Source organism: Heloderma suspectum, chromosome 1 (assembly GCF_057233095.1).
Source record: "Heloderma suspectum isolate Gila_16-S chromosome 1, 16-S_ref, whole genome shotgun sequence".
Lineage (NCBI taxonomy): Eukaryota > Metazoa > Chordata > Lepidosauria > Squamata > Helodermatidae > Heloderma > Heloderma suspectum.
This window is the reverse complement of record NC_139458.1, coordinates 119,961,948-120,097,803: the sequence shown is the minus strand read 5'-3', so window position 1 is coordinate 120,097,803 and position 135,856 is coordinate 119,961,948. Positions and strand designations below refer to the sequence as shown.

The window sequence follows — 135,856 nt, the reverse complement described above, 5'->3', positions numbered from 1 at the left end:
CTAGAATGGTAACATTTGCTAAACTAGGAAAGTAGTATCAGTGCAGGCAAGTTTTTCTCCCACCACAGCAACACTAGTAAGAAGGCTGTGTAACCAGTTATTACGCGTAACCAGTAACCAGAAGGCTGTGTAACCAGTAACCAGTTATGAATGGTTACTTTGGTTACCTTGTAAACATTTGAGCTTCACTTGGAGACTACTTGTATTTCACTGGCTACACTGTTTACAATTTGTTTTCTTTGTACTCAGGTGTATTTATACATGCTCACTAAGAATAACACATCATGCAGCTGAAGAACTGGACTCGAGTCAGTTGAGAATGAGATGTGGGCAAGGGCCAGCTGATATCATTGCTCACTGACAGGCACTGACCTGGTGCACAATGACAATCCATGGTTTAAACAACCCATGGGTTGTCGTGCATAAGCGAGAAAGACAACACACTTTCTCTGGCCCGCCTACCACTTCTGCTTTTATTCAACCTAGGATTGGCTCTGCTTAGGTTGTTGAATGTGCCATCTGAACCCAGACCAATGGGGTTGCTTAGGGTCAATAGTAGGTTGTTGATTAAACGTGGAAGTGGCTGACACACTGGTGGCAGTGCACCTGCTCTCTCCTGCTCTTCACCAACAGCCCATGCTTTGTTTAACCCATGGACTATGATTACATGCAATCTGGCCCAATTTCTCTCTCTCTCTCTCTCTCTCTCTGGGCAACAAAGTACTTAGGTTGTCTCTGGGCTGCATGAGCCCAATCCCAACCACTGGGCTGCCCAGAAAGACCTCAAAAGACCGGCACAATGAGCCATCACCTCTGAGCCAAATCAAGAGAGTACCAGCAGTAAGTGAGCAGAAATGCCACCATCTCCTCTTGACCATTGGTCTGTGTTTCTGCTCTCTTGGGGTTGGTGCAACAAGGTGCTCATACTTACCTTTAAATCCTGATACAGCTTTGAACCCAGTTAGCTAAATGCCTGCTACAGGGCCAGGCCAAGGTATTTTGCTGCCAGAGGACATGATGGTGCCCACCTCCATTTCACACACAGAAGCCAACTGGACTGGCAGTTGAATCTTACTTTAACACTGACAGTGGTATTGCATCCTCCATCACACCTGAAGGCAGCAGGCTAGTTTAGGCAGGGGAGGCTGTGTACACACACAGCTCTATCTTCCAAGAGATGGGAATGTCCTAGGGAGCTCCAGGGGAATGGCTTAGGGGGCTGCCACTGCTGCCTCCTCACTCTGCCCAATGGTAAGACCAGCCTCGGTTTGCCCCCCATACCAACCTGTGAAGTGAAGTAATCTTCAGAGGCTCTCCACTAGGTAACCACCACAACCTGGCAATATCGAGGTAAGGTGGGTGGTGACCAGAAAGAGCGCCTTCTCAGTGGCAGTGCCCTGTTGGTGGAATTCCCTCCTTAGAGAGCCTGGCCTGGCCCCAACATTGTAATTTTTTTTTTAGTCCCGGGCAAATAAATTTTCATTCCCCCAGGCTTTGAAATGTATTTTAATGAACTATTCATTTTGAATATGTTGCTTATGTTTTATTTGCTTTTTATATCGTTTTTGTAAACAGCCCTGGAAGCTATTAGGGTGGTATATAGATTTTCTTAAAAAGTGAATGAATAAGCTGTCTCTGACGCGGCCCTAGTCCCACTGCAGGCCAGAGAGCGAGAGGCCAGGTGAGCCAGCAAGGGTGGCTGCTCGTGGCAACTGCCATCCGCTCGCCCGCACTGGAAGGAGCCCTGCGGTCGCCTCTGGGCAAGAGATGGCGGAGAGCCGATGCCCCCACAGAGAAACGAGGCGGGGGGGATCCTTCCGAGTGGGAACCAAAACGCCCAGGGGCCCTCCTGCCGGCAGCTGGGGCGGCTGCTCCTCGGGAGCCAGCCCGGACGGGCCCTGCTGAGGTGCTGCCCGACGGCGCCGCCGACCCTCATCTCTGCCCCATACACAGCCTGTCCCACGCAGAGCTCGGCGCGCCCAGTTCTGCATAGGGGCGGGCGGCTAGTCACGCGATAAACAAAACAGAGGGGCAGTGCGAGCAGGCGCCGGGAGTCGGAGCCTACCAGCCCTGGGCGGGCTGATGCTTAATTCCTCCCCGCGCCCAGCAGCGGGCCGCGAAGGCCTTCTGGGCGCGCTCCTTCGGGAGAGCGTCGGCCAGCGGCTCGGGGTCGCGCCCTGTCCCCGCCAGCCCGGCCCGGCCCGGCGGCCGCGCGTCCCCCCGCCGGCGCGGGAGTCACCCGTGCCGGGGTTCCCTTGCGCGACAGCGCCCCCTGCTGCCCGCGGCGCTTGGGCTCGCTCGGGCGTCCGCACGTGTCTCCGCCTGCGGCTTCTCCGGAGCCGGCGGCGCGGGCGATCCCTGCCTTGGGGGACGGCGCCTCGCGGTTGGATAATCCCCTGGCGCAGGCTGGCTGGCTGCAAGAGGGTGTCGCGAAAACCCGCCGCCGCCGCCTCGCAAAAGCCGGAGAGGGCTGTGATTGGCGTGCGCAGGTGGGGGAGAGCGGGTCGGGCTTGCAGCCGCTGGCGGGGCGGGGAGGGGAGGGGAGGGGGCGCGGGCAAGGGGAAGGCGGCGGCGGGGCTGGCGGCGTGATGGCTCGGTCTGATCTCGTCCCCGCGACGGGGGGGCGGCGGCGGCGGCGGCGGCGGCGGCAGTAAGGGCAGAGGCGGCGGCGGGAGCCCAGGCCAGCCATGCTGTCCAGAAAGGGGATCATCCCGGAGGAATACGTGCTGACCCGGCTGGCGGAGGACGTGCCCGAGCAAGCCCGCTTCCGCGCCCGGGAGAGGAGGGCCCGCTTCGTGGGCAAGAACGGCGCGTGCAATGTGGCGCACAAGAACATCCGCGAGCAGGGCCGCTTCCTGCAGGACGTCTTCACCACGCTGGTGGACCTCAAGTGGCGCGACACGCTGCTCATCTTCACCATGTCCTTCCTGTGCAGCTGGCTGCTCTTCGCCATGATGTGGTGGCTGATCGCCTTCGCCCACGGCGACCTGGACCGCAACGCCCAGCGGCTGCACCTGCCGGCCGACGAGGCGGCGGCGGGCTTCGTTCCCTGCGTGACCGAGGTGCACTCCTTCACCTCGGCGTTCCTCTTCTCCATCGAGGTGCAGGTGACCATCGGCTTCGGGGGCCGCATGATGACCGAGGAGTGCCCGGCCGCCATCCTCGTCCTCATCGTGCAGAACATCGTGGGGCTGGTGATCAACGCCATCATGCTGGGCTGCATCTTCATGAAGACGGCCCAGGCGCACCGGCGGGCCGAGACGCTCATCTTCAGCAAGCACGCCGTGATCGCCCTGCGCGGGGGAAAGTTGTGCTTCATGCTGCGCGTGGGCGACTTGCGCAAGAGCATGATCATCAGCGCCACCATCCGCATGCAAGTGGTGAAGAAGACCACCAGCCCGGAGGGGGAGGTGGTGCCCCTCAACCAGATCGAGATCCAAATGGAGAACCCGGTGGGGGGCAACAGCATCTTCCTGGTCTCCCCGCTCATCATCTACCATGTCATAGACAAGAACAGCCCCCTGTACGACATGGCCCCAGCCCATCTCCACCACCACGAGGACCTGGAAGTTATAGTTATCCTCGAAGGGGTGGTGGAAACCACTGGCATCACCACCCAAGCCAGGACGTCTTACTTGGCCGACGAGATCCTCTGGGGCCAAAGGTTTGTGCCGATTGTGACGGAAGAGGATGGGCAGTACTCAGTGGACTACTCCAAGTTTGGCAACACGGTGAAGGTGCCAACGCCTGAATGCACTGCCAGGCAACTGGAGGAAGACCGGAGCATCATGGACAACATCTCCTTGTCACCTAGGGCCACCTTTAGGAAAAGATCCGTTCGGTTAAAGCCCAAGTTTAGCATAGCAGATGAGCCGTCCTGACATGCCCTGTATTAGGCTGTTGTATCTGAACACAACAAAGGTACACTGAGATGTCCTCTATTTCTGTTATTCAGGTTGGTTCTGCAATATAGGTAAGTTATTATTTGGGGCAAGGACAAATGTGTGATTCAGGACATCTAAGGAAAACTGAGTGTGCATCATCTCTCTTTGACTTTCTTATTTATTTGCACAATCACTTTGGGGTGGATAAACAACCCAAGATGAAAGATTCCCTTTTCTTGAGAACTCGTTTTCTATGTATTGGGTTGTATTATTTATGCTCTGGCATTGCACAGACCTGATCAGAATTTTAAACTGTGATATACAAACAAGTCAGTTCCAGTCAGAAAGGGGTTCAGTAGGTTCATTAATAATTAAAACAAAACAGTTATTAATATTTATGATAAAAGACTGTAGACACAAGGGTGCCTGTTTACACTGCAGTGCTTTATGTCTTAAATAAGATTATTAAATCCATAAATAGTATTGCATGGTTTCTTTCATTGCAAGTGAATTAAGAGATGTATAGTGTCATGGCACTCATGAATTTTGTAATTAAATTAAGTTCAGTTATGTCCCCAATTCATTTGTTATAGCAAATGTGAGGGGAAAGGTATGGAAAATATTAAAGAATCCCAGCAGTTGCAGATGTGGGGTGCAAACAAGAAAGGTTAAATTCCTTAAATGGATTTATACCCTGCTACATAATGCACTCAGATCTTGCCATAACACAATTATAAGCTTTATAGTACTTTTATTAGTGCCACCTGCTACTTAATTTGTATGATAGTTTTTTCTTTCTTTAATAGTAACTGAAATGCAGGAGTAGAGCCTTCATCTTAATTAAAGTTTAATAGCTAAAATTGGTTTGTTTATTTATTTATTTATTTAAAATATTTTTATACCACCTTTTGAGGCATAGCCAGGACAAAGATCCTTTTAGCCCTTTGCAGGGAAAAGGGAATATCATTTGAAAATTATAGAAATTTTGTACAAACATTTTCTGAAACATATTCCTAATGTAACAGATAAAGAAATATTATGATGTGACCAGCATATTTACACTTTCCATAGCCTTTAACTCAAACACTATCTGCTAATGAGTATCAACATCAGAACTGGAACATCAGATTTAAATTCACAGCTCTGCCACGTGACATTATCTATAAAGTTGCAGTCATTTTCTTTATTTAGTAGACAATACAAAAGACTCAGCATTGTATAGCGGTTGGAATATTGGACTAGGACTGGGGAAACCCAAGTTCAAATCCCACTCAGCCGTGAAGCTCACTGGGTGACCTTGGATGAGTCATACCCTCTCAGCCTAACCTACCTCACAAGGGTGTTGCGAGGATAAAAGCAAGGGGAGAGCCATTTATGCTGTCTCGAGTTCCTTGGAGGAAAGGCATAATGTAAATGACATAAATAAATGTATATTGCTGTTGATATATACATAATAAATAACTATTAATAACTATTAATAAGCAACTTACCACACCATAAATTATAATTGAACCAAGATAACCGTATTTACATTTAAACTAATTTAGGGTGCAATCCTAAGCCTTACTGGCTGGGGAATGGTGGGAGTTGTAGGCCTTTTCCCTGTCTAAAAATGCATAGGATTGCCCCCTTAATTTCATAATTTATCACCACTACAGAATTGTGGGTCACATGTGTATTTGTGGGATATTACCTTATTTAACAAACAAAACAATATAAAATATGATTTGTAATTCCAAAGATAAAGTCTTAATGCATGTTAAATTAGCATGTACATGTTTAAAGACATTTGCATGCTTTTTAAAATACTTGTTACATGGAAAAGAATGGCATGACTGTACTAATAAGGCAATTTTTTCTCTACCCTTTGCACAATATTATACATGAAACAGAAGTCGTCTATGGCATGCACTGAAGTGGCATAATTAAGTAATAATTTTATATACTAGTAACACAAGTTAAAAACTACATTTATTAAAAATCAGGAGTGTGAAAATATCTGCTATTATAATATCATGTTGTTTTAGTACAGTTAAGGATGATTTTGATATCTTACCCTTATGACTTGCCATACCTGCGCCATTTTCTTCCAGGGATGTAAATCATTCCCATATGACCCTGTCAGTCTTTACAGCATGCCTCTACTTATCATTGTTTAATTGTTAAACTGTCACATGGATTTGTTAATTCAGAATGAAAACGCATTGTTTTCACTCTTTCAGGTGCCTTATTCAGCATCAAAATGTCATTTGAATGGTGCACTGAAATGTGACTGTAGCTTCTGGCCTGCACTTCAGAAACCAATCAAGCCAAAGCAATTGGGTTTAAATTGATTTTAAACTGTTGATTAGGGAAAATAGGCTTAAATCTAAGTGCTCCTACTTAGCTAGTTTAACAGATTGGTCTGTCTGTTGTGGCTGGAGGTTACCTTCAGTAATATTCTCTGACCTGGTTTGCACAATTAAAATAAGCCACCATGGCTTATTTAAACCACTGTGGTTTAAATCAGTAGCCCATGTTGGTGCGTATCAGGTGCCATTAGCCTATTACCCACCGGGCACAGCTTGTGTCATCCGAATGTGGGAGGCATGGCTTGTTTAAGAGGGGAAAAAACCCTCAAATAACCCATGAACTGTTATTGGGCTGGCTTATTTGCTCAGGCATATTGGCCCTTTAAGTGTAAGAGGTTGCTGTATTCTTTGTTGAAATACAGGGGCTCTAAAAAGCAATTAAAGCAAATATGTAGTGCAATAATTTCATGGGCCTGAATGAGGATTATGTGTTCAAAAAGCACACTCTAATATGGAAGGCTTATGCATGATATAGGGAGAGCTATGCCAAGCATATATTTACGCCTTCAGTTCCTTGAGATCTATATATTCATAGATTCCTTTTGTTCTGTGTGTCACTAACTGGGGGAAATGGAAGAAGGATTTGTATTGTTCTGGGGACCCAATGCAACTGATGTCATCATTGTAAGAAGCCTGGTATTGCATATCCACAGACTCAAAGTTGCCAATAAAAAGGATAGTTAAAATATAATGACTGACAAGAATAGCGTTTGCTCAATCTCTGAATTTAATTTTTCTCCTTTTCTGTCATTATTTTAAGAAGAGACAACCACTGAGCCCCTCCCCCATCAGAGCCAGTGGTTTCTCTGTGAAAAGTAAGGGTTGCAGTCCCACGGTAACTGCTAGGTGCAGTGTTTGGCCTTAATATCCTTTTGAGTGCTACATTCCTGATTTAGGTAAATAAAGCACATAATAGCTGGAGAAAGAAGACCAAAGCAGTAAAAAAATTCATCTTACATGGAGAGATATTAAAATGAAGAAGCCAATTCTTTCTCATATTCCTTGACCCAAATATTTCCTATGCCTTCATGTTATTCTCAGTGCCTTTGCATCATTCTTATCTCATTTTGGTTTCTTTTTAAAGTACCATTCATTCCAGCACCCCTCCCTTAATCCGAAGCAAAGCAAAGATAACAAATATAGCCATCCCCCCACCCCAAACTCTTCCAAGGTACTTTCCATTGCTGCTGCTGTTCTGCTGCTGCCATTTGTCCATAACTGGCTGCTGCTGAATCAAAGCTCAGATGGTAGCAACAGCAACAGGTAACTTCCTTTCCCTCACCCCAGCTGAGGTGAAATTTGCATCAATCCAATCCATACAACACCTGTTGCATACATTCAAATGGCAAGGTTATCATGCAAAGTCCTGTAGTGAAACTTGTATTGTGAATCCAGTTAAGATGTTTTACAGTTAAGAGCGCTTTAGTTTCTTTCTATAGTTGTCTCTTTCTCTCCCTTAACATTCAAATGAATATTTCTCAGTAACTCTAGTTACCTAGTAGTTAGCTCAGTTCACAAGAGCCTCGTGTGGCGCAGAGTGGTAGGCGGCAGTATTGCAACTGAAACTCTCCCCACGACCTGAGTTCGATCCCAGTGCCAGGTCTCGGGTAACCGGCTCAGGTCGACTCAGCCCTTCATCCATCCAAGGTCAGTAAAATGAGGACCCAGCTTGCTGGGGGAAAAGTAGTCATGACTGGGGAAGGCAATGGCAAACCACCCCGCTACAGTCTGCCATGAAAACTCCAGCGCGAGCGGTGTCCCTCTAGGGGTCAGTAATGACCCAGTGCTTGCACAGGAGGAACCTTTCCTTTCCTAGCTCAATTCACAACCAATTTAGGGTACACCCACACTCCCAAATCTATGTAAGGCTGCCACCATTTTTTTCTGTCATGGCTGCTGTGCTCATAACCAGCTGCTTGACAGAAAATGAACAAGTGGAGCATTCTGCCTCTCTGAAACATCAAGCCTCTATCTGGGTGAAAAGTACCTACTCTGTGAAGGAAATTGTCAATGGTCCATTAAATCTGTGTGGATTTGTTCTTAGTTGAGAATGGAATTGTAAATTCACTGGGTTATACCCAATATTACACTAGTGGAAAAATCAGAAGATCTGGCACTGTTCTGCTAGTAATTGCAGAGTCATTACCAGAACAACTATTGGGATCAAAATATTGGGTTTGATGCTAGAGTAGGAACTATATTATGTAGATAAAGTCTGATCCTTTTTAAAATAATGGTTCCTTACCTTCAAGGTGCAAGTATTCTTTGAATGATGTTCAGTTATACATATTATACCTAAGCTTGGAAAGCAATAAAAATAACATTGCAAGAAAACGTTTCTTTTAAAAAAAACTAACCAGCGGTTTTATAAAAGATGGCACAAGCACATATCACAATCAGTTTAAATTTAATTTTACAGAAATAGGGCTGCTCCCTTTTTCTGGCAGGCTGAAATTCAGCAGGTGAAACCTTTCTCATAAATCTTTATGCTTCTCCAATGTCTGCATCTGTTGAATTTCTGCCTACGAAGCCATTGTTAAATGCAAAGGACAACTGCCATGCCAGGTTTGGTGGGTGGGGAAGGGAGGAACAATCCAACAAAGAAAATACTACGGATTCTAAAAAGAATTCCAAGGAAAAAGTGAAGCAAAATATAGGCAAAATTATATTGTTCTTGGATCATCTTTTGTTGGGAAGGAAAAATGTGAGCTTTTGAATCTAACAGAAAGAATGAAAGTTTGCCACGTTATATGCATCCTGATCCAGGAAAGGTGGAACACAAGGAAGCCGGCTTCTGTATACAGATCTCATTTCTAGGTTGTGCATTTCTAGGTTGTGTGGCCTAGCAAAAAACACCCACATCCAGCACCTTAGGCTGTAGCTATGACAAGATCATCTATGTCAGCTTTGACAGTGCTGATCTATTTGGAGCGTGGGGAATTGAATCCAGGCCTATCCTTCCTCGCTGCTCACAGCAGGAACAACCCATTCTGTTCTACTGGGGCAAAAAATCCTCATGTGCAGTAGGATATGTCCTTTAGCCCAGAGACATAGCTATACCTGATCCTTCAGATCAACAGTAGGGCAAACACTGCTCAGTTGAGGTATTGGCCTTATCCCAGAGGTGGGCTACCTGTGGTTCTCCAGACGTTATTGGACTGCAACTACCACCATCCCTCACCGCTGGCTATGCTGGCTAGAACTGATGGGGGTTGCAGTCCAACACCACCTGGAGGGCCACAAGTTCCCACCCTTGCCTTGTCCTGTCCTGGGCAAAGCAAGGCGGAGTCTGCGGCTCTGGTCTGCGCACCCCGAGTGCTATGCATGGGCTGGGAGAGGATCCCACTCCTGAAAGATCTGCATGGCTGACCTTGCATGACACAGCCAGGCAAGGCCCAGGCAGGAGCCACTGGGGAACGATGAGGAATTGCTCTTGTACCAGCAGAGGGACTGAAATAGGATTCCAGGGCGGGCACAATGCCACAGGCACTGCCTTTGCACCAGAGCTGGCAACCAAATGGTTGAGTGCCTTGTGAGTTTCTGTCCCAACTAAGTGTCACAGAACTCTACTGGGCATTTAATCTCTGGAGAGTTAACTTGAAACAGGAGTCAATCCAACAGCAGCAAATCCAGTACTGCAGAATGAGTAGCCAGCACTGTGCGGGACAGCTTTTGACAGGAAGAGTCAAATTCGGGATGTCCTTTAAAAGACATTTATTTGGGAGATAAATTAACACAAGCTGATCCAACAGAAGTCTGCGTCCTTCACTATGCCACACCATCATGGCAGCGTGTCAAGAAGCGGCACTGCTGGCAAGAACTGAAAGTCTGCCAACAGAGGATGAGCTGATTGGAGGGTTAACACAAAACCAGGGAACGAGAATTTTGGCTCCACTAAACTCAATAGGAATTTCACTATTTGCTTCATTAAAGGTAGCATTTCTTTGAAGGGCAGCGGTGCAAATTCACAATTACTTGCCGCTTCATGGGTTACCAATGCAAAGAATCCAGGTTCAGTGTAATAGGATCACTGTTGCTCAAGCCAGTGAATAAACACTTTGGCATGTCCTGAAGAAGTTCCTGTCAGAGGAATTCCAGCAGCTGTCTCTAGATGGGCTACTGGGTAATAATATTCGTATGTAATAAACAAGTCATGTGTGAATTAAAACATACTTTTACAAAAATCCTTAGACTTCCCTTCCCCTTCGTTTTATTGAACTGTTGCTGACATAGGGTATTTGAGTGTGTTTTAAGTACTAAAATAAGAAACATTTGCTCATAGCAAATCACACATTTCAGAAATTGCATATAAACAGGATTCCCAGACTGTCAACACTGAGTGTAGATTTTTTTCCTATATGAAATATTTTCAAATTAATAGTCAACTTGTGAAAAGCTACCAGGAATTATGTTAATTGGTTTCTGTTGGAGAATGTTGAAGATGTGTGTCTTTACAATAATACAAAACAAAACTACGAGAAGGAGAAGTTGTGTCAGTGAAACATTTGCCTTCTTTGCTGCTCTTGAAGGTACAGAGATCTTGCTCTAGATGGACTCCACAAAACATGCCTTGGTGCTGCAATCATAAGTCTGGGTGACTAAAGAGAGACAATAGTCACGGTCCTCAAGCAAGCATTGCACCCTGAAGAAGAGTTTGCAAATTCAAAATGTTTGGAAAGCATTTCACTAACTCTGCTGCAAATGATCGTATGAGCGATTTTTAATTCAGTGGCAAGAAGGGATATGTGATACAAAATGACATGTCCTGTCCCAGACCTAGCTATTAAAAGATGAGAAGACATCAAGTACATTTTTCGGAAGATTGTGAGCTTTGTCATTCTGCAGTTTTCATGGATAAAGCCAGCACTAACATAGTGAAGCTTGATCAACCTTTAAGGATGCTGATCAAGTGTAGCTTTCATATGTGGTATCAAACAGAGATGTTTCCACAGAACCTCCGCTTTCTAGGAGAGGGGGATAGAAAAATCCTCCTGGACTGATCTCTCCATGAGTGAGTGGCTGCACCTGTGAGGAGATAGATCATGCCATTCATAAACAAATAATTGTTCTCACAAACACACAATTGATTCTAATATTCCAAATCCATAGGGATCATACTTCATTCTTACAGCATCAAATCTCAATAATGTTTGTGTCAGGATTCCTTTTGCCCCCACTTCTGTAGAGCCTGCCTAGTCATGTCTGGACTAGCCTGGGAAAATCCCTCCCCCATGTCTGGTGGTTCTCCTTCAGAATCTGAACTGCTATCCCACTCCCTGCACTCAGAAACACCCCTGACAGTTTGGATGAGCTCTGTTGTAACAGTCAAACCAACCCAGTGCCATGTTACAGAGCCAGCCAGCCAGCCAGCAGCACTTAAACTGTATCAAACTACACAAGCCAGACCACTGTGTCCCATCAGCAGAGAATGTGCATGCAGAGCAAATACCTTCAGATATCTCAGACAAGCTGGAGTATCCATTTCTCTTGCAATTACAGTGCCTACTCTGGGCATGAGTTACTGGCGCCTACTGGTTAATGTCTATGACATTATTGCTGACCTGCCATATACTCTTTTCATGTATCTGTGCTATGTTGTTAAAAGGTGTAATTTGTTTTTAAAAGATTTTTTCTTACTGTTTTATATGCTGAGTGTGGTTCCTACTCTTACCATCTTTCAGGAAAATTCATATGTGAAAATGTTGAAGCCACAGGAAAAAACGGTTGTCCTGGGGAGAGTCCCAGGAAAAAATGAATCTTTTTGGAAGTTGTTTGGAAAATTGAGAAATTTTTTTTTTCACACCAGCAAGAGCACCACCATCCCACAGCAATTCCCCATTACTGAGTGAACTCTTTTTCCTTTTGGTTTTTCCTTTTGTTCCAGATTTTACTCTCTCTCTCTCTCATGCTGAAGCACAGAAATACTGAGTGGAATAAAGAAGGAAAGCAGTAAGCCTGCAATACTTTGACTGGCCCACGCTGCTTCACTAGCGCTACCCTGCCCCATGTGAAGACAAGGCACAAAGACTTGACATAGAAAAAACCTGTAATACAAAAGACCTATAATACAAAACCTATAATACAAAATAAGATGCAGATACATAAAAATACCAGTTTCAAGGGAAAAAGTGAAAAACTCCACTGGCTCAAGCCCCTTGACCACACCTAAAGTATCTCTTTGGATTCTGATTTCTCTCTCTAGTGATTTATAGAAGCTAGAACTACTTGTAAGCTAGAATTACGACAGTCACTGGGTTCAATCCAAGCCTTGCATGAACAGATGTCAGCTCACTTGAAGGGACTTCCCCATCCTCTCCTCTCCAGCCCTCTCATGCCCCAAATCTGCTTCAGAGGGTCCCTCAGGAGGAAAGGAGAACTCCATTGTGCCAGGAGTTCCCTTCTGCTGGAAGAACGATGCCATTGAATACAACCCAATATTTTTATCGCATGTAAGCAGTTCAAAGTAGTATTTTAATAGCATATTTATGTCTACATTACTTTTTAAAAAATGAAACAATTCAGAGGAGTTTTCCCATCGATTCTCTTGCCCTTTAGTATATTTTGCTACAAAGGGTATAAGAATCAGTATTATTGATTCATTTAGGGAGCAAATCTATGGCCACTAGACAGTGTCTAGAAGGCCATAGGCTTTTTTTGGTTCCGGAAACCACACTCCCCACCCCTTTCCTACAGCCTTGTAGGCACCACAGTTCTTCCCTGTCTCTGCGCTTGTAACTGCAGCATGAAGCGGGTAAAAAGGGGGAGTTCCCGGGGGGAGAGGGAGTTCCCGGGGGGAGAGGGAGATGGCGGAAGCGTCATTATGATGCTTCCTATGCACTGTCCAGCCTCTTCCCCCCTTACTCTGACATCCCCAGGCAAAATCAGCTGTCTAGCCACAAATGCAGGGCAGCCAGAGTGTAGAGGGGAAGATCCCTTTCATGCTGCATTGGATAGTTGGCTGCCTCCGAGTTCGGAGGAGGCCAACTATCCCAATAGGACTGCTCCCTTAGATATATGTTGTTGTTCTGTGTGCTTTCTGTTTTATGTCCTTCCATTAATGGTTTTATACTTTATATAATGTATTTTAATGGTTTTTAATTTTTGTGAACTGCCAGAGAGCTTCGGCTATGGGGCAGTATAGCGAATGAATGAATGAATGAATGGGCCGACTCCACAGAGAAAACCGTTACAAACCAATTGACGGAGATCTTTCTATGTATGAGCTGAAAAGGGAATAGTTAAAAGATAAAGAACTGAGTTCCCAGCCTGAAGAGTATGTGACAGGATCATTTAATCAAACCTATAAAAATGGAGGAAGAATTTGTTATAAGTGTGGAAAGCCAGGCCATTTACAATATAACAGGACATGTCATACCATCTTCAGTCAGAATGGTAAAGACCGTTGAAAACCATTCAGACACTCCACAGAGTATACATTGAGAAAGCCGAAGACTTTGATTCTAGGCTGAGAGAAGAAATTCTGGTGGAAAGATATTTGAAAATTCTAGATACTGGTGCTGAGATCACACTGATCAGAGAGGATTTAATTACTGAATTATCAGAAAAAGGGAGCAGAGAGGCATCAGATATAGATTTATCATCTCTTCCCATACCACACTTGTGTGAGACAAATGAATTTAAACAGGAGGTGCAGAATGACAGTAGTTTACAATCAATAAGAGATCACGCCTTACCACAAGAAATCCCCTTTTCTGGCAGCACCAAGAAACAGATGGTGTGGAGGCAAGGTTTATTGCATAAATTGTGGTTGCCTAATGAGAATCATCCAGTTGACTGAGGAGCCATAAGACATGTGAGCCATGTATGCAAGATGCATATGGGCATTGTCGGCAGCAGAGGTTTTAGATCATTCGGGGGGCCTACATGTGTACAGCAGGGTCCCCACTGCAATTGACGGAGACAACAGAGGGGCTGGAGCAAGGGCGCTCATCCCTGCTTACACTCCACAGGATCTTAATTGCATGGAAAAACAAAAACCTGCATAGGGCTACTGCCTCACCTGAATTTAATGAAAAAGAGGGACAGGCCTGAGTTTCTTCCACATACTGGTGACGCCTCAGTCCAAATCCCTGGATGACTTCTCCCAGTAGTTTTATGTAGATGTTGAACAGCATGCAGAATAGAAAAGAACCCTGCAGGACCACAGAGCATAACTGGCAAGGGGTCAAGTGTAGGGATGTCAGAGAAATCCGCTGTGGATCCAAATGAGATTCTTTGGAATCCAGCCTCAGGAATCCACAGCGGATCAGGACCACTTACCTCCGCTCCAGGAGGACTGGAGGAGGAACGGCACTTGGCTGCTTCTTGCCAGCCAGAGCTGTTCGCCTCCTCCCTGTCCCTGCCAATCTCCATGTCTTCTCTTTAAAAAATGGCGATCAGCAGGATGTGCCCATGGACTTAGACACAAATAGAGTCATGAATCTTGCGTCTAAGTCTATGTGGTACTTCTGCACCACCTTCTGGAATTGGTCATCCAGGTAGGAGTAGAACAAACTGTAAAGCAGTAACTCTGACTCCCAACCTGGACAGCCTATCTAGAAGGATAATATGGCTGAGATTACCAAAGTTGCTGAGAAATCCAAGAGGATAAACAGGGTTGTGCTCCCCTGTCTTTCTCTCAGCAGTTTCTGTTCTGAAACCTGACTGAAATGGCTCTAGACCAGGGGTGGGCAACACACAGCCTCGCAGTGGTGGAAAAAGTCTGTGGTATTTTTAAACAACATAAATGGTGCTATAAGAAGAAAATGTAGTTTGTTTGCAAACTAAACTTGACACTTTGGATGTTCCAGAGCCACTACGTTGTGCCAAAATGGTCAAATGTAGTTTGCAAACAGGCTAAATGTGAGATTTATTTATTTATTAAATTTCTATACCGCCCAATAGCTGAAGCTCTCTGGGTAGTTCACAAAAATTAAAACCACAAAGTACAGCATAAGAACAGTATAAAATACGAAACCTTAAAACTTTAGTATAAAAATACAACCTGAATAAAACATAGCAGCAATGCAGAGATTTAAAATACAGTAATGGATTTAAAACAACAAAGCTAAAAGCACTATAATGCTAAAATGCTTGGAAAACAAAAAGGTCTTCACGTGGTGCCTGAAAGAGTACCATGTAGGTGCCAGGCAAACCTCTCTAGAGAGCTCATTCCATAGTCGGGGTGCCACAGCAGAAAAGGCCCTCTTCCTGGTAGCCACCCACCTCACTTCCTTTGGTAGAAGCTCCCAGAGAAGGCCCCCTGAAGATGATATTAGGGCCCAGGCAGGTACATATGGGAGGAGATGATCCTTTAGATAATCTGGTCCCAAGCCGTTTCGGGTTTTGAATGTTAATGCCAGCACTTTGAACTGGGTCTGGATATGGACTGGCAATCACTGCAGCTGGAAAAGTACTGGCATGATATGATCACGTTGGCCAGTCCCCGTTAACAATCTTACTGCCCTGTTTTGGACCAACAGAAGTTTCTGGACCATTTTCAAAGGAAGCCCCACATATAACCCATTGCAGCAATCCAGACGAGAGGTTATCAGAGCACAGATAACTGTAGCTAAGCTATCTCTGTCCAGATAAGGGTATAGTTGGTATATCAGCCTAAGCTGATAAAAGGCGCTCCATGCCACTGAGTCCACCTGTGTCTCAAGTGGCAGTTCTGGGTCCAAGAGCACCCAAACTGCTAACCTTATCCTTTAGGGGGAGTGCAACCCCTTCCAAAACAGGTTGAATATCACCTAGCCAGGCAGACAAACCACCCACTAACAGTACCTCTGTCTTGTCTGGATTGAGTCTCAGTTTATTGGCTTTCATCCAGTCCATTATTGTGCGCAGGCACTAATTCAGAACAGCCACTGCCTCACCTGGATTTGATGAAAAAGAGAAGTAGAGCTGGGTGTCATCCACGTATTGATGACACCTTAGCCCACACCCACAGATAACCCCCCAACGGTTTAATGTAGATGTTGAACAGCATAGGGATAAAGTAGACCCCTATGGAACCCCACAGCATAGTTGCCAAGGCACAGAGCAATAATCCCCCAGCACCACCTTCTGGAATCGGCCATCCAAGTAGGAGTGGAAACACTGTAGTGCAGTGCCTCCAACTCCCAGGCCAGACAACCTATCCAGTAGGATACCATGGTCAATGCTATCGAAAACCACTGAGAGGTCCAAGAAAATCAACAGGGTTGCACTCCCCGTGCCTCTCTCCTGGCAAAGGTCATCCCACAGGGCGACCAAGGCAGTTTCCGTTCCATAACCAGGCCTGAAGCCTGATTAAAATGGATCTACACATGGACATTACAGAGCAGGTTTGCCACCGAATTTCATCAGCAAACTGCTGGGGTTTTTTGTGTACCCCCACATGGCCCCAGATCTCCCAGTTGCCCACCACTGATCTAGGCTATCTGCTTTACTGAGGAATACCTAGATTTGGCCAGCAACCACCCCCACAAGCACCTTGCCCAGGAAGGGAACTTCAGCCATTTGGCTTGCTTCTTCTGGGTCCAGGTTAGGTTTCTTCAGATTATTGCTTCTTTGAAAGAAGTTGGACATGAACAGGAGCAGTAGGAAAGCACCATGCAGTGGATTGTGCCCATTGTTCTTTTGAAAGTTCATGTTCATGCCTTTGCTTTGCTTTCAGTTTCAAAATACATTTCTTTCAAAATTTCCTCTTCCACACAAACTTCCCATGTGATTTCACATTTTTTCTTCATCCCTTTCAAGAATCATATTAAAAATAAAAGCAGATTCACATTCATTGTCTTTTTTCCATATACAAAACAGTGAATGTCACCAGCAGCCCAAAGGCAGGTGAGAAGGGTTGTATATGGAAAAAAGACAATGTGAGTGCCCTTGGCAGAAGGGCTGGAATTATTTATTTCAAATTTACATTCTGTGTTCTCTGCCTTTAAAAATGGCACTTGAAGGGATGCAATAAAAATGGAACTGCCAATAACTTTTTTTCTTGGCAGAACTGAAAGAAACTTGAAGGCATAGTTGCCTCTACTTAGTGAATCCAGATTTCTCTGTTAGATGCAGATGAATGGATGCAGGGTTTTTATGTAAGAGCAATCTTTACATTTTGAGGGTACCAAAAAAAGGACACACTTCCCTCCTTACATTCCTTATGAACCGTTGTTCTGAATTCCAAGAGAATATTTTCTGTTTTTCATTGTGCGGGTTGGGTTGTTAAGAAAAAATCAACATTTAAAGGCTTTGTATGAAACCTTATAATATAATACACCAACTTTGTTTCTTCCAAATGCTTTAATTCCAAATTTCCATAACTGGATTGATGGTGGAACTGTAAGAAACAGTAGAAACATGAATGGGTGCCCTAAATAGAATTTCAGGTGCAGAAACATTTTATCAATACCATTACAACAACTCTTCTGTAACAGGAACATTCTTTCCACACCTTACAACAATGCATTATCTCTCCTTGTTATCAACCATATATATTCAGTCCATTATAAATGCTACAGTGGCAACTACCTAGTGGTATGATGTGCAAGGTGCTTTATGAAAGATGAAGTGAAAGTCTCCATCCAGAGAAATTGTAGTGCAGACATTGGGTAGTATCCAATGTTAGTCCCATGAAGCGTAGACCTATTGAAATGAATGGGACTTAATCCCCATTCATTTCAATAGATCTACACTTTGTAGGACTAACACTGGACACTACCCTTTATAGACAAGAGTTGGACAAAAATAACAGGACTTGATAAAAAGCTGGGGAGATTTAGCTTGTGCCAGGAAAGACTGAAGAGGTGGGCTCAGAAATAGTATACCTGCTAAAGAGGTGAATTTTGAGGATGGATTTGAAGCAGGGCAGAGAAGTGAGGAAGACTGTTCCAAGTGAAAGGGACAATGCATTAAAAAAGAAGACGGTGTGAGCAAGGATCTTTAAGTTAATAGAGAAACTTACAGAAAGTACCACTGTAATGAACAGGATAATTTCTTTGACATCTCTATGACAGTCAGGTAGACTCTGAATATAGTGATCATTGTTTCTGGGGAAATGAAGTTAATACCAGTTTAACTGGGTTTGGGGTAGGTGTTCGAAGTTAATCTTCTATCATTCCCTCTCCGTGTGTGTGTGTGTGTGTGTGTGTGTGTGTGTGCGCGCGCGCCCCCGATGTGTGCAGAGAGAGAGAGAGAGAGAGAGAGATTATTTTCATGTATTGATCATTAGAAAGCTGTGACACTAGGTGGCAGTAGAGAGTTCCATCTCCTGGATAAACAGGGACGCATGAAGACAGTTATGTCACTTAGACAGTGAGGTAATGTGAGATTACAGCGTGTGGCAAGTCTTAGAAAGGGAGATAGAGAATAGGTAGATTTATGCTTTCTTATGTTGGAGTATTTTAAATGAAGACTAAGTTTAACTAGAGATACTGGCTTCTTGTTCTCCAATTTCTTAAGTCTGTAATATTACTGGGTTTGCTGTGCAGAAGCTAAACTATCAGTAGGGTGGTTAGATTCAGAATGGAACAGGACTTCTGCACCTTTAATGGTTATGTAGAAGCAGAAATCTCATCAGGCGTAGCTTGTCATACAAGCTATGCCTGCTAAGTTTCCCTATACCACACAACTATTAAAACTGCAGAAGTCCTGTTCGCTTCTGAATCTAACCACCTTAGCTGAGGCTAAAGTAATGAAAAGGAACTGATCTGCATTGATCTGGGGGTTGGTGAAAATTGGAACTCTGGTTACTTACCTGTTGGTCAAACAGAAGTATCCAAGCAAATGGGTTATACCCTCATAATCACCCAGGGAGGAATGGATCATTTTACAATTATGTCTTGAGTCCTGTCCCCTTTGGCTCCTAGACCCCTAGTTCTGTCTGTGGCTGAGCAAAAGACAGGATGCTAGAGGTGAAGCAGTTAGTAGAGAAGACATAAGTCTTGGAAGTCCAGCACAGTCTAACCCATCTGAGAAGTATGGCCATACACTGGAGTGGCACCTGCAAATAGGCCCCCTAGAATTTACTCCCACTGCCAGCCACCCCAACAATGATAGGGTTGGACGCCTCCATCCCATCAAACCAGAATGGACTTTCATGGAAAATAACCAACCTTCATTCTCTACTGGGAAGGAGGCATCCAAATGAATGTGATGTGCACAAGCTGAGTACTAATAGGGAGCGCAAGTAGCTGATCTCAATTTGGAGCACCTGTAATGTTATACTTTATTTCTATGCCGCCTTTCAGCTAAAAGGCCCCCAAGCAGCTCACAAAGATATAAAATACAATATTCAAACAATACACTAAATACAAGTTTAAAGCAGAACTATCCCAACAGCTGTTTAAAACTGAAACAACTAAAAACCCTGCAGCCCAAACGCACCTCCTACATATCCAAAAGCAAAAACCCATCAGCAAAAATGCCAGATCAGAGCTGGAATAATCCAGGGCTCCTTATAAGGTTTCCCAGGCAGGGGGATGGGCAGAGCAGATGAGGGGGAAAATGCCCTGGTTGGAACAGCATCTCCCCCTGAAGCCGAGCCTCCCAAGCTGCAGCTCCAGCCCTGCTTTTAAAGTCTTGGGGGGTGGGGAAGGTGGGACAGCTCACCCTCGACGGAACAGCGCCTCCCCCTGAAGCCTTCCAAAGGCTGCCACAGGGGAGGCAAGGGAATCGAACCTATTCTGGTGAGTGCAGGTGCTTGGATTAGACCAGGGGTGCAGAACTGAAATGGGGCGGGGGACTGAATTGCCCCCACCATCGTGGGCCGGATTACAGCAGTGGCTGTGGCCATGGGCACGCAGTTCCATGCCGCTCTCAGCACAGAGACAGCAGCTCCTCCAGCGCCAGCCAAGTCAGGCACCTCCTTTGCGCATGCCTCTTGCCATCCCCATCAAGGGCAGGGAGAGGTGTGCAAAGGGCTGAATGTTAATACTTATTGAACATTAATATTTAGCATTTGCATTTCATAATAAGACATCTTATATTGTTTTAAGAGAGATGCGTTAGCATTTTTTCAATAGTCTTCCCAGGAAGTCTAAAACAGAAAAGTCAGCTATTTTCTGAAATCCAGGACAGCACCCCTGTAAACATGCTAAATCTCTAACCTATTTGGCACCAAGTGTGTCTTTCTGGGAGCTCCACAAGCAGAGTGCCACCACTGATAAAGCTCTTTCCCCTATCTGCCTTACTTCAGATGGCAGGGACACTCAGATAAGGGTCTCTGAAGATGAGCTCAAAACTTGCCAGGTTTGTATGGGAGTAGGGTTCAGGGTCCTAAGTCATACAGGACTTATATCAGCACTTTTCATTATACTTGAAAATACAATGGTAGATAGCAAAGGTACTTTATTCTATTCATCGTTGATTTATTTATCATTAGCATTTATATACCATTGTGTTTGGTAAGAAGCTGTCCAGGCCATGCACAATAGTTTGCAGTGATAAAACCCTAAAGCGTAAAAATCAAGAACATTAAAAAAAGTGAGGGGGGTGAAGGGCGAGGGGGGTGGGGAGAGCAGCTGGGCTTCCTTGAAGGCCAGGGACCTACAGCAGAGGAGGGTCTGCTAACAAACCCAAAAGAGACCTACCTGTTCAGCCAGCAGCAGTCAGAAGCCTACAGGAACTGATGGCTGAGAAAAGACTGGCTTAATTCCCCAGCAAGCTCAGGAACAGGTCCTCCTGACTCTGCAACTATTTATCAACCTCAAGCAGCTGTGTGTAAGCAGTCCCTCAGATGCTACTGCTCTGGGGTAATGCACTGCAACCCACAGCTATCTGCATTGTGGATCTTCAGCCTCCTCCAGCAGATACTAGCAATGCCCTGAGAGCATCCACCCCAGTCCTGCAACTACTTACCTCATGCTGTGACCTGGTTTCCAGGACCCTGCAGATACTTACTGTTATTGATCAAGAGACTCTGTGCTGTACTCTGGAACTACTTACCACAGGTACCGGAAGGAGATCCTGATCCTGCTGCTACTGATTTGACTGATCCTGTGCTGTAACAGGAATTAATAGTCTATAATTTCTGCATTTTTGTGGTCCCCACAGTTATTTGGGAATGGAAAGAGGACAGAGGGACCTGTTCCCCTTGGCAGAGAGGGCACACATTGTGACAGGAACCAACAATGAAAAGGCCCTGTTCCTGTTACCCACCAACCTGCTTCATCTTATTGGCAGGCTAGAGAACACAGGCTCAGAGGTTGATCTGAGGAGACCTGCTAGGTGGTCCCTGCTAGATTCTGAGTGAAATATGAGAGTTCCTGGAGAAAAGAAAGGAGGAAACATTAAAAAAACCCAAACCGACTCCTGTAGTTTAGATATGGCTGTATGCATTTTTATTTATTGCAATGGGGCGCAAGGAAGGACATTCAAATGCAGGACTTTTGTAGGCCCAAATCAGCACCCTGAAAAGTGCTTAGAAGGATAAGAGAAGGTAGCAACAGAATACTAGTGTGATGTGCCCTACAAGCTGCTACATTCTGCACCAACTATAGACTATGAAGTGATTAATGAGGTTGAGATGTTGGCTCATGAAATGGTAGGACTATAATGTGTAAACAGCAACAGCTTTCTCCCAGTCGAGCTTTGTTCAGAGTTAGGATAAACAACATGTGTAAGGCTGCACTCCTGTGCTCACTGACCACAGAGTAAACAAAACTGAACACAATGGCTCTTACCTCTGAGTAAACATCCATAGGATTGTGTTGTAAATGGGTTGTGTGTCAGTGTTCTTTCTCTGAATAATGTCAATTATAGACATTATGGTGTACTTCTCTTCAGCAGAATCACAGAATAGTAGGGTCGGAAGGGGCCTCCAAGGCCATCTCGAGTCCAACCCCCTGCTCAATGCAGGAATCCAAGTCAGATGCAGACAAGATAGGTTTGCAGGAATCCAAGTCACATGCAGATAAGATAGTTTGGTGAGCAGATCTGGCTAGACACATACCAAAATATCCGTTTCAAATATATTTAATACTGAATGATGATTTCTAATGAAATCCTGTTAACATTTTTAAAAAGCAAGAAAAAACAAAAAGATATAGTGGAAAGAACACTTTGGCCTTTTCACAGTAATGATAGGAATGTCTGCTGATTTACTGCTGAAATATTAATGTTACATAAGAGGAGCCATCAATTAAAGTCAAAAGATGACAAGTGGCAATGACAATTCTACCTATTACATTTATAAGTCTGCATAACTAAATCTTTCCCCTTCATGGATCACTGCCTTGTTGTGGCGAAGGGGCTTGCGTAACTCAGTAAAGCCATAAGCTATGCCGTGCAGGGCCACCCAAGACGGACAGGTCACGGTGGAGAGTTCTGACGAAATATGGTCCACTGGAGAAGGAAATGGCAACCCACTCCAGTATTCTTGCCAAGAAAACCCCATGGAACGTATCACAAGGCTAAAAGATATGATGCCAGAAGATGAGCCCCTCAGGTCGGAAGGTGTCCAGTATACTACTGGGGAAGAGCTGAGGGTATTTCCAAGTAGCGCCAGAAAGAGTGAAGCCGCTGGGCCAAAGCCGAAAGGACACTCAGCTGTGGATGTGTCTGGTGGTGAAAAGAAAGTCCGATGCTGTAAAGAACAATATTGTTTAGGAACCTGGAATGTAAGAACAATGAATCAAGGTAAGCTGGAGGTGGTCAAACGTGAGATGGCAAGATTGAACATCGACATCTTGGGAATCAGCGAACTCAAATGGACAGGCATGGGCAAATTTAATTCAGGAGACCATTATATCTACTACTGAGGGCAAGAATCCCTTAGAAGAAATGGAGTAGCACTCATAGTCAACAAAAGGGTGGGAAAAGCAGTACTGGGGTACGATCTCAAAAACGACAGAATGATCTCAGTACGAATCCAAGGCAAACCATTCAACATCACAGTAATTCAAGTCTATGCCTCAACCACTGAGGCCAAAGAAGCTGAGGTTGATGGGTTCTATGAAGACCTACAACACCTTCTAGAACTAACACCCAAAAAAGATGTCCTCTTCATCACAGGGGATTGGAATGCTAAAGTAGGAAGTCAAGAAATCACCGGGATAACAGGCAAGCATGGCCTTGGTGTACAAAATGAAGCAGGACAAAGGCTCATAGAGTTTTGCCAAGAGAACACGCTGATCATAGCAAACACTCTTTTCCAACAGCACAAGAGGCGACTCTACACATGGACATCACCAGATGGTCAATATCGAAATCAGATTGATTATGTACTTTGCAGCCAAAGGTGGAGAAGCTCTATACAGTCAGTAAAAACAAGACCTGGAGCTGACTGTGGCTCAGATCATGAGCTTCTTGTTGCAAAATTTCTGCTTAAATTGAAGAACGTAGGGAAAACCACTAAACCATTCAGGTATGACCTAAATCATATCCCTTATGAATATACAGTAGAGGTGAGGTATAGATTTCAGGGATTAGACCTCATAGACAGAGTGCCTGAGGAACTATGGACGGAGGTCCATAACATTGTTCAGGAGGCAGCAACTAAACCCATCCCAAAGAAAAAGAAATGCAAGAAAGCCAAGTGGCTGTCTGATGAGGCTTTACAAGTAGCTGAGGAAAGAAGGGAAGCAAAAAGCAAGGGAGAAAGGGGAAGATATACCCAACTGAATGCAGAGTTCCAGAGAATAGCAAGGAGAGACAAGAAGGCCTTCTTAAATGAGCAACGCAAAGAAATCGAGGAAAACAATAGAATGGGAAAGACTGGAGATCTTTTCAAGAAAATCGGAGATCTCAAGGGAACATTTTGTGCAAAGACGGGCATGATAAAGGACAAAGAAGGCAGGGACCTCACAGAAACAGATGAGATTAAGAAGAGGTGGAAAGAATACATAGAAGAACTATACAGGAAAGAATTTAATGTCCCTGATAGCCATGAGAGTGCGGTCACTGAACTTGAGCCGGACATCCTAGAGAGTGAAGTCAAGTGGGCCTTAGGGAGCATTACTAACAACAAAGCTAGCGGAGATGACAGTATTCCAGCTGAGCTATTTAAAATCCTAAAAGGTGATGCTGTTAAAGTGCTGCACTCAATATGCCAACACATTTGGAACACTCAACAGTGGCGACAAGACTGGAAAAGGTCAGTTTACATCCCAATTCCAAAGAAGCGCAATGCCAAAGAGTGTTCAAACTACCGTACAATTGCGCTCATTTCACATACCAGCAAGGTTATGCTCAAAATCCTACAAGCTAGGCTTCAGCAGCATGTGAACCGAGAACTACCGGAAGTACAAGCTGGATTTTGAAGAGGCAGAGGAACTAGAGGTCAAATCGCCAACATTTGCTGGATCATGGAGAAAGCAAGAGAATTCCAGAAAAACGTCTATTTCTGCTTCACTGACTATGCTAAAGCCTTTGATTGTGTGGATCACAACAAACTGTGGCAAATTCTTAAAGAGATGGGGGTACCAGACCACCTTACCTGTCTCCTGAGAAACCCATACGAGGGTCAAGAAGCAACAGTAAGAACCAGACATGGAACAACCGATTGGTTCAAAATTGGGAAAGGAGTACGACAAGGCTGTATATTGTCGCCCTGCTTATTTAATTTATATGCAGAGTACATCATGAGAAACACCGGGTTGGATGAATCACAGGTTGGAATTAAGATTGCTGGGAGAGTTATCAACAACCTCAGATACGCAGATGATACCACCCTAATGGCAGAAAGTGAAGAGGAACTAAACAGCTTCTTGTTGAGGGTGAAAGTGGAGAGTGCAAAAGCTGGTCTGAAACTCAACATTAAAAAGACACAGATCATGGCATCTGGCCCCATCACTTCCTGGCATATAGAAGGGGAAGAAAAGGAAGCAGTGACAGATTTTACTTTCTTGGGCTCCAAGATCACCGCAGACGGTGACTGTAGCCATGAAATTAAAAGACGCTTGCTCCTTGGGAGGAAAGCTATGGCAGAACTAGACAGCATAGTAAGAAGCAAAGACATCACCTTGCTGACAAAGGTCCGTCTAATCAAAGCTATGGTTTTCCCAGTAGTAATGTATGGCTGTGAGAGCTGGACTATAAGGAAGGCTGAGCACCGAAGAATTGATGCTTTCGAACGGTGGTGCTGGAGAAGACACTTACGAGTCCTTTGGACTGCAAGGAGGTCAAATCAGTCCATCCTAAAGGAAATCAACCCTGAGTGCTCATTGGAAGGACAGATACTGAAGCTCAAATATTTTGGCCACCTAATGCGAAGAGAAAACCCACTGGAAAAGACCCTGATGCTGGGAAAGATTGAAGGCAAAAGGAGAAGGGAACGGCAGAGGATGAGATAGCTAGATAGACTCTGGGAGAGAGCGGAGGACAGGAAGGCCTGGCGTGCTATGGTCCATGGGGTCACGAAGAATCGGACACAACGAGTGAACAATAACTACATATTTGGGAAATACATTGGGTGGAATCCAATGGAAGTCCTACTTAGAGTAGACCCATTGAAATGAAAGGGACTTTAGTTAGTCATGACTAACTAAAGTTCCATTCAATGGGTCTACTCTAATTAGGACTTACGTTGGATTTCACCCAATGATCTCAAATTTAAACATAGGAACAAGTTTCCTAGTGAAGTGTAAAAAGGAGAAAGAGCCCTCTGAGTGAGTCTGCTTCATATGCCTGAATTGACACAAGTCCAAATGTCACATTGGTTTTCATATTTTTCCGTTTTAACAGCCACATATGAAATAAAACCAGATCCAAAAATCTTTTCATCTGGCCTTCAGAAAGAGTACAAAATGTAGCCGGATATTTAATATGATATTGCAGATTAATTTGATTTGCTAAACTTCTTGCCTTGGTAAACTGCCTTCTTCTGTCAGCGATTTCTTTACTATAATCATGAAAGAGCATAATCTTGTGGTTTGCTGGTCCCCACCAGAGCTCACCTCGTTCTCTTGAGAGACGCATAAGGCAATTTTTATGGAGACTCATGAAATTGAACAATAACAGTCCCCAAAGTCCCTTTAGTGCCATGTATTGAACCAGGAACATGACATGCATGCTCAGTATCAAGTAAAAAATCAGATGGTAAAGCAAATAGCTCATGCAAAAGTTTATCCATAAATTCAGCCAAATCTATATCAGTAGCCACATCTTTAATACCACGGATATGTAGATTCGCTCTGCGTGTGAAGGCCTCCAGTTGAGAGATTCGAACAGACAAAACATTGTGAGACATTTTCATAGCCGTTTCAACCCGATCTTCAAGATCATTAACCTTCACTTCCATCTTTTGAAAAGAGATATTAATTAAATCCACAGCCCCCTGAAGGGCAGTAATTGAGTTTTGAATTGTTTCAAGTTTCTTTGACTGCTCTGATAGCTGAGAAGTCATAGTTTTTATCAAAGCAAGGAACTCTTCTTCATCTCCGGCATTTCTAATAACCTTTGCCGAGGGAACAATTGATGGGGTAGGGGGCGTTCCCGAGACTTTCCTTTTTTCCTTTGGTACTGCCATCCTCCACTTTCCAAAGCACAACAAGCAAGTATAATTGCAGAAACAAAAAAGCAAACCCTTACGCAGGTCCTCAGATAGTGCTGGTAGTTTAAATTCAGAAATACTATTTGGAGCCATTTGTCCTTGTGTCTCCTAATTGCTTAGGAGTTTCAAACAGCAATCAGTAGATGACACTCCGGCGTCCATTCTTAGATTTCAGCCCCTCTGTTTCTTCATAGAAGCAGCTGCTCTGCCAAGATTTCTTCCAGATAGTACTGTAATTCCAGGGGAAGATAAAAAGGTTTCTCAACTTTTCCCAGCTGTTTGAGATAAGTAACCTGCTGAACTCTGCAAGTCACTACCGGATGCCATGGCTCCAACCGGATGTCTGGGCTACTGGCAACACATTCTGTCTTCATTGGATTAGTTACTTTGGGCCCGGAACCTAGAGAAAAACACACTTGATAGGAAACCACGTTGGAAATAAACACCTCTCACAAGAAAGGGTATCTCATGAACCTTCCCTGTGGAACATTTTATGCTGTTATTTAGTATAAATTCTATCCATGATTGTGATGCTCAGCTTTGTATATTTTCCTCTAGTGGCAGAATGTGAAGGAACAAGAGGCCTTCCCTGTCCACCCTCCCCGTGCATCCAAATTGGTATTAGGAATGGAAGCGCTGGTCAAGATAATGGGAATTAAGGGTGAGAGAGGAAAAAAGGGCAAAGGAGGCATTGAAGAAAGGGAGTAAGGTTCTGAGAGCAATAAGGGCAATGCTAGCAAAATGAACGGCAATGGCATGGATAAGGGTGACCCAGGGAAACATGGCTATGGGGGAGGAAGGGAAAGGGTAATGGCACTTAAAAGGGAAAGGAACCAGGGATGATTTCAAGCTGTGGGGGAAACAGGGCAGACACACAGAATGGTGGAAAAAATCAGGTGGGAGGAGCCTTGAAAAGTGTGTGCAGACAGGAAGGACTGTGAGGGCTGTGATAGGAGAAAGTCTACAAGGTAGAGAGAAGGATTAAAGGGAAAGTATTTGCTGAGGAAACCCTAGTTCTTGGAAATACCTTGAAAGTCAGATCCGTCCCTGTAATAACCTATACGTACTTAGGATGTAGAAGGTACAAAGTAAAGCCATTGTATAAAACAGGTGTAGGCAACCTGATGCACTACAGATGGTTTGGACTGCAACTCCCATAATCCCTGATCACTGGCCATGCTGGCTAGGGCTGGTGGGAGTTGTACTCCAAAACATTTGGAGAGTGCCTGGTTGCTTACCCTGGGCCTAAGACTTCAGAACGTCTTGCTATGACACTCAAGGGTCTTAGAGCATTTGTTTGCACTGACTATCGTTCTTGAAGCAATATGGAGCATCTCTACAGGAGCCTAAAATCCTGCATTTAAAACAGGGCTTTCTGCTTCCATTTTAAATGCAGGATCATGACGGACTCCCTTTACACTTGCTTCCTTTCCTCCCGCCTTTCCCCCCTCCTTCCTCCCCCGCATCTCAGTCTTCCATATGTTTTATTGGTCTAGCTCCTCTTATTGCAGCTTTTCCTTTTTCATGAAGGGAACTCATGAGGAACTCAAGCACTGTAATTAGATAGCTCATTATCTCCGATCTTTTTAAAAATGGAAAAAGGGTCATTTAGTGCAGGAGATGCCCTGGAGGTTAACGACGTCATCTAAAGGACTCGCAAACTTCCATGAGTAACCAATCTCAATAGCAAGGTAAAAGCTCCATGTGAAGAAGCCCATGCCTGCTCTTATAGGAAGACAGCAATCAGAAGGGTGGGTGGCAGGGGAGATTATGCCATAGCGGCTATAATGCCTCAACTATTCCTTGAAGGTGATGCAAAAGCAGGCTTCCATGAAGCAGGTGGCCAGGGCAAAGGCTGTCCTCTCCCCACATCAGATTCCCTCTCTAAATTATCTCAGGTTGTGAGCTTTAGAGGAGGCAGAATCACTAGGAAGAGACCTGCCACGCTTCTGTGTGCTCTAAAGCTCAGCATGACATGGTGGACCCCCAGTACATCCTTGAACCCTCTAGAGGAAGACTTGGGGAAGAGGTGGAATGGTTCTCCCAGGATGAGTACTAGAAGCTCAGTGTGATATGAAGAACCCCTCTTCACCTTTCCCTGTGTCCCTCTGCATGCCAGACAGAGGACTGAGGGGTGGGGCAGGGGTCACCACAAACACCAGCAGGCTCTGAAACAAAGCCAGTATTTTGGACCCCAGTGCATGGGTTTTGACACCCCTGCACCAGAAGAGACTTTCAGACCATCCTTATGACAATAAAGATTGTGTAGGTTTCACACAATTGCAAAAAGTAGGAGTAACATTTTAATTATTCATGATGAACATACTTTAAGCTGTAGGACAGACATCATGTCATACAACAGAAGAACCTGCAATGGGTATTTGTATTACTCCACTGAACTGCAATTAGCCAATAAATCATTCTCATTTGTCTTCCAAGAGTAGCATTTCTGAATTCTGTAGGGGCAGGGAGCAAAGAGATTCAGGGGAGCAATATTTATGGAAACATTCAAAGTCTACTTCTTCTTTGATACACTCAAGGTTGAAGTGAAAAAAGTGTGTGTTTAAGACTGTCATGGGGATTTTTATACCTCATAATAACCAGAGATATAGGTTTACTGAGGAATAATAAATCACATTATATGAAATATGGGAGGATCATATAGCCCTGCCTGAATAGCATTCCTGTTTGCATTTACTTGCAAGATTCCTTGCTACAGTGAAGACAAACTGAAAGCATGCCTAAGTGAAACAACACTCACAACAAAGAGCCTTGTTAGTCTTAAAAACTAACAGTTTTATTGTAGCACTGGCTTTTGTGGACTGGAGCCCACTTCACCAGAGTAATCCACAAAACTTTAATTCACAATAAATCTGTTAGTCTTTAAAGTGCTACAAGACTTTTTGTTGTTTTTGTTGCAACAGAGTAACATGGCTACCCCTCTGGAATTTGAAACAAAGATATTTACATGCTTGCTGAAATTAAACTAACATTTTGTGGTTCATCCCCCCCCCCGGTTTAACATATTATTTAAGAGTTTATACCTTCCTACCATAAATAAAAGCTGTAGTTGACATTCACCACAACACTACTGGCACTGGGAGGAAATACATGTAGCTCAGGATACTTCTATGAGCCCTTCCTGTAGTAAGGGCCAAACTGACTCATGCTGCAATCTTGCCCCCTACGGTGCATTTACACAACTGCCCCATTCCACGCCCCTGATGCGTGCCAGTGCAGGCTGCTGAGCCGCAGCAAATTCCAGACATATATGGGAGCTGGATGCCATGCATCCCACAGGCCTTGCACCCACTACAAGTGCTGACCTGACCAGTCACAAAACCTCTTGGCCAGGAATAGAGGAGCACTAGCAGTAGTTGTATAACAGGGGTACAAAACCTTTTTCATCCTGAGGGACGAATACCTTTTCAGAGAAGCTCTTGGGGGCTGCATTCTAGTGTTGGGCAGGACCAAAGGCAAAATGGGTGGACCAAACTACTGGCATATTTTACTGCCAGTAACTCATCCTTAGGAGAGGCATTTCAACCCTTTAGAATGAGGGGGGGGGGGACCACTCAAAAGCCTGGAAAGAACCAAATGGTTGGTCATTGGGGGGGAAGGGGTGAGGCCAGGGCTATCTGGGAACCCTGCAGGGTCTGTTTGGGCCCCCAGGTGGGCCAGATTGGGCCCCTGGGCCAGAGGTTCTGCATCCCTGTTATACAGACCACGGGCTGCACAGTATCCAGATCCCAGGTATGCCTGGGATTTGTTGTGGTTCAGCTGCGTGTATTAGTAAGTACAACAAGAGGAGGTTTGTTCTTGCTCAGTGGAGCACTTCTGTGGATTGTACCTTTTGTTATTAGCCCACTTCTTCTTATGGAATTACAACAGGTTTCCTTCCTAAACATAAAGAGTGTCAGTGGGCCAATCTACACTTACGTGGGTTTTTTTGCTTCCAATAATGTTTCACCGCTCGTCTTTCACACTACGCAGGACCTGCCTCGAACTGGGACCGGAATTTCCCACTTCTGAGTTCCCGCTTTCAATACCCTGATATCCCTGTATTTCCCATTCATGTGCTCTGCTCTTCCATGTTCATTACCTTATAAGGTCGTAGTCCCCTCCCATGCCTATCCATGGTGTTTGTATTTCCCTCCTGTCCAATCACAGCTCTAGATGCCCCCACCTGGTCTTCCAGCTACTGATAGCATAGGTTCCTTAGCACTGGAAGTTTTATCACCAACCAGCAGAGGGCTAAAGGTGCCGGCTCTTGTCTGATCTGGGAAGCTCAGCAGGATCAGCCCTAGTCAGAATTTTGGATGGCCAGACACCAGGGAATCAGGCTTCAGGGGGTTGTTCTCTCCCTTCAAATGACACTAACTTTTACCTCCTTCTATCCCCAGCTTTGGCTTTTTGAAAAAAAAATTAAGGATCACAACTGAGTGCCTTTACACACACTGCCTCCCCCCCCCATTCTAGTTTAACTGGTGCTGAAACGTTTTCTCATGGTCCCAGTCCTGGGCACTCACTTACTCGGGAAATTTATGCTGGTGCACAGGGAAATCAGGCTGGAGAAGCCCTATTCTTCGAAGATTTGAAGATCTGAAGATTTGAAGCTAATGCCTTAATTTAAAAAAAAAAAAAAAAGTCACTTACAGGGTGATCTTATGTCTACTCAGTAGTAAGTTCCATTGAGTTAATTTCGGCTTACTTCCAAGTGCATGAGTGCCCAGGACTGGGGCCGTGAAAAAACATTACAGCACCAGTTAAACTACCAGGAGAAGGGGGGGGCAGTGTGTGTAAAGGCACTCAGTTGTGATCCTTAATTTTTTTTTTAAGCCAAAGCAGGGGATAGGAGGAGGTAAAAGTTAGTGTCATTTGAAGGGAGAGAACAACCCCCTGCTCAGTGCAGGAAGCCTGATACCCAGGCGGTCGCCCATCCAAAATTCTGACCAGGGCTGACCCTGCTGAGCTTCCAAGATCAGACAGAGCATGTGCCTCCAGCCGTTTCCTTGCTGGTGATAAAGCTTTGAGTGCTGAGGAACCTATGCAATGTCATCTCACGGTCTTCAAAGCTGTGCAGCTTTGAAGCCTCAAAGATGCTAGCACCCCCCCCCCCAAAGCTGAGTGCTGGGTGCTGTCACCGGTGCCCCTCTTCCTCACACTGGCGGCAAAGGCTGGCGTGGGGAAAAGAGCATTGGCAGACACCCCCCAGCCTCTCGCCCTGGCCTCCAGCGGGGCGGGGGGGGGAGAAGTGGATAGGTGCCTCCTTCTTCACCCCCACTTGCTACAGCAGCAGGAGCAAGGGACAAGCTCTCACCGGGCTTCGAGCCCCAACAGGATGCTCACACCATCCCTACACACACACACACACACACACACACACACAGAGGGATAGAGGAAGAGAGGGACGGTGGGCGGGGAATCAGCAGAAACAGGGAGAGTTTCTGCTCCTCCAATGAGATCCACCATCTTTAAGAGCAAGAAAACAGCACAACTTTCAAGTATGAACTGAGCTTGTGCATTCAGTCAAGAACCGCAACAGGGAAAATGGATGAGTGTGGATAATCACGTTTTAATGCGAGTGCATTTAACCCGACAGGACCCCAAACTGAGAGATTGACAAAAATGTCCGAACGATCATCTCTCAGGTAGGGTTTGAGTGGGATGAGAACCCAGGCATGGTGGTACAATGCAATGGAGAGAGACTGGAGAACCCTTTAAAAACAGCTATACAAGCACTCCAGCTCTTTTGTATTACATCAGGAGAAGTGCTCAGATTCTAAAGATTAAATCTTTAGATTTAAATTTGGTAGAGGCGTTCAGAGCACCGTCTGGTCCAGTTTTATTGGATGAGTTTCAGTTACTGAGGCCTGAGGATGCGGACAAGGTGCTTGGCCAAGTCTGATCGACCACTTGTGTGCTTGACCCTTGCCCTTCATGGCTTATTAAATCAAACAAGGAGGGGTTGTCCGGCTGGGTCCAGGAGGTTGTAAATTCCTCCTTGAGAGAGGGAGTGGTGCCTGCTGCTTTAAAAGAGGCAGTAATTAGACCACTCCTGAGAAAGCCTAACCTGGATCCAGAGGATGTTAACAATTATAGGCCAGTGGCCAACATCCCCTTCCTGGGCAAGGTGCTTGAGCGGGTGGTTGTAGGACAGCTCCAGGCACTCTTGAATGAAACAGATTATCTAGATCCGTTTCAATCAGGCTTCAGGCCTGGTTTTGGAACGGAAACTGCCTTGGTCGCCCTGTGGGATGACCTCTGCCGGGAGAGGGACAGGGGGAGTGCGACCCTGTTGATTCTCCTGGACCTCTCAGCGGCTTTCGATACCATCGACCATGGTATCCTTCTGGATAGGTTGTCTGGGTTAGGAGTTGGAGGCACTGCACTACAGTGGTTCCGCTCCTACTTGGATGGCCGATTCCAGAAGGTGGTGCTGGGGGATTATTGCTCTGTGCCATGGCAATTGTGCCATGGGGTTCCACAGGGCTCTATTCTATCCCCCATGCTGTTTAACATCTACATGAAACCGCTGGGGGAGGTTATCCGGAGGTGTGGGCTGAGGTGCCATCAATATGCGGATGACACCCAGCTCTACCTCTCTTTCTCATCAAAACCAGGTGAGGCAGTGGCTGTTCTGAACCAGTGCCTGGGCACAGTAATGGACTGGATGAGGGCTAATAAACTGAAACTCAATCCAGACAAGACGGAGGTACTGTTAGTGGGTGGTTCGTCTGCCCGGCTAGGTGATATTCAACCTGTTCTGGAGGGGGTTGCACTCCCCCTAAAGGATCAGGTTCGTAGTTTGGGGGTGCTCTTGGATCCAGAACTGTCACTTGAGGCACAGGTGAACTCAGTGGCACGGAGCACTTTTTATCAGCTTCGGCTGGTATACCAACTACGCCCTTATCTGGACAGAGATAGCCTAGCTACAGTTATCCATGCTCTGATAACTTCTCGTCTGGATTACTGCAATGCGTTATACGTGGGGCTGCCTTTGAAAACGGTCCGGAAACTTCAGCTGGTCCAAAATAGGGCAGCAAGATTGTTAACAGGGACTGGCCTGGGAACTCATATTACGCCAGTACTTTTCCAGCTGCACTGGCTGCCAGTCCATTTCCGGGCCCGATTCAAAGTGCTGGTGTTAACATTCAAAGACCTTAACGGCTTGGGGCCAGGTTACCTGAAGGATCGCCTCCTCCCATATGTGCCTGCCCGGACCTTAAGATCATCATCAGCGGCCCTTCTCCGTGAGCCCCTGCTGAAGGAAGTAAGGCGGGTGGCTACTAGGAGGAGGGCTTTTTCTGTTGTGGCACCCCGGCTCTGGAATGAGCTCCCTAGTGAGGTTCGCCTGGCGCCTACATTGTACTCCTTTCGGCGCCAGGTGAAGACCTTTTTATTTTCCCAGGCATTTTAGCTTTCTAAATTTTTATCTTTGCTGTTTTAAATCTGTATTTTAAACTCCTGTACTAGCTGCTAGGTTTTATTGTGGTTGTATTGTTATATTGTGGTTTTAATGTTCTATATATTTTAAATTGTTTTATTGTGTGTTGTTTGGTTTTAGTTTTTGTGAACCGCCCAGAGAGCTTCGGCTATTGGGCGGTATAGAAATGAAATAAATCTCCAAAATGGCATTGGGGGGAGGTGTGTCACCCATAATATCAGGGCCGCCATCTAACCCAACATCCCACGACGCACACAGTACTCACTCACTAGGGCAACAGAAGGACTTGCTGGGGAATGGAGTCACATTTTCCCAAACAGCCTCTGAGGATCCCTCACAAAAATTAGGAAATAATTGCATGTTCAGAAATTTAAACATTTGGTCATCTGGAAACCCCCTACACACTGAAATACATTCTTCTTACCTCTGCTTTCCACTGAAAGCTTTGTTCTTTAAGTGACCGCGTTGCTAAGTGAAGAACTTCACATCTGAAAATGTTCTTAAGGTCATTTTCTTTTGAATTAATCTCCATCCTGCTTGTAAAACAACATAACTGATTTTGTCCAATCTGAATGTTGCTGGGATTGCTCTCTTTCTTTATTTTTTTCCAGTTTTCGTACCATACCACTTCTATTTCACGAGGTGCAAAATCTGATATGGACGTTTCAAGAAGGATGCTTGTGCTTTTTCCTGGCATTGCCTTTATGGCAGACACAACAGGAGGTTTAGCTAAATGGAAAGGAAAACATTCAGTTTCAAGTGACCATGCAATAAAATTCCTCCAGACCTTTCGTCAGTGCGATTAACGAAATAATCTAAGCATTGTTAATATGACAGAACACATTGGGATTGATACTGCGAGGTACTGGTATGAACATATCCTGCAATCAATACCTGAGGCCCTTCTCAGAGAGCCTGCTCCTTTCCAGTGGTGCCACCTCCCCAACTGTGGAGCGCTCTCCCCACTGAGGCCCGCCTGGCACCACCATTATAATCTTTTCAGTGCTGGGTCAAGACTATCCTCCACTCCCAGGCATTTGGAAGCATATGATGGGGTTTTTATGGATCAGTTGTTGTTGATTATGGTCCATACTGATGTTTCAGTTGTTTTATTATGTTTGGTATTTTCAATGGAAATTGTTTTTAGCTATTTTATATTTTTTGTGTTTTAATAATTCTGCTGTAAGTCACCTTGGGTCTTTTTTTTTCTTAAGAAAAAGGCAATTAAGAGATGATGATGATGTGTATGAGAGCTGTTGCATGAGATCACACTGTGTGCATGATTTTCAACTAACTGGTTTTTTGTTTTTCTTTAGCACCATTCTTCACCAGTAGAAACTGATGGGATTCAGACGTGCAACTTTGTACATGGGCAGCTGTTTGCAATGCAACTCACAGCAGCTCCACGTGGCAAGCCATTTGCATGAAGTGGTCTACTCTGTTTTTGAATGATATCCACCATGCCGATGCCTCTGTTTCTAAGTTGCTATCAATGCGGTTGAAATACAGTCATGGCATTATATATCTTACTTGTACATAAGATAAATGAATTTTGTAACTGTCTCCCACAAAAGACAGGAAGATTAAACACGGCATGTTAATATCTGATCTCCAGCTAAAAAGGGGGGAAATCTGAAATTTCACTATGTTGGATTTCAGTGTTGGATTTCAGATCAGTACGGATGTGCAACTTCAGTGAATATATATCTGAAAGAAGATTTTGGATTTTCTAACAACTACTACCAAAGTGTGGACATTTTTGCTTTTGTTTCTAATGGGTTTCACTTGACTATCTTCCATAACATGACTTTGTTCCTCAATTACTACTACACTTCGCCAAAAAACGAATGAACCCAAATGATTTTCAATACATACCTGGGAGCTTTAGATAGACATTTTTTTTAATGGGCTTTGTGAGTGTCTGGTGGGTTACCCTGAAACTTATGGACTTCTGATAATCCAAAGCTGTAGGTATCATCTGGAAATTAGAAGATAGCTTGAAACACCCACTGGAATCCTTCACTGGCTCCTCTGTGACCACACCATCAGTTATACATTTATCTCCATCAAGCCATTCGATCTTAATGTTTTTAGGATAGAAATCCTTGACTCCACAGGTTAAAGACAAAGTGTTTCCATATTCTGCATCAGTTGGTTCAAGAGATATACCAGTTATTTTGGGGAAACCTAAAGAAGTGCAGAAACAGAGAAACAAACAATGGATTGAAAATAATAGTTAAACTGAAAGTGTGCCAGTACAATCCGTGTAAAAGCGCTAAATAAGATGGGACAAATTCCCGAGGGGTAGCCGTATTAATCTCATTATAGCAACAACGAGAACAAGTCTTGTTTTTAAAAACAGCAGATTTTATTTGCTGCATGAAATGTATACTCAATTAGCTTATGTATTTATTTATTGGTTTATATTCTGTTTATTTATTCATTCATTCATTCATTTGTATTTGGACCCCACCTTTGCACCAAGAAAATGGTGTTCAAGATGGCGTATTCACACATACATACACATAGAAGTACCAAGAGGGAAAAAATGGGAAACACTGGGCCACAGGCGCACAAAATGCAAGAGGTCCCAGTTCCTGATGTTCTGAGTGGCCACTCTGCTTATCTTGTACACATTTTAGCTTCGCACAGAAATGTCACCGATCGTACCTCTTGTATTTCATGGCCTTTTGGCTACAGTATTTACATTTTGTTTTTCCTTCAGGGATCTGATGAAATGGGTTCTAGTCCACAAATGTTTATGCCATAATAAATTTGTTAGTTTTTAAAGTGCCACAAGAATTTTTGTTTCTGTATTTTATCTCAAGGAATTTTATTTTATTTTGAAAGAAAGTTAAAAAAAATAAGGGCAACAAAAAAGAAGCACATACATAACCATTCAAAAAGATCATTCAAGAAATAAAGAAACTGACCAATTATAATTCTTAATACATCATGAATAGGCTTGTGGGGACAGTTAGAGGAAAACAGACTAAGGAGAAGCTCTAATAAAAGACTGGGGGACCGGATCCAGATTTGGGTGCGTGCAACAGGTTTGGTGGAAGCAGACTTGCTTGCCCACTTATTTCCACAGCAGTCCCTCCAGCCCCCTGAAAATGCTACACAGAGGGCCTGGGGACCCTGCTGAATGGTGCTGTGGTGCTGGGGGAAAGGGGGAATCTCTGAAAATTGGATGAAGGCACCTTTCATAAGCTAAGCCCTTCCATCAGCGGAAGGCAGATCCTGGATCCAACCCTTGATATATGGGGGTGTGGTGTGTGTATTAATCGGAAAAAATTACACACATCTGTACTGGATTGGAATTTGATCCAAAGTCTGAAAGGCGTCTGTCAAGAATGATGGCCTGTTTTCCACCATAAGATTAAGCCAGGCATTCATGTCTGATATAACCACCTGGAATTGTGTGTTATCTAGAGGCTCCTTGGCCCTTTGCTCAAGGCCAGGCACAGTCCCTGCTAATTGGAAATGCTAACAGCTGGAGCTGGTGGGGGGTTCCAGCCTCTTGGAGGCAAGGGTGGTCCACCCAGGGACTGAGCCAGGGGTTGGCTGAAGGAAAATCTGCCCTGGGTTGCCAGGGGTGGGCTTTAAAAGAGGGCTGAGGTAGAGGCACAGTGTCTTCATCCTGCTGGTTCTCGACTTGCAGGCGGCTGGTTGCTATCCGGGGAGATCCGTACTTAGGTATGCAAGGATAGGCCAGGTAGTTTTATTATTTTTCTTGGGTGTGTGTTCACTAGATCTAAAACATCTGGAGATCTACCTTCTGCCCACCCCTGCTCTAACACAGCTACCTCCAACCTGGTGCACCCTCGAGATGTGATGGACTACAAACCCCATCATCCTCAGCCAGCATGCCTACAGCTGTGCTGCCTGATGATAGGAGATGTCATCCAACATATCTGGAGCGTGCACCAGGTTAGGGAGGGCTGCTCTAGCATATCTGATGCCCATATGAATTTTCAGAGCAGATCCATCATGTGATTTAAGATGCGTTATAAAAGTGATACATGTGGTTCTGTCTTATCCAGGTTATGATACAAAACACACATCTTTGACCTTGCCAGAGAAGATGGGTATTTCCGTTACCTCTTTACCATTGATCAGTGTTTTAAATATGCTTCACCATAACACTTGCTGTGTTTGTAATTTGTCACTAGCTGTCACTATCATTTCCCTACAGAGATATGCACAGACCAGTTATGAACAAGTTTAACTACCAAGGTTTCACCCAGGAAAACATCTAAATTGTAGTTTCATGACACTTCTCTTAAGAAATCTCTCGGATGTGAGCGGGGAAGAGAGTGAAGAGAGGCACACTAGCTCTGCCTCCTCCATCATTGCCCTCTCCATGCTGAAGGCAAAGTATTGCAGCGGGGAGCCTTTTCTATCCATGTAGCCTCTGCACATGCTTTACAACTCTGGTAAACCACAGTTCTAAACTGCATGGGAAACCTGCACAGATAGAAAAAACTCCCCACTGCTGAAGTTATTATCCCTCAACATGTTTAAGGTGGGTGACAGAGTGAGGGCGGCACTACTCTGGTATGCTCGTCCTTGCTCTGCCCCTCACATGCAGATTCCACGTGGAGAAAGAAGGCCTGCCTACAGCTTAGGTCCTTGGCAGAAGTACACTTTGCAAGTTTCCTTGGGGAACAGCAGTGGCAAATTTAAACCAGTTCCCGACTCCATAACACCACCACCTAGTGACAAACAAAGAGACACCCTTGTTTGAAACAGGGAGGGAAGGAAGGAATCTCTCAAGTTGGACTAGACTCACTTTATACAAGTCAGGAACCACAAAAGTAACTACATGGCTGGAACTTGTGGATCCAAAGCATTTCCTCCTAGGCAGTGCCCAACACAAATGAACAGTGACCCATATGGAATACAAATCAAAAGGGAACAACTCAACTGTGGGTATTTTGCAGAATAAATCGAGGGCAAGCAACCGGTCACCCTCCAGGGGTTTTGGATAACACTGCATCACCCCTAGCCACCATGGCCAAAGGTCAGTTGTACTCCAAAACATCTGGAGGGTTCCCTACCCGGGTATAAACCCATGTGGAGCGTTGATCGCATAAACTCTTTACACAAGAAATGCAAATAGTTATGCATTGCACAAGAGCTTTTTGAGTAATCACCTTTTAACATGAGTTGATATTTCTTTCTTATAGTGGTGTTGTAATGGTTGATTTCAACAACAAAGTCTACCCCATGGTCTTCTTGATTAGGTGTAAAGGATACTTGGCTTCTCCTGTAGTACAGATCTGATGCAGCGTCCAGCTGTGGCTCCTCTGTCTTAACTGTAGCACAAGTGAGTTCTTTAAAGTCTTTTCTCCAACAAATGTCACACTCAGCTGGGTAGAAATCTTTCACTAAGCAAGATAATGTGATAGGTTTTCCACACACCGGCACGGTGGGCTCACATGTCATTTGAGAGACTTTTGGACTAAATACTGTAATTAAAACACAACAAGAGTAAGTAAAATTATTAGTATCCAGAATGGAAACTGAGAAACAAAAAGCACAGACTCCTGTCTGTTCACATATTAATTTATAGCTATAGTTGGCAATGAAATGTCAAAATGGATACAGATTGTGATCTTGGAGAGAAAAGAGAAGAAAAAAATGAATTAGAGGAAAGCATCCATAGATTGCTTTGCTGAAAAATGATATTCGCTGTCTGATGTTTAAGGGTTTGGTTATCCTAATATTCAGCAAAAAGCAGGTTGTTGTGCTAAGGAAAGCAAGATCCTGCAGCCTGCATAAATTCTGCCCGCCAAGCCAATCTGCACATATTAGCTTATTTTGCATACCCAGCTTCTGCAAGTGGCAAGGATTCTGAGGGTCCACTGAAGCCCTGCCTGCTGACCACTGAGAAGCCTGCTCAAGTCATCATCAGCCCCTCCAGCTTCTGAAGTTACTCCCCAGCTCGGGATGCTGTACATTGTGCTCAGTGCCGATTACCCGGCTTATGCACACAGCCACGAACGAAGGGAGGGGAAGGAGTGACCATGCCTAATTCTGAGCTGTCATGGCTTATCCAGCAGGTCATTCTGAGGAGTAGGAACCCTGAAACAAGCTTTCCAAGGCCCACAGAGCAGTCGTATGTGGTTCTGTCTGCTCTCATTGGTCTCCTCCAGCCCGTATGACTGACAGGATCCAGCACAGAACCCAGGGTGAGCTGTGAAGACTGCAGGGCTAATACTGTGCAACCATTTTGTGCAGTTATGGGGATCAGACATAGCTCAGCAGTAGAGCACATACTTTGGATGTAGAAGGTCCCAGGTTTGATCCCTGGCATCTCCAGGTAGGGCTGGAAAAACTCCTGCCTGAAACCCTGGAGAGCCACTGCCAGTCAGTGTTGATAATACTGGGCTAGATGGACCAGTGGTATAAGGCAGCTTCCTATGTCCCTATGTTACTACAATGGGAGTGTGTGACCTATCTTTCCCTGGGACATGACCTGCATTCCTGGTTTATGCACTACTGTACAAGCCCTCTTCACACATTCTCTCTTCCATGCGTAAGGGCTAAAACGGGGGATGGGGCCTGTGAATGCTGCCCCCCCCTGCGCGTGTCACCATGTACACTGGGCCTGTCCCCTCAGATCCCCAACCTTGCTAGGTTGAGCGGCAAAATCTGCAGGAGAGTTCTACTAATGTCAAGGCAAGGTTGGAGATCTGAGGGGACAAGACTGGTGCTCACAGGGCCCCAGGTTTAGCCCTCATAGCCCTCTGGATGACCTGAAGCAGATCAGCAAGGACTTCTGAAACTCAAGTGTTAAACAACAACAACAATGAAAATACTCTTCCACCCCCCTGCCCCACCCAAAAAAACCTAGGCTGCTAAACTTGAGAACAAGTGGGGAGGGGGAAAACCAGGAGCACATTTTTTGGGGGAAAAAAAGGACTGTGAACAATTCTGGTACTGAAAACAAATTTCCAGGATGAGCATGAGCTCAGAGGCACGTTGTGCTTCATTTTAAGTACAGATGTGTGAACTCACCCCCATCTGGTTCTCCGGACACCTGCCCAGCCGCTGCCGCTGCTCGCCAGTCCCCAGACTGCGCTCGAGCCCCTCCCACACTTGGCAAGCAGCCCGCACTCACCCCAGTGGCCTCGTTGAGCTCCATGGTTGCCATTACTTTGAAAAATAAAATGGCGATCGCAAAAATGTGCATGTTGTCATATGCACAAAAACACACATTTTGTAAATGCCCATATTTCTGTGTGCGAAATGCACACTTTTGCAAAAGGGCGCATTTTTGTGCATACTCAAATATGCACATTAACAAACTGTGCATTTTCACATATGTGAATATGCGCATTCACAAAAATGTGCATTTTTGCACGTGCACAAATATGCGCATTTTTGCGATTGCCATTTTATTTCTCAAAAATAGCGACCGCAAAGCTTGATGAGGCCACCGGGGTGAGTGCAGGCCATTCGCCGAGCGTGGGCAGTGGGCAAGCGGGGGCAGGGGCTTGGCGAGCGGGGCTCAGGGACGTGGGCAGGGCCAGTTCTGTCGGATTCTCGGACTGAATTGGGTGCTCATGCCATCCCTAATTTTTGTTTCCTTCCCACTCCAAGGTGCTTTTTTGCTCCAGGTTCTGGCTGGTGGACCTCAGTGAAGAACAGTGAAGATTTCAGAAGTCTAAAGTCTGCCCAGCCATACACTTCAGTGCTGAAGTTACATGGCATGGGAATCCATTTCCTGGACAAGTTCTCAGTGCTGAGATGCTTACCTTAACTGTCTACGTTGGATGGACAGGTGCTAAGAAAGCAATTGTGGACATATCTAGGGTGACAAAAATGATAAACCAATATATAAGGGAACCAGAAGAGTTCAAAGGTAAAATTGTTACTTCTCAACAGCTCAAGAATGATGTGGGGGTGTGTGTGTGGGGGGGGGGAACCCATGGCAATTCTGTATATTTGCCAAGGCAGTCCACTGTAGAGTGCATGCAAGAAGAAGCAGATCCCCTACTAGCATTCTTCAAAAGAGAAAACTGTACCTACTTAAACCACTCTGTGTTTGGTATCATAAGAGAATACACGCCATTCATCATATGAGAATGAAAGTTACGTTTTATTTGTGCAGCTTACCCAGGCTTTTCAGCTCCCAAGAACATTCCTTGTACTGCTGTGAGCCTTGAAGTGTAGCTTTACAGATGAATCTCTTTCCATTATCTGCTACTTGTGGAAGATACTTTATTTTGCTACTGCAGAAGAAAAGCCCATCAGGACCTTTGCTGGGTTTACATACAAACGGAACGCCTGGAACTAGCTCATCACCTTTGTACCAGTGAACTTCAATTGTTTCAGGAAAAAAAGAGGAAATTCTGGTACTAAGAGTGAGAAGCTCATCTGGTCTTGGCACATCTGTGGAGCACTGAATTTGATCCAGTGATGGTAGTGCTATGGAGGAAAACAACAAGGCTTTGACAGTGGAAGAGAAAAGGTATTTTATCTTGATGACAAAAATATAACCAAGCCTTGCAAGACACTGAATGCATGTTAGAGATGGTGGAGTGGACAAAGTGTTGGAACTGGAGCACGGGGGCCTGGATTCAAATCTAGGATAGCCAGGGAGCAACTTGAATATCGCTGAAGCCACTTCACCTTCGATAGCCTGTTGCTTTTTATTTTATTACATTTCTATCCTGTACTTGCGCCAACTCCAGCAAAGGAGATCGTCTCCAACAAAGGAGATTGTTACCTTGTCGTGGTGCTGGAGCGTGAGCACCTTAATGACGCCATGAGCTAAACCGTGAAGGGACACCCAAGACAGGAAGGTCATGGCAGAGAGGTCAGACTAAATATGATCCCTGGGGAAACTAACAGCAACCCACCCCAGTATTCTTGCCGTGAAAACTAAATGGATCAGTACAACCAGAGATATGTCGGTATACCATCGGAAGATGGGACTCCCAAGTCGGAAGATGGTCAAAATGCTACTGGGGAAGAACAGAGGATAAGTTCAACTAGCCCCAGATGGGATGACACAGCTAGCTCAAAGCAGAAAGGATGGCTAGCGGCCGATGGTGCTGGTGGTGAACGACGAATCCAATGTTCTAAAGATCAATACACCATAGGAACCTGGAATGTAAGATCTATGAGCCAGGGCAAATTGGATGTGGTTATTGGGGAGATGTCAAGATTAAATATAGACATTTTGGGTGTCAGTGAACTGAAATGGACTGGAATGGGCCACTTCACCTCAGATGACCACCAGATCTACTACTGTGGACAAGAGGACCACAGAAGAAATGGAGTAGCCTTCATAATCAATAATAAAGTGGCTAAAGCAGTGCTTGGATACTATCCAAAAAACGACAGAATGATCTCAATTTGAAACCAGCGTAAGCCATTTAACATCACAGTGATCCAAATATACGCCTCAAGCACAAACTCTGAAGAAGCAGGAGTAGATGAGTTCTATGAGGATCTGCAGCACCTACTGGATAGTACGCCAAAAAGAGATGGTATTTTCATTACAGGAGACTGGAATGCTAAAGTGGGTAGTCAAACAACACCTGGAATTACAGGCAAGCATGGTCTGGGAGAACAAAATGAAGCAGGACACAGGCTGATAGAATTTTGCCAAGACAACTCCCTGTGCATAACAAACACTCTCTTCCAACAACCTAAGAGACGACTTTATACATGGACTTCACCAGACGGTCAACACCAAAATCAGATTGACTACCTCCTTGGTAGCCAAAGGTGGCGGACAGCTATACAGTCAGTAAAAACAAGACCTGGAGCTCAGATCACGAACTTCTTATTGCACAATTTAGAATCAGACTAAAGAGAATAGGGAAGACCCACAGACCAGTTAGATATGAGCTCACTAATATTCCTCATGAATATGCAATGGAGGTGAAGAATAGATTTAAGGGACTAGATTTAGTAGACAGGGTCCCAGAAGAACTATGGACAGAAGCTCGCAACGTTGTTCAGGAGGCGGCAACAAAAAACATCCCAAAGAAAAAGACAACCAAGAAGGCAAGATGGCTGTCTGCTGAGACACTGGAAGCAGCCCAAGAAAGAAGGAAAGCAAAAGGCAACAGTGATCGGGGGAGAGATGCCCAATTAAATGCAAAATTCCAGAGGTTAGCCAGCAGAGATAAGGGATTATTTTTAAACAAGCAATGCGTGGAAGTGGAAGAAGGTAATAGAATAGGAAGGACAAGAGACCTCTTCCAGAAAATCAGCAACATCAGAGGTAAATTCCAGGCAAAAATGGGTATGATCAAAAACAAAGATGGCAAGCACCTAACAGAAGTAGAAGAGATCAAGAAAAGGTGGCAAGAATATACGGAAGATCTGTATAGGAAGGATAATAATATCGGGGATAGATTTGACGGTGTGGTCAGTGAGCTAGAGCCAGACATCCTGAAGAGTGAGGTTGAATGGGCCTTAAGAAGCATTGCTAATAACAAGGCAGCAGGAGACGACGGTATCCCAGCTGAACGGTTTAAAATCTTGCAAGATGATGCTGTCAAGGTGATGCATGCCATATGCCAGCAAATTTGGAAAACACAAGAATGGCCACCAGATTGGAAAAAATCAACTTATAGCCCCATACCAAAAAAGGGAAACATTAAAGAATGTTCCAACTATCGAACAGTGGCACTTATTTCACATGCCAGTAAGGTAATGCTCAAGATCTTGCAAGGCAGACTCCAGCAATTCATGGAACGAGAATTGCCAGATGTACAAGCTGGGTCTAGAAAAGGCAGAGAAACTAGAGACCAAAGGGACAAAGGCAGAGAAACTATAGATAAGGCCCAGCTCTCGCATCCATACAGGATGTGATATGGAGCAGTATCTTTACAGATCTAAAAGAGGAGATGGCCCCTAAGTGATGCTGGCTTTACAGTGTACGATTTACCCCATGTAGGACTTTGATGTACTGGTACTTTGTACTGGGCTCAGAAACAATAGGAAGTCAGTAAAGCTTAGCCAGGAATAATATGCTCCCCACAGCCCATCTTTGTCAAGAGACAGACCACAGCATTCTGCAATAGCTCTTGCTTCCAAACAAAGGCAGCTTCACATAGCCAGTAGCTTACTAAAGCATCATTGTCCGAGACCAAATCCATGTCTGAGAGAAACAGTTGTGGCTAAGCTGGAAATCACTAAGCTACGCTGGTGGCAGGCAACCCTGGCCACTGCTGCCTCCTGGGCATCCAGAAGCAATGCAGAATCCTGAAGCACACCCACACTCCATAATTTACCATTACAGGAAGTGTAAACACATCTAGGATAGGCAACGCCAACATCCTTTGAGCCTTAGCACAGCCTACCACAACCTTTTTGTCTTACTTGCATTAATATTCAGTCCAAAGTGTTGTTCTCTGAGGGGTTTTAGATAGATGCTGAATGCCACTGGGGTCCACATGTGTGGTATATTTATACGATTTTGCCTATTAACAGACAGATGTGCTGTCTAAGCCCTTTGGATTCTATCATTATTTAAGAAGGTAAATGCTGTTTTTCCACCTTACCATTTACATTTCATCTTTATATGTTGCTTTTTCTATTTTATTATTCACTCTCATTGACTGATCAAAGACAGTGAGCTTTTCTACACAAGGTATTTATTGCGCATTTGTCATTCCTTACAGTTGTTTATGAGTTCTTTAGGCAACACTGTGACTCTCCAGTTTCCCTTCTGTATTTTAAGAGCACTTTCACGGGCTTTTTGAAAGCAGGGAAAATGCACTATTATTTGTGAAAACAAAAAAAATGCATTTCCTCACTTGTGTAATTGCATTATTCCGCTATACTAGAGCACACCACGTAGACATTATATAGTGGAAAAGCAAGAAAAGAAAAGCTCTTTGTGTGGAGCTCGGACTTCAATTCTGCAACAAAACTGAAGTAAATACAATGGAGAAAAGTGTAGAAAAGCTCTATAGTTGCAATCCAGCGTTGCTTCCCCTTGTATACCATAATGGCTAAGACAGATGAAAGTAGCCCCTACATTCATGCAGAGCCCATCCTCCACGTGCTGGCAGGGTTCTTATAATAGCCAACGAGCAGGGTTCTACATATTATGGCTCGGCTTGGTAACCAACCATTATTTTCTACTAGCCAGCTGTGAAGTCCAGTCCCACTCAAATCATGATTGCGCAACATTATATACATTTATCAACACAGATACTGTTTGATGAAACTGATGGAATCATATAACCCAAGCTGTAATCCTATACATAAGTAGGTGGGAGTAAACCCCATTTAACTCAGTGGGGCTTACTTTTGAGTAGATATGGGTAGGATTGCACAAGATTTTATGTAGACTATAATAACATGAGAAAAGCTATGCTGGATCAGACGGTCCATCGAGTTCACCATTCTGTTCCCATAGTGGCCAACCAGATGCCCCAATGGGAAGCTTACACATATGCTGATGTAGGTTGATGAATACAAGAAATTACTTTTTTTTACTTTTAATCTGAGATTCATTCTACAACTTTGGAGAGATTTTTCCACTCCTGAATTTTAGGGCTATTCTCCCTGCTCCCCACAAAATATATATGTTTTCTATAAATTCAAATATTAAACCACATTTACATGGTTGTTTCTCATACAAGCCTCAAAATGTGGGAAAATGTGGATTTTGGCTAGTAAGACACTTATTTTAATCTTTCTAAGAAATATTACTATAAAAGTAAAGGAGTGACCAGTTTTTCAAGCAGTAATTCTTAAAGATTAAACTCTTTTGTGGTATGACTAAGGATGTACAGATTTTGTTAAATCCATTCCATCACTGTTTCGCAGTTTGTCAGGCGACTTTCATTTTGTCATCCACTCATAGATGGAGTTGGATTTTTTGTATGAAAATTTCATTAGTTTGCAAGTGTGAGCTTGTGCAAATACCCCTCAAAAGCTTTTAAAAATGGTCTGCAAGTCTGTGCAACTCAGAAACAGCTGGTCTGCAGCAGTATCTGCAAGTCAGATTCATAGAAATCCAATCTCACTGAATCTGTTCTAGATTTCTCCAGCATCCCTAGGTATGACTGCAGTCCTGTGGATACCAGCCTGGGAGTAAACTCAATGAAACTCATGCTTACTTCTGAATGCAGACATTCAGCAGGGATAGGCAACCTTTTTAGGCTCATGGGCACATTTGGCAATTTGAGAAACTGTTCTGACCACCACCACAAAATGGCTGCCATGTACTAGTCACAAAGGATTAGTAACCTGCCTAAAAGACTGCGTACAAGGCAGAGGTGGGGTCTGAACCCCATTACACTAAACCAGAGCTGCTAAACATTTTGGGCCTGTGAGACAAATTCCAATCTCAGAAGTGTCTCAGAGGCCACATTCCAGAAGTGGGTGGGGCCTAGGGTGAAGGGGGATGGCTACAGCCAAAGGGGGCAGAGCCTAGTTCTTTTCATTCTACCAAAGTATTTTACATATTTAATGTCTTTTTGTTCTATCAATCTATTCATTCTACAAATTTATTTTTCATGCAGAGAACCGAACAGTTCAGTCCTATGCATGTTTACTCACACGCAAGGCATTTCCCACCATCACCATTTGAAAGTCTCATTATCACCTCTTTCCCCATCAGAATTACACTGGCCAGTAGCTTAATCAAATCCTGCCCATGAGATTAAGATCAGGGTTATAAGTAATCATTAATCTTTAAAGACTATCTTTCCTACTTACCTATGACTTTAAATGCTTTCGTTTCAGTATGCAAACCATGCTGAAAGGCTTCATGTCTGACTTCAAGTAAAAGTTGAAATGTATCCATCTCCTTTACATCTGGAACTATGCAAATTTGGCAGGAAATTTCAAAAGTGCGCTTTTTTTTCATTTGTAAAGTTGGGTAAAAACGAAAGATCTTCTTTGAGCGCTCAAGGAAAGGACTGAGTTCTTCACCTTGCTCGGAATCGCCTGCTGTGTTAGTATTCCAAGAGAATATTTCATTTTCTTCAGATCTGGTTTTTAAGAAAAAAACGATGCGTAAAGGCTTTGGACGGAAGCCAGAAAACAAGCACTGCAACTGTGTTTCTTCCAAATGTTTCAATTCTGGATTTCCAACAAATGAGATGATTGTTGGTGGACCTGTAAGGAACAGTGGAAAACTGCATTTTACTTTTCTACGAAGAATTCTACAGCAGTGGTCTCCAAACCTTTTTGATCACACACCTCTATCAGTAAAAGATTTTTGTGCATGCACCCCTAATATACGTATATTGATTTTTAAATGATATACATGTACTACTGTACTAATATATGATGCACATTATAAAACATACACAAAAATAGAAATTAAAAAAGGATGAGATAAAGATGAAAGAAACAGTATTTTAAAAATAATTTATTGTATTTATTAATGATACAAAACCCCTTTTTGCTCTCACTAAAAAGATTATTAATAATATTTTTAGTGAGAGCAATGTAACTGAATATGCTTAATTATTTTTTGAAAATCTTGGTTTAACACTTTGTGATACAGCGATTTGAAGGTCTGGTTCTAAGTTCAGTTTATTTCGATACTTGGTTTTAGTGGCGGTCATAGCTGAAAAAGACACCTCACAAAGATACGTAGATCCAAACAGAGGAATTGCATTTTGTCTGCGCTTACTAAATCATAATACTCCTTTCTGAATCCCATCCACCAATTATGCAAAGTTTTTTACTGAAATTCAGCTAGTAATTTCCGTCTTCCCTGATGTCTATCAGTTGTTTTTGCAAACTAATCAGAAGGTGTTGCATTTTTATATTTTTAACAAAGGGATTCAAAACCCACTGAAACTCTTAGTTTGGAAGATTTTTAAACAGGTTAGAAATTTCCATTTCCAGATATGAGAGTTTTTATAGGTGACACACATTGTTTTTGGCAACAAAATCACATACCAATGGAAACATTTGCAAACATCCATTTTCAAAATATTCTCTCCATAGCACGAGTTTCTTTTGAAAAGAAGTTACTTTTGCACTCATTGTTAAAACGTCACCTTTAACTTGAAGGGACAGATCAAGTGTGCTTATTCTTTCAAGAATATCTGCTAGGTAGCACACTACTGGCAGCCACATGTCATCACAGAAAAGGTCAGCAAATTTGGAATCAATTTGCTCTCCTTCGGCAGGACGGCAGCTGCTCCAGCGTGGCAGCTGAGCAAGCAACTGCGCCTTCCTCTGCCGTGCCTGGCAGAGACTGGGGCAGTTGCTCTCGGTGGCTGCTGCAGAGGCAGGATAGGATTGGAGCCGAGAGGGAAATGCCGTGGAGCTTCCCTCTCGGCTCCCATCCCATCCTGCTGCTGGTGCAGCCATCATTGCACCCAACGGCAGCTCGTCAGGACAGCGGGAGGCTGCTCAATTATCAGGGGGCTTGCGCACCGCAATGAATCGTCTTGCGCACCCCCTGGGGGGCGCACACCCCACTTTGGAGACCACTGTTCTACAGCAACATTTCTATAGATACGGTTACAGGAACTCTTCTGCAACAGAAACATTCTTTCCACATTTCACAACCATGCATTATTTGTAGTTTTTGTAAGCTATCATTATAAACGCTATAATGACTGCTACCTAACGGTGCAATGTGCGAAGTAATGTACCACATATAAAGTAACATAGTCAACTTCTAGAAAGCTTGCAGTGCAGATTAAAGACTTAGAAGAGAAGGGCAGGACTTGCTAAAGAAATGGAACAGAGGGAGTGGAGAGATTTAGTTTGTAGCTGGAGAGACAGAAGAGATTAAGTGTGGGGGGGGTAGCGCTCAGGAGTAGCCTTCTTAAGGATGTGAGGAAGAGGGATGAGGAAGACTGTTTCAAGTGTTGAGAACAATATGACAGAAGGCCAGGAGGTGAGAGCAGGGATTTTAAAAAGATGTTTGCAGCAGAAGAGCTCACACAAAGCATCACTCTGATGTGGAAATAATTCCTTGTGGGAAAATGAAGATAATTCTCAGTTTACTGGTGCTGAATAACGAGTTTAGAGCAACCTTCCCCAACCTAATGCCCTCCAGATGTTTGGGAGTACAACTCCCACCATTCCTGACCAACTGGCCATGCTGCCTCGGGCTGATGGGAGCTGAAGTCCACAATATCCGGAGGGGACCAGGCTAGGAAATATTAATGGATAGATATGGGCCAGTTCAAATGAAAGCCTTGTAGATTTTTGTATGAACCCCTCATGTGTCTAATGAATGTGTGAGGGGATAGTGGGAAAACACCAGTTAGCTATGACCTCTCATGGTGATGCCCCCCCTGGTCATGCCCCCTGGTGGCCATGTATCAGTGAGAAAGGGGCCCTATATGAGTAGGGGTCTTCTATCCAATCAGGGGTCCTGGTCAGCTGTGTACAGGTGTATGTGCACAGAGCCTTCTTCTCATTAAGGCAGAACATATGGCCACCAAAGGAGCATGGCACTGGCATGGGAAAGGCCAATGGATATAATCCTGTTATCCCCTCTTTCGTTTACATGTGAAACGATTGACATGAACAGCCCTGCTGTTCACACTCTAGTCTAAGTTTCTGATATCTTCCTTGATGCTGAAGTGGAAGATAACACAATGCAACTGAACAGACAGTGCAATCAAACAGACAACTCTGACAGGATATATTAAAACACACATCGGGGGGCGGGGGGGGCGTAAACGGACTCTAGTCATGTTATGTTTCCTCAGGGGTGTAGGGATTCCAGGCTGGGAAAAGTATTTCAAGTCCTCAGGGGTCATAACAGTTCTGGACCATTGCCTTGACACAAAGATGGATGTGGGTTAACAAGCTGAAGCTCAAACCAGAGGTACTGTTGAGCAGTAGAAAAGCTAATCTAGGATTGGAAATACAGCCTGTTCTGGATGGGGCGGCACTCCCTCTGAAGGATCAGGTTTGCAGCTTGTGGGTGCTTCTGGAGCCAGCATTTTCCCAGCTTCAGCTGGTGTACCAGTTGTTTCCTGAAGAAGGAAAATGTGGCCACAGTGATTCACACCTCAGTCATCCCCAGTTTAGAGAGTTCTAACATAGGGCTACCCTTGAAGAGTAGTCAGAAACTGCAGCTAGTGCAAAATGCAGAGACCAGACTGCTTTCTGGCATGAGCTTTGTTGACCATATTACACTGATCTTGTATCAACTACACTGGATGCCAGTGTGTTTCTGGACACAATTCAAGGTGCTGGTGCTTCCCTATAAAGCTCTAAAGCACTGGGCCAGGATCTCTTAAAGACCACCTCCTCCCATTTGAAACTGCCCATCATTTAAAATTGGGCAGTGTTGGACTGTGTGGTGGCTTCTCAGCTCCAGGGGTTTCTGGATGAAGCAAATTATCTATTCAATTTCAGTCTTGCTTCAGACCTGGTCATAGGACTGCTTTGGTCCCCTTGGTGGATGATCTATGCCAGGAATTGGACAGAGGAAGTATATCCCTGTTGTTCTGGCCATTTCTGCAGCTTTCCATATCATCACCATGGTATCTTTCTGGACTGCTTGGCTGGGATGGGACTTGGAAGGATTGTTTTATGCTTCTTTAAGGGACAATTTCAGAGGGTGATGATGGAGGACTCCTGTAACCATTGGCCTATGGTTTTCCTCAGAATTCAATCTTATCCCTCATGGTATTTAGCATACACATGAAACCACTGGGAGAGGTTATCTAGAGTTTTGGAGTTAGGTGCCACCAGTATGCTGATGACACCCAACTCTATCTCTCCTTTCCATCTAAATCAAAGGAAGCTGTTCAAGTTCTAAATCGCTATCTGATATCAATAATGGACTGGATAAGGGCAAAGTAATTAAAGCTTAATCCAGAGGTACTACCTCGTCAGTAGAAAGGCAGATCAGGGAATAAGAATTCAAACTGTTTTGGATAGGGTTACATTCCCCTTGAAGACTGAGGTTCACAGTTTGGGTCTACTTATGGATATAGTCCTGAACCTGAATGCCAAGGTTTTGGCACTGGTCAAGAGTATGTTTGCACAGCTAAAGTTAGTGTGCCAAATGTACCCATTTCTGGAGATGTCAGATCTGGCCATGGTGACACATGCTTTAGTTACATCCCATTTGGACTACCATTGTGTGCTGCCATGGGGCTGCTTTTGTTCAGAAACTTAGGTGATCCAGAATGCTACAGCCAGACTATTGACTGGGGCCAATTATAGGGAGCATGAGACTACCTTGTTACAACAGCTTCACTGGCTACCAGCCTGTTTCCAGGCACAATTCAGAGTGCTGGGTATGGTTTATAAAGCCCTATACAACTTGAGACCAGGCTGTACGACCACACTTTCCAGTATGAGTCTGCCTGGTTTTAAGATCCTCAGGAGAAGCCCTTCTCTCTGACCAAATGCCATGGGAGATACATTCGGCAGGGACCATCAGAGAGCCTTCTCGGTGGCTGCTCCCTTGCTCTGGAATTCTCTGCCAAGGGAGGCCAAGTTAACTCCATTATTGACATCCTTCCACCAGCAGGAAAATATGTTTTTATTCAGACACATTTTTCCTTTTTAAGGAGATTTGTTTGCTAAAGCAGATTTAACTGGTGGGTGCTGTTTATTTCTTTTTTATGGATATTTTAAATTTATTTTAATTTATGAGGTTAATCATAGCTTTTATTTTATCTGTATTTTATTGCTGTTAGCCACCTCAAGCATGATTTTGAGTGGAAAGGTGAGATACAAGTTAAATAAATAAATAAATAAATAAATATTTTGAATTACTTACATGCCTTAACATATTCATTGTATATACCTATTCCAGCAGCTATCAAAATGGCTGCAATTAAGGGAATGACCACATAAACTATCCAGGTTGAACCTGTTTCAGGATCTGTAAAGACAGAAAAATTCTGATCTCACACATTACAAAATTTTTACACATTACTAAATTGCGAAATGTTATCAGCCTTTTGTTGCAACTTTTTGATAACAAGGTATATTTCATATGTGACTGTTCAAGATACCATAAGGAAGTAGCATGAACATGGGTGATTTTATCATATATTATAGAAGGATGAGCATTATGTTATGGGAAGGAACCATTGCATCCTGTAGCATCACAGGTCAGCACAGAGCATATTTCAGCTTTACATTTTGATAAAGCGCAGTACCTTATGACACGTCACGATCATAAGTGTTGGGGTATTGGGAACAGTGTCTAGTCAGTGACCACCAACTAGGATCCCATCAGTACATATGTTAGAAGCTGGAATGTTGTCCTCCAATATGCATCACTCCACACTTCTTACCTCTTCCCAAGTCCCACTTCTCACTGTGAGAATTGTCTGCATATTCCAACTCCCTGCTTCCTGTTCTTTAACCAGTTATTACCTCTCCATAAGATTTTTTCTCTCTTCTCTTCTCTTCCCCCTCCATCCCTTTTTCCTTTTATGTCCATGTCATTTTAGATTGTAAGCCTGCAGGTAGAGACTGTCTTTTTTGTTACTGATCTTATACAAGCCATTCTGGGAGCCTTTTCAACTAAAGAAGACCCATCCTCTTATCCCAGGGACATAGAACCCACAGCCTATGGGCCTAATCCAGCCCACAGAGGTTCCACATCCAGTCCACGGAGTCTCCTTGGGTTCCTGGAAGAAACCCTCCCTGAGGAATCCTCACTGTTACCTCTGGTCTTAGATTGGAGAGAACAGTGGAGATTCAGGCAGTAGACTCAGCTGGTGTTGGGAGGGATGGCTGCTCTTCTCAGCACCGACCGACTCCCCTTCTCCATGCTGACAGAGGCACAGAACTCCATGCCTCTCTCAGCATGGAGAAAGGCAAAATGGGTGGGGTGATGACATCAGTTGCCATGGCCACACCCACCAACATCATCTGGTCTGTAGAGGGCCCAATGCGGGGCAGTGGTTCAGCACCCATCTTATCCCACGACTACAAAGTTTACACAGGAGTCTGTGATGAAGGACCTTGGCCCTCTGCAGGCATTATCATCAACACAGATAGAAAGGGACTGCGTGTTGAGCTCCACCCCCAGGTAATACAACTCCTCCTGGCCTCTTATGAGTTGAGACACAGAAAAGGCTCCCTGCTGTAGTAGTTGTTTAGGTTCCTCACTGGATTTAGAACCCTGGGAAACAAGGTTTCTAAATTGCCTGGGGAATCTAAATGGATAGAAAAGTTCCAAGCTGCAGTTGTTATAGAAATTTCATTTGTAATATGTATGTTATTCCATAATTTTATAAGCTAGGCTATGTCTATTCTACCTCTGTGTGAAATTGCCATGCTAAATAAAGACACAGTGCCTTATCAGAGACTCAGGAATGCCAAGAATGTATTTACGTTAGAGTACACAACTATCTCTCTGCTGCTGTCTCTCTAGGCATACTTGAATGTTGAGGGGCGTTGTTTGTGCCAGCTAGACAAAGAAGTTAGTAGAGAGCAGGCATAAGACAGCCCCCAGAGACTCTGTGTATATAAGCCTCTGGATCACATTACTTGATTGTGACCTTAATGGGACCGTTAGCCCCAAAGGTTGCCTTATTCTGCAGAATAAAATCGTGTTGGGCCAGATCTCTGCCTCCTCTCGTTCTTAGTAACCAAACTGGGAAGTCTACCAGGGAAAGAACACAATTTTTGTAACACAGTTATGTCTCAACTTGTGAGGGGCTAGGAAGACCTATGTGACCCAGCTTGAGATCGGTAGGCATATGGTCAAGGAACACCTAATTACTTTGAATGAGTTCAAATCTCCAAGGCCAGATGAACTGCATCCTAGAGTAATCAAGGAACTGGCAGAAGAGCTCTCAGAACCACTGTCTATTCTCTTTGAGAAATCATGGAGGATGGGTGAAGTGCCAGATGACTGGAGGAGGGCTAATGTTGTCGTTATCTTCAAAAAGGGTAAAAAGGAGGAACCTGGGAACTACAGACCAGTCAGTCTGACATCAATCCCTGGGAAAATTCTGGAGCAGATTATAAAGCAATCCATCTGTAAGCACCTTGAAAACAATGCAGTGATTACTCAAAGCCAACATGGATTTGTCAAGAACAAATCCTGCCGGACCAATCTGATCTCATGTTTTGATCAGGTCACCTCCCTTGTGGACTGTGGGAATGCTGTGGACATAATATACCTCGATTTCAGCAAAGCTTTCGACAAAGTGCCCCATGATATCCTGATGAGCAAACTAGCTCAAAGTAGCTAAATGAAACAACAATCCAGGGGATCCACAGTTGGCTACAGAATCGGACTCAAAGAGTGCTGATCAATGGGACCTTCTCAAACTGGGGAGAGGTAGCGAGTGGGGTATCGCAGGGCTCAGTCCTGGGCCCAGTGCTCTTCAACATTTTTCTTAATGACTTGGAGGAGGAAGTGCAGGGAATGCTGATCAAATTTGCAGATGACACAAAATCGGGTGAGATAGCTAAGATCCTGGAAGACAGAAACAGAATTCAAAGTGACCTTGATAGACTGGAGCGCTGGACAGAAAACAACAGAATGACATTTAATAGGGATAAATGCCAAGTTCTGCACCTAGAAAAAGAAACCATAATGCACAGTACAAGATGGGGGATACGTGGCTCAACAACACTACAAGCGAGAAGGGTCTTGGAATTATTGTTGATCACAAGCTGAATATGAGCCAACCATGTGATGTGGCTGCAAAAAAGGCAAATGCTCTTTTGGGCTGCATTAATAGAAGCATAGCTTCCAAATCCCAGGAAGTACTAGTTCCCCTCTACTCAGCACTGGTTAGGCCTCATCTGGAGTACTGTGTCCAGTTCTGGGCACCACATTTTAAGAAGGATGCAGATAAACTGGAGAGGGTTCAGAGGAGGGCAACAAAGATGATCAGGGGACTGGAAACAAAGCCCTATGAAAAGAGTCTGAAGGAACTGGGCACGTTTAGCCTTGAGAAGAGAAGACTGAGGGGAGATATGATAGTGCTCTTCAAGTACTTGAAAGATTGTCACAGAGAGGAAGGCCAGGATCTCTGCTCGATCATCCCAGAGTGCAGGACACGGAATAATGGGCTCAAGTTACAGGAAGCCAGATTCTGGCTGAACATCAGGAAAAACCTCCTGTTAGAGCAATATGACAATGGAACCAATTACCTAGGGAGGTTGTGGGCTCTCTCACACTGGAGGCGTTCAAGACGAGGCTGCACAGCCATCTGTCAGGGATGCTCTGACTTGGATTCCTGCATTGAGCAGGGGGTTGGACTCGATGGCCTTGTAGGCCCCTTCCAACCCTACTATTCTATGATTCTATGACCCGGGGACAGGGTTGAACATGCAGCTGCGCCGCCCCTTTCTATCCATGTTGACAATAATGCCTGCTGCTACAAAGAGCTTTTGTCAAAAGGTTTTTGAAATCAAAGTATACAGTGCCTACTGGATCAATTTTATGACAACACTCTCAGAGAATTCTAGAAGTTTAGTAAGGCAGGGCTTCCCTTTGCAGAAGCCATGTGGATTCCTCTTCAGCAAGACGTATTTCTCTATATGCTAGATCATTCTATCTTTAATAATACTTCTACCAACTTACCCAGAACAGATGTTAACATATCTGGCCTGTAATTTCCTGGACTCTGCTGGATCCCTTTTATACAACTGGTGTTACATAAGCTGCTTTCCAGGCTTCTGATACAGAGGCCAGTCTCAGGGACACATTACATCTTCAGTTAGAGGATCAGCAATTTCATATTTGAGTTCTTCAAGAGCTCTTGGATGATGGTTATTTTTTATTTGTTAATAAACCCTGCAACTTCATCTCTTGTCACCACTATTTGTCTGAGTTCTTCAGACTCCCTTCCTAAAAAAAAAGTCCATTCGGGCACAGGTATCTGTCTTACAGTGAAGGCAGATACAAAGAATTAATTCAGTGTTTCGGTAATCTCCTTATTCTCCTTTAATACATCTTTAACTTCCCTGAATCTAACAGCCCAACTACCTCCTTAACCAGTTTCCAGCTGCTAATGTATTTAAATATTTTTAAAAATTTATTTTGGGTCTTAAATGTGTTACAGAGGAGCTCCAGATATGCTAATCCTCTGTTCACATGTATTGTCTCCAGTGGATTTGTTAAACATCACCTGACACCTTGGCTCCAGAATCTGTTTTTTGCCAGAAGGCAAACCTTGCATAGCAGCCAGGAACATGGTTAAGGCACTGGGATGCTGCAGAGATGCAGGAGCCATATAGTGTATGCAACTCTACCTCGATTAAAGGAAGTTGCTCCTGAAGACCAAGAAAATCATGCAAATGCCTACCTAATTGCCACGTTGCCACCCAGACAACTAACCAACTGGGTATCTTTGAACTGCCCAGTCAAAAGCTCTGGTGGGAAAAATGGTCCAATCCTGAAGCACCTTCACCATCTGGCCAGGTCAACAAGGTCAAAATACTAACCCAAGTAATGCAAATAACCTTGATGGTGTCTGTGAAGGTTTGAGGCCGACAGAGGCAAAGGGAAAAAAGGTCAGGCTTAGAGGCTTGGGGTTTTTTGTTGGGAGGGGGTATCCCTGACAGGAGTAGTTTCATTTCCCCAGTTAAGTTTCAGTTTAATTTCCCCAGTTAGGTTTCATTTCTTCAAGTTTGAAGCAGTACTTTCGGCTTTGAGGGAGGAGGATATAAAACGAGAGTAAGACAGCCAGTAGGGGCAGAGTCAGGAGCCTAGAGCCTAAAGGAGCAGCAGGAAGAAGCAGTCTGGAGAAGTCTAAGAGAATAGGGTAAAAGAACTTGCATTTTGCAACATTTATTTTCTCTTAATGCCTTTTATATCACTTAGCTCTATTGTGTAAATACCTTTCCTTGTGATTTGCTTTCTTTAATTTACCAGTAAACTGTTGTGGTTAAACCCTATGTCTAAAGTGTCAATCACCCCACATCTACAGCCTAAATCTCACATTACTGGGAAGGGGAAGTTTAAAAGAAGGAAGGTGGGACTCTTAAGGAGTCAAGAGATCCTTAAGGAGTTGCTCAGGGCATCCAGCTCATAAGGGGAACCTTGACAGTCTCCTTTTGATCTGAATATTTTGCTACACTACCCAGAATAGCTATCTGGATGTACAATTAATGAAGAGGCAAGGAGCCTCCCTGAATCTTCTATTCAGCACTCAGAACCAACCTTGTTTTCCCTTTGTTTTAACCCATCCTGGGTCTGACTTCTGAGCTATTCTTTGTTACCCTTTGTATGAAACCATATGAAACCCTGGCTGGGAGTTTGAGCAGTTGTTCTGCTCGGGCATCCCTCATGCTGGTGTGTCTCAACTCTGCTTTCATTTTTCTATTTTATATTGCCCAACGACACGGACAAGGTGCTTGGCCAAGCCTGGTCAACCACCTGTGTGCCTGACCCATGCCCTTCATGGCTTATTACCTCTATCTGACTGAGTCCAGGAAGTTGTAAATTCCTCCTTGAGAGAGGGAGTGCCATCGGCCTCTTTAAAAGAGGCGGAAATTAGGACACTGTTGAAAAAACCTAACCTGGACCTGGAGGATGTTAACAGCTATAGGCTGGTAGCAGTAGCTAACATCCCTTTCCTGGGCAAAGTGCCTGAGCGGGTGATTGCTGGACAATTCCAGACTCCCTTGAATGAAATGTATTATCTAGATCCATTTCAATTGGGCTTCAGGCCTGGTTATGGAACAGAAAGTGCTTTGGTCGCCCTGTGGGATGACTTTTGCCAAGGGAGGGCCAGGGGGAGTGCAACCCTGTTGATTCTCTTGGACCTCTATGCAACTATGCTACGGTGTTCCACAGGGCTCTATTTTATCTCCACTGTTGTTCAACATCTACCTGAAACTGCTGAGGGAGGTTATCCAGAGGTGTGGGCTGAGGTGTCATCAATACGTGGATGAGACTCAGCTCTCTCTCTCCCCTTTCCATCAAATCCGGGTGAGGCAGTGTACTGAATCAGTGCCTGGGCATGGTAATGGAGTGGATGAGGGCCAATAAACTGAGACTCAGTCAAGACAAGACAGAGGTACTGTTAGTGGGTGGTTTGTCTGCCCAGCTAAATGATGTTCAACCTGTTCTGGAGGGGGCTGCACTCCCCCTAAAGGATCAGGTTTGTTGTGTGGGGTGCTCTTGGATCCAGAACTGTAACTTAAGGCACAGGTGGATGCAGTGGCATGGAACACCTTTTAGGCTGATATACCAACTATGCCCTTATCTGGACAGAGATAACCTAGCTACAGTTATTCATGCTCTGATAATGTCTCATCTGGATCACTGCAATGCATTATACATGGGGTTGCCTTTGAAAACAGTCTAGAAACTTCAGCTGGTCCAAAATAGGGCAGTGAGACTGTTAACAGGGACTGGCCAATGGGATCATATTACTCCAGTACTTTTCCATCTACACTGGCTGCCAGTCCATGTCCGGGCCCAATTCAAAGTGCTGGTATTAACATTCAGAACCCTAAACTTCTTGGGGCCAGGTTACTTGAAGGATTGTCTCTTCCCATATGTACCTGCCTGGACCCTAAGATCACTTTTAGGTGTCCTTCTCCAGAAGCCCCTGCCCAAGGACATGAGGTGGGTAGCTACCAAAAAGAGGGCCTTTTCTGCTGCGGTAACCTCGTTATGTAATGAGCTTCCCAGATAGGCTTACCTGGTACCTACACTGTGCTCTTTCTGGAGCCAGGTGAAGACCTTTTCATTTTCCCAGGCATTTTTGTATTTTAGTTCTATTGTTTTAAATCTGTTATTGTGTTTTAAATCTCTGCATTACTGCTAGGTTTTAATTTTGGCTTTATTTTCATACTGTAGTTTTAAACTTTTAAATTTTATATTGTATTTTATTTATGTATTTTGTGGTTTTGTTGTGAACTGCCCAGAGATTTTCATCTCTTGGGCAGTATAGAAATGTAATAAATAAACAAACATATCACCTAGATCAGAGGTGGGCAACTTATGGCCCTCCAGATGTTTTGGCTTACAACTCCCATCAGCCCTAGCTGACAAGTAGGGATGTACGAAAGTCACTTACCTGGTGTCGCAGCTTGCTTCGCGGTGGGGGGGAGGCGCTTCGCTTCTCCCCCCGAAGTTCAAGCCGGGGGGGGGGGAGGCTTCCCGCCTCGCCCGGCCGAAATTGAGGCTGGGGAGAAGCGCCCCGTCTCCCCAGCCGCGAACTTCAACAGAAAAGTAAAAAAAAAAAAGCCCCGTGATAGGCTACGTGACGATTTACGTAGCCTATCATGGCTAGATCTGCAAAGTCAGCCGTGATAGGCTACGTTAATCGTCACGTAGCCTATCACGGGTGACTTAAAAAAAAAAAAAAGCGCGTACGCAAACGGCGGCCCCCATAGGGAGCCGCCATTCGCGTTCCTTATTTGGTCGCTGTAGTCTACGTAAAGATTTACGTAGACTACAGCAAAAATAAGGGCAACGCAAATAGCGTACGCGCTTTTTTTTTTTAAAGTCACCCACGTGACGATTTACGTAGCCTATCACGGCTGACTTTGCAAATCTAGCCATGATAGGCTACGTTAATCGTCACGTAGCCTATCACGGGGGCGTTTGTTTTTTTTTTACTTTTCTTGGAATGCCGCCCCCGCCCCTGTCGAAGCCCTGCCGAACCGCCACTGCGACCCGCCACCGGGAGCGACATTCGGGAAAGATAAGTCCCATCCCGGGGGGGGGGGTGCGGGGGGCAGTGGAGAATTTCTCCCCGAAACTACTTCGGGGGGCCGAATACGTTGGCACTCGGCCCCCCGAAGTTTCGGCGAGAAATTCTCTGACACCCCTACTGACAAGACCGAGGTACTTTTGGTGGGAGACAAGAGGAGGTTGGGGAATGTTGACCTGGAGTTGACTGGGGTACAGCTACCCTCGAAAGACCAGGTCCGCAGCCTGGGGGTCATTTTAGACTCCCAGCTGTCCATGGGGGCTCAAGTGTCAGCTGTGAGCTGGACAGCACTGTACTAACTCCATCTGATATGGCGGCTGCACCCCTACCTTCCCAACCATCTGCTCCCATTGGTAGTACATGCCCCGGTCTCCTCTCGTCTAGACTACTGTAATGAGCCGTACGTGGGGTTACCCCTGAAGATGGTTCGGAAGCTGCAGCTGGTGCAGAATGCGGCAGCTCACCTGATTAAAGGCAGCTGCCAGTGTGATCACATCACTCCAGTGCTGAAGGAGTTGCACTGGCTACCAGTTGTTTTCTGGGCCAAATTCAAGGTGTTGGTTTTGACCTTTAAAACCCTATACGGTTCTGGCCCAGCCTATCTCAAGGAGCACCTCTAGCAACACCAGACAGGCCACTCAACAAGATCAGCCTCAGATGGCCTTCTCTCTGTCCCATCAGCCAGGACAGCTAGGCTGGTGAGGACGAGGGAGAGGGCCTTCTCTGTGGTGGCCCCCACTCTGTGGAACTCCCTCCCTAGGGAACTCCGCCATGCCCCCTCTTTAATGGGCTTCTGCCACATGCTGAAAACTTGGTTGTTCAGGCAGGCATTTGGGGTGGGTTAGGATAATTTTAGAAAATGATGTTTTAATGTGTAATTTTATTGTTTTTAAACTGTTTGTATTATTGTACATCACCCAGAGTGGCCAGGTGACTGGCCAGATGGGCGATTAAGAAATTTAATAAATAAATTTTAAAAATAGCCAGCATAGCCAATGATGATAGATGATGTGAGTTGTAGGCCAAAACATCTGGAGGGCCACAAGTTGCCCACCCCTGACTGTGATGAAGCAAGTGGTGTTATTATTAGCAGCAGCAGCAAGAATTTTCTTAGGTCTTCATAATAATCAGGCATCTTTATATCATACAGATCAGCAATACTCCTGGAGTAACTAGAACAAAAATGCAGGGCAACTATCTTTCATAACAGCTCATCCTGAAGTCAGTATCTTCTAAGAAAAAATATAAAGAGTCTTATTCTAGGATTCATTCTTGAGTAATCTCATGGCACAAGGAGTGTGGAGTATCCCCCTTACTCAGCCGCAAAGAACCTCTGTCGTGTACACAGTCTACTTCATTTGTAATCATGATATGAAGCCTTGAAAGAAGAACAAGTTACAGTAATTCAGAACATAATTATATATAGAGAAGGACAAAAAAACACAGAATAATTACCTGTCACTTTCAAGGTGGCATTTAAGGCAGAATGCATGGGAAAGGTTTTGTGTTCCACAATACAACTATAGATGTTTCCATCATCTTGTGAAGTTGGTTGCAGCCTCAGCTTACTGGTGGCATTGAAAGTGCCATCTCTGTTTTCCACAGAGGCCCCTGTGCAAATATCTTCTGGAGATACACTTTTATCTGAAGTGAGCATGGAATTCTTTTGCCAGCGAATGACAATCAAACTAGGGTAGAATTTATTCACTGTACATGTCACTGTCTTCTCCTTGTCCCTTTCTATTGTAACTTCCTGGGGAAACAGGTTGACAATAGGTTGAGCTGTAAAGAGATTAAAAACAAAATTCAATTAGTCATCAGCTTTTATCTTTGTTTGTTCTATTCTTATCCTGCTTTCAGCTAAAAAGTGCCCCCCAAAGCAACAATGACACTTAGAATTGAACACAAATACCAGCTGAAATGGAAAACAAAGATGACACTACAGGTTCTCAGAGGGCCATGGTCTAAAAAAAGAAAAACCTTGGAGAAGGGTTGCTGAAAGAGAAGAAAGCTTGAAGTAAGCAGGCAGAGTAGGGAGAATACTGAGGTAGGAGGGAGCCCTGAAGAAATCTGGAGCCATTTTAGGTCAGAATGTTTTAACTGATGTTTTTAACTGATGCGTTTTTATGTTTTAATTATGCTATTCTATTCTATTTGTATTTTATTGTTAGTTACCTTGAGCACAGTTTTTAGTGAAAAGGCTGCATTTAAATTTAATAAACAAAAAATAAAACCAGTATGGGTGGAAAAGGAGAGAAATGCTGGGAAGTGTGGTCCAGATTCACAAAGGGTAATGTAAATGGACAAACTAAGCTGTGGCCTGAGAAGCAGGAACTTGAGGGGGGAAATGCTGTTGAGAGACACAGTTAAGGAAGAGGTGCTAAGAAGAACAGAGAACGGGCAAAACTATACACAGGGCTCAGAAATAGGAAAGGCTTTGCACAACTTGCAGGACGGAAGTAGAAATACATATGGTGGTCTCGGAGGTGGTGTTGAGAGACTTCAGTATACACGCCAAAGTCAATTTGTCTGGGGGCACTCAGGATTTAATGGCTGCTATGGCAACCATGGACCTGTCTCAGTATCTAGCCCAATGCATGTGTCAGGACATACACTGGACTTAGTTTTCTGTACTGGTTATGGGGAAAGTGATCCATAGTTGAAGGAACTCAAAATGGCTCCATTGTGATGGCCAGATTATTATCTGACTATGTCTGATCCATTGGCCACTCTTCATTCTTGCAGGGTGGTGGACCAATTTTAATGGTCAGCCCCCAGAGGCTGATGGATCTGGATGGTTTCTTGAGATGTCAGGGGGATTTTCCTGTGATCTCATGCCATACATTTGCATGTAGCTAGGTCTTAAGACAATTTGGAAATTCTGAAATAGCAAGCTTGTTCTCTACGAAGTTATACAGCAAAACCACTTACCAACTAGCTCTAAAATGGTGGTTCCTTCAGCTTTATCTGGAGTAACAATCACAAAGCATATGTATGTTCCCCCTTCATTAACCTGCATTTGTGGAAGGAAGAGTTCAGCACTGCCTTTTTTTAATTTGCTTTCATCCAGTCTTGATCCATTTCTATGTGAAGTATGATTTCCGGCAAAAAACGAGTATATTTTTTTTCTTCCATTCACTCCAGAAGTCTCCAGATACCACATGACAGCTGTTTTAGCGATATTCAGCTCAGGACCAGAGTAGCCAGAGATATAACATGGAAGCATCACATCTGAATTCAAGTGTTTTGTCACCTTACTTTCCGTCTTCACTTCCAGGGTTTCTTCATTAAAAACACACACATTATTATTGGAAAACAGGCTTTTAAAAACTCTAAATTGTAGAAGACTATAAATACTTGTACACCCCCCCACCCCCAAATACATCTTCCCACAATTCTTCAGGAGCTATGCTGAGAAACAACAGTGTGTCAACAAGGGCAGATGGAGGGCAGTAAGGAACCACCAAGGCTGAGCGCTGACCGAGGGGGAAGAGGGCCACTTGCCCTTTCTGGAGCCAGAGTCAAGATTAACCATAGTTTGTCCAGCTCCAGATGACATGGCAATCTGCAGTTATTCAAAACCAGACGCAAAAAGATTTGGAACATCACATGCTCATATGCCTAGCATGTGAGGCTAGGCATATTATCATAATTCAATGCTTTAGCATTACATACAACCCAGCCCATTATTTCACTTGCCTGGCTCAGCCAGACAGTGCCGAGTCCAGGTTATTGAGGGCCCTTGGGCAAGATACCTCAATGGAGCCGCTCCTTCAGTGAGTCTCCCTGATCACTGCCATTATCACCAGCTGCTCTTGCTTCTTGTCCTCTTCCTTATTATTGTTACACTTGCTTGCTGGACAGGCACAGAGACAGTGAGCAGGTAGGCAGTGGGATCTGCTGCTGCTCCTCCTTCCCACCACCACCGCTGTATGGGCCAGAGTGAGAGGCAGGTGAACAAGCAGGTTGCAATGTTGAAGAGGAGAAGCAACTCCAGGGGGGCTCTTGTCAGTGGGCCCCTGCTAAAGTGTGGGCCCTTGGCAGGTGCCCAACTGTTTCTACTCTTGAAGCTGGGCCCTGTAGCCAGACTACATAATTAGGCTGCATCCCATGCACACTTATCTGGCGTAAGTCTCACTGAAATCAGTGGGACTTTATTCTGAGTAAACATGCATATCATTGTACTGCTAGAACGAAACAAGACATTACTTTGACACATAAAATGCAGCTGTTAATCTTGTTTTCCATTATTAATTCTAGCAAGAGGGATCTTACTTGGAATGCAACTCTTAGGGAGGGGAGGTTGCATTCCTAAACACCAGGGTTATGCAATTTGGTTCTCTCCATATTTTTGGATTACAGCTCCCATCAGCTCCAGCCAACATGGCCATTGGTCAGGGATTATGGGAGCTGTAGTCCAAAAGATCTGGAGGGCACCTTGTTGTCTACCCCTGCTATACAGTAAGCACTCATGAAAGGCAATGGGCCTTTCTTTTAAGTTAACATGTATAGGATTGAACTGTAAATGATTTTTAAAGTTTAGCTGGTTTTAAATGCTATTATGCTGGTCTGATATTGCATTTTTACTACTATAGTAAGTTTGATGGTTGGTACATTCAGTATTTTATGATAATTTTGTAGTATATTTTAATGTCTGATAGAGGCCACCATGTGAGGGTATGTTTCCCAAAAGGCAGCCCATAAATATTTTAAATAACACACACACACTTGTTAGGAACCCACCGCCAAACACAGCTTCCCAGTGTATACTCCCTGCAAAATTGGGGTTCTGTTTTTTTTTTTTTTTAAAGCATGATTTCAACATAGTTTTTTAATCTTTTTCATAGAACCATAGAATAGTAGGGTTGGAAGGGGCCTACAAGGCCATCGAGGCCAACCCCCTGCTCAATGCAGGAATCCAAGTCACAGCATCCCTGACAGGTGGCTGTCCAGCCTCATCTTGAATGCCACTGGTGTGGGAGAGCCCATGATCTCCCTAGATAACAGGTGCCATTGTCATATTGCTCAGTCAGGACATTTTTCCTGATGTTCAGCCAGAATCTGGCTTCCTGTAACTTAAGCCCATTATTTTGCGTCCTGCATTCTGGGATGATTGAGAAGAGATCCCGGCCTTCCTCTCTGTGACAACTTTTCAAGTACTTGAAGAGCGCTATCTTATCTCCCCTCAGTCTTCTCTTCTCAAGGCTAAACATGCCCAGTTCTTTCAGTCTCTCTTCCTGGGATTTGGAAGCTACGCTTCTATTAATGCAGCTCAAAAGAGCATTTGTCTTTTTTGCAGCCACATCACATGGTTGGCTCATATTCAGCTTGTGATCGACAACAATTCCAAGATCCTTCTTGCTTGTAGTGTTGTTGAGCCAAGTATCACCCATCTTGTAACTGCATTTGGTTTCTTTTTCCTAGGTGCAGAACTTGGCATTTATCCCTATTAAATGTCATTCTGTTGTTTTCTGCCCAGCGCTCCAGTCTATCAAGGTCACTTTGAATTTTGTTTCTGTCTTCCAGGGTATTAGCTATCCCGCCCAATTTTGTGTCATCTGCACATTTGATCAGCATTCCCTGCACCTCCTCCTCCAAGTCATTCATAAAAATGTTGAAGAGCAATGGGCCCAGGACTGAGCGCTGCGGTACCCCGCTCATTACCTCCCCCCAGTTTGAGAAGATCCCACTGATAAGGGCTCTTTGAGTTCGATTCTGTAGCCAACTGTGGATCCACCGGATTGTTGTTTCATCTAGCACACTTTGAGCTAGTTTGCTCATCAGGACATCATGGGGCACTTTGTCGAAAGCTTTGCTGAAGTCAAGGTATATTATGTCCACAGCATTCCCACAGTCCACAAGGGAGGTGACCTGATCAAAACATGAGATCAGATTGGTCTGGCAGGATTTGTTCTTGACAAATCCATGTTGGCTTTTTATTCTTCTACTGTTCTATCTTTTGTGTTCACCGCTCCAAAATCTGTTTTAGATATGGAGCGGTATACAAATATTTTAAATAAATAAAACAAATGTTCTTCAAACATGCAGTATATATAGGATATTTTTTATACTGATCCCTCGCTCAGATCACCAACACTGAGGAACAGGCACAGGGTAACATTACGCCACTGTCTGCAATCTGTAACATTCCTCCTTATATCGCTAATTCGCGTTCTTAAAAAGAATTAGGTATCCCTTTGTTTTACTAGATTTCATTTATGTAGTCTGAATTCATTTCGCTATGGTGGAGAAGTGTGCGGAATATGTGATTTTACACACACACGAAAAGGAAGGATAGATCTTTTGTCAATTCACTTAATTGATTCCAAATAGCATCGGGCTGTTGCTCAGGTTTGGGGGCTTTAAGGGGGGGTCCTCTCTTTCTCTCTCTCGCCGACCGCCACCCCTTGAACGAACTGAACTTGTATTTCTGGGATCCACAGCGCCGCCTAGGAAACGCACTGCTGCGTGAGGGATTTCTGGAAGTTGAAAGCGAAGTGGCTGTATGTGGTGGAGATGGGGGGGGGGTCAAGATTTTAACTGGGGGGTTACCCACCCCCCGTCTTCAAAATCGCGGTCGCCTGAGGCTGGTTTTCAATCTGGGCTTCGGCATTTGCGTCAACGTACTTTGCTCCTGGGGAGAAAATCATTGCGCCTCTGAGAGGGGAAAGCGGCCCGCGGCTGCTCCGCGAGCCCGTCGGTAAACCTTTCCGGGGTTCGAAAAGTTAGGGTTCGTTTCCTCCGGGCTGCTTCGCCTCTTTCCCGTGCCCCGAGGAGAGGTGTGGAGAGGAGAGGAGCGGCCTTGCGATGGAGCGCGGCCAAATCCACGCGCGCTACGCCCTTGGCCCCCTGCCGACTCTGAGGGAAGCGGCGCCACTGCTCCGGCCGCTTTGGAGCTCGCGCTGCTCCCCGTCCCGCTCCCTTACCTGTCGCCGCCTGGAGGATGCGGCCGAGACACACCAGGAGGCAGCAGCAGCAGCCCCCCAAACCTCCGCGTTTCATGTTTGCTGATCGTGGGATGAAGGCACCGTTCGCCCGGGGCAGGGGCGGAAATGGCCGCTGGCGTTCTCCCTGCAAAAAGCTTTCACTTTCTCTTCTGGCGTATTTCAGCTCGTCGACCCGGAACGGGTTCCATGCGCATATTCTACAGTAAAAATGGAGAGAGAAAAGACGTCGCTGCCGGGCACCGATTTAAAGTGATGCCTGTTCTGGCCCTTGATCATCCTGGCGCAACCAAATCTGGATTAAAACCAACCTCGTTTGCGGCCACACTAGCCTAAAATCCTGCTTCCGTTTTAAATGCAGGCTCACAACTGATTCCCTTTACACGCGCTTCCTTCTCTGTAGATGGCCATTCCCAAAGCATTATGTTTCCGTGAAGAAGCATTATACATGCTCTAGGTTCAGCGATCCCCTTCATGGATCACTGCCTTGTTGTGGCGAAGGGGCTTGCGTAACTCAGTGAAGCCATAAGCTATGCCGTGCACGGCCACCCAAGACGGACAGGTCATGGCAGAGAGTTCTGACAAAATGTGGTCCACTGGAGAAGGAAATGGCAACCCACTCCAGTATTCTTGCCAAGAAAACCCCATGGAACGTATCACAAGGCTAAAAGATACGACGCCGGAAGATGAGCCCCTCAGGTCGGAAGGTGTCCAATATGCTACTGGGGAAGAGCAGAGGGTATTTCCAAGTAGCGCCAGAAAGAGTGAAGCGGCTGGGCCAAACCCGAAAGGACACTCAGCTGTGGATGTGTCTGGTGGTGAAAAGAAAATCCGATGCTGTAAAGAACAATATTGTTTAGGAACCTGGAATGTCAGATCAATGAATCAAGGTAAGCTGGAGGTGGTCAAACATGAGATGGACAGGCATGGGCGAATTTAATTCAGGTGACCATCATATCTACTATTGTGGGCAAGAATCCCTTAGAAGAAATGGAGTAGCACTCATAGTCAACAAAAGGGTGGGGAAAGCAGTACTGGGGTACAATCTTAAAAATGATAGAATGATCTCAGTACGAATCCAAGGCAAACCATTCAACATCACAGTAATTCAAGTCTATGCCCCAACCACTGAGGCCGAAGAAGCTGAGGTTGATCGGTTCTATGAAGACCTACAACACCTTCTAGAACTAACGCCAAAAAAAGATGTCCTCTTCATCATAGGGGATTGGAATGCTAAAGTAGGAAGTCAAGAAATCACCAGGATAACAGGCAGGCATGGCCTTGGTGTACAAAATGAAGTAGGACAAAAGCTAATAGAGTTTTGCCAAGAGAACATGCTGATCATAGCAAACACTCTTTTCCAACAGCACAAGAGGCGACTCTACACATGGATGTCACCAGATGGTCAATATCGAAATCAGATTGATTATGTCCTTTGCAGCCAAAGATGGAGAAGCTCCATACAGTCAGTAAAAACAAGACCTGAAGCTGACTGTGGCTCAGATCATGAGCTGCTTCTTGCAAAATTTCGGCTTAAATTGAAGAACGTCGGGAAAACCACTAAACCGTTCAGGTATGACCTAAATCATATCCCTGATGAATATACAGTGGAGGTGAGGAATAGATTTCAGGGATTAGACCTGATAGACAGAGTGCCTGAGGAACTATGGACGGAGGTCCGTCACATTGTTCAGGAGGCAGCAACTCAATCCATCCCAAAGAAAAAGAAATGCAAGAAAGCAAAGTGGCTGTCTGATGAGGCTTTACAAGTAGCTCACGAAAGAAGGGAAGCGAAAAGCAAGGGAGAAAGGGGAAGATATAGCCAACTGAATGCAGAGTTCCAGAGAATAGCAAGGAGAGACAAGAAGGCCTTCTTAAATGAACAATGCAAAGAAATCGAGGAAAACAACAGAATGGGAAAGACTAGAGATCTCTTCACGAAAATTGGAGATCTCAAGGGAACGTTTTGGGCAAAGACGGGCATGATAAAGGACAAAGAAGGCAGGGACCTAACAGAAGCAGATGAGATTAAGAAGAGGTGGCAAGAATACACAGAAGAACTATACAGGAAAGATCTGAATGTCCCTGATAGCCATGATAGTGCGGTCACTGAACTTGAGCCGGACATCCTAGAGAGTGAAGTCAAGTGGGCCTTAGGAAGCATTAGTAACAACAAAGCTAGCGGAGATGACAGTATTCCAGCTGAGCTATTTAAAATCCTAAAAGATGATGCTGTTAAAGTGCTGCATTCAATATGCCAACAAAACTGGAACACTCAACAGTGGCCACAAGACTGGAAAAGGTCAGTTTACATTCCAATTCCAAAGAAGGGCAACGCCAAAGAGTGTTCAAACTACCGCACAATTGCGCTCATTTCACATGCCAGCAAGGTGATGCTCAAAATCCTACAAGCTAGGCTTCAGCAGTATGCGAACCGAGAACTACCGGAAGTACAAGCTGGGTTTCGAAGAGGCAGAGGAACTAGAGATCAAATCGCCAACATTCGCTGCATCATGGAGAAAGCAAGAGAATTCCAGAAAAACGTCTATTTCTGCTTCATTGACTACGCTAAAGCCTTTGATTGTGTGGATCACAACAAACTGTGGCAAATTCTTAAAGTGATGGGAGTACCAGACCACCTTACCTGTCTCCTGAGAAACCTGTACGAGGGTCAAGAAGCAACAGTAAGAACCAGACATGGAACACCCGATTGGTTCAAAATTGGGAAAGGAGTACGACAAGGCTGCATATTGTCACCCTGCTTATTTAACTTATATGCAGAGTACATCATGAGAAATGCCGGGTTGGATGAATCAGAGGTCGGAATTAAGATTGCTGGGAGAATTATCAACAACCTCCGATATGCAGACGATACCACCCTAATGGCAGAAAGCGAAGAGGATCTCAAGAACCTCTTGTTGAGGGTGAAAGAGGAGAGTGCAAAAGCTGGTTTGAAACTCAACATTAAAAAAACTAAGATCATGGCATCTGGCCCCATCACTTCCAGGCATATAGAAGGGGAAGAAATGGAAGCAGTGACAGATTTTACTTTCTTGGGCTCCAAGATCACCGCAGACGGTGACTGTAGCCATGAAATTAAAAGACGCTTGCTCCTTGGGAGGAAAGCTTTGGCCAACTTAGACAGCATAGTAAGAAGCAGAGACATCACCTTGCCGACAAAGGTCCGTCTAATCAAAGCTATGGTTTTCCCAGTAGTAATGTATGGCTGTGAGAGCTGGACTATAAGGAAGGCTGAGCGCCGAAGAACTGATGCTTTCGAACGGTGGTGCTGGAGAAGACACTTACGAGTCCCCTGGACTGCAAGGAGGTCAAATCAGTCCATCCTAAAGGAAATCAACCCTGAGTGCTCATTGGAAGGACAGATAATGAAGCTGAAGCTCCAGTATTTTGGCCACCTAATGCGAAGAGAAAACTCCCTGGAAAAGACCCTGATGCTGGGAAAGACTGAAGGCAAAAGGAGAAGGGGACGGCAGAGGATGAGATGGCTAGATAGCATCACGGATGCAATGAATATGAACTTGAGCACACTCCGGGAGAGAGCGCAGGACAGGAAGGCCTGGCGTGCTATGGTCCATGGGGTCACGAAGAGTCGGACACGACTGAACGACTGAACAACAACAAGGTTCAGCGATACTTGCTCCTGGGTTCCTGCCCCTTTCCCTCCCCTTGCACATTACTGGTGCATGGGGACTGACATGCGGACAGCCCCCCACCAATCTCCCCAAGCCCCACCTCCCTCTTCCATGCTTTTGGCCAGTCCCTGCTGCTCAGCCCTTCTGCTGCTCCTCCACTCTGCTGCCCTCCCCTCGCTGCCACTCTGCCGCTCTGTTTTGAACAGGCAGGCTGGAAATGACAAGGAGCCAAAATGGCACAGGACTGGGAAGGCTGAACGCCCATCAGACCTTTGTCACCACCTTCGACATCATGACCACACCCCCAATAACCACACTTAGTGCTTCATTCACGCTAGGGGAGAAGTACACGGGGAGGATATGGTGCTCCATTTGCACATATCTGGAAAAATACCTCATTTTTTCTGTTTGAGGAAAACACGGGATAGGTGGGAGGAAATAGTGGAATAATGACTGGACAACGACGACATCATGTAATGGACCCGCACAATTCAGTGAGTGAGCAACCATGAATGCGCAATAAACTTGAGGTGTAGAGACCCCCTTCATCACATGGAGCTTTTATCCTGCAGTTGAGATTCCTCCTTCACTGAGGTTTGCAGCCTCCTTCCATGACACCGTGACCCTCCTGCACTAAATGCCCTTTGTTCTGTTTTTAAATAGAATGCAGATAATGAGCTATCAAATTATCCCGTTGTGTTCCGCTTCAGGTTCCTCCTGAAAAGAGTTAAAGCAGCAAAAAGAGAAGCAAGATCAATGAAAGATAATGGAAGACTCAGATACAGGGAGAAGAGGGGGAAGGAAGCACATGTAAAGGGAGTCGGTGGTGATCCTGCATTTAAAATAGAAGCAGAAAGCCCCGTTTTAAATGCAGGATTTTAGACTGGTGTAGAAATGCCCTGACTCCCTTTACACAAGCTTCCTCCCCACCCCCCTTCTCCCCGTATCTGAGTCTTCCATTATTTTCATTGATCTCACTCCTCTTCTTGCCGCTTTTTCGGCAAGAAGAGCCAAAACAGAACTCTTTTCATAGAGGAAACTGAAGCGGAACACAACGGGATAATTTACTAGCTCATATTATCTGCAATCAAATTAAAAATGGAACAAAGGGCATTTAGTGCAGCAGGGGCGCGGCGTCCTGTAAAGAGCCCACAGACTTCCGTGAAGGAGCAATCTCAATTGCAGGGTAGAAGTTCCATGTGATGAAGCCCTGATTCTACACATAGCAGTTTTACCGTTATCACAGTGCAATGATAACTATTGGTGCACATGACACCAATGGGCACCAATAGTTATCACTGCAGTATGGTAATGGTAAAACTACAATGTGTAGATTCAGCCTGAGAAATCCTTATATTTCTCCTGTACGAAGTTAAGTACTAACGAAGGCTCATGACAACAAGTAATCCAAGTTGGAATGGTGTGAGACGTAATCCTGCGTTTAATTAAATTGGAACAAAACTTTACACCAAAATCAGCTTTCTGGAAAAAGGCTTGGGTGTTGAAATCTTTTAACATGCTTTCCGAGTCTGAAATCTTTAAAACCCACCATTCAAATAAATTCATTCTAAAAAAAATTATTTTGAAAATCTGAATGGCTTCTGAATTCAAATATTAACTTCATGAGAATTTCATACCTTTTTTAATCAGGGGCAAGACATTCTGATTAATGACTAAACACTTTCATAGAATCATACAATAGTAGAGTTGGAAGGGGCCTCCAAGACCATCGAGGCCAACCCCCTGCTCAATGCAGGAATCCAAGTCAGAGCATCCCTGACAGGTGGCTGTCCAGCCTCATCTTGAATGCCTCTGGTGTGGGAGAGCCCATGACCTCCCTAGGTAATGGGTTCCATTGTCGTATTGCTCTAACAGTCAGGAAGTTTCTCCTGATGTTCAGCCGGAATCTGGCTTCCTGTAACTTGAGCCCATTATTCCGTGTCCTGCATTCTGCGAAGATCGAGAAGAGATCCTGGCCTTCCTCTCTGTGACAACCTTTCAAGTGCTTGAAGAGCGCTATCCTATCTCCCCTCAGTCTTTTTCTTCTCAAGGCTAAACATGCCCAGTTCTTTCAGTCTCTCTTCATAGGGCTTTGTTTCCAGTCCCCTGATCATCTTTGTTGCCCTCCTCTCAACCCTTTCCAGTTTGTCTGCATCTTTCTTAAAGTGTGGTGCCCAGAACTGGACACAGTACTCCAGATAAGGCTTATCAGCGCTGAGTAGAGGGGAACTAGTACTTCCTGGGATTTGGAAGCTATGCTTCTATGAATGCAACCCAAAAGAGCATTTGCCTTTGCAGCCACATCACATTGTGCTCATATTCAGCTTGTGATCGACAACAATTCCAAGATCCTTCTTGCTTGTAGTGTTGTTGAGCCAAGTATCCCCCATCTTCTAACTGTGCATTTGGTTTCTTTTTCTAGGTGCAGAACTTGGCATTTATCCCTATTAAATGTCATTCTGTTGTTTTCTGCCCAGCGCTCCAGTCTATCAAGATCACTTTGAATTTTGTTTCTGTCTTCCAGGGTATTAGCTATCCCACCCAATTTTGTGTCATCTGCACATTTGATCAGCGTTCCCTGCACCTCTTCCTCCAAGTCATTCATAAAAATGTTGAAGAGCACTGGGCCCAGGACTGAGCCCTGCAGTACCCCACTCGTTGCCTCTCTCCAGTTTGAGAAGATCCCATTGAGAAGCACTCTTTGAGTCCAATTCTGTAGCCCACTGTAGATCCACCAGATCATTGTTTCATCTAGCACACTTTGAGGTAGTTTGCTCATCAGGATATTGTGGGGCACTTTGTTGAAAGCTTTGCTGAAGTCGAGGTATATTATGTCCACAGCATTCCCACAGTCCTCAAGGGAGGTGACCTGATCAAAACATGAGATCAGATTGGTCCGGCAGGACTTGTTCTTGACAAATCCATGTTGGCTTGGAGTAATCACTGCATTGTTTTCAAGGTGCTTATAGACGGATTGCTTGATCATCTGCTCCAGAATTTTCCCAGGGATTGATGTCAGACTGACTGGTCTGTAGTTCCCAGGCTCCTCCTTTTTACCCTTTTTGAAGATAGGGGCAACATTAGCCCTCCTCCAGTCATCTGGCACTTCACCCATCCTCCATGATTTCTCAAAGAGAATAGACAGTGGTTCTGAGAGCTCTTCTGCCAGTTCCTTGATTACTCTAGGATGCAGTTCGTCTGGCACTGGAGATTTGAACTCATTCAAAGTAATTAGGTGTTCCTTGACCATATATATACCTATCGATCTCAAGCTGCAATCCTGCCCCTTCGGCCTGTACTTTGCCTTTGCCAGGGGGGTCATAGACCTTCTTTTGGGAGAAGACTGAGCCAAGGTAGGAATTGAGCACTTCTGCCTTTTCTTTGTCATCTGTTATCATTTTGCCATCCTTGTTTAATAGCTGAACCACCACTTCTTTCCTCTGTCTTTTACTATGCACGTATCTGAAGAAAACCTTTTTGTTGCTTTTAGCCTCCCTTGCTAACCTCAGCTCGTTCTCAGCTTTAGCCTTCCTGACGCTATCCATGCAATTCTGTGCTACCTCTTCCTTTGTTGCTTGCCCTTCCTTCCACTTCCTATGTGTGTCCTTTTTATTTTCAGGTTATCTCTAAGCTTTTTGTGAAGCCACATTGGCTTCTTCTGTTGTCTTCCACCTTTTTTTCTTGTTGGAATTGTTTATAATTGTGCCTTTTGTGAGTTCTCATAAACAGTAAGCAGAAATATCCTCCCTTTGGACAGAAGGAATTAACACCAGGTATACCAGAGGCTGCTATCACTAGTGAAAAGAAAAAGAATAGACAAAAGTATAAGGAACGCAGCCACCTTAGATATTTTTAAAAGGTCCTGGACCCCTGAATCAAGAGGACTCCCCAATGCTACATGGATTGCTTGTCTGTTCTGAACAGTGCTTCCAGTGTGACTTTGTTCCATACACCTCTTTTACACCTCTGCTAAAAGAACTGCAATGGCTGCCAATAAGCTATGGGGCCAAGTTTAAGGTTCTGTTGTAAACATACAAAACCTTAAAAACTTGGGATCAGGTTCAGTCTTGATCTTTTGATGTCTGTGTGAGACTCAGTTCTTCATGCAGGCTTTCCCTGAGGAGTGACCCAGCCAATTGCATTTTATTGCACTTTTTTATATTTTATGCTCTTAACTTTTCTGTTAACTACTTTGATGGTTTACTGGAAAGTGATATATACATTTATGTAATAGATAACTGGACTACTAACTGCCCTCTTCCAGGGTCTTCTCTGTTCCGCTGCATTTCTCACTGAGCCCTGGTCCTTTGAGCCCTACAAATTGTTGTTTATCTTTTATATCCTACCCTATTCTGGGCTGACTGAATTTCCTAAGGATTCACTCTTTCTCCTGCTGCTGGAATAAACTGTCTGTTAGGTGGCTCTTCCATGGCAACTTCCTCCCTCCATTTTTCCTTGCTCCCACCCCCGCCCCGCCCCATTTCCTAGAAGAGGAAAACTGGATTGCAAAAGGCAGTGTTGGGAAAGAAATATCTTCTACATCTGTTTCTTCAGCAATGCTTCTTTCTAGAAGGTGTAGCTTAAAGAATCTGCAGTCAGCAAGTGGTAAGAATAGCTCTGAAGTCAAATTTTGATATCATTGGAGCAGAGGATGAAGAGTCTATTAGAATTCATACCCAAATGTACAGGGGTGCAAATCTAGATACTATACCCCTCACTAATTTTCAGTTGGGTTCACCTAACCTAGTTAATGTGCTGAAGTAAGCCATGCATTTTCTGAACTGGACAAGATTTGTAACAATATCTGGGTTCCCGCTGCCCACATCCATTAAATTGTAAAGATGGCTCATATTAAGAATGTAAGAAGTTGAAAGATGAATTCCCCTGATAATTATACAAAACAGTGGTAAGGAGCACAATAATGAATCTACTTACTACTGAAGCATGTCAAAAACCTTTGGTCACTGTACACACACATACACAGGCCCTCAGACTGTATTTCTCTAAGAATGTTTTGCTTTTCAATAAAATGCCATAGGACTCATTGGGTTAGATCCAAAGGTTCTCTTTCTCCAATAAAAGTTGTCAGAATAAAGGATCCAACCCACTGCCTTTAGTCAGAAGTTGCCGTTAAGATGGAGAAGCCAAAGAAGCAGGGAGCACAACGGGTTCCACTCTTTGCTACAACATGCCAAAGTCAATCTGCTCCAAGATCTTTGTTGTCCCCCAGTTCAAACAGTAGCCTGTACTTGCCTGCCTCACATGACTTGCTATGGGCTTATTTGCCAATCAGTTATTTTGAGGCTGAACCATTCAAAGGGGAATCGGAGGTTAAATTGGGTTGAATGTGTCATACACGCATAGAAATATGGGCTCTCAGTTCATGTCTCATGTCTCCTTTTTGGAATAAGTGGTGATGGTGGGCAGAAGGGGGGCTAAACTTCAACTCCTGTAAGCCCCTGCCAGCTTGGCCAATGTCCAAAACTTAGGGAGATCTACTTTCTGCTACCCCTGGTAAGTAATAGCAGTTATCTCTCAGAACTGTGTAAGTGACCCAAGATAGTCAACAATGCATGTTGCCGAAATATCTTGTAATATTTATTCTTCTAAAGAGGGGCTATTATCTCAGGATAACAACTCGGAGATAACCTTCGGATCAAAATTGTGCAAACCAACCCAGAATATGTTTTCAATGTACTCCACGTAGATTACATTAAAACTGCTGTTTTAATTTAGTCCACGGAGAGTGTCCCCAGGACCATAGGGTTTTTCAGAGGCCCCATCCCAAAGCTGTAGACACTGCACTCGACACTTTGAGAGGAGAACTCCAAAATCTGATCCCTCCCCCACCACTTTGCAGCTGCCATGGAAAGAACTGTGGCACCTGCTTTCCAAGATTGCAAAACTGGCCTTAGAGGGCTGCAGAGAGGTCTGAAAGGGGATGTTCTAGGGAGAGGGGAAGGGAAAGGCCAGATTAGAAAAATCCTAGGGCCTCTCCTGGCTTGCCAGCACACCTAGATAGGCTCAGAGGCCCACCTAGAGGTAAAAGAAACAACAGGCTAGAGAAGAGGAAATCACTTGTGTCCCTCATCCCACTCTGCTGGCAGTAGCCCAGCAGGGCATTGCATACTTGCAAGCCTCAGAGTTCAGGGCTACAGATTGTTCAGTATGTTACAGACACCATTTTAAAACACTCCTGTTTATGATCCAAAGGGGTTTGTATGGGGGGGGGGGAATATGAACATGTGTTTGTTTTTTTCTCATCTACAACAATCCCTAGAAAAAAAGATGGCCAAACAATATCCAAAGCAACTGAGCTTGAATTCAATTTAATTCAATTAAAAACTACAAAATATGGGTGAAATAACCTTCTTACAAATATTGCACTCAAGAGTATATAGATATGCACAGTTTTGTCATACCCTACAGCCAAAGGACTCTTGTTCCTGATAATGGAAAAATTTCAATATGAGGCTGGGTGGGAAGAGGAAACGTGGTCTACTTTAACCAAAAATAATGACCAACAGCTTTCATGATACTTAGCCCACCATCCTAAATGCATTAGTGTGGAAGTGAATTGCATTAAAAAAAGCAAATGAGCAATAACTTCAAAACAATGCATTTAGAAAAGTGCCAGTCTCTGGAAATTCTGCCAACAAATGGTTGGGCCATTTCTTCATCTAGCCAGTCATACTGTCTGGATTCATTTTTGATTAAGATAGGGTTTGAACCTGGGAATTTGTGCGTGCAAAGCATGTGTTCCATCACAAAGTATGGCCTGAAAAGTTTGCAGGAGAATAATGTTTTCCCTCATACTTTAGAGAATTAAAAGTCTTTGATACATAATCATTGCCAAGGCCAAAAATGAAAATAAGAATCACTTGGAAATACTTCTTTGTTTTGGGTTTTTAAACAGGAAAAAAACTCCAAGAACAAGTTTTCTTTATAAAAACAGCAGCAATTTAACAGAAACCACCAATTAATTTGAATAAGGGGTGTGCAAATAATCAAAAGCTCAGAGGTTTTCCAAATTTCATCTTGAAGCTCATTCCAACTCATGTCTATGCCATATTGTGAGCTTTTTCTTTTCACTTGAACATTCATGCATATTTTTGTGTGCATTTTTCAATGACAATTTCCCCATTAATTAAAATGTGTTTGTGTGCCTTCTTCAAAGGCACACATTTTTCATGTGCATTTTCCATTTTTTGACCTAATTGCATTGCTAGCTTGGAAATGTACAGACTTTGACTGCAGGTTGTGTTCAGGTCTGTACATTCAGATGTGTTCAGTTGGGTAAATTCTGGTCCCGTCCCCCCTGCCAATTCTCATACATCCCTAGTTTTAATGTTAGATTGGTAAGACAGTTTACCAATGAACCTCCTGAAGAATATCATTTTGAGCCACAGAAGAGATAGTCACCTGTAGTCATGCTTAAGCCTATTGAATTTAGATTGTGGATGATATATGGAATTCCAGGTTAGAAGGAATGGCCTGGAGCATAGCTATGTCCCTATGAAAGCCATGGCTGATTTGTTCTATTAATATTCTATTAATTTCAAGGATCTAGTCATGTCAACTACCTTTAACTAGATTGGAGCCTGTTAGAACCAATGGGGCAGCATGCATTATTGTGATTTAAAGTACAGAAGTTTGCATGAAACTAGTGATGTAGAGATTATGGGTTGGATCAGAGTTGCCCATCTGCAAAAAGAAGGGTCCTTCCTTTTACAGAGGGAACTGGGATCCAGCAAAGGATCCCCACTGGAGGGTGATTGAGAAGTGATTTTCACCAATTTCTCTTTCTCCCTGCAACTCCCAGCCCTACCTCCCACACTGTTTCAGATGGTCTCCCAACCCTCCAGATTTCAGAGACATAGAGGGCTGCATGGGGAGTGGGGGAATTGGAAAAAAATGCCACAAACTGGAGCATCCAGTTTGTGGGCTCTGGCTCTGTGTAACTCTGGATCCAACCCAGTATGTGTCAGATGCGGCTGACAATAAATGCAGTACAGAAAAAAAAAACTAGTGGATTTTCTTGTCCTGAAATGGTGGTGTGTTACTGACGTTTTCCTGTAGACCGAAGAAATCCAAGCTGAGCAAGGTATTACAGTACTGCATAAACTCTGAGGTATTTAAGGCCTGACAAGAACAAAGAATTCTGCTAGGATTTGAAAGGGTTCATCTAGTCCAATATTCTGTTTCCAACTGTCAACAACCCTCCTCTGTTGTTTGTCCACCCACAACTAGTATTCAGAAGTACCTCTAAATACAAAGATTCCATTCAGCTGTCATGGCTAATATCACTGACAAATTCCTGGAGGGTAGTCTAACTCCCAGTTTACTACAAAATAAAAACAATTAACCGCTCACTTGTTTCCAGTCTGTTGTGGGACACCACTGACATTCATCCAAATACGCTAGTTACCCCTGATGGCAGTGTTTAATATGAGCCTTCCTGCCACTTATCAGCTCTTTCAATTATCCGGACAGTGTGGCTGACACCTGGGCCATGTGAAGCAATGACTCTTTGTAAAATGTGCTTTGGCTCATGGTAGGGATACATAAAACATCAGAAATTCAGTACTCTTAACATTTTTGAAGCCAACTATTTAACTGAAAAAGACAATAAGCTTTTGGGGATTGCATGGCACACAATTCTATCCAAATCTTTTGTCATCTGATTTTATTTATAAGCTAAAACAAAGGGATGAGTACCACATAAAATTAAAGGACAGCATGCCATTAAGGCTATAAATAATTGTGAGGCCACAAACAAAACACAGAAGGGACTTTTTATCATTTGTATTAGGTGAACCTCAATCAAGGATCACAACCTGTATTTAAGCTGCTGTCTGGATATGTGCCAATGGGTCATACTGTTTCAAGTAACCTGTCAAGGGCCTTCTTCTGGGAGCTAATGTTGACTCTCTGTACAGTCTGCTGTATGAGTTATAAGAATTAAACCATGGATATCAGTCCATTATACATGTGTCGCCTGTTGGTAACACCTGCTATCACCCAAATAGGAATGTATTAAGCATAGTTGCAGCTGTCTGTGGCTCTTCTTCCAATGGGCCACCATGAGCTGTAGAACAGAATCCTAGAACTACAGAAAGTAAATTCAGCCTGTGAATCAGAACTGCATCACCATATTCCTTTGAGGATCGTAAAACCACAGAGCACTGAATGACTTCAAGGTGAGAGTTCGAGACACCGAGGAGGAGAGAAAAAAGAGCAAAAACCAATTAGGATGATGAAACAAAAAAAGGAAGCATAGGCCCAGGTCATAAGGTCATAGGCTGGTTCTGTGAAAAGCCTGCATGCATTGTCTCCCTGGCTATGGGTAGCCAGTTGTGAGTACTTGCTGCTATGTAGAAGATTCAGATTTTGGCATATTTTGGCAGTTGCTCAAATTGTGGCATTTGTGATGGTGTGATTAAAAAAGACTACTGCATGTGGCAGCATATACCAGTAGTTCATCAAAGGGAGGGAGAAAACCTACGCTAGCTTTTTGAGCACCCACTTGAAAAGCCATGGGCAAGTAGGAAATGATTCTCTAATTATGTGCAATATACAGTGCGAAAGGGTCACTCAAGAAAGGATAGTTGTTATTTTAAAAAAATAGCCTCTAAAAAGAGAATCTACTCCACTTGAAGGTCAAAATCGCAAGGGGATTGTGTGCCAGAATTTTCTTCCCTAACTTTTGTACAGGGAGCACTTGTACAAACACATTTTATTTTATACAAAACACTTAAGTTTCTTGAAACCCTGTATAAATAATTATGATCTTACAGAGAAATTACCAATTTCTTGGAAATTAAAATGGTTACATTTTTTCAGTAATAAAACAGCTTTGAAAGTAGCCATCTCCTTTTCTGTTCCAGAGGCACAAACATCAGAAATAGTATGCTCATAAAGGAATGCAATGTTTTGGTCATCTTTTTTCACCAACTTACATGCTTTGCCACTTGTGGAATGCTTCCACTTATTTCAACAGTGTTTGAATCAAAATCCAAGTAGGAATAACTAAATAGGAAGAAAAAAATGCATTTCAGAGTCAAGTTTAAAGAATAAACTGGTTTTTGGCTGTAAAGAGCTGGATGCTTCTTTTTGTGCTAAAATGGCAGAGAATGTAGATAGCCATGTTGCTCTTAGCCAAGTTCACAGCCAAACAAAGGCATGAAGTAGAAAATAATTATTCTTCAAGATACCAGCTTGGTGCTTCCATGAAATATCCACATCTATAATACATGCCTTTTACCTTCATGTAATTATACCCAGCATTGTAACATTAATGAGTATTTTAGCTTAAACTCAGAATACAGCCTTTAAGAACTGCTGTTTCAAAGACACTGATGATTTTGAAAGAAATCTTTTACAGCAAGAGGTTGGCTGCTTTGCCCAGGAAAAGACAATGATAGGTCTTTGCTAATTCTGAAAATATTTTCATCATCTAAAGAGCTCATTTTCATAGCTCACAGAGAGATTAACGCAACTGGCATATTATGAAAGGAAAGAGGACAAAAGTATCCTCTTTGCAGCAGACTTACAGGGGATGTATCCAGCTGACACACCACATTCAGTTAGCAACAATAAAGATGGCTCAATCAATACACTTCAAGCACAGTATTTCTGTTGAAGGGTTCTTATGTTGGCATTCTTAGGCATTTGTAAACAGAAGACATTCATCGCTTCCCATTACTCCCTGCTGCAATTATACTTTTTTTTTAATGTGCAGAATTTCTTGAAATCAGATCACAGGTGGTTGCTTTTCATTTGGTCTCAAATACCTAATAGACTGTCAGAACTCAGCAACAAAGAGCTCATTCAATCCTCAGCCCTAACTTTCCTGCTCTCCATAGTTGGCACTTTTAGGAAAATATTGTCATATGCTAAGGGTCTTGTGCCTCTCGTTTAGACCCGCTCAGAACATCTCCAAGGAGCAAACTTCCACTTTACACCCACTGGCAATTGAGATTGTCAGCATCAAGAACTTTTACCCAAAAGAAAATGGGGGGAGTGCTCCTCTTAACTTTTCCTCAACAATGTGTCTTCTGGATGATGATACAAAAAATATTCAATTTAAACATGAAGTAGGGGAAGGGCAGAGTTTCCAAGGCACAAACAACAGCCAGGCAGCCAAAATCACACTGAAGTCAAAAAACAGATTTCATAGAAGAAAAGCAGGATGATATCCTGTTCTCTACTTAGGTCTAGTGACAAAACTAGAATATTTTTATAGACCTTTCTCTCAGTAAAAATCCACAACTTTAAAAACCTGTATTTTGTGCCTTTGAAAGTCTTCACACTGAATTAGGATTTTACGTTTATATGAATTCCTACTATTAGAAACAGAGATGAAAATGAACTTCATTTCCCAATTTATTTTTAGTTTGTGATCCCTTCCCCCCCCCCCATTCCCTCCCAAAAGTATGGTATAAAGTTGAGGCACAAGTGGTTAAGCGTGAGACTGGACATGATTCGATCCAGCAGCTGCTTCCTGTACGGGTATGTTTCCCGGTGGTAAAGGTTGACTGCTTCCTGCTGGATGATTTTGAGTGCTTGCAACTGGCTGTGCCCCAGCTGTAACATAAAACATGAAAAACAAATGTTAGCTCTGTTAAAGAATCCTCTAGTAATCCAGGTCTTAAGAGTCTGTTTTTATTTAGATTACGTTTGAGAAAAATGCATTGGAGGAAAAGCACACACAACTTGATTCAGCAAAAATGCCTTTCCATATGAATTCATTGTTCAATATGGAAAGTACAGCAAGAAAAACCTCTCAAAGTTAGGGTGAATATAAATATACCATTGGATCTGGATCTTCTGTATACTCAGTGGCTGCTGTGGCCAGGAGTGCCTTTGCCCAGCATCAGCTGGTGCGCCACGTACACCCCTTCCTGGAGAAGATAGATCTAGCCATAGTGCTATCCCTATACTTATACCTGGCAAATATTTCCAAAACTCAATGCTTTGTTTCGTAAATTCTTTTGGGGTTCCTCTCCACCAAGAATATCTTTAAAAAGGATGCAACTTCCTATTAATGAAGGCGGGTTTGGTTTTCTGGATCTAGCTATGTACCATCGGACCTATTTGCTGACCTCTACTAAATTTTGGTCTTTCCCACTCAAATTAGATTTTCCTCTGTGGTCAGTATTGGAATCTTCTTGTCTGCAGCCTCTCTTTAAATGGATGGCATTAGGTTCTCAGCATATTAAGGTAGACAGAGCTCCTCCCACAATTTTGGCAGTTAGGGAAGTCTGGCGTATGATGTCACGCCAATTACAGTTTGATCCAGATTTAAGAATTGGCAAGAAAATGTTTTTATGGCGGACCTGGACAGGTAAGATGATCTTTACTTTAGATCAATTAGTGGGGGTTGATGATGAGTTTTTGGTATTTTCAGTTTTGTGAGATCAATTTGATCTGCCGGCTTCAGTGGAATGGCAGTATTTGCAATTGAAACATTTGTTGGTATCTAGATTTGGTCCTGCTGCTTTTACTGCCTCAGAGTCTCCTTCGCTATTGGAAATACTTACTGAAGCAGATCAGATGTATCGACCTACAATTCATGTTTATACACATTTATTATCAATGAATAAATATGACACAAGTGGTTTACAGCAGGAATGGAACAATTGGAACATCCTATTTTTCTTAATTAATGGACTGCCGTTTTGGGGTCTCTGTCGGACATTTCAATGGAACTTCAGTTACGCCTTATTCAGCAGAAGCTTTTGTTTTGGGTCTATTGGATGCCACAACGTCTTTTTAGTAAAGACTTGTCAAATTTGGCTAATTGTTGGAGGTGTAATGCAGCCAAAGCTTCTTTTATTCATAGGTTTTGGAAATGCCCAATGGCTACCTCCTTTTGGGAGGAAGTCACTGTATGGATAAATTTCGTATTGGAAAGCTCTTTAATAATTACTGATGTAAATGTTCTCTTAAATTACTTGCCTGCTTCTTGGAACATAACACATTGTCAGCGTAAATGGATTTTTCACGCCCTTTTGGTTGCGAAAAGACTGATACTACGATACTGGAAAGAAAGCTTACCGCCTATAATGCAATGGACTTAAGATTTAACACTAGCAACATTTGAAAGAGTGGTATATAGGTATAACTTGCAAATGGACTTATATGCTGATATTTGGTCTGCTTTTACCAAAGTTTATGTGTAACCTTTTTTTTTTCTCCCCCTCCCCCCCGAATATTGTAATGTTAGAAACTAGGGATTTTGAATATGTTGTTGGTATTTTTATTTCACTTTCTTTTCTTTTTCTTTTTAGGTTTTGTAATGTTTTCCAGTTTGTTTTGTAAAAAAATTCACAATAAAAGATTAATTAAAAAAAGAAAAGATCTAGCCATAGTGACACATACCTTAGTCGCTACCCATTTCATTTACTGCATCATGCTCTATGTGGGGCTGCACTTGAAGAGTGTTTGGGAACTGCAACTACTGCAAAATGCTGCAGGGCAGACTGCTTTCTGGTTTGCATTTTATAGACCATTTTATATCAATTGCACTGGGTTCAGATTTGTTTCCAGGCTGACGCTTACCTAGAAAGCCATAAATGGCTTAGGACAAGGATCTATGAAAGACAAACTTCTCCAATACGATCTTCCTCTAAGGCCCAGAATAGGTTAGGCTGGTAGAATGCAGGACAAGGTCTTTTCTGTAGCAGCACTTTGACTATGGAATTCCCTCCCAAGGGAGGTTAGACTGATGCTGTCTCTGCTTAGTCTCAGGCAGGCAGTAAAAACATTTTTAGTCCATTTGGCTTTTAATGGTTTTTAATATGAGATCGAAGTTCTGCAATCTTTTGGTTTTGAAATAGTTCTGTTTTAATCTGGTTGATGTTTTAAATTTGTTTTAATGTTGTGCGTTCCAGTTCATAAATAGTTTTATAAATAAATAAAATACATTATTTGAGTGGAGAACATACTGCAGCTCCACATTCATCCCTTTTTGATCAGAGTTACATCTTTCTTCAGGGAATCAAGCTAAGAGGCAACTAATTCTTCCTATATCTGGCAGAAGTCAGCTACGGAGAAGTCTGATCCACTGGCCCTCATGACGGTGACAAAACCAATTTTCTCTCCCTGCCCAAAGCAGTATTTAAAGTAGAAAGAACCTGGGGTCAACTATTTTTTTAAAGGAGCTGGATAAACAGTTAACAGCATAAACATGTCAGTCACCTCTTTTTCTTTTCTTTTTTTCAAGCTAAAAGTGTGATTAGATTTATTTATTTATTTTAAAATGTTCAAGCCCTCACAAGGCAGCTTACAATGAAAATGGGAGACAAAAGAATGGAACACATATAGTAAAATCAACAAAATCTAGGGGGCCAACAATAAGATCAATAAAAAGCTTGATGGAATTTTTTAAAAATTTAGAGACTGCTTAAAAATCACAAGAGAGGGGGACAAGTGCAGTTCTCACGAGACAATTCCACAGATGTGGGGCCACCACTGAAAAGGACCAGTTCCTGGTACTAATCAATCCAAATGATTTTAGTGGTGGGTCAGAGGGCAGGGACTCTGAGGCTGATCTTCAGGTCTGGGCAGGTTCATATCAGTATAAGTGGTTCCTGCTGGATTTGGAGCCAGATACGTATATTAAAGGAGCAAAAGCAGGAGAAAGCAGAGCTACCACCCACAACTGATTCCTGCACGTAGGTATGTCTCTAATGTATGCACTGTTAATGACTGCAATGGGGAACAAGGAAGGAGGTTGTATGCAGGACTTTATAGGTCCAAACCAGTACCCTGAAAAGTACTTAGGGCGCCAAAAGAAGATAGCAACAGACTGTTAATATGTTGTGGCCCAGAAGTTGCCATATTTTGCACCAAATGTAAACACTGAAGTGATTAATGGGACTGAAACTTTGGGCTCACAGAGTGGTATGACTAATCTTTAAACAGCTTTCTCCCAGTAGAGCTTTGCTCCCAGGCAGGAAATACAACTTGTCTAAATTTGTTGTCTGTCAAAGTTCTTCATTTGAATAACGCCAGTTACAGAATACAGTTTTCGGTACATATGAGATTGTTTTGTGAGTGAATGTGGCTAGACACACAACAAAATATCCATTTCAAATATATATGATACTGAATGACGATTTGAAATATTTTTTACATTCTTTTTTTAAAACCCTACTCGTAAAAGAGAGTGACATGGAAAGAACACATTTTCAGAGTAATGTTATCAGCAGCTGCTGATTCACTGCTGAGACAGGAATATTACATGGAAGGAGACGTCAATTAAAGTCAAAAGACGACAAGTGGCAATAGCGATACTTTATCACATTTGTAAGTTTGCATAATTGCTTCTTTGGGAAATACATTGATCTCAAATTTAAACCTAGGAACAAGTTTCCTAATCATTTTTTTAAGAGAAAGATCTCTTTGAATAATTTGATTTATATGCCTCGACTCTCACAAATCTAACATGTAATTCTTTTTCCCAAACCAAGGTTTGGGGTAGAAAGAAAGTGAATACCTAGCAGTTTTCATTTTCTGGGTTCGGACAATCACGGGGCGAGAAGAAGCCATCGTGGCTTCTCCCCCGCAACCTCGCACGTGCCACACACGCAACTGTAATTTGTAGAATTACCCATGTTGGAGTACAGGTTGCTGTGTCATCCGAACAGGGGAGGGTGGGGGCTTCATACCCACCCTACAACCTACGATGTGCAGGAGGAGTTATAGGGTGGTCATTGGAAGGACAGATACTGAAGCTGAAGCTCAAATATTTTGACCACCTAATGCGAAGAGAAAACTCTCTGGAAAAGACCCTGATGCTGGGAAAGACTGAAGGCAAAAGGAGAAGGGGACAGCAGAGGATGAGATGGCTAGATAGTATCACTGATGCAATGAATATGGACTTGAGCATGCTCCGGGAGAGAGCGCAGGACAGGAAGGCCTGGCGTGCTATGGTCCATAGGATCACGAAGAGTCGGATACAACTGAACGACTGAACAACAACAACAACAACAAAGGAACCCCCACTGAGCCACACGTCAGTTTGGACAACACAGCAACCCATGCTGCAGCGCAGATAATTATGCAAATTATGGTCACTTGCGCAGCATGCACAGGGGTGGGTGGAGAAGCCACGATGGCTTGTTTTACTCCCATGATTGTCCAAACACCCCCATAGTCTCTCCTGTAATTATAGCCATGGAGTTCACATTCTGTGCAGGTTTAATGGATGGATTAGGGACTATTTTCAGAGATTGAGAGGTGGTCTTTTTTAATGTTGATATTACTTTGGCCCCAGTTTTATTTTTCTGTCAATTTAATGTGCAGTTTAATCTTTAAAAATGCAAACTGCATCAGTTGAGGGGTGCTTGATAATTACGGGGATCAGAGCAGGCATGGAAGGGAATTTAACCCTTTCCTACTTCCGACTGTCTGGAGGAAAAACTCTCTTCTGAAACTTGTATTTGCTTTGGAGGAATTGGCACCAATAAGTGTTTCCCTCCAAAGTAAATATTAGCTTCAGAACAGAGATATTCCTGTTATTTTGCCCTAAGCTTTCAACCAACACAGGAATCAATTGTGCCAGATCTTGTTAAATGCCAGGCAGAGCAATCCTATGGTCCCTGGGAGAATGTCCCAGGGATCATAGGCTTTTTTGGAGTCCCCTACCCGAGGCCATAGACGTTGCTACAGCCTGTGGAAAGAACTGCAGTGGCTGCTTCCTGAGGTCACAAATGCAACTTCAGGGAAAGGAAAAGGGGCATTCTGGTGGGCAGGGTGGGGAGAAGCCAGGATTTGCCCCAGCAGCATGACTGCTCTAGGCGGGCTCAGAAACCTGTCTAGAGGATAGCATCAAAAAGGAGGATGGAGAGGCAAAAATCACCTCTGCTGCTCCTCCCACCTTGTTGGCAGCAGCCAGGCAGGGCATAGAATACTCAGAAGCCTCCGAGATTGGAGACCTCCTTCTAACAGGAGTATAATCCATAAAACTGCACTCTTAATATGTTTTTTGCACAGGATGGCAATATTAATTAGTATTTAAATATTTATTGGGCTCAATTAGTTCATGACATCCTGTTCTATGATTATCCATTATCCTGATCTGCACCCCAATTAAATTTAAATACTCTGTTTTCAATGAGATAATTAAAAACATGTAACAAGACTATGTATCAGTCCTTGATTCTATATCAGGTTACCTTCTGCACACTGTAAACAGTTTTCAGAAAGTGCTTCCCACAGAGAAAGTGCTTCCCTTCTCTATCCCACAGAGATAGCGCTGATAACAATTTCAGTTAGATTGGTTAAAAATTTGGCAATAAACACTGTGGTTGTGTTCGCACATAACAGCAAGCCAGGAACCCTGGTTTACTAAACCACGACATGGATGAGTAGGGTGTTCACTCCCCACTCACACGAGCAGGTAAAGAAACCAGAAAGGCTTTATGTGACATCTGTACCCAGGATTGTGGTAAGTGCGCCCAAATAAGACAGGATTGTAAACCAACTTTAAACCAGAGTTTGTTGTTGATTTTCAAACTGTGGTTTGTTTGGTACAGTTAACAGTAATCCTAGGTTCAGTAATCACACAAAGCAATCTTAGTCCTGGTTTGTTTACCTGCTCATGTGAAGCAGGGAGTGAACATTCATATATTGGTTCATTAAGCCAGGACTCCTGGCTTATTATTATGTCTGAACATGGCCATATGGTCATTGCCAAGAAGCCATTTGTACAAAATGTCAGACCAGTAATATAATCAACATAATGTGAATATAATATTCACATAACTGTCAACAAGACTGACTACAGTTTTTTCTGTGATGATGCACTAAACAGAAAGATCAGCTTTACTCCCAGAATCCAAAATTAAGTTCCCATGTTTGGTAGTTAGGGATGGGGGTAGTCCCTTCACTTGGAAAACTTAATGGAACAAAATAACACATATCCATAGTTCTAGAGTAATTTTGCAGAATATAACTATTCAGAGAACAAACGTGTTTAAAATACTTGCTTATTGTTCTATGTAAGATATTATAGCTTCATTTTCAATAGTATCCAATTGGTTTTACTACTATGGAAATGCAATTCTTTTCTTTATATATTCTTTCTTTCTTTCTTTATTTATTTATTTATTTATTTATTTATTTATTTAATTTCTATACCGCCCAATAGCCGAATGTGATATATTTTCACATGCTCACACACTCACACACACACACACACACACACACTTGCCCATTGCATGTCTAAGGTTTTTTTTAACTTACAGTTGCTAACAGACATATTTGAAATTTGTATAAAACTTGTTCCCCATTTTATACTTAAGCGTTATAAATTCTCTCTTTTGAATTGTTTGACAAGGGAAGTGTATGGAAAAAAGCCAGTCTGGGCTTCCAAATGTCAGAGATCTTACATTCCAGTTTAGCAGGTTGGCAGACTCTCCCCTTTATTTGCAGAAGAATGTCCAGTGCCAAGCTACTCATTTGGTTCTGCATCACACTGTGAGCATAAATAGTTTCCTCATGAGTAAAGAACATCATTAATGACAAGTTTAGTAATCAGAAGTGAGGTGTAAGGGTCTTGTCCATCCTGCGACTGACTCTCACCTTGTACAAATGCATCTAAGCATGGAATAGCAAGTTACTGTTGCACATGCTGCGCATCCCAAATAACCCAACAGCCTTCCCTGACCAAAATCAATATCAAGCTTATTTTTGAAGCATTACAGACTTGATGGATACCATCTGCAGGAATAAGCTCTCCTCTGCTTGTTGAGTTAAATATTTGCCTGTTCATTTGTACTTTTAAAGAACATCCTGTGATGAAGTAAGAACAGTGCCTGTTTGTGTTAAGGGGAACGCTTGAAGACGAAACATACAAACGGTGGGGGCTGTGTGAGAAAGAACAATTTACTTACGTGGTTGGAATTTCAGTTCTCCATTTGGTCCCGAGGGAGGATGTCCTTGCTGTAACTTCTTCTTTTCCATTTGTTGAACAGCCTGTTGGACAGTCAAATATATATGTGGAATGCAATAGAAAATATGTAAACCAACGTGTACCAGAATTTTATTTCATACAACAGAACTGGATGCTATCTCTAAATCTCTAAGTGGCAACATACACACAGTTCTACTGTATCACAGTTGTGGCTGTAGCAAAATACCTTTCTAGGTTAGGAGGACAACCACAAGTTTCAGACAATCATTAGAGTGAGTAAACGGGGTTTCTGATCACATAATTCAGAGCAACACAGAACCACTGCAGGATGTTCAATGAGCCCAGCAAGAGAGAGTCTGGAATAGCCCAAATGTAGGACAACAGAAGGCAACATCCAACAAGGAGAAATATAAAACAGAACAGAGTAAGGATTTTAGATTCTTCTAGTAAAACAGCACAGTTCAAAACATGGTGAGTTTACTGCTCTTTTAAATAAACACTATTTCACATTTAATGAGGGTGCTTCCAGATGAGGCTTTTGTGGCACCATCCTCCTGACTCATGCACAGAATTTCACAGGGAGCAGGTCTAGACATTGTCATCATCTTCCACTCATAATCCTCCTGTGTTTTTCCACCACTTACAGCAGAAAATCTCTTACAGAAAAAAAGATAGAATTGGTGGACAATGCCTTCTGATTCATAGCGCTAATAACCCTCTGGTCTGGAAGCCCCCTAAATTTATTCTTTTGGGGATAAACTGCACTTAAATAGCAAGGAGTACATACGAAGCTGCTTTATCTCAAGTCAGACCATCTAGCTCAGTATTGCTTACTCTGACTGGCAGCAACTCTCCAGGGTCTAAGGCAAAGATCTTTCCCAGCCATACTACCCATGATCCTTTTAAATGGAGAAGCCAAGAACTGAACCTTCTGCATGCAGACCAGGTGCTCTACCATGGAGATATGGCACTCTGACCAGTACTAGGACGTCTGGTGCTTCCCAGCAGAAGACCCAGCTAATATACTTGCCAAAGACAGAACAACTGTGATGACATGTCCCTTTCTTAATTAAAATACAAGAAAATTATTTAAAAAACAAACAAACATAGGAAATGTTGCAACTGTTCCAGCAGTACCTGTTCGAGTTCTTGTCTCTGAGCCTGAAGGTGATCTTGCTGCCTCTGTAGCTCTTCTTTCTTTTTCTGAAGTTCTAATGCCTGCTTCTGCAGTTCATTTTCTTGCTGGGAAATGTGACTTTCAAATTCCTTCAGATCGTCTTCAGTGAAGAGCTGCTGTTGGTCCAAGGTCTTAAAGACAAAAACAAACCTTAAACCCCTCAAAGACAACTCAACGGGGGGGGGGGGGGAGAGATTAAGAAGTAATCATCAAGTAATTATAAAGACTCATATAGCTAAAAGATGTGGTATGCTTGATGACGATTTGAAGTTTGGAGAAAGGGAAACGCTTTTTTTTGTCATGTGTACACAGCCAAATTCTTACGAGGAGGAGAAAGGTTTCTCAAGACTGCCCCTCCTGTCCCACTAACTTCGTATTCCTGCTCATTGTTCATGTAAAATGCACATCCCTAGACAGTAGCTTGGACAGTAATATTAATGCTTCAGTCTCATAACTGGACAAATGAAGAATATCTCCAGTCTGCAGATTCACCTAGCAGACTCCACTTTTCCTTACAAATGGATCAAGTGGGGACCTTTTGCTAGCAGAAGACACTGTCCCTGAGGAACATCTCTACTGGAGGAGCAACTCCTCCAAAACAGATGATTGGCCACTGTCAAATCAGAAACCATTGACCATTTGTTCAATAGTGCTCTGACAATGCAGGAGCAGTAGGCACAGAACTTTAGGTGCTTGGATGTGTTTTCCCCCATCTTATTGCATGCACAAGCTTGGGTCCCAAAGTCATGGAAACCTGCTTTTGCATATGGACTGTTCTCAATTACATTCAGGATTTAGGGGGAAAGGGCACAAATCTTCATTCAAAGAATTCTGCAGCCGAAACGTCTGTGCTTATTCTATTTCAGATCCCAAATCTCTGCAAAAACAGTAAGATTGTCCCACAAAGTGGATTGTACACAGTGTCCTTGGACTCACTGTTCAGATTTTATTTTGATAAAGTTTCTAATAATGACACACTGATAAACATAACAAAGGAGGCAGGGAGAAAATCAAAAGTTCAAGACAAACAGGCTACTTGCTCTTTTGGTCACGGTTGCAGTATGTTCTACTTGAAGAAGGTTATTATTACCTCCCAGCTGTCTGGCTCCAAAAACTCCCTTTTCTCTGTAGCTTTTATGAACTCGTCCAAAGTCACTAACCGGTCCTTGTTAGTGTCAACCTTTTAAAAGAGATGAAAGCAGATATACATGTTATGGGTAACTGAACTTGTTTAAAAAAATGAGCTGGCATATTTTGGTATTACAGAAGCTCCTGACTACATACTGAGAAATGTAGCCTTGAATTCTAAAAGGGAAACACTGCTTAAATTCCACACATTTCTGAAGGCAAAATGGCAACTGAAAATTAAGACTTCAGTTTGGCCAAATGCATTTTCAAAAACATCACTTGTAGCACAATCCAACACACTTTACTTACTGGTAAGTCCCACTGTGTTCAAAGGGGCTTGCTTCTAGGTAAATGTGCACATAACTTGCACATTGCTCTTGACAATTCTTCAAATGCATAAAGTGGATTCCCCACTATAAACGTTCGAAAATATGTTATAAAATGCTATAAAATGCTGAGCAGCTAAGCTCGGTAATACCAATACCTAGGGGGCAGTGCACACATTAGTCTCACCACAAGTGATGCTGCCAGAAATACTCTTTTGGTAGTGAGTGATCCTCATCCTGGTTGTAATATTTAGAACTAAGTATCACAGTAATTCCCCTTCATGGATCACTGCCTTGTTGTGGCAAAGGGGCTTGCGTAACTCAGTGAAGCCATAAGCTATGCCGTGCAGGGCCACCCAAGACGGACAGGTCATGGTGGAGAGTTCTGACAAAATGTGGTCCACTGGAGAAGGAAATGGCAACCCACTCCAGTATTCTTGCCAAGAAAACCCCATGGAACGTATCACAAGGCTAAAAGAGATGACGCCAGAAGATGAGCCCCTCAGGTTGGAAGGTGTCCAATATACTACTGGGGAAGAGCAGAGGGAATTTCCAAGTAGCACCGGAAAGAGTGAAGCGGCTGGGCCAAAGCCGAAAGGACACTCAGCTGTGGATGTGTCTGGTGGTGAAAAGAAAGTCCAATGCTGTAAAGAACAATATTGTTTAGGAACCTAGAATGTAAGATCAATGAATCAAGGTAAGCTTGAGGTGGTCAAACATGAGATGGCAAGATTGAACATCGACATCTTGGGAATCAGCGAAATAAAATGGACAAGCATGGGCGAATTTAATTCAGGTGACCATCTTATCTACTACTGTGGGCAAGAATCCCTTAGAAAAAATGGAGCAGCACTCATAGTCAACAAAAGAGTGGGAAAAGCAGTACTGGGGTACAATCTCAAAAATGATAGAATGATCTCAGTACGAATCCAAGGCAAACCATTCCACATCACAGTAATTCAAGTCTATGCCCCAACCACTGAAGCCGAAGAAGCTGAGGTTGATCGGTTCTATGAAGACCTCCAACACCTTCTAGAACTAACACCAAAAAAAGATGTCCTCTTCATCATAGGGGATTGGAATGCTAAAGTAGGAAGTCAAGAAATCACCGGGATAACAGGCAAGCATGGCCTTGGTGTACAAAATGAAGCAGGACAAAGGCTAATAGAGTTTTGCCAAGAGAACACGCTGATCATAGCAAACACTCTTTTCCAACAGCACAAGAGGTGACTCTACACATGGACATCACCAGATGGTCAATATCAAAACCAGATTGATTATGTACTTTGCAGCCAAAGATGGGGAAGCTCTATACAGTCAGTAAAAACAAGACCTGGAGCTGACTGTGGCTCAGATAATGAGCTACTTATTGCAAAATCTCGGCTTAAATTGAAGAACGTAGGGAAAACCACTAAACCGTTCAGGTATGACCTAAATCATATCCCTTATGAATATACAGTGGAGGTGACGAATAAATTTCAGGGATTAGACCTGATAGACAGAGTGCCTGAGGAATATGGACGGAGGTCCGTCACATTGTTCAGGAGGCAGCAACTCAATCCATCCCAAAGAAAAAGAAAAAGAAATGCAAAAAAGCAAAAGGGCTGTCTGATGAGGTTTTACAAGTAGCTGAGGAAAGAAGGGAAGCAAAAAGCAAGGGAGAAAGGGGAAGATATACCCAACTGAATGCAGATTTCCAGAGAATAGCAAGGAGAGACAAGAAGGCCTTCTTAAATGAACAATGCAAAGATATCGAAGAAAACAATAGAATGGGAAAGACTAGAGATCTCTTCAAGAAAATTGGAGATCTCAAGAGAACGTTTTGTGCAAAGACGGGCATGATAAAGGACAAAGAAGGCAGGGACCTCACAGAAGCAGATGAGATTAAGAAGAGGTGGAAAGAATACACAGAAGAACTATACAGGAAAGATCTTAATGTTCCTGATAGCCATGATAGTGCTGTTACGGAACTTGAGCCGGACATCCTAGAGAGTGAAGTCAAGTGAGCCTTAGGAAGCATTGCTAACAACAAAGCTAGTGGAGATGACAGCATTCCAGCTGAGCTATTTAAGATGATGCTGTTAAAGTGCTGCACTCAATATGCCAACACATTTGGAACACTCAACAATGGCCACAAGACTGGAAAAGGTCAGTTTACATTCCAATGCCAAAGAAGGGCAACGCCAAAGAGTGTTCAAACTACCGTACAATTGCGCTCATTTCACATGCCAGCAAGGTGATGCTCAAAATCCTACAAGCTAGGCTTCAGCAGCATGTGAACCGAGAACTACCGGAAGTACAAGCTGGGTTTAGAAGAGGCAGAGGAACTAGAGATCAAATCGCCAACATTCGATGCATCATGGAGAAAGCAAGAGAATTCCAGAAAAACGTCTATTTCTGCTTCATTGACTACGCTAAAACCTTTGATTGTGTGGATCACAACAAACTGTGGCAAATTCTTAAAGAGATGGGAGTACCAGACCACCTTACCTGTCTCCTGAGAAACCTGTACGAGGGTCAAGAAGCAACAGTAAGAACCGGACATGGAACAACCGATTGGTTCAAAATTGGGAAAGGAGTACGACAAGGCTGTATGTTGTCGCCCTGCTTACTTAACTTATATGCAGAGTACATCATGAGAAACGCCGGGTTGGATGAATCACAGGTCAGAATTAAGATTGCCGGGAGAATTATCAACAACCTCAGATACGCAGACGATGCCACCCTAATGGCAGAAAGCGAAGAGGATCTAAAGAGCCTCTTGTTGAGGGTGAAAGTTGAGAGTGCAAAAGCTGGTTTGAAACTCAACATTAAAAAACGAAGATCATGGCATCTGGCCCCATCACTTCCTGGCATATGGAAGGGGAAGAAATGGAAGCAGTGACAGATGTTATTTTCTTGGGCTCCAAGATCACCGCAGACGGTGACTGTAGCCATGAAATTAAAAGACGCTTGCTCCTTGGGAGGAAAGCTATGGCAAACCTAGACAGCATAGTAAAGAGCAGAGACATCACCTTGCTGACAAAGGTTCGTATAATCAAAGCTATGGTTTTCCCAGTTGCAACGTATGGCTGTGAGAGCTGGACTATAAGGAAGGCTGAGTGCCGAAAAATCGATGCTTTCACACTGTGGTGCTGGAGAAGACTCTTATGAGTCCCCTGGACTACAAGGAGGTCAAATCAGTCCATCCTAAAGGAAATCAACCCTGACTGCTCATTGGAAGGACAGATGCTGAAGCTGAAGCTCAAATATTTTGGCCACCTAATGCGAAGAGAAAACTCCCTGGAAAAGTCACTGATGCTGGGAAAGATTGAAGGGAAAAGGAGAAGGGGACGGCAGAGGATGAGATGGCTAGATATCATCACTGATGCAATGAATATGGACTTGAGCACACTCCGGGAGAGAGCGGAGGACAGGAAGGCCTGGCGTGCTATGGTCCATGGGGTCACGAAGAGTCGGACACGACTGAACAACTGAACAACAACAACAACATCACAGTAATTCCCACCATCATGAATGTGAGAATCCAAGCTCCCAGAAGCTGCAAGGAACATAAGAGCAGTGATATAGAGACTCCCATCATGGTAGTGATCTATATGGTTAAGTAGTCCTAAACATGATGGCCAGGATTGGGATCATTCACACAAGGAGATGTTTTTGGTAGCATAATTGTAGCAAGTATAACATGTTTTCTCATCTTTCTTCAAAACAAGCCCATTGGAAAATTTGCTGGAAAAACACAGACTTAGCATAACTTTTTGCTTTTAGAGCAGTAGAAAATCAATAATGGCAACCCAACGGTAGCCAGAACAGTGTCCTCATCAAGAAACTAGAAACCTAGCCTAGATTCACACAGCATGCTTTTTCCCATGATTTTTTGTGTCATCATGTGTTATTCACTATATTATTGTAGCAGGTATCCATCAACAGCAAGGGCATCTTAGCTTTTCCTATAAAAATTCTCGAGCAAGCATTTCCAGAAACACATTCTGGCTTTGAAATGTTAAGTATTATCACTACTGAAATGTATACTTAATACATGTATCCCACTTGCAGTATAATGGAACATATTTAGGTCTCTAAATTTCACTGAGTGTCTGTTCACACAACAGGCGTAACAGGGGGATTCTCATGCTGCTTTTAAAAAGTCACGTTTCCCCCCTTTCTTTCTTAGTGTGTGTGCATTCAGTGCACGCAGAGGCAATGCCCTAGGACACTCCAAATAATGGGAAGTCTGTATGCACCTTCCATGTCCCTATCCAATCCTGCCTCTCAGTTTGGAGTGTGCATAACTCTACCAAGCAGATGTGGAGGCCAAGACAGAATGTAGAAGGAAGGCACAGACCTCCCATTCCTTGCAATGGCCCATTGTGCGCCAAGAAAGTCAGAGGAACAGAGTTCTGTCATAGCCTATGAGGATCACTACACACATGGGCCTTATACCCTCATGTGGGAAAGGATCATACCCAATAGGCCTTACTCCGATGTAAGCAATCCTGACTGCTCTCACAGTACATATTTTGCGTGAATAAATATAATGTGTGAATCAGTGGATCATGGAGATCATCAGCAACAATTGTCATAATCAGAGCAGAAGTGCCATTATGATTACAGGAACTGCAGTCAGCCATATCAACAACTGGCCTTGTCAACATGTTACATTTGCCTGCATACCTAATGATAGTTGGCATTTACTCGTAAATACGAACACACACACACCCAACAACAACCATTGTGTGGACTGGCTGGACATTCTATTGGAATATGTGTGGTAACTGCAGAATTTTGCCAACAATTATTTGTATAAATAGCGATGCTTAGACCTCACCTCATTCATGACATGTTCTCTCATTCGTAGCCTCTCTTCTTCCATTTCTACCATATCATCCTCTTCATTTTTGGGATCATAGACTTTCTCTAGCTAAAATAGAGTCAGAGTCAGTCAAAAAACTTAAGGAATGTGTTTCTTTGGAACAGATTATTCATACCTGTTATTGTTAAGCTATGAAATATGATTAATATATTTGACTTTTACTTTTATACTATAGAAAAAAAATTACTCCTTTCTATGCAAATAAGCACTATATATCTATATCCAACAATTAGTCTGTGATTCCCTTACCCATGTATTGAATTGATGGGGGGGGGTGCTTATCCTCTTCAGATGGGACTAGTAGATCAACCTTCTAAATTTTGAAATTGCCAGAAAATTTAGGCATCGATCCTCTGTGCAAAGACACAGCATATACGTATGCAAAGCCTGCTTGAATTCATAGGCCTATTAGGATGTGCACATTTTACATAGGATGTGATGTGCACATTTTACATAGCTAATCTCAGCCTGGCTGTGAAATCAATGCCCAGGTACTTTGCATCAGTTCTTGGCAGTATGCTTTGTATCTCTGTCCTTGCGATACCCCACATACAAAGACTGTTCAGTAGTACAGTACTACTGAATGTAATCATTCCTGAAGAAAAGAATTCATAAGCTATTCTTTGATTATACTGACTGTAAATATCAGAAACATGGTGAATGATTACCAGTGATGCTTAACATTTTTATGACATTTACCATAACATATATTGTATACTGTCCTTAATTTTCTCTCTACCTCTGCTGTGCTACTTCCTTGCTCCAAAGTATACTGCTGTTCCTTAGGTAATGTACATTGTCTTTTATATATTTAGTTTTAAGCACCTCTTTGATGGTACAAAGAAATAGTAGTATTGTTGTCATTTTTTATATACAGAGACAGAATCTTAAGGAAGAGTTTCAGTGTGATATATATACCCATTAAACAGGCTTAGGACACCAGCTGCCCATACCTAGACCATCCATGCTCATGTGATGTGCCTTAAGGGACTAGAATGGTTCTGAAATATTCCAGTTACACATATTTACCTCTTTAGTAAACAAGGCTTCTAATTCCTGCTCATCCAGAAAACTATCACTATTGACATCTACAAAAAACAACAAGGCATGTAAACATAGATTGCAGAAAAATTAGTACATTCATACACAGCAGATCTAATCCACAGATACAATCCTAACTTGATTAACATCTGTATCTAATGTAATACTGGGCAGAGCATGGTACTGAGATTTTTCTGTTTAACAACTGGCCAGACCTTCGCCTGATCATTTCTGTTTGATTTTTAAATTCCAGTTAGAAAAATCTGTATACTCTCTTTTCTTTAGCAAAGAAAACCTAGAGGCTTTGAAAGTCATGCTCTCCAAATTTCCCTTCTCTAATAATGAGACTGTATACCTAGAAAATGGTCAAAAAAACCTTAATAAATGAGTAATATTTCAACAAAATTCAAAATTTACAGTGCTGTGACAATCGTGGTGGAGGAAAGGGGGACATAAGAGTTAGGCTTGGTGCACAGAGATATATTGCCTCTATTTATCTTCCTCCCCTGGGTAAGATTCCACTTTGCTAGTATTATACAAACATTATACAAAGATCAAAATGGCAGGCCAAATTGTATGGCAAACATTACTTTCCAAAACACTCCCATGTAAGTAACTGATCCCAATCTTCTAACTGGCTTGATGAGCAGTGCCAAGTAAAGAATAAATGGAAACATTTGGTGTCTTTGGATTCTTAATTTTATGCTAGTTTACCATCCATTCCTAATAAGACTGTTCCTGACAAATTGTCTAGACTGCGCATCATTGGTTAGCCACATCAAAAAGGAAATTCAAAAAAAGATTTCCATAGCAAGGGACAGAGATTCATAGTCTAGGAAATTATTCAACCAATTCTGCAGTGGATAGTTGTATGGTTTTCCCTTTAGGTTTTGCGTGGATTTTTGAGAAAATCATAAAAGCATCTCCTACATAGGACAGTAATTTTATATACTCATAAACTAAGCTGAAAAGTCAAACACCTAATTCTGAACCTTAGAACAGGCGCTGGCTTTGAAGAGGCCTGGCCATTTAAAACAAGGTCAAGGTACACAGCACAATTCTAAACATGTCTACTTGGAAGGGAGTCCCGCTTTTTTCAATTTGACTTTCTACCAAGTGCGCGTGCATAGGGTTATCTATCTACTTATCAAGAATCACCTCTGGTCTAATCAAAACAATGTGTTTTATCCCACTACAGGTGTTAATGTACCTAGCAATGCTAACATGTTTGCGTTATCATCAACAACACTGTTGCGAATGGTCACTGTGCTTATTTTGTATGCATTTAAGCTTTAACATAACGGTTTATATATTTTTCTCTACACTTATCTGTATCAGTACATATTTTAGTATTTGGGGCTGGAATGTCCATTTTATCATCCTCTCTGGCTTTTATTAATTCTAACATTTATTGTTATACTGTTTTTATCTTGTTAGCTGCTTTGAGAGGATTTGTACATAGGAAGCTGCCTTATAACGAGTCAGGCTACTGGACCATCTAGACCAGTATTATCAACACTGACAGGTAGTGGCTCTCCAGGGTTCCAGGCAGGATTCCTTCCTAGCCCTACCAGGAGATGCTAGGGATCAAACCTGGGACTTTCTGCATGTGAAGCATATGCTTTATGGCCCCTCCCCTACATAGCCTAAAAGGCAGCTTAAAATTATTTTAAATAAAAAATACAGATTCTTGCAAACTAAGGGTAACATTTCATGCATCTCATGAAGTGGACTCTAGCCCACAAAAGCATATGCCATAACAAATGCGTGGGAATAGCAATCCTACAGCCCCTAGACAGCATCTTGGGGGAGCCATAGGATAGTTCAGATTTCTAGATCCAAGGTCGGAGACAGTGCTCCAACCTCAGACCCAGGAGTCCGAGATCCCCATCCCCTTGCCCTCGCAGCTGGCATGGACAGAACTGCGCCAGCTGCCTTTTCTAGGTAGCAAAGGTGACCTGAGAGAGGAGGGAAAGGGGGAAGTTCTGTGGACTGGGAAGGCCAGCTTACAAAAAATCCTCTGGCCTCCCCAGCCTCCTTCCCTCCTGCTCTGCAGAGCCCCAGCTAGACGGGTGAAAAACCAATCTAGCAAAAATGCAGAGCAGGAGGAGCCCAGAGGTGAAGATTGCCTGAACTCCTCCTGCTCTGCATAGGATGCCTGTCAGCCTCCAAATTCAGAGGCTGACAGGCATCCCAATAGGACTGCCCTCTAAGTCTTTAAAGTGCCACAAGACCCTTTATTGTCATGTGATGATGGTATTCCTTAGTAAAAGGCAATGCAAGAGTACCACTGAAGTTTGTTAATATTTACACTATATCTTATGATTCTTACCATGCAACTTGAAAAAGGTCTTTGGATCAAATTCATTAGGGTCCAGGCCATCTGCCTCTTCCCACACCTCTTTCAATTGGTCTTTGCTTCCCTGTAAGTTGATCATGAAGAGAAAATGATTACACACGCATTTCTTACAATTACATTCTGCTAAACCATATTACCTGTCTAAGATGGGCTTCAAAATCTTGCTAAGTGTTTTTCACATACTAACACACATAGAATTGGGTTCAGAGTTCTGTTGAGTGGGGCTCCCACCAGAGGAAAAGAGGGGAGGTGATTTTCACCTAATTCCTCCTTTCCGTTGCAGCGTCTTCTACTTTCCAAAACTCTGCCCCAGAAGTTTGAGGGATCCTCTGGAACAATGTGGGAGGTGGCACAGGGGAAGAAGGAATAGGCAGAAATCACTTCTTTCCTCCAGCTGGAACCTTCACTGGACCTCAGTCCCTCATGCAAAAAGAATGAGCCCTTCCATTCATGGAAAGGCAGGTCTGGATCCAACTCATATAGATTTAATCCAAAGTCCACTAAAGTTAAAGGTAGTCTGATATACATTAGTGTCAGCACATTCAGTATGAACTCCTACATTCTCATCAGAGGATGATAAAAAAATTTAACTGATTTCTGTTCTGAGGGCGGATGGAATTCAGGGTAGGTGCAATTCAGTCCGCCTCCAGTGCTCAGAGAAAAAGTTGTTCTGAAGATTGCAGTCCAATCATGTAAGCAGAGAGGTTTTTGAAGGAAGCACAGAATCCTAGCCCCATCTGGAAAATGTCATGATTAGTCAAGAAGTGGCTGGTGAGAGTCAATTTTGATCTAACTAGTCTCGGTGAAGTCAATGACAACAACCACCACTGAGTTCAAAAGCGAAACCAATTTTAAGTGGATTTTAAAACTATATTCCTATGTTATTCTTTATTCTCCATTTAACATTTAAACAAATACACATTCACTATATGGTATAGATACAAACTTCTTCCTTACAGGATGGTTAACTTTGGGGTGATCACCATGCTTTTTCTTCATTTCCTCATACTTGGCTTCCTCTTGGTGTCTCTTTTCTTCATCCAGTGTTTTTAAATATTCTCTTCTTTCGTGTTCTTTCAACATCTCATATTTCTTAAATTCCTCATGACGGGTCTTGTCATAGTTTTCTAAGTCACTTGTGGCCTGCAATAAAAAACCAAATAAGGATGTGGTGCTTTCTGCAACAAGGCCAAACACTGCACCATTTAACACAAATGACTCCTTTCAGCCAAACATAATCTTCATGTATGTCTGCCCCAGCACTTTTCCTCCAGGATGTGTCCTAAGACATAAGCCCTGATCAGGTGTTCTAAAATTGAGTATAGTAAACATGCAAGGAGGAGGAATGCACTAGCCCTGCCCCCTCCATCTCCATCACCCTCTACATGTGGCGGCTGACCTTCTGATGCGGATTCCAAATCATGTGGAGAGTCGTCACAGATTGAGGAGGCTCTCTGCTTCAGAAAGTTGTCTCCACATAAAGAGGGCAACAGAAATAGAGATGGAGCAGGGCAGGCTACCACACTCCCCCTCCTTGCATGTTTACTATACTCCATTTTAAAACACCTGAACAGGGCTATACTGAACAGCTGATACAGTACATCATCTTTCCCTCCAATTTACTTATGAGAAAAGCAGAAATGAAATGATTTAGAAAGATTAAAGTCTGTCCCAGGTAAGATGTCACTAATAAGCGGTCCAATTGGTGAGGTCTGCATATAGAATATATATGGCTATATATATAAAATAACTTAACTTCCTGGATTTTCTGTGCCAAAATTATGAGTCAGATTCTCAGAGCTGATTCTTAGATTTTGTGGGGCCCTTGCACAACTGTCAATCCTATCTAAATATAAAGATATTTCCAAAGGTTAAACCAATATACATCCAACCTTCGCCCTCTCCCCTTCCCACCCCACCATGGTCACCACTGCTATTGATCAGGCATTACCTTTATCTAGTGAGCTAAGCCACCCAACACTCATTTTTTAAAAGTAATTAGCACCTCTATGTCTACAAGCATGCAGTCAGTTTTGATTTCTCCCTTGACACCTTAGTAGGCCCCTACAAGGCTGGGAGTCTTTGGTGGCTGTTCAGCTGCCCAGTTCTTCATATCGGACAAAAAGATTCTGACCTCAGGTGAGTACTATTGCATACTGGCGGTTAAAAACCTTTTCTTCTGAATGAATATTTCCACTGCTGAAAATGCAACATTCTCTCTCAATAAACTGCTCAGGAACTGTGAAAGGTGTTAACTGAATGAGAAACATACTGGTACTAAATTTCTCTGAAGTTACAACTGTGCAGAACTCTGAGCACTGCAACCTAAAACTTCCATTATGTTATGGAGAGAAGTTACTGCTAAATTATATTTATCAGGAATTATGAGGTGATCTACACATTCAGAAAAGGTATGTGGTGCAGCCTTCTTGGGGCTGTACCACTTCAAACAACACATGTTTGCATTCTCTCTCTCTCTCTCTCTCTCTCTCTCTCACCTCTCTGCATACAATCTAGGCTAGACCTCTTCTTCCTATGAGGCTACCTTTCCATGGGTAGGAAGGCATATACTTCAGAAGACTGTGTACCACATGTTTTATTCTGAACACATAGATTAGCTATCATAAGAACATGTGAAGAGCCATACTGGATCTGACAAAGGATCCATCTAGGCCAGCATTCTGTTCACACAGTAGCCAAAACTGTCCATGGGAAACCCACAAGCAGGACATGAGTAAACAGCACTCTCCTGCCCATGTTTCCCAGCAACTGGTGTACATAGGCATAGTCTGCCCCTGATACTCAGAGGCATATTAAAGCATAACACATATCAGATAAAGCTAAAAGCAAGGATGGGCTGAGTTACTATAATCCAGGGATAAGTAACCTGCGCCCTTCAGAAGTTTTGGACTACAGCTCCCATTAGCCCCAGCCAGCATGGCCAATGGTCAGGGATTATGAGAGTTGCGGTCCAAAACATGTGGAGGGCACTAGATTGTGTCCTCCACATTTAAGGGATTCCAGTAGCTGCCACTGCATCCCAGCATTCTCTCATCTAAAAGCACTACCCAGCAGGTAGCAGCCTGCAGGAAGGAGTCAAAGGGTGCCAGGCAGTGCCCTAGCTGTATTCAGAGCCAATGCCCTCATAAACTGGCACTGATTCTACATAATTTTTTCTTGGTATACTGCTGTCAATCTCCTGTAGCCCTTTTCTCAGCAGCTCTTTGCATTTACCTTTAGATTTCACATCAGGTTTGCGCCAATGTTTTCATTTTTTTCCAAAGAGCACCTCAGCCTTCTGCTATTGTACTCTTCTTTATAATCTTCAAGCAAGGCCCTGTCTGCTCCCTTCATGTTTCTGCATTCCAGATTTCCCCCTCTGTACACTCTGGCTCAATTTCTGTCGTTCTAATCCTGCTTCTGTCTGTCTCTCTATACTGGTCCCCACCATTGTTAATTCCTCCTAAAGAGAAAACTCAGCAGCATTTTCTCAATCTTCCACTTTCCTTATTAAGGAAAGCGTGTGGCCTTTTACTAATAACACAAACTCTAGGCTGCAAAGTCTTCCTGTGGAAATTTCACTCAGCTATGAGCTCACTAGGGGGAGCTAAGAAGTCACTATTTAGCCTATAGCAGTACCGTAGGAGAAGAATAAGATAGACTTATTCTGTCTTTAAAGGTTGTTATAACAATTACTAAGATAATTTATTTGCCATGGTTTGGGCACTCTAAACTGCTATAGAACTGCTAAGTGTTTATATGCTTTTCTCCTTTCCTCCCCAATTTTTTAGATTAGGGTGAAGACCCATTTGGTGTCTTTCATGTACGCAGTACTGTAAGTCCTCAGAAGAGAATAGATCACATAACTAAACAATTTTTAATATAAAGCATAAGCTTTCACTGGAAAATTACTTAATTAATGCTTTAGCTGACTGATTTGTGGAGGCCACGTTTAATGAAGAACACACCTATTTACATAGTTTGCAATGATTTTGGTTCTGCTGAGTTAATAAGAAAAAAAACTATTGCGAATAGTCTTTCCCCCTAACGCCAAGTTGCAGCTTTTGTTTTTTTAATTGTAAAGGTGCAATGCTATGGATGATTAGACAGAAAAAAGTCTTACAATTCCCAGCATGCCCCAGCCAGCATGGCTTCCAGGGATGCTGGAATTTTTTCCGTGTAAACATGCATAGGATTGCACCCTAAGTTAGCTTATACTTTAATATTGCTAAAGAAACTTTACTGAGTTTTTAAAAATTCATTTTGATTGTGAGATTTCAACCATGAGTTTTTGATAATATCCAGATATAAATGTAATCAATGAATTGATTAAAAGACAGATAAATAATCAAATAAAATTCTTTACTTGGTTGACATATTTTATGTATAGATATACACATATAAAAGTTAAAGGAATCACAAGAAGAAAGTGTATAGGAGCAACAGTTGGCATCGGAAAGCTCAATTTAAAGGCTCTGTAAAACTTAAGGCTGCTTTTACTGGCATAAGAATGCAAGTCACATGAGGCACTACAAGAAAAATGAACAGGCTGTTTTTAAATGTACATGGATATCTTTTGTGGCAGAATATTACATTACAGAGCCAAATGGGATTCTCAGACTATGATTCCTGAGGTAACTATGGAAGTTATTCAAAATGGAGGTGGGGGAAGGAAAAAAAGTGGGTTCCACTGTAGAAAAATACAGCAAATAGAGCAAGCAAGCATCTGGGAAAATATTTGCTCAACACTTACAGCTCTGATTAGCATGTCTAAATCTTTAGCTTCAAATGTGTGAGGGTTGTGATGGTTCAGATGCTCAAACTGTTTGAGAAGAGCTTGATGGTCTATGCCAGAATCTAAAAACAACCCACACAAAAACACAACTGTTGTAACTAAACTTATTAATAATATATACAATATATCAAACACTGTATGGAAGTCAAAGTGTATGTTAAAACACAAAGCATTTTTAAAAAAACAAAAACATCTATAATCTACAGCCCTCAGAGGGTTTCGTGAATGGGCTTCACATGAAGGCGAAAAGGATACTGACACTCAAAAGGACATAAGGTTAAAATGTTTAGGGACAGAGCTGGAGCAATATATTTTGCTGTCTGAGGCAAAAGACCACCACACTCCTCATTCCGTGGACAAAAGCTGGCTCGGCTGGCACTTGAATCTTTTCTTTGACAATGGTGATGGGACTACATCCGCCACTGCATGGGCATGGCTGGCTGGAACTCTGAGCAGGAACACTTACATTACGGGCCGAGGGAACACTGCAACATTTTGTTGCCAGTCCCTCTTGTAACCTCTTATTTTTGGTTCAGATGAATGATGTATTTGGTTTATCTAATTATGGTTCCTGTCATAACCTGCAATTCTGTAAATACTGTGTTTGGATTTTATTTTGGATGCTTTAGCTGTATGACTTATGACTTATGGCCAAACAAGTAAAATGGACTAACTTAAATGAGGTACAGATGAGACATGCATTAAGGGGGGCTGTGCAGCCTAGCTATGCCCTCTAACACACGCAGCAGCCACACCCCTGTACATCCAGCCGGCATGTGAAGGACCTCTACATGCGAGCAAAAGTACACAAGTAGAGCTCGTCCACACAAGAGGGGGGCCGAGACTGGGCCAGGGTTCCCCCCTTCTGTACAGCCCCTTCACATGTAGGTCAAATCCTTGGTACTGGGGGCATGGCTTAGTTCTGGGCTAGCTCACATATCCTTGTGATCCCCCCTCATGTGTTCTTTCAATGCACTGAGGCAGTTGTCTGAATCCCCCTAGTACATTTTGAACACCCAAAAAAAGCACAACTGCTTTTGCTCTTCTGTCCTTCCAATCTTTAGCGGGCTTCCCTAGGAGAAGATGGGTAAAGTCTAGGTAAAGTCATGCAGCTGTGGGACAGCAAAGATATAATATTTTTCAGTCCCTTAAACACAGTTAAGAATCCAGGAGTGGGCTGAGAGAATTGTACTCCCTCCCACAATCCCTGCTCTCGGGCATAAATTCCCCCCTTCTCCTATAAGTGCCGGTAAAGTCAGATGTTGTTAACCCATCTTCAAGTTCTGATTAAGATGAGACCCTTTTAAAAATCTTAACTGCAGTGTCAGGGTTAAGGAAGGAGACAGGGAATTCACACCTGTGAGGAGGGGCTGGAGGTAGGGAGCTTTGCTTGCTCCCTACCTCTTAACTGTGGATAAAGGACTGAAAAATATTACATTTGCACAAGCCTTGAATGCTTTAGATTATAAATCAATTCAAGTTTGGAAGCGGTTAGAATCCTGCAAGGTTGAATGGGAGACTGCTTTGGTGTGGAATGATAAGGGAAACATCCTATGGCCTTCTTAAATATAACACAATTTTCACAGAGAAAAACTTCCATATACCATACAGCCCTCATGTAGATCACCACATGCACTTGTAGATATTGGAGGGCCGGCCCACATCCAGGGTCGGCCCTCCAATAAAGTAGGCTGAAGCACTTGCCTCATGTGACAGAGTGGGAGGACCAGCAAATTGTGCCACTCCCTCCTGCCCCCACCAGGAGGGCCCACCACTGCCTCCTCCAGTGGGTGCTCCAGAGAGCCCTGCCAGCTGCTCTCCCACCATGGCATTTGCCACAGCAAGACAGCAATCAGCAGAACTCTCCAGAGCTGCCACCCTCTGGAGAGCCTGCCCAGGTGATCTCCTGGGATACCCCTCAGAGACCTGTATGGCTCTCTGAAGAGCCATACAGGCTGCTTCCTTTGGCCACAAAGCTTGGTGGAAAAGGTAAGGGAAAAGGGGATGGGGGGACTGGATGTGGTAAAGAGACGGAGATGGGGGCACGACACAGAAAGTGGAAGGGGGTTGCGTGGTTATGACATGGCAACACGCGTGCTCTTGCCTCAGGCAGCAGGAGAGCTTGTGCCAGGGCTACCAACATCTACACAGGGCTCTGGATGTTGATTCCTACATAGAACTACTTGCACTAGAAGAATATTGTCATACAGCAAAGAAAGTTGTAAAGATTACTAACTGCAGCCTAGAAAGAGGGCACTAGCCACTGCTAGCCTAGGAAAACGATTATTATAATCCTGCTGCTATTCAAACAATTTGGCCACTTGAAAGTCTGCTTACAAAGGGAATAAAATATTGGGGAAGGAGCCTGGGGAAGGAGGACCAGCCAGCAGCCGCACCAGGTGGATCCTGAGCCTGAGCCTGCTTCTGCCCCCGCCCACAGGTACTTAAGGCGGGGCTGCCAGAGGCAGCACCTTGGCGTGCGCCTCGGCGTCGCGCCAAGTGCGACGCTAAGTGCGCACTTAGCGTCGCACTTGGAGTCGCGTAGGATCTGAAGACCTACCCATCTGCCTCTCCAGAGACACCAGCAGCCACAATACCAGCAGCAAACAGCCGCAGCAGAGGGCAGCAGCTTTAAAGACAAGGGGAAAGGGGCAAACGTGGACTTTATCTGCTCCTTCTTAGCTACTGTTCTCTTTTATCTTTTATATTCTTTTAAACTGTTGTGCATTTTATATCTTAACATTTTAATATGTGCCTGGGAGGACCATTGGGCAACTCAGGGGGTTGGGGAGGTGCCACTATAACTGTGGTCACGGGCAGGGGGAGGTATGGCGTTGGGGGATTAACAGGCCAGCTGAGGAGAAGAGGGGCTAGACACCTTACAGCTGTCCCCTCTTGTGGTTCTTCCCCCAACCTGATGGTTCCTGGCAGCCTTACCAGTCTGCCCTCGGGTCTGGTGGTGCTGCTGCTGAATGCCAGGTCGGCCCAAAATAAAATCTCCCTCATCCATGATTTGATTGTGGATGAGGGGGCTGACCTGGCATGTATTACTGAGACCTGGGTGGGGGAACTGGGAGGGGTCACTCTCTCCCAGCTGTGCCCTCCTGGGTACTCGGCGCAGCACCAACACCGACTTGAGGGTCGGGGAGGGGAGGTTGCCATGGTCTATAGGAATTCAATCTCCCTCTCCAGGCTTCCTGCTCATTCGAGCGCAGATCTTGAGTGTTTATACCTTGTGTTGGGTACCCGGGACAGATTAGGGATTCTGTTGGTGTACCGCCCACCCCACTGCCCATCAGACTCCCTGCCTGAGCTGACGGAGGTGGTCTCGGACTTGGTGTTGAGGACCCCTAGGATGATGGTCCTGGGGGATCTCAACTTCCATGCCGAGGCCGCTGTATCCAGGGCGGCTCAGGACTTCATGGCCGCCATGACAACCATGGGGCTGTCCCAACATGTCATCAGCCCAACGCATATAAAAGGACACACGCTTGATTTGGTTTTCTCGACTGGGCAGGAGGATGGTGATCGGAAAGTGGAGGAATTAACATCTGTCCCTTTGTCATGGTCAGATCACTTCCTGCTGAGGTTTAGACTCCTGGCGGCCTTTCCCCTCTGCAAGGGTGGGGGACCTATTAAAATGGTCCGCCCCCGGAGATTAATGGATTCCGATGGATTCCAGAGGGCTCTGGGGGATTTTCCTGCTGGTATGGCTGGTGCTCCTGTCGAAGCCCAGGTCGCTCTGTGGAATGCAGAGATGACTCGGGCAGTTGACATGATCGCGCCCAAGCGCCCTCTCCCTCTGAGCAGAGCCCGGCCAGCTCCTTGGTATACACCTGAGCTGAGGGCAATGAAGCAAGAGGGGAGACGGCTAGAACGCAGGTGGAGGAAAACTCGTGCTGAGTCTGACCGAACACAGGTAAGAGCCCACTATCGAGCCTACTCTGTGACGGTGAGGGTGGCAAAGAGACAGTTCTTTTCCACCAGCATTGCATCTTCTCAGTGTCGTCCAGCAGAGCTTTTCCGAGTGGTTCACGGCCTGTTACATTCTGAGCCGGGGAGAGAGACGGTGGAACCCTCAGTAGCACGCTGTGACAAGTTTGCACGGCACTTTGAGGATAAAGTCGCTCAGATTCGTCATGAATTGGACACCACCATTAATGCAGTTCCATTGGTAGAGGCGTTCAGAGCACTGTCTGGTCCAGTTTTATTGGATGAGTTTCAGTTACTGAGGCCTGAGAATGCGGACAAGGTGCTTGGCCAAGTCTGATCGACCACTTGTGTGCTTGACCCTTGCCCTTCATGGCTTATTAAATCAAACAAGGAGGGGTTGTCCGGCTGGGTCCAGGAGGTTGTAAATTCCTCCTTGAGAAAGGGAGTGGTGCCTGCCGCTTTAAAAGAGGCAGTAATTAGACCACTCCTGAAAAAGCCTAACCTGGACCCAGAGGATGTTAACAATTATAGGCCAGTGGCCAACATCCCCTTCCTGGGCAAGGTGCTTGAGCGGGTGGTTGTAGGACAGCTCCAGGCACTCTTGAATGAAACGGATTATCTAGATCCGTTTCAATCGGGCTTCAGGCCTGGTTTTGGAACGGAAACTGCCTTGGTCGCCCTGTGGGATGACCTCTGCCGGGAGAGGGACAGGGGGAGTGCGACCCTGTTGATTCTCCTGGACCTCTCAGCGGCTTTCGATATCATCGACCATGGTATCCTTCTGGATAGGTTGTCTGGGTTAGGAGTTGGAGGCACTGCACTACAGTGGTTCCGCTCCTACTTGGATGGCCGATTCCAGAAGGTGGTGCTGGGGGATTATTGCTCTGTGCCATGGCAATTGTGCCATGGGGTTCCACAGGGCTCTATTTTATCCCCCATGCTGTTTAACACCTACATGAAACCGCTGGGGGAGGTTATCCGGAGGTGTGGGCTGAGATGCCATCAATATGCGGATGACACCCAGCTCTACTTCTCTTTCTCATCAAACCCAGGTGAGGCAGTGGCTGTTCTGAATCAGTGCCTGGGCATGATAATGGACTGGATGAGGGCCAATAAACTGAAACTCAATCCAGACAAGACAGAGGTACTGTTAGTGGGTGGTTCGTCTGCCCGGCTAGGTGATATTCAACCTGTTCTGGAGGGGGTTGCACTCCCGCTAAAGGATCAGGTTCGTAGTTTGGGGGTGCTCTTGGATCCAGAACTGTCACTTGAGGCACAGGTGAGCTCAGTGGCACGGAGCACTTTTTATCAGCTTCGGCTGGTATACCAACTACGCCCTTATCTGGACACAGATAGCCTAGCTATAGTTATCCATGCTCTGATAACTTCTCATCTGGATTACTGCAATGCGTTATACGTGGGGCTGCCTTTGAAAACAGTCCGGAAACTTCAGCTGGTCCAAAATAGGGCAGCAAGATTGTTAACAGGGACTGGCCTGCGAGCTCATATTACGCCAGTACTTTGTCAGCTGCACTGGCTGCCAGTCCATTTCCGGGCCCGATTCAAAGTGCTGGTGTTAACATTCAAAGCCCTTAACGGCTTGGGGCCAGGTTACCTGAAGGATCGCCTCCTCCCATATGTGCCTGCCCGGACCTTAAGATCATCATCAGCGGCCCTTCTCCGTGAGCCCCTGCCAAAGGAAGTGAGGCGGGTGGCTACTAGGAGGAGGGCTTTTTCTGCTGTGGCACCCCGGCTCTGGAATGAGCTCCCTAGTGAGGTTCACCTCGCGCCTACATTGTATTCCTTTCGGCACCAGGTGAAGACCTTTTTATTTTCCCAGGCATTTTAGCATTTTAGCTTTCTAAATTTTTATCTTTGCTGTTTTAAATCTGTATTTTAAACTCTTGCACTGCTGCTAGGTTTTATTGTGGTTGTATTGTTATATTGTGGTTTTAATGTTCTATATATTTTAAATTGTTTTATTGTGTGTTGTTTGGTTTTAATTTTTGTGAACCGCCCAGAGAGCTTCGGCTATTGGGCGGTATAGAAATGAAATAAATAAATAAATAAATAAATAAGGTTTTAAACAGTGGTAATATTTCATTAAACAAGCCCCAGCAAGGCAACATCAGTTGTACATGGAAAGCAAAAGTGCTTTTTTTTTCTGTGACCCACCCCAAACCTTCCTAATGTTGGCTTAGCAGTGGCATACAAGACTGTGATTTTTTCAAATGTGGAACTATTCAGATTACCAAGATAACCTAGACAGGAGGGGGAAAAATTGTAACTGAACTAGTCTTAACTGCTTTAGAGAAGGAAAAAACTGTTCCATAAATAAGGTAAACCATCTTTAAAAGGGCTGACCTACCATTCCCCTGAAATATAATTTACTGTTGATTGAAATGTAAGCATTTCAAATGTTGCACAGAGCAGTAGAGAACAGGGCCATTAATCCATAGATCAGCCTTTCCCAAACTGGTGCACTCCAGATGCAGGTACCAGGGAACAAGCAGTTCTAAAATCAACCCCAAACAAGCGGAAATGCTTATTTTCAGAATGGGGCTAGTCAGCATTACCACTTGTTTCCAGGGTTGATTTTTTAAACGCTCGCTCCCTGATGTGCTAGCGGTGGGTTCAGCTTGCGCACCTGATTGAGCAGGAGTGCAGCAGCAGTATTGGATACTGCCCAGAGAATGATGCAAGATGATCTAGGGCAGTCTTCCCCAAGCTGGTGCCCTCTAGATATGTTGGTACCGCAACTGCCATAATTCTCAGCCATCATGGGTTGGAAATCATGGGAACAAAATATATTGTATCATATAAGACATAATGTCCACTGATTTCCTGATTTTTTGTTGTTACTGCTGTTCTCGATTTTTTTTCAAGATAGAGCCAATAAAAATGTGAAATCTGTATAATAAAGTCTTACCATAAGACAACGTTCAGCTTGCCACTTAAAATATATTCTCATAGTTATGCATGCTACTTGGCAGGAAATATCTGGTAGTGCATATTTTAGTTAACATTTTAGCTAACAATTTCAACAGAAATTGAAACCTACACTTAAACAGAATTCATCTGAATTCATCTGAATCTGTACTTTAAACATTTTGAAAAAATGTTAAGCATTTAACTTCTACACATACGTTTGGAAAAAGGTGCTACTACATGATTTTTTAAAAGGCCAAACCCCGGCAGAAATATTTTCCAATATTTCAGGAATAGTATTAATGTTTCTTTTATTTTTATCTCGTATTCTCATAAATGAGAACTGTTGAGCCATATTTTGTATTTAAATACTGTACACATTTTAAAAACTTGGACAGATATGATTACACTTCATCAATAATTTACTGTTTATATTTCAACCAAGCATGATACTAGTCCTCAATGAAGTGAGATTTACTATACTCAGAGAAATGAATGAAAAGCCACAAAAAGTCTTGGAGGATATCAAAATGGAAATCCTAATTAGCTTCTCTCTTTTCTTTAACCTGACACAATTCCAGATAACGTATTCTTTGTCTGCCGTTTCCTCAGAGCTAGTCTGTCTTGTTCTCCCTGATTTCTAAACAGGAAAAGAATGTGAAGGGATAGGACTGTGTAATGAGGTCAAGAGAAAAACAGAAACATTTACACCATTTTATCTCATTGTAATCTCTGCTGTTGATGTAAACAAGGGAGACAACTGAAACATTATTGTTTACATCAGATGCACACCTTTTGCCCAGTCGACTCTTGGCTAATTTTTCTGTTGTGTTCTTACCTTGAAATGAATCTATCTTGGCTTTAATTAACATCCTTAATCTTGCAACCTCTTGCCTTTTCAGTTCATCCAGCCTTGTTCTCACATGATGGCTGACTAAGTCTAACTCTTTGCTTAACTTTCCACTCTGTCAACAAAAACAAACAAATGATTAATAAAGATAGCCACAATTACTTTTCTCCAAATAGCTACATCAGTGCTGTACTGCCATGTGCTCAGGGTATTTGGACACAAATGCTGAAGTATTTCTCAATTTTACAAGTGACATATTAACTACTGGAAGAAACTATTACCCACAACAAAATCCACAGTCTAAAATCCTCAGAATCTAAAATCTTCATGCTCCAAATATAACAAGCAAATTAGTACAAACTAGTACAGGCTCCAGTCCAAAACTCTACAAGCACGGTGTTGTTGACAGAGAGTTCTTATGCATGGAAGGGCTTCTTTTTTCACTTGAGAGTCAAGGAAATATAAAATATGCAGTGGAAATAGAGATGCAGTGCGTCCCCCATCTAAAGTGAATGAAGAAGCCTTGCTCAGAGAACTCTGCACAATAGACCTCTCACGGTCCATTTTCAAGGGGCAGCCAGGTCAAGGCTAGTTCTGGAATGTACAAGAGAAATGCAGAATCACAGAGCTGCTGGCTCCATTTCATTGCTTAAAGCAGAAGCATGACCAGCCAATAAAAATCTAGAGGAGGTACTTCAGGAGCATCCACTAATGGTTGATATACAATTGTGCAACAGAACCTAGGGACATATTTGAGCTGTCAGAAAGATGTCTGAAGCACCATCCAAAGATAGGGCCAGAAATGGAACAGACAGCTTTCATCGCCAATGGAAGCTTCTGCCTTTGCTCAAATGTTTTGCAAGATGCAGAAGTCTGCCTCTCTAAACAACCGTACTAGTTGCCACTAAGGCTAGAATAGGCAACAAATGGCCATTCCATCCAAGTGTTCATTGTGGACTAGACTACCATATCCATACTGAACTGGGACTCTTGGAAGCAGACTCCATCAAGAAAGTATGCCATGATTTCACCACGTTAGGATGCACACTAGTGAGTGCTGATCTGTAAAGCTCTCGTTTAATATTAGCTTCAGGGTTTTCCCCCATCATTATCCTCTCAGCATGATGATGTCATGTTGTCTTATCATGTTGGGGAGTGAGAAGGGGAAACCAGCCCCCAGTTAACAGGACCTGGTGACTTTTCAAGGTCTCTTAGCCCTAGTGTATCAAACGGCATCAAACCATCTAGGCACATATCCTATATTGGGCCACTCCTACAGAGCGGATGGAAAAAGTTGCCCACTTCCACAGCACATGATGTAGAAAGAAATTAGTTAATACTTGAATTTGATCCAAGTTGGTTGTTGGTGGGTGGCCCATGGGCCACATGCAGCCCTCTGTCCCCTGCCATGCAGCCTGCTGAGCCCAGCCGCCCCTCTTCCCTACAGCCCAGGTGATCAGCTGGGCTGCAGCCTGCAGGTAAAAGACCACTGTTCTGGCACTGCAATGAGCAGAGCCAGGATAGCAATCCTGATTGGGGTCACTGGGAAAGGCTTTAACCTCTCACCTTCAGCAGTCTTGGTGCTGCTGAAATCACTGTTCCCATGCTGCTACACAACAGTCTTGGAAGGGATCACTGGGGGATGGGTGAGCTTTAACTTGCCCACTCCAGAGCAATTCCACCTCAGGTTTAAACCTCCCCATCCCAGCCTGCTGAGATGTGTGCAAGAGGGGGGAGTGTACATGTGCGTATATATGGGCGGGGGACACACAAACACAGAGGTATGTGTGTGCACATGTGCAGCTCCAAAACTGCCACCCAGCACTGCATGCAGTCCTCAAGGCCAAAAAAGTTGCTCACCCTTGTGGCAGAGAAAGGTTGAATACAAGGGCAGTAATCCAACTCCAAAACTCACAGCACAAGGAAAGGCTATAAGTCCCTCCATTACTCTTGTAAACCCTCTTGTTGCTTATTCTAGGCACTAAATCAAGGCACGGATTGCTTTCCACTTTCACCAACTTCAATGAGAGCAGAGAGCATGGAATTCAGGATCAATTTATAATTGTCTTCTGTTGTGCCGCACACGCATGTGTGTATTTATATGTGTGTATAATTTCCTGCCACCTAGATAGAGCAGGCACATCGTTCTGTAGTTCTCTCAGTGGTGCTAAAGAGTCTACTGCTCACTCTACCTCTGAACTGAGCTCTGCTAAATTAGTTGACAAAAATCTGGACCCATATTCAAAATAACAGCTTCTAGCTGGCACTATGAACTGCCATTCACTATCTGTCTCAGTGCAATTTAGAGCAATTTAGGGCACAATCCTATGGACATAGTCAGCAGCTTCCGAAGTCAGAGGCTATCGAGTATCAAATGCAAGGTGGCTGGAGCACGGAGGTGATCTTTGCCTCTGTGCTCAGATTACCCTGCATTTTTGCTAGACAGACAATTTCGCCAGTCTAGCCACGGCGCTTCCAAACAGGAGGGAAGCGGGCTGGGGTAAGCATAGGAAGCTGCATAATGCAGCTTCCCCAAATTCCTCCCCTCCCTGACCCCTGGGATGCCCCTTTTTCCCCGTCTCCATTTCTGAGCATGGAGACATAGCCAGAACCACGCTGACTACAAGGGAGAGAGGGGAGGGGTGAAACACAGTTTCTGGCTTCCACGGTCGAAACCCTGTTTCCGACCTCAGATCCCAGGAACCACACAATCCTATGTAACCCCAGATGCTGTCTAGGGGGCACAGGATTGTTCTCTTAGGCATGGTTTGAATTTCAGAACACAGACTTCAGGGTAAGAATTCCATGAATAAATTGTGTATCAATATCAAGAGTTGATCCATGAATCAAAATAATTATTTCTCTTTGTCAATGATCCCATTTCTGTATGAGCTCCCACGTCTTCTTTTTCTGAACAAGTTGCATGCTTAAGCACTTAACATACCATCAGTTTCAATGGGATAGATTTAAGCATGTACTTAGCTCTCCCACATCTTGCTGATCAAAATTTCACTATCTTTAAATTTCCCTTTATTAAGATCTATGTGTTGGCCTTTGTACATACCTTTATTTCCTCTATGTCTGCCGTCTGGAGCTTCTCTCTGAAATGTTTGTCTGTCTCCAGAACATCTATCACTTGCCTGAGGTAAGCATCATAATAAAGCCCAGTATCCTTCAGAAAAATAAATATCAGTTTAGTAAAGGACCAGAGGACAGAAGTGTTTCATTTTTCCATAAAGACGTTTGAGTATGATGTGATCATTAGCACACCTAAGATTCTAAGTCCTAACAATGAGTGTCTATACTTTTTTATTCAGTGCTGAAGATCAAACATTTTTACATTCGAAGAATCAGCCATAAATACACACATCCGGGGGGGGGGGGGGGCATTTCTATCTGAACAGCCTTTTTTGGGATTTAACTGGCCTCTTCTGAAAAGCCATTTCTAAAGAGAAGACTCTGCAGCATACAAGAGAAATACAATAGAGGTTATAAGGTAAGGTATATGTGATGTTTTCCCTATAGTTTCCCTTTCTCTGTTTTTCCACTTTGAGAAACCAGCTAATTTTAGGTGCCAAACTAAATGAGGTGCTGAGACCAAATCTTCCAGAGTTTTTCTTAAAAGTTAAAAAGTAATTGTGGGGGCTCAAATAGGACTGGGGGGGGGCTGGTGTTGGGGGAGAGTGTTAACCCCTTTTCCCTGCATAATACATGTAACTGTATGGTTTCCCCCATGGAGAAATAGCAGTTCTGGAGCGGGGTAACTTAAATTAGGAAAATAGTATGGAGGATAGGGTAAAACCTCTCCCATTTGCTGGTGGGTGATCCAGAAGACTGGCCTAAGCTCTCAGAAAACATGCCGCAAGCCATACACTTCTCCTGAGACCAAGTCAATACCCCTGTGATAACTTCAGGAGTAGAAATCAGCTAAGAGTGATCAGCCAACCTTCATCCCACTGAAACCAATAATTAGGAGAAGCTCTAGTTGCTTGGGATTAAGAAGAGATCATAGCTTGCCCAGCTCCCAGAATGAGCTAAGCACTTGTATTTAAGTATCATCAACTAATCAGTTATTATCAGTACTTTCTGTCCCATCTTCCATGGATAAGGGGAGCAACTTCCTCCTTTTTCATATTGTATTAAACATTTAAGAATGTACTCTTTCCGTAGTCCTCCTTTCTCTAGATTAAATGTATCTAAGTGCTACTATTTAAAAGTAATTTTGTCATCCAGGAAAAACTTTTAAATACTTCTTATTTTCTTGATCTAATGTTCTTCTGAAAAAGGACCTGAATACAGATGCTAATGGCACTGAACAATATTATTGTTGTAACTTTTGATCTAAAATATTATCAGGTCAAAGCTAATGATAATATGATCTTATGATATTGATTAAAAATAAATTACTAGGAAAATAATATTTAATTTAATGACTTACCGGATTATCTACTTTTTCACTCTCTACATGTTCTTTCTCTTGTACCTTTGTCTTGTCTATGTCTATAGGCACTGCTTCCAGTGTAATTAGAAGAAAGGTCAGCAGCAAAATGCAATGTTGTAATAAAACTGTTTTCCATCTTATCTGAAATGAAACAGAATATCTCTCTAAGCACTTTTCCAACTTCACACTTTTCATCCACAGTACTCACAAGTTGCTCCTATGACAAAAGTAATAGTATTAGAAGGACTTGGAATCCCAGAAGCATGCCTGTGTCAGTTTAGAAGCAGTTGAAGTATAATCCCTTCTGGCATGATAGGACTGACTGTCGAACTCCCATGAATTAAAATTGCATCATCTGAAGTAGGTCAAAAATGAGGAATTGGCTTTACTGAGTAGCACGCATACAACTTAAGACTAATACTAACTCTGACCACAAGTTTATATATTTCTGACTAATAATTCCAGATGTGAACACATGAAGTCATTATGAAGGTTTGTCTCTTCCCGTATATACCTGCCCAGAACCTAAGATCAGCTTCAGCAGTCCTTCCCTAGGAGCCCCACCAAAGGAAGTGAGGTGGGTGGCTATTAAGAAGAGGGCCTTTTCTGCTGTGGCACCCTGGTTGTGGAGCTTCCCAGAGAGGTTCACCTAGTGCCTGCACTGTGTTCCTTCTGGTGCCAGGTGAAGACCTTTTTTATTTTCCCAGGCATTTTAGTTTTTGATTTTGTTTTATATATGATATTGTATTTAAAACCTTTGCACTGCTGCTAGCTTCTATTTGGTTGTTACTTTTATTTTTATACTGTAGTTTTAAACTTTAAAACTTTGATACTGTATTTTATTGTCTTTTATTTTATGGTTTTAGTTATTGTGAATTGCCCAGGGAGCTTCAGCCACTGGGCAGTATAGAAATGTAATAAATAAAAAAAAATATGATTGGCCATGAGATCCACCATCATATTATGAATTATTTTCAAAGCACTTTTTCTATTCAGTTTCACAACAATATTGTATAATTCCTTTTAAAAATGGGGAACTAGTGCTGAAAGACAACAGTGTTTTGCCCAAGACATCCAGACAGTTGATGGCTGATCAGAACCCAACTGTGCGTGTGCGTGTGTGTGTGTGTGTGGGGGGTGTATACACACACACACACCAATAGCTGCACTCTTTTGGTTTATGTTAATTATTTCCAATATGATCTCAAGTGCTAAAGCCCAGCATTAGCTTGTTTTAAAGGGTGGAATGAAAAAGGACAGAATGGAATGAGAATGCTAGGAAGCAACTGGGTGCCAAAAATCAATGTTCCTAAGTGCTGTTTATATGGAATTAGCTATGTTCCAGCAAAGGGAGTAATGTTAAAAAGAAAGGTTAGATCCTGCATGCCCATTAGAAGTCTGATCTACAATGCTTTTAAACCGAAAGACTGAAGCCAAAGCTGGTTTATAGGTCAGTCCTCAAAAAAGGTAGTCCTAACACAGTTGGGGGTGTGGTAGTGCAGAAGCATGCCAGGTTAAGCTGCACTAGCTAGCCCAGACTTCAGTTGGAAGAGATCTATTAAATCCAAGCATGTTGGCTTAACCAGACTATGGATCTGTCTACCCCTGACCCTACTGTAACAATTTACTCCCTAAATAGTCCCAGGGGAGAAGCAAATCAGGTGTTAGAACTTTCTAACCTAGGAAGGGCATAGATGAACAATCAGCAGCAGAGAGAAAACATATCTGGTCTCTGTCTCAGATGGACAGATAACACTCTGTGCTGGCATAATTTTGTACCACATACAAACTGCTGAAGTTTGTAGACCTTAATTGTTAAGGATCTAATTGCTTATTCTAAATAATTTTATTCATACATCACAGCTTGTTGTGTTATTATAATAAAGCCCTAAAACCTTTCCAATGAAAGAAATATTTGTGATACCAATATAACAGTATGTTTTGTAATATTGCCTTGACAGTACAGTCAGTATTAAACAAAGGTATAAAGAAGATCTTGGGGTCAAGCATCTGGCTGGAGCTGACTTTGCTGCCAGAGCTCATGTTTCTAGCGCCTAGCGCCACAACTGAGTGATGTTTCCAATGTTATCTGCCCTGGGAAGCTTTATGACAGGTCAGGTTAACTTTGGCTGTGCTATATTTTTACCCAAACCAACTCAGTGGGATACACTGATTTTTAGCTCTCACTGACATGACAGCTTTCCTCAAGCTGTGGCCTACCCTGATCTTATGTAGCAGATGAGTGAAAGCACTGGCTCGTTGCATGTACATTTTAATGCCTTCTCATCAGAAATATTAATAACCCAAAAGAAATCAGGTGTAAGGCATCAGTGTCAAGGTAGGATTAAGGCATTGAACAAGTGAATCCAGCAACCAAGCTCCAGCACCTTACTTCCTGCACTACATCAGCAAGCCTGACAGGCAAAGCTCTGTGGATCAAAGGCACCATCTAGGTTCCAATACCAGCCAGCCTGAACACTGTCAGATGACCCCACAGGCCAGTTGGGATCCACCAGGCTCTATAAAGCATTTGCCTCAGAACCAGCTCCTCAGTCTGAGCGACACATTAAGTGAAGACTTCTGGTGCCATGCCTTGCCTTGCCCTACCCTGACTAAACTCCTGCCTCTGGCCCCTCAGAACCTCACCTGCCTTACCCAGAAACTGACCTCTGGCCCAACTCTGGCTATGCACCTGCCTCTAGCCCTTGGGCCAAAACCCAGCTTCCCTGAGTCTCGGCACTCAGTAATTGGAGCAGACCACAACTGAGGCCCAACAGCACACTATCTGTCCCCTGGCTCAGTGTTAACTTGAGAACTAGCCCTGAAATTAAATTTCTGCACTGAGATCACTCTCTACTGAGGGAAAAGGACACCGTAAGATTGTATCATTATGGGTTAAGAAATCAAATCTCGTCTAAACATCATGCCCTTCATTCCAATAACAATCCTGGGAGATAGGCAAATTTAAATAAATAATTATTCTTACTTATAGGAAGTAACCCCTTCATGGATCACTGCCTTGTTGTGGCGAAGGGGCTTGCGTAACTCAGTGAAGCCATAAGCTATGCCGTGCAGGGCCACCCAAGACAGACAGGTCATGGCAGAGAGTTCTGACAAAATGTGGTCCACTGGAGAAGGAAATGGCAACCCACTCCAGTATTCTTGCTAAGAAAACCCCATGGAACGTATCACAAGGCTAAATATGGACTTGAGCACGCTCCAGGAGAGAGCGCAGGACAGGAAGGCCTGGCGTGCTATGGTCCATGGGGTCACGAAGAGTCGGACATGACCGAACGACTGAACAACAACAATAGGAAGTAAATTTAGTCTGTGAGATAATAATCTCAAACTTAGACATATTCATATGGAAGAATCCACTGAACTAAGTAAGAATCCCTAAATGCACTTCTTCACACTTGCTATCTAGATAGCAGCTGTGTCATTCTAAATTCTGCATGACACCTGGCAGTCAGTTGGCACTCAAATGTTCAGTAGCACAGGTAATCAGGAAGTTGGCTATTGTCAAGGAGATCACTACCTACCCTGTTGTATTATTCTTCCCTCCTGCTTCCATCGCTATCCCTGCCACTGTTCCCTTCTGCTGCTATCATTGCTACATTAACAATTTTTGGCAGTGCTCAGCATCTATAGAATCAGAGAAAAAGTACCCGGGACAATATTATGGGACAGCAGACTCAGATTCAGGTCAGAGAATTCGGAACTCTTACCCACTGCTCCCAAAAATGGCTAGGTAAAGATCTTAACGAAACCATGATTTAGCTAGAGTTGAATTTATGCCTCCAGGCATAACCAGATGCAAAGGTCGACTATGCAGAAGAGGGGATTTTGACAGGAACAGTTTGTCATGCAGGGGTGAGAAAAGCTGTCCTTGCTGAAACTCCTTGGTCAACAAAATTGTGTACAGGAGCTGTATCTTCCTCTGCATCCTAGAACTCTGGAGCATAGACCAATTTATCCATTAAAGTACATTAGAGAAAAAATAGGGTTCCTTCCTAATCATATTTTTTAACTATTACAAACTTTCAAAAGAATTATTTTTCTAAAAGAGAAGTAAACTTTGTACGTTGAAACTCATTGTAGCAATCAACGAACTACTAAGAGTTCATAATACCTTTTCCAATTGGGGATTAAGCTGGACCTTTCAGCAGGGCGACGATGCTATAAATGCCTTATATGGAAGCACCCCAGGCTACAGTGTTACTAAATCTTCTTCACTCTCATCTTCACCAAATACAAAGTGCTGGAGCTTGTTTCAGACAATGGAGATAAACAGAGATACAAATGTCTTGAAAGCATATTCCGACTTGAACAAATTCCAGTCTGATTGTTAAGACTGAACCATTGCAAACTGGCAGGAATTAATGGTGTTCCACCTGTATCTATGATAACAAAAGAGGATGAGTGTCTGTCAGCATCATGGTGCCAAGACCATGAAATCTAGACACTTGAAGCTTCGCATCCATACTAAGGGAACCAATCGTAGGGGTGTGCACCTCAGGATTGTTTGGTTTTTAAAATACATTAATTTTAATTAATTTAAATGTTTCCGTATGTTTCAAACCTGCTGTACCATCTTCAGTCACTAGGTGGCAGACTTCCCTAACCAGCACATATATTTGCAGTTGATAGAGTTTTGAGTCAGTGGTGAGTAGTCCCAAGGGACAGAATTACAGGACTGCCACCTCCCCGCTACTATGTGGCAGCCACTCCTCAGGGGAATGGAGTGGGCACATTCCTCCTTCGGGAGGCTATGGAATACACCATGGCAGAGGCTGGGCCTAGAGGTGCCAGTGGCCATGGCTTCACTCAGACAGGGCAGCACTGTGTTCAACTCTAACAGCTGAGTAACATTGCTGGAAGGCTTCACTATATCAAACTAAGGGCAATTCCAACCCGTGCGAAGCTGGGTCTGTTTGCTAGTGAATGAATATGCAGCAAAGTCTGTGGCTGTGACCTTTGCAGAGATGAATGTTTTATAAGCAAAATTGTAAAAGTACATTAAACAATCTTGAAAATTAAGCACACAGAAATTATTAGGGGTTCACTTTCTGGAATAACAACCTATAGTAGCATGGTGAGCATGTCACCGGATGCAAAAGTAGCATGCCCTAAGATTGTATGTGCCAGCACTCCATGTTCAAAAGCTATTGAATGAGTCACACTTTGAACTCAGACAAGGATTAATGTGAGTCACAGCTCTGATATGCAGTACATAACAAGAGTAATGAGTCCACCTGATGCAAGATTCAGTGATGACAGTAAGCAAAAGAAGAAAATGTACCCTTTTAAGTTTTCCCCCTTTCAACATAAGAACTATTAGCCATGACCCAGAAGTATGTGTATTTGTAATACCCTGCAGGATGTCTAGGAATCCACACAGCCCCTCAATTATTCTAAAAAACACTAGTAAATCAGGAACACCCTCCTCAGCTATATAGGACTAAGTTAACTTGCTCCCTCATATGTTTCAGCAGTTAGGTACAGTAATCAACATAATAAGGGACAGCCATTTTGCCTTTTGTCTGGGTCCTGGCAGAAGACTGTACAGGCCAGTTTGGTGAGCTTTGGGGCAGCCAACTGATATGAGGATAGGAAGCTCTGATGCATCTCCAGTTAAAGTGTACTAGGTCTGGGGAACAGACCGTAGGATGCAACTGCCAGTAAGAGTAAACAGTACCATGATAGATAGTTTAAAGGTCAGGTATAAGTCAACTGCACCTGTTCAAGTTTAAAAGCTAATCACCATGAAAAAAAATTAAAACATTATGATAGCCAACTCTAATTCCACTTCACTGTTAAAATATTGTTTTTATTTATAATTTGCCATCCTTCAACATATTCACTGGGTACCTCAAAAAAATAAAAATACACAACAGAAGTAAACATAATAAATAATACCAAAATTCAAAAATGTTCCCAGTCGCCTTCAAAGGCAGGCCCACATACAATACATTGCAGAAATCCAATTTAGAGGTTAGCAGGGCGTGGAAACTGTGGCTGTCTATAACCCAGAAGGGGCTGAAGCTGGCACACCAGCCTCAACTGGTAAAAGGCATTCCTAGCCACTAACATCACTAAGGCCTCCAGTGACAAAACTGGCTCTAGAAACACACCCTTGGACTGTACACCTGATCATTTATGGGGAGTGCAACCCCATCCAGAACAGGTGGAATTGAACCTACATGGTTAGATGTACCATCTACCAACAGTACCTCCATCTTATCAGAGAGCTTCAGCTACTGGGCGGTGTAGAAATGAAATAAATAAATAAATAATCTAGTTTGAGCTTCAGTTTATTGGCCCTGTTACTAATCCTAGGTATCGGTTCAGCACATCCGTTTTTAAAAGCATGGGAGACAAGATGGAACTTTGAAGGATCTGTAGCATAAATGCCACAGAGCTAAACAGAAGTAGCCCAGCACCACCTTCCAGAACCAACCCACCAAACAGAAATAGTCTCAATGAAGCACAGTGCCTCCAATTCCCAACCCAGAAAGGCTATCCAGAAGGTCATCATGGCTGATGATACTGAAGGCTGCCATGAGGTCCAGGAGAATGAGCAGTATCACACTGCTCATGTCCCTTTCCCATCACCGAGCATTTATCAGGGTGAACAAAACAGTTTCCTTACCAAAGCTCAGACTAAGATGGTCCAGAAAATAATTTTAAAATAAAATAAAATAAGGCCAATTACTTGCAAACAACATGACCAATTATTATCCTGGGGCCTACACAGACTTCCTTGATATGTCAACACTGAGAGTACACAATCAGTTTAAGTATTTCAGCACTTAAAGTCTTCACTGATGAGTACTGCATTCATAAGAAATCTCAGCGTATTATATGTAGGTCAACCAAGTCATCACTTGATATTTGCAGTCACCATGTGATAAACACAGTTGTATGGCTCACAAAGCAATCTTAGGCATGTTTACTCAGAAGTAAGTCCCACTGATGGACTTACTCCCCAGAATGTGAAGTGTGCTTAGGACTGCAGCCTCATTTCTAAAGCTAAATGGGGGAAATGTCAGGATTCAAAATGTTTAGGATAGCATTCACTCACCCTTTCGCAGGTAAATATTGAACAGCAATGCTACATTAATTAAATGTACCTGATAAGATTTCCTCTGCCACACTCAGTGACATCGCACAGCGCATTTTTGTTTAAGTGAAATATCCAAGCATGTAACCATCTGTGGTCCTTCTTGAGGAAATGGCTAGGATGTCCAGATGCAAAAGAGCAGCAGGGTTGCTGTTCCTTTAATAGCTGCATAGGAGATGGAATTTTTGGCAGGCATAGCTTGGCAGGTGGCAGTGAGAAAAGCTCCACCTTTATACCTTTAATACTGCAGGTGCAGCTTTTCTCACCCCTGCCTGCCAAGCTATGCCTGCCAAAAAGTCCATCTCCTATGCAACTACTAAAGGTACAGCAGCCCTGACCTCCTTTGCATCTGGCCATCTCAGGTTCAGCATTAGAGAAAAACAAGAACCACCATTGATCTAAGCAGGATTATCACAATATACAACATTGTATAGACCAGCAATTTAAATCTGCATTATTTACTTATATCACATCAACGTAATAGTGAATGAATAGCAAAGGGAAAAACAGACAGACAGGATGTGGTGATAACCACTTTAAAAAGGGATACATCTATCATGGGGGATAGACCTATCAATGGCCATTAGTCATGACGGCAGTAGATATTCTTCAGAGGCTACTGCCCACTAATGCCAGTTGCTGGAGTTCAACAGTGAGAGAGCAATTGCCTTCAAACCCTGCCTAGGGGTTTCCAAGCAGCGATTGACTGGCCACTGGACTAGATGAATCTTTGGTCTGATCCACAGAGCTCTTTTTATGTTCTGAATGGCAGGGGGCTGCATCTGCCTGGAAAAAGGCCTTTGGCAAGCTAAACTTAGCCTGCAATCTCATGCTGACTGCATCTGGTCTAACCAGAAATTATCTAATTGCCTTATATTAGGATCATAGGAAGTTGCCTTATAAGAAGTCAGACCATTGTGTCAGGGTGGACACTGAGCCCATAGAATCCCAGAGTAGTTCTGATTCTGAGGAAGAGGAGTCACTCCTGGGAGAGGAGCACGCTCCTCTTTCCCAGGGCCAACAGCTGACGGAGATTCCTCCCACCAGCATTCCTAGCTTAGATAGCAGTCCTGGGAGTGACAGAGCGCAGGAAGCAGACTTGATGGACGCGTGACGCCGACGCAGGGAGTGGCACCAAATGGAGGGCGCAGAAAGGAGGCGTAGTGCCCAGTTGGCGTGCAAACAACGGCTGCGCCCAGACGATCCAAGGGAAAAGGGGAGGGACTCTCCCTAGTCCTTAAGTTCAGGGGTCTGCCAGTAATTCCCTTTCAAACGGGGACCAACTGTTCCAACGTAGGGCATAGGTACACTGCTGCTCATATCTAGTTGCTAACAGTAGAGTTGTTAAGTTGTAAAAGAGGAATAAAGCTTTGAAAAGAATCCATTTGTCTGTGTCTGGACTTGGCTACTAGATTAGACTGAGAGAGGCCTCCAAGGAGCCCTTGACACATTGGTCCATCTACTCCTGTATTGTCAACACGGAATGGCAGCGGCTCTCCAGGGTTTCAGGCAGGATTCCTTCCTAGCCCTACCTGGCGATGCTAAGGATTGAACCTGGGACCTTCTGCATGCAAAGCAAGTGAGCCACCACTGAGCTACAGTAAATTTCTGATATTACACTGAAGGAGATAATTTACACAGAAAAGGCTGGTTTGACATGGCACTTGATTCCTCCACAGTTGATAACTGGCACCTGAATGTGTGAACTGGCTTCATACCTGTGGTCCAGTCATATGTGCATTCATGACACCACAGAGAGAATTTCCACATCACCTTACATCTTGTGCCATCTGATGCTGAAAAGTTGATTCATGATTTTGAACATTTGGGTAAGCTACATTGAGCCTTTTTTATTGTACTACCTGGCTTGAAGGCTCAGCTAAATAAAATGAATCCGTCAGATTTACCAAATAGGAATTTAATCCCTCATCCCATGTGATATCTCTCCTTATATCCATCTAACTAGATAAGATAGGAAACCAGTATCCAGCACAGCCTCCTTTTCCTGAACTTCTAACCCCCCTTATCATTCTGGCCAGGCTGAACTGGGATAGTTGGAGGGTATACAATTCACTTGATGCCTTGCCACTGAAGGGGAGATGACATGTTATTAAAAATCTATGTGTCTCTAACCACCACCACCCCATCTCCTATTTTTGTTTTGTTTTATTTGAGATGTTAGTGTATATCATCTTAAAAGGTAAGCCTAGAATTTAAATTGTCATTTTTTCATTAATAAAAGTATTAGTTCGATCTTTCAACATTTTTACAATATCATCCAGGATAAATTATGTAAGCTGTCATACCTTACTAAAGAAGCAGAGTACATACCTGGTATCAATCACATTTCTTGTGTAAATATGGATGGAGGTGTAAAAAACTTTTTAAAACAGTCATACTTGTTTTAATTCTTCTAAAATAGCCAGCCTTTATTTGTTGAAACTAGCTGGGTCTTTATGAAGCCATCAACAAAATTTGTTGTTCAGTCGTGTCCGACTCTTCGTGACCCCATGGACCATAGCACGCCAGGCCTTCCTGTCCTCCCCTCTCTCCCGGAGCATGCTCAAGTTCATATTCATTGCATCCGTGATGCTATCTAGCCATCTCATCCTCTGCCGTCCCCTTCTCCTTTTGCCTTCAGTCTTTCCCAGCATCAGGGTCTTTTCCAGGGAGTTTTCTCTTCGCATTAGGTGGCCAAAATATTGGAGCTTCAGCTTCAGTATCTGTCCTTCCAAGGAGCACTCAGAGTTGATTTCCTTTAGGATGGACTGATTTGACCTCCTTGCAGTCCAGGGCACTCGTAAGAGTCTTCTCCAGCACCACAGTTCGAAAGCATCAATTCTTCGGCGCTCAGCCTTCCTTATAGTCCAGCTCTCACAGCCATACATTACTACTGGGAAAACCATAGCTTTGATTAGACGGACCTTTGTCGGCAAGGTGATGTCTCTGCTTCTTACTATGCTGTCTAGGTTGGCCATAGCTTTCCTCCCAAGGAGCAAGCGTCTTTTAATTTCATGGCTACAGTCACCGTCTGCGGTGATCTTGGAGCCCAAGAAAGCAAAATCTGTCACTGCTTCCATTTCTTCCCCTTCTATATGCCAGGAAGTGATGGGGCCAGATGCCATGATCTTAGTTTTTTTAATGTTGAGTTTCAAACCAGCTTTTGCACTCTCCTCTTTCACCCTCAACAAGAGGCTCTTGAGATCTTCTTCGCTTTCTGCCATTAGGGTGGTATCGTCTGCATATCGGAGGTTGTTGATAATTCTCCCAGCAATCTTAATTCCGACCTCTGACTCATCCAACCCGGTATTTCTCATGATGTACTCTGCATATAAGTTAAATAAGCAGGGTGACAATATGCAGCCTTGTCGTACTCCTTTCCCAATTTTGAACCACTCGGTTGTTCCATGTCTGGTTCTTACTGTTGCTTCTTGACCCTCGTACAGGTTTCTCAGGAGACAGGTAAGGTGGTCTGGTACTCCCATCACTTTCAGAATTTGCCACAGTTTGTTGTGATCCACACAATCAAAGGCTTTAGCGTAGTCAATGAAGCAGAAATAGACGTTTTTCTGGAATTCTCTTGCTTTCTCCATGATGCAGCGAATGTTGGCGATTTGATCTCTAGTTCCTCTGCCGCTTCGAAACCCAGCTTGTACTTCCGGTAGTTCTCGGTTCACATACTGCTGAAGCCTAGCTTGTAGGATTTTGAGCATCACCTTGCTGGCATGTGAAATGAGTGCAATGGTGCGGTAGTTTGAACACTCTTTGGCGTTGCCCTTCTTTGGAATTGGAATGTAAACTGACCTTTTCCAGTCTTGTGGCCACTGTTGAGTGTTCCAGATTTGTTGGCATATTGAATGCAGCACTTTAACAGCATCATCTTTTAGGATTTTAAATAGCTCGGCTGGAATACTGTCATCTCCGCTAGCTTTGTTGTTACTAATGCTTCCTAAGGCCCACTTGACTTCACTCTCGAGGATGTCCGGCTCAAGTTCAGTGACCGCACTATCATGGCTATCAGGGACATTCAGATCTTTCCTGTATAGTTCTTCTGTGTATTCTTGCCACCTCTTCTTAATCTCATCTGCTTCTGTTAGGTCCCTGCCTTCTTTGTCCTTTATCATGCCCGTCTTTGCACAAAACGTTCCCTTGAGATCTCCAATTTTCTTGAAGAGATCTCTAGTCTTTCCCATTCTGTTGTTTTCCTCGATTTCCTTGCATTGTTCATTTAAGAAGGCCTTCTTGTCTCTCCTTGCTATTCTCTGGAACTCTGCATTCAGTTGGGTATATCTTCCCCTTTCTCCCTTGCTTTTCGCTTCCCTTCTTTCGTGAGCTACTTGTAAAGCCTTATCAGACAGCCACTTTGCTTTCTTGCATTTTTTTTTCTTTGGGATGGATTTCGTTGCTGCCTCCTGAACAATGTTACGGACCTCCGTCCATAGTTCCTCAGGCACTCTGTCTATCAGGTCTAATCCCTGAAATCTATTCCTCACCTCCACTGTATATTCATCAGGGATATGATTTAGGTCATACCTGAACGGTTTAGTGGTTTTCCCTACGTTCTTCAATTTCAGCTGAAATTTTGCAAGAAGCAGCTCATGATCTGAGCCACAGTCAGCTCCAGGTCTTGTTTTTACTGACTGTATGGAGCTTCTCCATCTTTGACTGCAAAGGACATAATCAATCTGATTTCGATATTGACCATCTGGTGACGTCCATGTGTAGAGTCGCCTCTTGTGCTGTTGGAAAAGAGTGTTTGCTATGATCAGCATGTTCTCTTGGCAAAACTCTATTAGCTTTTGTCCTGCTTCATTCTGTACACCAAGGCCATGCCTGCCTGTTATCCTGGTGATTTCTTGACTTCCTACTTTAGCATTCCAATCCCCTATGATGAAGAGGACATCTTTTTTTGGTGTTAGTTCTAGAAGGTGTTGGAGGTCTTCATAGAACCGATCAACCTCAGCTTCTTCGGCATCAACAAAATAGGGACTACATTTTTAATGTTATAAAGCAGTAAAGGACAAAATCATATTTAAACACACCACTAAAGACATAAATCCTTTTTTTCTTGTTTTATTTAATAAATTATGGACATTTTAGTAGATTGTCAACTCCTACCACATTATTTCCCCCTATCTTTTCTTGCACATCTTGCCACTGGCTGTTGCTAAAGATTCACAGAATTGATTCTGTGGAGGGATTCAATGGATCTTCTAATCCAACGTCCTGTCCCATGACAGCATATCCTATTTCTAAAGTATCCCTAACACCTGACTGCCCAATCTTCTTTAAAACTTACAAAAAAGGAAGATTCCACAACCCTTCTAGGAATCATATTCCATTGCTGAATTACTGAAAGAGCTAGAACATTCTCCCTATGTTTAGCCTGAACCTAATTTTCAGTATGAGTTTAGAAACATTGCTTCTTGGATTTCAGATATTTGGACATTTGCAAAATATTTCACCTTAGGCTTGTTTAGGACCATTAATTATTTCCCAACAAGAACATATTGCAAGTCTCAGAAAGTCGCAAGAAAGGCTTGCTAAAGCCATTACTTACTATTTTGACATTAAACGGTCAAAATGTGGTTGGTGGTTGTAGTCTAAGTTACCTCAAACTTAACAGAACGTTAACATCACTATTCCCTACCACAATTAAAACTTAAGAGCAACCTTAGCCTTCCCTAACCTGGTGCCCTCCATATGTGCTGGATCAGAACTCCCATCAACCCAGCTAATATGGCCAAAGCTGCTTAGGAGTATTCTTATTTTATTTATTTAATGCATGTTTATCTGGCCCGTTCTCCAACAAGCTCAAGACAGCAAATATGACACTTCTGCTGTCCCCATTTTATAGTCAGCCTAACTTATCTTGGAAGTTTTACACTGAAAGGGGACTATAAATCTTTTAAAATAATAATTAAAGAAAAACACTGGTGACTGGCCCAGTGTCACTCAACGAGTTTCATGGCAAGGGAGAATTTAAACCCAGGTCTCCTCAGTTTGACACACTATCCGCCGTACCATGCTTGATCTAGCCACATATAATAGTTATTTGTTTATACAGCACCATTAAGGGTGCAATCCTATGCATGTTTAGATGTAAAAAAAGCCCTACAACTCCCAGCGTGCCCCAGCTAGCATGGCTGGCTGCGGCATGTTGGGAGCTGTAGGGCTTTTTTTCCATCTAAGCATGCATAGTATTGTGCCCTAATTGTATGCAGTATCTTATAGACAAAAATAGAAAGGGCTCTGCACCCAAGGAAACTGCAATCTAAAACAGAAAATGGGAAAGACCACAGAAGGATAGACAAGGATACAGAGGGATGAATATAAGCAAATGAGGTTACACATACTTAAAACTAATCACATTTGGGAATGAGGATTAATGGCATGAGGATTAAGGGGATAAACGAAAGGCCAACCTAGAAAGGTGTGAAAAGGAATTTGAAAGAAGAGGGACATTATGTATTCTCTCAGGGAATAAATATATTTCATAAATTTCTCAGAAGAAAAATGAATATCATTTTTTCCTTCTCCAAAACAGCTACCTTTGAGCTTTTCTACTAACATATGTTTAAATATCATTTTAATGTATTTCTACAAATAAGACTAATAGGCACGCCAGAGGGAAAGACAAGCAAAAAGGCACTAATCAGAGGGAAAAGAAAGGAGGAAACCTCCAGGGAAAAGAGTTTTTATTAAGCCCATTTTGAACTGAATTTTTCCTCAGGTGCACTTTTGAACAACAATTTTCAGCCAACATCACAAACTCTTACACCTGGTTTCATGCAGGAGGGACAAACTATCCAAATGTGGACTTTGTTGTTGTTCAGACATACATTAAATTGTGAAGCATTGTTTGTATTGTTATTTTCTCATTTAGTTTCTGAATGATATATTTCCAGTGCCAAAGCAAGGGTGCCCTAACAATTTGTTTTATACCATTTCATACCATTCACCAGCCCATTACTTATTTCCTCTGGGTAGCCTAATGCTTAAAATTTAAAGCTCCTAAATTACACTCTGTATTAATCAGAGAGATACATACCTCACAAATGACACGTAGTGCCATCCTGTGCATATTGACTTGTTCAATAAGACTTACTCACTAGTAAGTATGTTTAGGATTGCACTCGGGAGTTATATACAACTAAAAGAAGATTACATTTCTCCATACGCTTACTGAGTTCGTGTCATAGTGGTTAAATGCTTGGAATAATAGGTCGCTGTGGAAATAACAAGACACTAATACGTAAGACTGCAGAGTTGCAGAGAAAATTTCCTTCTACATCCAATTGATATGGAGGAAAACATCATGTTAAACAGATTCTCTAAGCAAGGGAACTAACCAAATTTTGCTGCACCTTCAGTGTGGCTATTTGCTTCTTTACAAGCTTTCTGCAAGGCAACACAATGGAACAGAAACATCTTTAAATACATGTATTTGCCCTTATTTTTTGCAGAATGCAATTAAAAATTCCATTATTAGCTATACCAATGGAACTTTATAGAGTAACTGGCCAACTAAAAATGGAAAAAAGATTCCCACACATATGAAATCATCCAACCTGCTAAATTTAGTGATGGCCCATTTCAGTCTAAATCAACAATAGTGTACTCAAGTCTGTTCTTTATTTACAAACAAATTTCATATTAATTGAACAAAGCAGGTAAGTTTGCTAATATGTTTATCATAATACAAAATTCACTATCACTCAAATCCCCTTTTAATTTTCAGAGAAAACAGTATTGAGCACAGGTAGTGTTATGATGTGCATCTTATCTGAAAATATGATAGCCTTGAGCTGCTTTCAAACTAGTTCAGTCAAGTTTTTTTTTTATGAATGAAAAAGAAGGCTTGCTTCCTCCCACCGCTCTTTACAAATAACGAGACTATGATAATCAGCAACAGCTCGTTGTTTTGGTTCATTGTGTTAGAACCATATTGTCTCACAGGATTTTTACAGAACTAACTTGCTCTGATAGCACAATAAAACAGAATAGCAACATTTTACCACTTAAAGGTGGACATCCCACACACCTATGCGAGAGAACTAGTTCTCCTTGCCCACATAGTACTCCCACAATTCCCACAAACCCATTAGCTTTGACAGGGATGACACATTAGCAATACTTTGCATAAGAATGTGAAAGGCCAGGTGCTGAAATTTACACAGTCCTGCTTAAACATACAATAATCAGGGAGCCTACTCCTATATTTTTGCTCCTGTATGCCCATATCAACAAGTAACACAATAAGCACCTGACTGTTGCTTCAAATACTTTAGCATCTTAACAAGAAAGTATTTGCTCTGCCAAATTTTTGCTGTATTTTATATTTGAAGGAAACTTTGACACATAATGCTTTTGTCTAACCCACCTGTGCACTCCTGCTTATGAGTTACGTAGAAGTCATATATTATACTGCTGCTTTTTGGGGCTGATTTCTTTCTCCCTGGGTGAACTGATGTCATCACAAGGAAGTTTATTCACTGGCATTCATTCTGCCACTCAAATGGGAACTTTGTGTACATATGCTAACATGAGTAAGTATCCCAGATGCGCATCTGTTGGACCAGCTCTGCCCCATCAACTTAACCAATACAATACTTCTCCTACCTTGGTAATCACAGCTCCCAAGGGACAAGCACAACAATGCCAAGAGGAGCCACGCTCATCGCGGGGTCACACCACCCATCTTGACAGCCCCTTAGCTTAAAAACGAGTAAAACAATCGGCCACCACTTCATCTTCTGCCCCTGGGTAAAAGATGCTGCTAGAATAACCTGTGGGGCAAAGAGGAAATTTGGGGGGGGGGGGACGACACCTGATCACCCAGCTGTGTGTGCCCACCGCTCAGCGCTCTAAGAACAGAGATGAGTGTGCATGATCCATCCCAGAACACAGCCCTACCGGTCTGGGTTTAGGGAATACCTTACCTTTACTTCGCAATGGTTCATAGCTATGGAGATGGGCACGGAGTAATCCTGAGCGTCTTTGCTTTCAGCTGATGAGGCTTTTCCAGCTGTTGTGTTAGGACAGAGGCAGCCTTCAGAGCCCTCAGCAATAGCAGCACAGTGACCAGCCTCCTGGCGGTGTGGTTCGTTCTTGTCCCGCCTGCCTGCCTGCCTTCCGTTCTTTCTTTCTTTCTCCCTTCCTTCCTTCCTTTATTCCTCTCTCTCTCTCTCTCTCTCTCCTAGCAGCTACACCCCCCTGAAGCTGGTCTCTAGCAAAAACCTACTTCCCGTTCCCATAGTAATAGGTGCCACCTCTTGGGGCATAGGGATTGGCGGGGCCTCTTCTCCTTCTGGGCATCGCGTAGGGCTGCGATTGGACAACTGCGAGGCAGCTAAGTTCAGTTGAGCGAGCAGCGAAAGGGGGATGAAGGTGCGTTGCGCTGGTGAAGGTACGTGGCGCTAGCGAGGGTAGGCGGTGCTAGTTTTATTTTACCTCACTGACGCGCAGCGCTGGCGAGGGAAACATGGAGGGGGCGGTGAGGGCTGCCGAGTAACCAATGGGAGAAGCCTGGAAGGTTTTTCCGGAGCCTCCCCTGACTGGTTCTTTACTGACTAGGGCAGCTTTCCCCAAGCGGGCGCTTCCAAATGTGTTGGACTGCAACTCCCATCGTTCCCAGCACTGGCTGGGAACGATGGTAGTTGCGGTTCAACACATCTGGAGGACACCCGGTCGGGGAAGGCTCGAGTAAGGGAAGCCTGCGAGATTTTATTTTTGGGGTTGGGTAGCCTAGTGCAGTCTTCCACAACTTAGTGCTCACCAAATGTCGTGGACTTCAGCTCCCATCATCCCCTGCCAGAATGGCCACTGACCAGGAATCCTTGGCACTGTTGTTGTTGTTCAGTCGTTCAGTCGTGTCCGACTCTTCGTGACCCCATGGACCATAGCACGCCAGGCCTTCCTGTCCTGCGCTCTCTCCCGGAACGTGCTCAAGTTCATATTCATTGCATCCGTGATGCTATCTAGCCATCTTATCCTCTGCCGTCCCCTTCTCCTTTTGCCTTCAGTCTTTTCCAGCATCAGGGTCTTTTCCAGGAGTTTTCGCATTAGGTGGCCAAAATATTGGAGCTTCAGCTTCAGGATCTGTCCTTCCAAGGAGCACTCAGGGTTGATTTCCTTTAGGATGGACTGATTTGACCTCCTTGCAGTCCAGGGCACTCGTAAGAGTCTTCTCCAGCACCACAGTTCGAAAGCATCAATTCTTCGGCGCTCAGCCTTCCTTATAGTCCAGCTCCCACAGCCATACATTGCTACTGGAAAAACCATAGCTTTGATTATACGAACCTTTGTCGGCAAGGTGATGTCTCTGCTTCTTACTATGCTGTCTAGGTTTCCTCCCAAGGAGCAAGCGTCTTTTAATTTCGTGGCTACAGTCAGCGTCTGCGGTGATCTTGGAGCCCAAGAAAATAAAATCTCACTGCTTCCATTTCTTCCCCTTCTATATGCCAGGAAGTGATGGGGCCAGATGCCATTATTTTAGTTTTTTTAATGTTGAGTTTCAAACCAGCCTTTGCACTCTCCACTTTCACCCTCAACAAGAGGCTCTTTAGATCCTCTTTGCTTTCTGCCATTAGGGTGGTATCGTCTGCGTATCTGAGGTTGTTGATAATTCTC

The 135,856-nt window shown here is 43.5% G+C and overlaps 3 protein-coding genes and 1 long non-coding RNA gene across 16 annotated transcripts; 2 read left to right on the top strand and 2 right to left on the bottom strand.

Annotated features, from left to right (window-relative positions):
• Positions 1 to 2,540: 2,540 nt before the first annotated feature.
• KCNJ11 (potassium inwardly rectifying channel subfamily J member 11) lies at positions 2,541 to 4,733 on the top strand. The gene has a single exon (XM_084855040.1). It carries the CDS (start codon positions 2,688 to 2,690, stop codon positions 3,879 to 3,881), a length of 1,194 nt encoding a protein of 397 aa, XP_084711166.1. The 5' UTR covers positions 2,541 to 2,687; the 3' UTR covers positions 3,882 to 4,733.
• A 5,688-nt stretch (positions 4,734 to 10,421) lies between these two features.
• NCR3LG1 (natural killer cell cytotoxicity receptor 3 ligand 1) lies at positions 10,422 to 67,768 on the bottom strand. 12 transcript variants are annotated; one of them, XR_014791408.1, is made up of 15 exons: positions 67,658 to 67,768; positions 64,487 to 64,659; positions 63,663 to 64,013; positions 62,187 to 62,513; positions 52,865 to 52,969; positions 47,860 to 48,261; positions 42,283 to 42,594; positions 39,315 to 39,629; positions 36,031 to 36,342; positions 34,580 to 34,884; positions 26,021 to 27,108; positions 21,901 to 22,157; positions 17,503 to 17,558; positions 16,022 to 16,113; positions 10,422 to 11,260 (listed from the first exon to the last, which is right to left on the bottom strand). XR_014791408.1 is itself a non-coding variant. In XM_084855036.1 (12 exons), exons 3-11 carry the CDS (start codon positions 63,955 to 63,957, stop codon positions 31,272 to 31,274), a joined length of 2,433 nt encoding a protein of 810 aa, XP_084711162.1. In that variant the 5' UTR covers positions 63,958 to 64,013; positions 64,487 to 64,659; positions 67,658 to 67,768; the 3' UTR covers positions 26,268 to 27,108; positions 31,242 to 31,271. The 12 variants fall into 12 exon arrangements, 6 of the variants coding, with proteins under 6 accessions (XP_084711162.1, XP_084711164.1, XP_084711158.1 ...); XR_014791365.1 differs by lacking the exon at positions 64,487 to 64,659 and adding an exon at positions 18,975 to 19,106 and having other exon boundaries at positions 17,363 to 17,558; positions 21,164 to 22,157; positions 26,113 to 27,108; XR_014791371.1 differs by lacking the exon at positions 64,487 to 64,659.
• On the top strand, positions 21,003 to 36,130 carry LOC146357757 (uncharacterized). Its single transcript, XR_014791496.1, has 2 exons — positions 21,003 to 21,168; positions 35,472 to 36,130. It is a non-coding gene; the product is annotated as an uncharacterized LOC146357757 (long non-coding RNA).
• Positions 67,769 to 79,934: 12,166 nt separating the features above from the next.
• NUCB2 (nucleobindin 2) lies at positions 79,935 to 134,434 on the bottom strand. Of its 2 annotated transcripts, XR_014791470.1 has the most exons (14): positions 134,167 to 134,434; positions 118,099 to 118,242; positions 116,725 to 116,832; positions 113,649 to 113,775; positions 105,908 to 106,011; positions 102,112 to 102,297; positions 101,128 to 101,218; positions 98,784 to 98,842; positions 97,710 to 97,802; positions 92,518 to 92,607; positions 91,388 to 91,558; positions 90,231 to 90,312; positions 81,288 to 82,914; positions 79,935 to 80,521 (listed from the first exon to the last, which is right to left on the bottom strand). XR_014791470.1 is itself a non-coding variant. In XM_084855039.1 (13 exons), the coding sequence occupies exons 1-13, from the start codon at positions 134,185 to 134,187 to the stop codon at positions 82,790 to 82,792; spliced, it is 1,401 nt and encodes a 466-aa protein (XP_084711165.1). In that variant the 5' UTR covers positions 134,188 to 134,434; the 3' UTR covers positions 79,935 to 82,789. The 2 variants fall into 2 exon arrangements, 1 of the variants encoding a protein (XP_084711165.1); XM_084855039.1 differs by having other exon boundaries at positions 79,935 to 82,914.
• Between the last annotated feature and the right edge of the window lie 1,422 nt (positions 134,435 to 135,856).

Bases quoted from the DNA above. Each gene is read 5' to 3' on its own strand.
- KCNJ11 (XM_084855040.1), top strand. From the start codon at position 2,688: ATGCTGTCCAGAAAGGGGATCATCCCGGAGGAATACGTGCTGACCCGG.
- NCR3LG1 (XM_084855032.1), bottom strand. From the start codon at position 67,733: ATGAAACGCGGAGGTTTGGGGGGCTGCTGCTGCTGCCTCCTGGTGTGT. The intron at 52,970-62,186 runs GTAATTATTCTG...CTGTCTTTACAG, and splicing joins TGCCACCTTGAAAGTGACAG to ATCCTGAAACAGGTTCAACC. The intron at 42,595-47,859 runs GTAAGTAGGAAA...TTTCCTCCATAG, and splicing joins GAAAGCATTTAAAGTCATAG to CACTACCATCACTGGATCAA.
- NUCB2 (XM_084855039.1), bottom strand. From the start codon at position 134,187: ATGAACCATTGCGAAGTAAAG. The intron at 113,776-116,724 runs GTATGTACAAAG...TTTTGTTGACAG, and splicing joins CAGACATAGAGGAAATAAAG to AGTGGAAAGTTAAGCAAAGA. The intron at 98,843-101,127 runs GTAAGAATCATA...TGTTTTTTGTAG, and splicing joins GACCTTTTTCAAGTTGCATG to ATGTCAATAGTGATAGTTTT.